Source organism: Peromyscus leucopus, chromosome 4 (genome assembly GCF_004664715.2).
Source record: "Peromyscus leucopus breed LL Stock chromosome 4, UCI_PerLeu_2.1, whole genome shotgun sequence".
Classification (NCBI taxonomy): domain Eukaryota; kingdom Metazoa; phylum Chordata; class Mammalia; order Rodentia; family Cricetidae; genus Peromyscus; species Peromyscus leucopus.
The window spans coordinates 57,451,652-57,595,830 of record NC_051066.1 but is presented as its reverse complement, the minus strand read 5'-3'; the positions used below and the strand labels follow the sequence as shown (position 1 = coordinate 57,595,830).

The 144,179-nt window shown below is 38.8% G+C and overlaps 1 protein-coding gene and 1 pseudogene across 4 annotated transcripts; both read left to right on the top strand.

The window, feature by feature from the left end:
* Window positions 1-32,678: 32,678 nt before the first annotated feature.
* Nckap1 (NCK associated protein 1) lies at window positions 32,679-115,331 on the top strand. Of its 4 annotated transcripts, none has more exons than XM_028884452.2 (32): window positions 32,679-33,010; window positions 44,114-44,131; window positions 45,134-45,244; window positions 58,012-58,104; window positions 58,397-58,453; window positions 59,142-59,284; window positions 59,369-59,459; window positions 63,419-63,556; window positions 64,429-64,477; window positions 67,322-67,478; window positions 70,273-70,329; window positions 71,191-71,287; window positions 71,590-71,696; window positions 72,398-72,530; window positions 75,214-75,295; window positions 77,875-77,933; window positions 81,342-81,487; window positions 83,221-83,353; window positions 86,234-86,353; window positions 91,000-91,139; window positions 92,790-92,921; window positions 95,506-95,724; window positions 96,107-96,237; window positions 96,407-96,504; window positions 98,257-98,350; window positions 103,458-103,540; window positions 103,885-103,965; window positions 107,587-107,680; window positions 109,595-109,711; window positions 110,241-110,350; window positions 112,853-112,942; window positions 113,804-115,331. In XM_028884452.2, exons 1-32 carry the CDS (start codon window positions 32,903-32,905, stop codon window positions 113,918-113,920), a joined length of 3,405 nt encoding a protein of 1,134 aa, XP_028740285.1. In that variant the 5' UTR covers window positions 32,679-32,902; the 3' UTR covers window positions 113,921-115,331. The 4 variants fall into 4 exon arrangements, with proteins under 4 accessions (XP_028740285.1, XP_028740286.1, XP_028740288.1 ...); XM_028884453.1 differs by having other exon boundaries at window positions 58,018-58,104; window positions 113,804-114,692; XM_028884455.1 differs by lacking the exon at window positions 44,114-44,131 and having other exon boundaries at window positions 58,018-58,104; window positions 113,804-114,692.
* Window positions 59,918-60,354, top strand: LOC114703610 (annotated as a pseudogene).
* Window positions 115,332-144,179: the final 28,848 nt, after the last annotated feature.

Genomic DNA, 144,179 nt, shown 5'->3' with positions numbered 1-144,179 from the left:
CAGGATGCCCCTGCGGTTTCAATCTGGTACTGAAGTAAGGATGGCAAGATTCCTGGGGAGACATCAGTCTTCAGTTCATGCTGAAGGATGAGAAAGCTGGGTTGTGACTGTAGTGAAGTGATGGCAATTGCCACAGTAACAAGTTAGACACACCGGCGACGAGTGGAGGTGAGCAAGCAAAAGTCAACAGTGCTTTCCCCTCGGGACCACTGCCGGAAAATTTTGTGTGCTACCAAGGTCTTCCTCTTCATTTAATCCTCCCAAGAAATGTTCCTGCAGACCCACCAACAGATGTGTATCTTAGCTGACAGTCAAGATTAAATGTCATATCCATACTAGATCACGTAAGCCTCAAAGACCATGCAGAGTTATTTGGGTTTATAGTGTTTATGAACATTGGGGATGTCATAATCAAATATTATTACAAGAGCTGAAGAAAATGTATCTGAGGACCGATTAGGAAACTAAAGTATTAATTTAGTTATATGGGACATGAAAAACTTGATTTTTGTTAAAACCCTTTTGAAAACATGACTCACCAGGCACTGTTTTAAAACATAATTCATAGGGGCTAGAGAAATGGCTCAGAGCACTCATTGCTCTTTCAGAGGACCTGAGTTTGGTTCCTAGTACCCACCTGGTTAGCTCACAACCATCCATACCTCCAGTTCTTGGGGCTTGGACTTCCTCTTCTGATCTCCATGGATACCAGGCACACATGTGGTGTACTTACATACATGTAGGCAAAACACTTATACACAAAAATTAAGTAAATCTAAATTTTAAAAAAATAGCCAAGATGTATATAGGAATTGAAGACAGATGCCATTACATGGATTTTTGACGAAACATAAATAAATGTCTTTTTCCTACAGGCAGAGAGAGCACCAAGGGATCAAAAGGATTCTCTCCAAGTTTAGTTGAGTCAATCAGTGAAGTTATCAATGTTACTCACAGGAACATAGGTGACTGATTATGCAACTCTACCAAGATGTCCATCCCAGTCAACTGTTTGTCTCTTAAACAGTGGTGACTGGAATCTTGGGGTGTGGAGGGGTCAAATGAGGATCTCATGAGACTCCTGAGTCTTGTAGTGATCACATCTCCCTCCATAAAGGAGTGTTGATCTCATGAGGATCCCATACAGGTCAACACAGGTGCCTTGCTTCAAAATGACTAGGATAATGTCTTCCCTGAAGAAGACAGAGTACAGAAGCCCATCAAAGATAACATGATTGTATTTAGTCAGTGAACATGACATTAGTATTTAATTTACATGGTGTGTTTTATTGTTTGTTTCTTCTGTTTTGGGGGAAGGTTGTAGGCAAGCTAGCCTTGAACTGGTTATGTAGCAGAGGATGGTCTTGAATGATCTGCCTGCCTCCAACTCCCAAATGCTGGTGTTATGGATGTGCACCACTGCCCTCATTTTAAAAGTACATTATTAACCCTAGAATTTGACACAGACCACATCATCATATATTTTTAAATGTGCAGACTTTGCTGGCCCTTCTACCGCCAGAGGTCATTGCTGAATTAAATGTTATTATTTTACAAAAACAGGGGAAAGACATGACTTCAGTGTGCATGGGTTGTTGTGTATTTGTGTCTATATGGCTATTTATGTCTCAGTAGCATAGATGATTCTGACTCGCCAGCTGTAGAGTCATACAACGGGTGCTCATCTCTATGGCAACCATTTCTAAGATAAACGTGTTCCTGAACAATGGGCCCAAAATAGTCTATTACCCATGTTGGTAGATTTCCACCATAGCAGCAAAGAACAATTTAGAAAAACCTGACCCATTCCTTAACCAATAAGCACATCGACAACAAACATGGGCAAACCTGCAGAGAAAATAAGTGTGTCTTTGGGTTTAGGGAGAGCTATTTTTTTTATATTACATTTCACATTAGTGTGTGAACAGCTTCTCTCTTTCCACTGTGTGGGCTCTGGAGATCTAACTTAGGTTTGTGGGACTTGACAGCACAAGCCTTTTACCTGAGTCATCTCTCCAACCCTGTTTCATGCTTTGGGGGCTGAAGCCTCAATAGCTAAGGAGAGTTTTAGAATTGCCCTAACAACCAGGTAGACTAAATACTTTATCTAATTTTAAAAATGTGTTTGTGTATGTAGGAATGCATATTCATACCTGAGGATGTAGACAACGCCAGGTGTCATGCTCAGGAGGGCTGCCTACTTCCTTTAAGACGGGGTCTTTTGTTGGCCTGATGCTCACTAATTAGGCTGGACCCACTAGCAAGCAAGCCTCAGGGGTCCTCCTATCTCTGCATCCCCAGAGCCTGGATTATGAGGACACACCACCAAGCTCAGCATTTCATGTGGGTTCTGGGGTCGAACTCATGTCTACTAGCAAGGCCAAGTGTTTTACTGGCTGAGCCATCTCCTAGCCCTTGTCTGATTTTATTTATTTATTTATATTGGAGATGGTTGCATTTCCTTAAATATTAGAGATTAGAATATCTTAAATATCTTAATTTTCCTAAAGAGGAGAGATTAGAAAGGGTTGGGGTTCTCATATTGGGGCAAACACCATCACATAGTTTTATGGGCAGCACAATTTGGTCTTGAAGATTTTTTTTTCCAAAAAGGACCCAAAGTTTGGGTGGGTAAGGAAGTGGAGGTGGATTTGGAAAAAGTTGTGGGGGGGGCAGCAAATATGATCAAAACATATGGTGTGAAATTCTCAAAGAACTAATAAAAATAAATCCACTGACACCCCACTAAAATGTATTTACTCTACAAACACACCTCTACATTCCTCTGCTGGGGTTTCAATTCAGAGTCCCCCCAAAGAGCAGGAAATACTCTGAGACTATCAAATGAGTGTGACCAGGAAACTGTCCAAAGATGGATAGACTCCTGAAGGCAAAGATGACTCTACTCAACCCTTTCCATTGCCTGAAAGTAGAAACCTGGATCCACGGTTTTTGTGGCTCTATTCAATATCACGTCACAGTTTCCAGTGCCATTAAACTCTCTGTGGTCCAATATTTAGATAGAAAGGCATCTCAATGGCAAGTACCCAAGTGGTCTTTTATTGGTGTGGAATTACTTAGAAATATCAGGGCTTGTGTGTGCTATATGCCTCCTATACCCGCTCCCTTCTTTGAGAACCTACATTGTGTTCAATCTACATTAATATAATCAGTGTATTTGTGTGTAATTTGAGAAGGGAATTTCTCTTAGGGGCAATTTCCAGTAAAATTTGAAATGTAAGTACCTGTTCACATTTAGAAGCTATGAATAATTTGAATGATCTTGACAGATATTAAATTAATCTCCAAAAAGGTTAGAGCCATATGTGGAAGTACCTCTTTATATAAACCAAAATCGATTTGGGCTGGGGAAATAGTTCAGCTGGCAAAGGTACTTCCCTCAAGCCTGACAACGTAAGTTCAATCTCTGGGGTGCACTCTGTCACACCGTCCTGTGACCACCACGAGTGTGCCTTGGAATGTGTGCACCTACACCCACTCAAAATAAATAAAAATAGAATAAAGATTTTGTTTTGTTTGTTTTGTTTTTCGAGACAGGGTTTCTCTGTGTAGCTTTGCGCCTTTCCTGGATCTCTCTTTGTACACCAGCCTGGCCTCAAACTCACAGAGATCCGTCTGCCTCTGCCTCCCGAGTGCTGGGATTAAAGGTGTGCGCCACCACCGCCCGGCAAGAATAAAGATTTTAAAAGCAATTCTTTTATAAACTTAATTTTGTCTGTTTTCTAAAATGTAGAATCTTGGTGCTCTTAATTTTGAAGATCACTTTTTTCTCATGGTGTAAACAACGAAGGAAATTAGGTGTGGGTAGTTTTGTGTGTCATCAAGAGCAGAAATTTTAATTTCACAAATGACACAATTATAGAGGTTAATATTTCACTATTTTATTATAGCTCTTTTCAATGACTTGAATTAAACTTAAAATTTACTAAATAAGAATTAAATGAGTATATTGTCAATAAAGCTACAGATGATATTATCAGCAAAATACAAACAAAAAGCTCTTTCATTTTTTTTTCGTAATGGAAGGAGGGGTCATTATTTTTACTAGTTGACCCAAAATAATTTTATATTTTTCTTGTCAGTATAAATCTCTAGCAATGTTTAATATTGAGGGAGACAGTCAATAATACTTCACTATGAGTACGAATATTATCTGATTAGAAAATCAGAAGTTGTTTTTCCTTATATCTACATAGCAGCCAGAGTACTTTTTGCATAATCAAATTCCCTGTTCATGTCTCCTTGGCTGAATCCACTGAACAGTCGATAGTGGAGGAGTGTTGTGAACAGAATGGCAGCACCAGGCTGGACTGGTTCACCCTGTGAGTCTGTAAAGGTTGAACTGGCTGGGAGAAGAAAAGGCAGTTATTCTGAAGGGGATTATTGTTCTTTCCTGCCAGTGACTCAGCACAGTGAAAAACCCCATGCATTCTTCATCTGATTCTCAAAGATACAAACAGTTAGAAAGCAGGGGTCATGTGGCTACCATATCACATGCTGTTAGCTTAGGTTCCGTTTGCTAGAGATATACATACTTAACTGATCTCATAAGTTTGGCCCTCCGAAGTGGCTGCTACCAGGAGTGTCACTTTTGAAAAAAGACTTACTTTTTTAATTTTGTCTCTGTGTGTGTGTGTGTGTGTGTGTGTGTGTGCGTGCGCGCGCGCGTGCGCGCGCACACTTGTATACATGTATGTGTTGTGTGTAGTGTGTGTATGTGTAGTGTGTGTATGTGTGTGTATGTGTAGTGTGTGTGTAGTGTGTGTGTAGTGTGTGTAGTGTATATAGTGTGTGTGGTATTCTGGTTTTTTCTGCCAGGCTGGAGGCCAGCAAGACCCAGTGATGTTCCTATCTCTGGTCCCTCTCAGATCTTGGTTACAGACATGTGTGTGGCTCCTGGCTTGTTACATAAGTGTGGTGGATACAAACTCTGGTACTCATGATTACACACCACTTATTCACTGAGCAATCTCTCAAGCCCCCAGGAGTATCATTTTGATATTTATTCTTAGTTTTTTCAAAACTTGCTAATAATTACCATTAATAAATTTGAAAAAGAAAAAAATCTGGACCAGCAAGATGCTTCAGATGATAAAGGCAATTGCCAAACCACTGAGCTGTCTCTCCGGCACCCATTAAAAAATCTTTTAAAGAGGAAAATTGAAAATAAAATTAGTCTCATCTTGAAAATATTGTATATAGCTTCAATGTCTACCTGAGGGAATTAAGAATAGTTGTCATTAAAAAAATGTTTCAGAGATTATTTTAAGAGGTTTTGAGGGCTAGTTGTAACAGGTCCCCAGACTTAGTGGGCCCTGAGTCCTTAGCACAACTGACTCCATGGTGGAAGTACCGTTCAGGTTGCAAAACAACATGTAGACAGCACCACTTGCCAAAACTAAAACAAAGGCCTAATCCATCGAAGTCTGTAGTCCTGGGAAAATCTCTAAATGTACTAACCTTGCCTCTTGGACTTCTGTGGTCCTGCTTCTGGCTAAGTGTTCCTTTTAACTGTAGTATGTCAATCCAGAACATGGCTGTGTACTTAAAAGCTCACCCTGAGAAAGGCTCACAGATACACTGGATTCCAATTGCCGGCCTGCTAATAAAGACTTTCTATTGGCCTAAAGCCATGTACAGTCTTCTCTGGTAAAAACCTCACAATATTTCTGGAGGCCCCAGCAAGACCCCAGAGAACAGACCTCAAGACATTCAAGGTCTTAGAGCCCCTTGGAGCTTGGAAGAGTGCAGTGATCAGTGGCTCCAAAGAGGTGCACAACCTGAGATGTTCCAGGTCCCCGGGGGTCCCTTTGATCAATCACTTCCTAACACTTCAGAGAGGTCTGACACTTGTGGTGGTTTGAATAGAAATTACCCCAAAGACACATGTTTGAATGCTTGATTCATAGGGAGTGGCAATATTAGGAGGTGTGGCCTTCTTGGAGGAGGTGTATCACTAGGCAGTGGGCTTCGAGGTCATATATGCTAAAGCTAAGTCTAGTGTGGCAGTCTCCTTCTGATGCTTGCAGATCAACATATATAACTCTCAGCTCCTTCTCCAGCACCATGTCTGCCTGCACACTGCCATGCTTCCTGCCATAACAATAATGGACTAAACCTCTGAAACTGTAAGCCAAGTTTCAATTAAATAGTTTCCTTTGTAAGAGTTACTGTAGTCATGGTGTCTCTTCACAGCAATTGAAACCCTAAGACACACCTCCACCCCCAAAGAAAATAGAAATCTGCCTGGTCTGTCACCTCCAGAGGAAAGTCTGGTTAAGACTCTGGTAGTTTCCAGCACTCGGGAGGCAGAGGCAGGTGGATCTCTGTGAGTTCGAGGCCAGCCTGGGCTACCAAGTAAGTTCCAGGAAAGGCGCAAAGCTACACAGAGAAACCCTGTCTCGAAAAACCAAAAAAAAAAAAAAAAAAAAAAAAAAAAGACTCTGGTAGTTTCAATATAATTGTCCCCATGAGCTCATAAAGAGTGGCACTATTAGGAGGTGTGGCTTTGTTGGAGTAGGTATGGCCTTGTTGGAGGAAGTGTGTCACTGTGGGGGTGGGCTTTGAGGTCTCATATATGTTCAAGCCACACCCAATGAGTCAGTCCACTTTGCTGTTGCCTTTGATTAAGATGTACCCAGCTGTGTCTGCCTGCATGGCACCATGCTCCCCACCATGATGATAATGGACTAAACCTCTAAAACTGGAAGCAAGCCACCCCAATGAAATGTTTTCTTTATAAGAGTTGCTGTGGTCACATCTTTTTACAGCAATAGAAACCCTAACTAAGGCACCTTCTGTTTGAACACATAGGAGAGGTCAGATGTGGCTGCTGATCCAGTGTCCAAGATCCATGTGAGACATCACTAGATCCCTCTGCTGTTCAGGTGTATGAATGTGTGGTGGCCACCCCTGGTTGTCTTTACTCATGTGTATGTTTTTATGTGTTTCTGTCAGTTCTGTTTCCCTGTATTGACCAGTGGCTTTTTCTCATGTGAGAACTCCATGGCTTAAGACCCGTGCCCCCTCCTTTTAAGGACCTAAATCCTTTTGGCTCTGCCAGGTCATCTAAAGAAATCAAAAAAACCTGCACTCTGGGAGCAGGAGCACTTGCTTGTTTCCCACTCATGGTCAGGGTTGGTCCTTGTATAGGGGTGGGGAGAGGCTGGGCCTTTCATCCAGGCCCCCTGCTACCTAAGCAGAATGCACACAGGGAGGGGGAAACAGTTCCCCCAGGTGAGCATTCCCTCTGCTCCACTCTGTTCTAAGTGGCCCCAGGAATGGAGAAAGTTCTCCTAAGATAAGCCTGAAGAAAAAGAGAAAGTTCCACTCCTTTCTCTTTCATAATTTATATCTCTTTTAAACCAATTATCTGTAAAATGAACAAATAAAAAACAAAACAAAACAAAAAAGTTCCTGGGCTGGAGAGGGGAATTACTGTTAGACAACTTAGTCTGGACAGAATGGATTTTCCCTTCTGTCTAACACTGACCCAGGAGACTTTAGAATTCAAGACAGCTGCTAAAAAGATTTCCTTTGTTACCCAGTTGGCCCAAGATACTAGAAAAAAGTTATCAAAATTAGAAAAATTTAAAGGTATTATGTAGGTCCCAGTTGCTAGAGGTAGCTTAAAGGTGCTTAACAACAGAGACCTGATGGGGACAAGGCCCTTTGCATAAACTGAAAGCCACCGTCACCTTCTCTGATGATGAGACACAATTAGACTTATAGAAAAATGCCCTCTGTCAGAAGATTATCTCCTAGCTGAAAGTTCTACCTCCAATCAAAAGATACAGTTGGACAGTCTCTCAGATTGACAACAAAGATTCCACGGGGTGTGGGCAGAAACCAACTCCCCAAGACTTCCCAACACCAAGCTCCCATAATTGTTCAACTAACCAACTCAGCTCCCTCCATCCAGATTAAGCAATAGTCAATGACCCTGGAAACAAAAGGGTAAGTTGTAGTGCATATTGCCTGGTTTATGGAGCTGGACATCCTGGTGCCCTGCCAATCACTCTGGAATACACCTCTTCTGCCTATGAAGAAACCTGGGACCTCGGATTCTCATGAGTCCGATTCTTCCAGAGAAACAGGTATACACTATCATGGGCCAGAAAGATACATTCTTTAGCCTCCCATTGGCCGAGGTGAGTCAACCCATCTTTGCTTTTAAATGGACAGATCCAGTGCGATGTTACAGTGGGCAACATAGCTTCACCAGGTTGCCCCAGGATTTAAAGACACTAAACACAGACTTCCTGCCTCTCTGTAAGATGTTTCCTAGAAAAACAGATTATAAAACAGACACTGAGGGACTGCAGCCAGAGTTACACACCTTGGGCCTACAGTATATCAGCTAAGAAAGCCCAACTTTGTACATCAGAGGCTACCTATCTTGGCTACCAGCTGAGGGGAGGCAAAAGGAGCCTATCTCAGATAGGACTGCTGCTGTCCTTCAGATTCCAACTCCAAAGACTAAGAGACAGGTTCCAGAGTTCCTGGGTGCAGCTGGATATTGCTGCCTCTGGATACCAGAGTTTGTGGAAATAGTAAGGCCTCTATACACTCGTACAAAGACTGGCACTAAGCTCTTAATCTGGACTGAGACTAAACAAAAGGCATTTGAGGCTTTAAAAACAGCTCTGGACTTCGGCTCATGCCCTAGAACCTTTTCATTTGTTTGTCCATAAAACAAAAGACAGAAGGGGATTTTAACCGAAACTTCAGGGCCATAAAAACGCCCTGTGATATAACTATCTAAATGATTGGAGCCTGTAGCCACAAGATGGCTCACCTGTCTGAGAGCTGTGGCAGTTACTGCCAGTTTAATGAAAGAAATCAAACAAGTTAGCTCGGGGCCCAGATCTTATACTCACAGCACCCCATGACACGGTTGAGGCTCTCCTCTGAGAACCCCCAAAATGCTGGCTATCTAATGACTGAGTGACCCAATAACAGGCCCTACTCCTGACCCACTCTCAAGTTCGGTTTGAGAAACCCACAGCCATCAGTCCGGCCACCCTCTTGCCTAATAACACAGGTGCTCATCCACAACTGTCACAAGATGAAAGATGAAGAAGCCAGGTACCTGGGAGCTGCAGTAGTTACTTTAACCAAAATGATTTGGGAGCAAGCCAGGTGTCTCAGCCCAGAGATCAGTACTGATTGACCCAGGCTCCAGTACCAAATCCTACTCCTGGCCCACCCTAGAGTCTGGTCTGAGAAACCCACCACCATCGATTTGGCTACCCTCTTGTCTGATGACTCAGGTGCTCACCCATGACTGCCGGGAGATGAAAGATGAAACTAGGAATGTGGGAGCTGTGATAGTTACTTTAACCAAAATGATTTGGGTGCAAGCCAGGTACTTCGCCTAGAGAGCAGAACTGATTGATCTGACCTAGGCTCTCAGATTGGGAAAAGGAAAGTCCACCACCATATACATGGACTATCAGTTGGTATGCTTTTACTACTGGGCCTATCCACAGTATGATCTATATAGAAAGAGGGTTTTTCACTGCAGGGAGAAAAGGACATAAAAAAGTTTTGGCCTCCTAGAGACTATTTGGTTTCCTCTACAAATTGCTGTCCTACACTGCTGGGCCACTGACCTGGCTGCCCAACAAATGGCCCTAAGACCAGTGGGGCATATTGATATTCTGATGAAATGCCATGCCCTGGAGCTGCCTGAGACTCATGGTAAAGAAGAAATGGACAGCTTAAACCCACAGGTTGATGGAGGAAAAGATCATTCTCCCAGAAGCAACTGGCAGGACTCTGGTAACTGACTGTCACCAGGCTACTCATCTGGGATCCACAAAACTTTCTGAGTTGCCCAGACCAAGGTATGTTATAGCTAGACTGGACAGCCTAGCATAGGATACCTTAGGCAGATGCCAGGTTTGTGCTTAAGTGAATCCAAAATAGAGAGCCCTTACCAACCAAGGTTTCAAGTGAGGAGCCAACACCCCAGCAAACTCTGGGAAAACTAACTTCACCAAGATCTGGTCTGCTGTGAGAGATAAAAGTAGTTGCTAGTTTTTACTGATACCTTTTCTGGGTGAGTAAAAGCATTCCCAACCTGGACTAAAACTGCTCAAAGAGTAGCTAAAAAGTTCCTCCCTCCCTAGCAATGGGGTCTGACAATGGCCTGGCTTTCATAGCCAAAACCTCTCAATTAACAGCTAAAGCTTTAGACATAAATTGAAAACTTCATTGTGCATATAGACCTCAGAGTTCTGGCCAAGTTAAAAAAAAATAAGCAGGACATTAAAAGAAGCTTGCATCAAAACTCTCATTAGAGTCCAGCAAAGGGTGGATAGGCCTCCTTCCTTTGCTTTGCTCTAGCCCACTATACCTATATAGGGAAGGATTTATCCCACTATGAGATTATGTTTAGAACTTCCCCCACTGCTTCCAAGGCTCAGAGACCAGCAGTTGGTAGAACTCTCTAACCATTCCTTTCTCAAGTCATTACAGGTCCTCCAGTATTCCATACAGGCTATTCATTGAACTATCTGAGAGACCTAACTGACCTCTGAGTCCACAGCCAGTTTCCCCTTGCTTGAGTCCAGTGATACCATCTGGGTCAGGTGAATAGACAAAGGGATGCTGAAACTAACCTGGAAAGGGCCCTGCAAAGTGATTTTCTCCACTCCTACAGTGGTGAAGGTAGCTGGTATTACTCCATGGATCCACACCCAGGTCAAGAAAATGAAAGCTACAGATACTGCTACCAAATGGACAGTCTCTGAACTATGGGCCCGTAGAAATTAAGGTTTCATTATACTATGGGCCTTTCCACTCCCTGTCCCTTTACTTCCTCCTGAGTCTTGTGTTTTGCAGTATGAGTATGAATACAGGGTCATGGTACAGCCTCTACTACCCTCAGGCATGGACTGGAAACTGAAGAAGACAGACACAGGGAAGGTATTAGCTAGTGTGACTACAGACCTGTAACCCATATTCCATCTTGACCCTTACTTGCTGATGTCTACTTTTAAGTGTCTGGTTGTATGGAGAAAAGGAAAGCTATGGGAATTTATCTTTTGAGATAGGAAAACAGAGTTTAAAAACAAGTATGCATGCCCTATGGCTGGGCTCCCAGCTTCCAGAAACAAGGGAATTTCCATTGCAAAAATTGGGGTTGTAAAACTGAAAAACTCGCTGGGGGGTGGTGGCTCACGCCTTTAATTCCAGCACTCGGGAAGCAGAGGCAGGCAGATCTCTGTGAGTTGAGCAGCTGGTCTACAGAGTGAGTTCCAGGACAGCTCCAAAGCTACACAGAGAAACCCTGTCTCGAAAAACAACAACAACAACAAACAAACAAACTGAAAAATTCCTTCTAAAAGATTCTGGCCTTTGGGAAAAAGGAAAGACCTGCGGATCAGACGCTATGCTATAGGAAGGGACTCTGGGAGTAGAGTTAATCATTCCCAGCCAGAAATCAGGCAAGATTGCTGGTTATGCTTAGCCCTGCAGCCCCTGTACTTCATAGGAATAGGAACTAACCAGACTGTCATCCCATTGATTGACAAAACTCATTTGTGACTGGAGGCAGTCCAAATCAACATTAGAGGGCTTAGGGTCTAAAAGTTGTCTAATATCCTAAATCTTTAACCCTGACACTTCCCCTTATTCCTATGCCCGCTCTTCTGCCTTATGGGTTAATTCATCTTGATAAGAGCAATATGACCAAGCCCCCGAGACTACTTGGTGAGCATGTACTAATGGTTTGACTAAACATGCCTCTTCAGATGCTTTCCAAACTAAGTAGACAGGTTGATCAGGACCTAGAGGTATTATAACAACAGTTAGATCCCCTTACAGAAATGATCCTACACACACACACACACACACACACACACACACACACACACACACGGGGGGGGGGGCGGGAGGAAATGATTCTACAAAATTGGAGAGGCTTAGACTTATTCCTCATGAGATAAAGAAAACTATGTCTGGCTTTGAAAAGAAAACGGTTGTTTCTATGCTAACTTATCAGGAGTAATTTAAAAAAAATCTTGCCATGTTTGGGGTAAAAAAACCTCAGAAAGAGGAAGAGACAAAGACATAAATCAGATCATTGGTACCAGTCTCTCTTCTCTGGTCCCCCTGGCTGACTACTCTATCAGCACTGACTGGGCCTTTAATTCTCATTCTGATTGAATTAATGGTGGGCCCCTGCCTGCATTTTAGACTCTATGGCCCATTATGTATCAGTTCAGTAAAATCAGAGGTCCTTAGGACCAACTACACCTCTTCGGAGCAGGATTAGCCCAGGATTTGACTTATTCACTAAGACCAGTGGGGAATGTAACACAGTCCCAAGACTTAGCAGGCCCAAGACTTTAATGCAACTGACTTCATGGTGGAAGTACCATTCCAGCCGGAGACAGCACCACCTGCCAAAATAAAACAAAGGCCTAACCCATCAAAGTGTATAGTTCCATGAAAGACTCCAAACTGATCTTGGTGTTTGGCTTCTGTAGTCCTGCTTCTGGCTAACAGTTCTTGTTAACTGAAGTATGTTAATCCAGAACGTGGTTTTATGCTTAAAAGCTCACCCTGAGAAAACCATGGAGCTACACTGGGATCCTATACATCCAGTGTAGTCACCAGCTGGCTAATAAATATGGGCTTAAAACCACGTCCGAGTAATCTTCTCTCGTGAATACCCCACAGCACAGTGAAATGGCGTGATAGATAAAGGCACATGCTACCTGAATTCAAGCCCCAGGACATACATGGTAGAAGGGGAGGTCCAAGCCCTGTTAGCTGTCCTCTGATCTCCATCCAATACCATGGGACAAACACACAGACCACACACAAATTAATAAATGTGACTAAATAAATAATGGCTAGAGAGATGGTTCAGAGGTAAGAACTTGAACTACTTTTTCAGAGGACCCAAGGTCATTCCCAGCACCCAAATCAGTTGGCTTACAACTACATAACTCAGCTCCAGAAGATTTGAAGCACACTTCTACCTTACGTGGGCACCTGCACACATGTCACACAGATACACACACACACACACACACACACACACACACACACACACACACACAAACACTCTTTCTCACACACATACACACACACTCATAAAAAATTTAAAAAGTTTTTTAAAAATAGAGGAAAAAAAGAGTTGTTTACTATATTTATATTCTAATTTTTGACATAGCAATAAAAATCTGGTTTAGATTATAGGCAAATAAATTATTTCACATTTAAATTTGGAAAAATATCACTAATGAGTTAAAGCTGGCTGTGCATTGTAGGGAACACCTCTAATCCCAGAACTCAGATGGCTGAGGCAGGAGGATCACGATGAGTTTGAGGTCAGTTTAGGCTTCATTTCAAACCTCTGTCTCAAAAAAAAAAAAAAAAAAAAAAATTGAAAAGGGGGGGGGAGGTGAAAGCTGAGTGACGTCTACCGGCAAAATTATATCTCTGTCTCTCAAAAGCTTTAGGAAACTCAGAACCTTCTCATTAAAGGCAAGACTGTTCCTTTAAGTTCGAAGGACACAAAGAAAAAGAAACCACTCACATGAATTGAACTAATTTGTTCCGCATGGACCGAAGAAAACAAATTCCTCATTACTTGTAACTGAGTATCTTCTACACTGAGTTGTTCCACAGAGTCCAGCCTGCTGCCCTAACTCTGGTAACCATTGTTACTTAATACAAACTGTTCGTTAACTTTACATGAGAATAATCCATGGCTTTTTACTTCCTGTTTTTCTCTAAAGAAAACACTAGCAGTTTGAAACAGAGGATCAATTGTATCAGCGGGTGGGATTGCCACTTGTTCCAAAAGTCAAGGGAGGTATTTACCGGGAGGCTCTCAGCTCTGAAGCCTGTGGGTGTCTGGGTGTTTGAAAGCCTAGCAGTACTAGCTGCTGCTTCTTTGGTGTTTGTGATCACTGCGGTAGCTTATGTCTCTTCTTCCTCCTGTTAAGTCTTCTTAGGAAAAGGATAAGAGGAGGGTGTACCAGCAACAGATTTCCCCCGACACGTACTGCTTCACACAGAGCAGCTTTGAAAGCTGAAAAACTGGCTGCGTGTACTTCAGCAGCAGGTTTCAGAGTCTAAATTTGCAATGTTTCTGCAACCGTTCTAAGGCAGACTAAGTATGGCTTATGTCATGTGCAGAAACCACGGACTTGCTATAAAACACTGCATTTAATTTAGGACAAAACAGCCAACCCTGTGCTACTTACAGCAATAGGGGAAAGGGAAACGCAGACAAATGACAACCTGCAGACAGTTTAAATCCTCATGCTAAGCAGCAGTTTCCACTTCTTCCTTTCCATGAAAACATTTGGCCAAGGTGTTCAACTGAAAAGCAAAACGAATTGGGTTTCACATTTCTATCTCTCCTTCTATCTTCTGTGGGAGCTGCCAGGCCTGGCAGCCAGAGAGTGTGCGTGATAAAGAAGGAACTTGAGAGGTTGATCTATTTGGGCTATTTGGCTTTGATAAAATGTTGATTATAGAGGCTACCCTGCTTCAGAGGCTAGTGTATTGAACTCATCAGGAAAACTCTATAGCTCTAGATGACATACATTAAAAACTTCACTTTCTGCCATGTATGTCCAGCTTAAACATGGACACTTCACAGTTACTTGCTCCAATTAGGTCTCTTTTCTTTTTCCTAATTCCTCTTTTTTTGATTTGAAACAGTTTCACTAGATATTCTAGGTGGACTGGAGCTCCATATACTCTTTCCTCTGCCTGCTATGCTTCCTATGGGCCGAGAGCTGGGATTACAGGCATAGCTCACCATGCCTGCCTCATTTTGTCTCTGTTGAACGCTGTTATAACAGAGTTCTGTGGCGGTCTCTGAAGCTTTCTATACACTTAGTGAAACAACAAACTCTTTAAAATTGTGCTGGACTACGGATGGAGCTCACCTGTGCAAAGTCTCGGGTTGGATGCTTAGCACCAAACAGAAACAACAAAACCCACAAAAACAGCGAACTGTGCTATGAGCCACAACTCACAACTGTACATTGTTAAGATACCATAGTTCCTAGGATTTATAGTAGGGTCCCTGACCAAGAGCTAAGGAGGAATCTTAGTACTCAGAATAAATTCTGTATCAACATGTAAAGAAAAAAAAAATGACTGCAATCACTACAATCATTGTACACAGCCGGCCTGCCTTGGAATGACTGCAGAAACGCTGTAGTTTTGTATCTTGATCTCTTTTGACTCCTGGGAAAATGAGTGAAGATGACTTGTTCATTCCATTCCTGTCTTCTGAGTCAGTTCATAGGATTCGAATCACCTCACCCTCTTTTCAAACAAAGCTGTCCAGATGAACTCTGTTATTTCCAACTTGGGCTGTGTCAGCCAAGATCCCTTTCTAACATATGCAGTTTCTGTCGTTTACAAACAAGCACATGCATGTTTATCTCAGGAGTACATGACAGAATTGCTAGCATTTTAAAACAACTTACCAGCGTTTCCTGCTCAGGTCAAACAATTGCGTTACGAAAATCCAAGACAAGAAAGTATTAATATATAGTAAATGCTAAATTTCACTTTGCTATTTTAATCGTATAATCAACTATATGACATAAGTAAATGGATAATGGATGGGATTTTCTTCTCTTCATAAGCTAAAAACAACTTGTTGATTTTTTCATTTCTCATATATACAAACTAAGACCATGGAATGGGAAAATGTAAAAGGAATTGTAGAAGGTCTGAGTAAATTCTGATCCTAAAGGGATTCAGAGCAGCAATGAGTGGAAGCAATTAAAAATGATATAAGAAATGGTGCAACTTTAGTATGGAAACAACCTAGGTGGCCTAATATATCTTCATGTTTGTAGTTGAAAACCTCGTTGAGAATTCCTTTCCTTCTCCAACTCCTTTCATGTAACCTCCCACACTTCTCCAGTTCACAGCCTCTGCTAAAGTTATTTTACATACCACACACACACATACACACACATACACACACACACCTCTTCAGTCCATTTACTGTCAGTCTTATATCCATGTGTTCAGGGTTGACCACTTAGTACTGGTAACCTATCATATGGCTCATACCCAGAAGAAACCGATTCTCTGATTTTCTCTCCCTCAGCAGCAATAGACTTTCTGGAGCTTTTTATCTAGGGATGGATCCTTGTGAAAATTTCCCCCATCCATGTTGGCATATTAACTGGTATAGTCTTGTGCAGGCAACCACACTGCAGAGCTCATGAATACAGCATCCCTGTCATATTTAGAAGATACTATCTTGCAGCAGCATTCTGGTCCACGGGCTCTTACAATCTTTCTCCTCCTCCTTCCATGATATTCCCTGCTTAGCCGAATTGTAGATGGATCACTTGGGGCTGGGCACCACAGAATCACTTACTCTCAATTTTGACCAATCGTGGATCTCTGTAATATTCTCCATCTGCTGCAAAAAGAAGCTTCTTTGATGCAGCGTGAGAACTGCACTTATCTATGGGTGTAAGTAGTAATATTTAGAATGCAGTTAGAAGCCACATTGGTTTAAGAAAACTGCAGCAGTAGGGTCTTCTCCAGGGTCTGTGACATCTCCGGCCATAGGTTAGTTAGCTAGGTTTCTAGTACCAGGTATGACTTCTGATCTATTGAGTGGACCTTAAGTTGAATTAGACAGTCATTGTTTACCCCAAAATATAAGTGCCACTATTGCACCCTGGGGATTTCTTGCCATACTGGTCATTGTTATGGTTCACAAGCTTTACATCTGGGTAGGACTTACTGTTTTTCTCTCTTGACAGCTTGCACAGCACCTTCTCAGATTATGTGACTCAGTCCTCAGAGTTCCAGCTTAATTACTCCAAGTCTTGTGTTCAAAGTATGTGGTGTCTTCAGCTATAAAGTCTTACCTTCAAGTTCTGTGAGGTAGCCAAGGGTGATGACAATAGCCTATACGGTTTGGGGAGTCTCTTGAAACCCCCTGACCAACAATTTGAAGAGAGGTTTTCCATGCCTGGCACTGGGGTTTGTTAGCTAGTCTATGCCTTTTGGGGTAAGTACTATCAACCTGTGTGTCATAATTCCATTTAATATATATAAAATGTTACAATGTATATTAATGTTATATTATGTATAATGTATATTATAACACATAATATATTAATATATTGCATATTACATACAGATTATATGTTTAATGTTAAAATATTTATACATTATATATATACTAATATAACATATATTATATAAGGTTTTCAAGTAAGCTTATAAAATAGTGTTCCCCTATTGCTTTTCAGGCATTCTTAGTGTTACATATCTCTCCTTCCTCCCTCTCCCTCTGTACTACCCACCCTTCTTTTTTCATGGTTAAATGCAATTTTTTGTGTATGACTGTGGTATCACTGGATTTGCATGTAAGGGTGAGTGCAAAGTTGGATTTATTTAATTTTTAAATTGTATTTATTTTGTGTATATATGTGTATATGGTACGGAAATGTGTGTGTGTGTGTGTGTGTGTGTGTGTGCGCGCACACACACACACATGCAGGCATCATGGTACAGGTGTGGAGGACTGAGAAGAGTTTTTTGTGGTTCATTTGTCCCTTTCCACCTTTACATGGGTTCCTGGGATCAAACTCAGGTCATCAGGCTTGTGTAGCAAGGGCCGAGCCATTTCTCCAGGCCTACACTATTGAATTTAAGCATTAGTGAACACCTGAATTATTAGAAACATTTAGACTGCAAAGATGTCTTAATGAGGAAAAAATCATCTTATGATGAGTTTGTATACTTTAATATACTGTATATTTTATAATAAAGAAAAAGTTAATGCCCTTGGCATTTGCATATAATCACCTTAGAATTATAGTGATTATTGTGTGTGCCTCACATGAAACAGTGAAAATATCATTTTCAGAAATTATTACTTTGAAATAGAAGTTTTTCAAGCAAAGCAATTTAATATAATTAGGTAGGTTTGTAATTTTTTTGGTTGAATTTTAAAACAATTGTGTTAGCTATTTAAAGAAGGCTATTATGCCATAGCCATCACCCTACTCCTTTTCAGCTCTCTTCCTTCACTGTACTCAACTAAAAAAAGAAAACCCATAAGCTTCTATTTTTCCTGCATGCAAATGCATGTACCAATGTACAGTGTACAATGTACAGAGAGGGGAGATAACAATAACGATGATAACCATAAGAACAGTGACAGCAGCAGCATTTACAGCCCATCTTACCGTAAATTTGCATCTGCTGACATGGTCTCATACAACAACAGTCTGGTGAGGTAGGTCCAATGATGTCTACTGAGGTGAAATCAATTATAGAGATAGCACATGACAGACACTGCAGTGAGAAGCAGAGCTGGGTTCCACCTTTGTGCATCTGACCTTTAGCTTGGGCTGTTTTCTTCTAACCATTTAAATGCATAACATGAAGCTTGAGGGAACATTGGATTTTTTTTTTTTTTGACTGTGCCTGGGGTAGAACTTAGGAACACTCACATGCTAGGCATGTGCTTGCCATTGAATTACACCATCTACCCTAAATATTTAACATTTTCTCACATGTGCCCCATGTTTCAAGAAGTTGAAATACTTTTACTTCATTGAAAAATTAGGAGATATGATAAGACTTTTCTAATTTCCCCAAGAAAATTATTTTTAAAAATTATGTGTATACTTGTGTGTGGGGTGGAGTATGTGCCATGTGTGAGTGAGGGTGCCCACAGAGTCCAAAAGTGGGTGTCAGATCCCCTGGCATTGGAATTATAGGTGGCTGTGACCCAAACTCTGATCCTCTGCAAGAGTAGTGCTCTTAGTCCATCCACTGATGAAGATGTGTGTGTGTGTGTGTGTGTGTGTGTGTGTGTGTGTGTGTGTGTGTACATGTAGGTCAGAGGACAACTTTGTGAGTCTCTCCTACTCTTACATGGATGGGTGCTGAAGATGGGACTTAGGCTTGCATGATAAGCAGTTCATCCAACGAGTCATCTCACTAGCCCTTAACATGTTGGGTATGGAGGAGGAGCTCTGTCCCTTCCTTCCTCAGTATGAGTTTAGGCAGGACTTCCTTCTCTGTTCAACAGGAGCAATCGGATTTAGCTCCTTACAAGACTCTGCTATTTAGATGGAATTCAGTGGCCCATATCAATTCCGAGGGCTCAGTACTGATGGGTTACCACCAATATCTTTTACCCCCACCCTCATCAAAACAAACATTAGTCTGGCCTCCTGTCAGCTGCTTCCGCTCCATCCCTTTCCTTCTTCTCTCTTTAACGTGCCATGAACTTGCACAAGTCCTATGAATGCATGTCTGCTTAGTTCTTTCATTGTCAACTGCTCAGTGCGGGTGGGGACACCCACCCCTCCATGACAGAGTACAGACGGCATGTGTGGGGCAACATGAGTTCAATTCCCAGCGCTATTATAAAAAAACAAAGCAAGGCAGTGTCCAGTGCCCTTTTTTTGGTTGACCACAACTTACTGAAATACTTTCTCTCTTGACTTCCCAGACTCCATTTGTTTATGATTTGCAGGTACCTCATGGACCATTTGCTACCTTCATTTCCTTGACCCAGGGCCTACAGTTGGAGTCTGTCAGGTATAGGGACGAGATGGACAAGATCCTATTTTGTTTACTCAACCTATTTTCCCAAAATTATCTAATTTAATTGTATAAATACCAACTGTACTTTTTTTTTTTTTTTTTGGTTTTTTGGCAATTGATTTTTCGAGACAGCCATTCTGTGTAATGGCTCTGGCTATCCTAGAACCTGCTTTGTAAACCAGGCTGACCTTGAACTCACAGAGATCTGTCTGTTTTTGTCTCCTGAATGCTGGGATTAAAGGCATTCACCACTATACCCGGCCCAATTGTTACTCTTTTTTTTTTTTTTTTTTTTTTTTTTTTTTTTTTTTTTTTTTTTTTGGTTTTTCGAGACAGGGTTTCTCTGTGTAGCTTTGCGCCTTTCCTGGAACTCACTTGGTAGCCCAGGCTGGCCAATTGTTACTCTTATGGTTCCAATTTGCATCTCCTTGAAAAGCATATTTGGTTTCCCTCCCAAGTTTTGAAAGAACATTCATGCTTGGAATAGACCAAATGTAAAACTGTGAACAGATAACCTTTGTTTCAGTGGAGAGTTGGGATTATCACAGATTTAACTTGTATTCTAACTCCAGTTCTGTTCCAACATTAATACTGCCAAAATTGTATGTTACAATCTAACATAATTGTGTATAAGGTGCTGAGGATTGAGGCCATTCATGTCTTATTATTTTATTTTTATTTAAGGTCAGGTCTTTACACATGCTAAAGAAGCATGTTCCTTTCAATTTCACTGCCAGATATATAGTCTAATATGTAAAAATAAACCAAACCAAAAAGTACAATAAATATTTGTATACACTGATATGGATTCCATTACATGCTATTTGCATACACAAAATAAAAACCTCATGAGTCATTTGTGTTATGAAAATAACAAGGAAAATTAAAAAACAATCATGTACTTAAGTTGTTCATTGGGTCAGACTTGTTCCTATAGAAAAAGCTGAAGTTCTTTGGATGATTTTAAAAAGGAATCTAAACTGGACCTTGGTTGTGCAGTATGGAAGTGTAAGTATGTATGAGGTGTATCACAGAAGATCTAGTAAGCTGTAAGCTGACACTATCTGGATGGGAATGATTAAGCTTGCGGCTGTAATTAATTTTTCATTGCTTTCTTTTTTATCTTTTTGTATGGTTTCTATTTCTGGCATCTCCTCTGCTGACTGCTGGAGATGGTTTGCGTTTCCTGTAGGCTGTCTTGGTTACTCTTCCCTCATACTGTGTTGCACTCTCCGCTGAGTTTTAACTCCTTACTCCACTTTCTACAGATACTAGGATATCATTGCACCATCTTTTCTTAATTCTCTTTCTTGATCATTTTTAGTGGTATAAATCTCTTATCTTATAGTCTCTGCCATGCTGGAGAACAGAAACTGCAGTAACAGTTTAGCATGCATCTTACTATCTGTCCTTTCTATGACAAATGTTAAAACTATAATAAAACCTCCCATACTGCACCATAGCTCTTTGCCTAGAGTTAATTCCTCTGTTTACATTACAGTCTCACTAAACACATTCTTTGGAAAAACTTCATTAGTTTACTATTCTTTTGCTTGACTGTTCCCACAGTTTGCCCCACTTTTTTTTTCCTCTCTGAATTCCATTTTGGCAGAATGTAGCAGTTGCCCAAAGGAAGAGATGAATGGCATATGTAACTAATATATGTCTTCTACTCTAGTCTTGGGTGCTTTCAAGGAGAAATATGACCATCTATTTTGAGCTAGCAGTATCTAGTTTGAGGTCTGATAGAAGGAAAACTGTTGGATTTGTCTTTAAGAACAGGGAACTAGGCCAGGCGGTTGTGGCACACGCCTTTAATCCCAGCACTTGGGAGGCAGAGGCAGGCAGATCTCTGTGAGTTCGAGGCCAGCCTGGGCTACCAAGTGAGTTCCAGGAAAGGCGCAAAGCTACACAAGAGAAACCCTGTCTCAAAAAACCAAAAAAAAAAAAAAAAAAAAAAAAACAGGGAACTATCACTTTTGACTGAAGACATCCTAATCAATTAGGTTTTTAACCTAAGCATTCATGGAAATGCTGCCAGCAAGTTTTCTGTTCTTTTATTATATAGAGAAACAATAGAGGGCTGGTGTAGTAAGCTTTCTTGTCGGGACTGTCAGCCTGCAAATAATGACATAGAGATTTATTATTAATTATGAAAGCTTGGCCTTAGCTTAGGCTTTTTTCTAACTAGCTTTTATAACTTAATTAACCTGTTTCTATTAATCTAAATTCTGTCATTTGACTCAATTACCTTTCCTCTGTCTTGTATGTCCAACGTGTTCTACATCTAGTTGGTGTCTCTCGAGCCCCTAGATTGAACCCGCTGACTTCCCCTCTCTGCTGGAAATCCCACCTATCTTCTCCTGCTTAGCTATTGGCCATTCAGCTCTTTATTACACTGTCAGGACCAGCCGTCCTGTCGAACAGCACCTGAATAGGGGAGTGAAGATTAAGAAAGAAAGAGACAAGAGACAGAAGATACAATTGGGAGGGCTCTCAGTGAGCAGCAGCCCCGAATTTATTTCTCATAGCCTTTTTTATACCCAAAGCAAGCAGGGCAAAAGACTTTCTTACCATGGTTCAAGAAACAAACATGCATAAACACATCCTTAATTCTCAAAACATCCAGTAAACATGCCTTTGGCCAAACATCCTGTTATTCAGCCTTGAGGAGAAAAAACAAGCTTGAACTCTCTGACCTTAAGTCAAGATGGAATCAAGCCACAAGCTGGAGTCACTGTGGCTCCCACATTACACCAATCACAACAATACATCTTTACACAGTGTACAAATATCCCACAACATTTCCCCATTTTTGTCTAAATAAGAAGGGAAAGTTTTAACTCTAACATAGTAAAACTATGTACAATAAGAACAATTGGCTGGGCAGTAGTGGTGCACATCTTTAATCCCAGCACTCGGGAGGCAGAGCCAGATGGATCTCTGTGAGTTCAAGGCCAGCCTGGGCTACAGAGTGAGTTCCAGGAAAAGTGCAAAGCTAAACAGAGAAATCCTGTCTCAAAAAACCAAAAACAAAACAAAAACAACAACAACAACAAAAAAGAACAACCATCAGGTAAGAATTACATTCACAATGTCCAGTCCATGTGTATTTAGTAAATTTGGAGAAAGTACTCCATTATCTATCCTATCTTAGTAAGTACAAAGTTTTATACCTAAACTACTTTCTACCATAACTTGTATTTCCATCCTAAGAATATCTTTTTAGACCTAAAAACATTTCCTTAGATAAACAACTTAAGCTTTTATGTCTCTCAACCTTATGCATTTTACATCTCTTACATAAGTTTCTTTTCTGAATTGTGTAACAAGGAAAACTGTAACTATAACTATTTGGTCTTCAACCCCATCAAAGACTTAAGAAGGATAAAATATTATCTGAGTAAACAGGAAATGCAGAGTAAGCAACTTTCAAAGATATAGAAATGACAGAAACAGCTGGATGCCTGGACAGTCACCTAAGTTTCCTCTGCAACACTGGGGCATCCATCTTTGGTCTACAGGCTTAGTATATCTGACAGATTTTTCTGTGAAGCAGGAATTTAGAAGAACTGCCCTACCTGGTCTTGGCAAAGTTCAGTAGTTGCCTTCTTTTGTGTCCTGCTTGTTGAATTTGGAGAGCATACTGTCAGCAGTCGAGGCAAGGGCAGTTTCTTTGCCTAGTGGCTAACTGCCACATAGAAAGCAAACTCCATATGGAGGTTCTTCAATCACTATCATCCTTTTTTGAAGTAAACTGGTGCTGCCAAGAGCAGACGTGTCTCACTGTCATGAAAAGCCTTATGTCATGAATAGCACCTATCTATCTAAAATATATCTGTTTCACATTGAAAAATGCCTAACATGACTACAAGTTTGTTATAGATGACTAACTATTAACCTGTCTTTCTTTATTATCCTTAATAGCTTTCAAGGACCAGAACTTTACATTATATTTTTAAATGAGCTGCATCAGTATAATACCTTAAACAAGAATAAAAACATATACGCAGTATAACAAAAATAACCTTACATTGGTATCAATATACAAAAATGGCTTAAACAAGAGTAGAAACATATATACAGTATAACAAAAATAACCTTAAATTGGTATAACTATACGAAAGTCCATACCAATGTAAACTATTTGAGACTGGTAGTTGCTTTTTTAGTTTGAAAGTAGATTCAATAATCTACCTTTATCCTATAATTTCTATATTCCCCCCTTTTCTTTTCAGAAAGAGATCCACGAATCCAACCTCCCTTGCTTTGCTCTCTCCCTTACCATGATTAATAGCAATTTGCAACCAACCACTCCTGAACAATGACAGACATCCATAACCCACCAAAGAACAAAACCAACCTACCCTACCTCTTGGGAATGTGGTTGTGTTCTCTAGACTACTTCTTGTTGTCTGGAGGCAATGGCATCTTTAGGGGACCATGAGAAAATTGAGAAAATGGTCAAGTTCTGGGAAAACCATCAATAACATTTGTTGTCCAATATTTGTGTAAAGTAAAGTGCAGGGCTTATCTGAAGTCCTGGCTGGAATAGTGCATGAGGCTGGACATCTTAGCTAGCAGCTTTGCATTTTTTTGAATGTAGAACTCTGAGGACACTGTAACAGAGGAATTCTGAGAGGGTGGATCACCTGGGCTACTTGTCTTCATTGGTGTTGGTCCCCTTTTTTTCTGAAAACATATCAATTTTTAAAGGTAATACACACACACACACACACACACACACACACACACACACACATTAACACAAGTATGGAATGTGCAGTGTGCACAAGTCACCTAAAGATGATTTTTTTGTTCTATGTTTGAGCAGGTAAAAGTCATTTGTTAACTGTATAAGTTTATTTGGATTATACAGCCAAACCTCTATATCCATGTCATATGAAAGGATGACATATGATAATAAGTCAGGAGGATTCTGTAGCCAACAAGATTTACCATGTCTCATCCAGTCTCAGAGCGGTTCTCATGCAGAGAGATCAGCATATATGTCACCTGTCCCATAGTCTTTCCTGTCTTCCTCCCTCATGTCTGCAGCCAAGATCCTCAGGAGGTCTCCCCTGGTCAAATCTGATCTTTATTAACTTTGAAGGAATCCATAGCTTTTTGTTTCCTGTGGAAACAAAGACATAACCTCTTCCCCAATGCAACACATTTCCTGTCTTCTATTCTGAAGCTAAGACATCTCTAAAGTATATAGGCTAGTTTAATTCAGCAGTCCCTTCTGCAATCCAATGACTCTCAGCAGCAGCTGCTCGTTCATCAGCATTCAAAAAATTCAAAGTCAACAAAGCACCATACAGGATCCAGATGTGCTGTGGAATAATTCTTCTGTACACTGTGAATATATATTACTCTTATTGGTTAATAAAAACTGACTGGCCGGTAGCCAGGCAGGCAGTATAGGCAGGACAGCCAAACTGAGAATGCTGGGAAGGAGAAGGGTAGAGTCAGTGAAGTTGCCAGGAGACACAGAAGGGAGCAAGACATGCTGGAGGATAGGCAAAGCCATGAGCCAGTTGGCAATACACAGATTAATAGAAATGGGTTAATTTAAGTTATGAGATAGTTAGTAATAAGCCTGAGCTATCAGCCAAGTATTTATAATTAATATTAGCCTCTGTGTTGGTTATTTGGGAGCTGGTGGGCAGGACAGAAACTTCTGCCTACACAGATGTCCTGCACAATTCCCATCCTTATGTGGCTTATTATTTTTTATTACTTTATTCTTACTTTAAAGACTTTATTATTTTTAAACTGTTTTTTTTGTCTATGACTGTCGATACTCATTTTTACTGCATCTGTTTAAAGGTTTTCTCAGTCTGGACTGCTTTATTGTATACCTGCAGCCTTCTCTGACAGCGCAAGCCAAGCCGGAAACCTGCCGTGCAGCTCCACACAGGGCACTGACTGGCTCAAGCCCACAGGCAGCAGCAGGGAGCCATGTCTCTGTAGCCGAGGTGGCCTGAGACACTGCGGGACTAGGAAGCCCAGTTCGACTCTGTGTTTGCATGTTTGGAACTTAAAAAAAAAAAAAAAGCTTTCTCAGGTTCTATGTGGAAATATGTACCTCCACATTGGATGCCATATGTAAGGAGTCTTTCTCTATCCCGCCAGCCAGCTACCAAATAATGACATGGAGACTTCTTATTACTTATGAAAGCTCAACCTATGGCCTAGTGTTCCTAACCAGCTCTTATAACTTAAATTAACCGATTTATATTAACCTATATTCTATCACATGACACTACCTCTCTCTCATCTTGCACCTCCTGTTTCCTCTCCGCTTCTCCTGGCATCTTCTGTGAGCCTCAATTCCTTCTCCTCTTCCTTCTTCTCAACGGAAATCCCACTTATACCTCCTGCCCAGCTATTGGCCATTCAGCTTTTTATTACAAAAATTACAGCAATACATCTTCACACAGTGTACAAATATTCCACAATAGGCTGGGTCAGCTAGTTGATTTAAAAAACCGTAAAGAGTCTTCACAAAAAAGGAAAATCAAAACAAACAAACAAAAAGCCAGTAAGACAAGAAAAATCAAAACAAAACGCCGGGCAGTGGTTGCGCACGCCTTTAATCCCAGCACTTGGGAAGCAGAGCCAGGCGGATCTCTGTGAGTTCGAGCCAGCCTGGCTACAAGTGAGTTCCAGAAAGGCGCAAAGCTACACAGAGAAACCCTGTCTCGAAAAACCAAAAACCAAAAACAAAAAACAAAAAAAAAAAAAACAAACAAACAAAAAATAAAAAAAAAACAAAACAAAACAAAGCAAAATTTCACAGAAGCAAAACATGGGAGTTCTTTTGTGTTGGCCAACCACTCCTTGCCCTAGAGTGTGGTTGATGTCCTCAGTGACACTCCATTGGAGGAAACTGATTTTTGCTTTGAGGGTGGGAAGGAGTGGGGGAGAGAGAGAATGATAGATTACACGAAGTTGAGTTGTAAGGAGGTGGGGAGGATTTAGGAAAAGTCAGGGGATGGAAAAACAGGATCAAAATACAGTGAATGACAAAACAAAAATCTCCCACAACACAGAAAAGCTCCATAGGCTATGGGGCTGCAGGATGCAATTTCCATGTGAAAAAATAAAATAAAATACATAATCAAGAAAACCCCTTCATAATTAGTAAAGAGCATTACATAAACAATTCTCTGTAGTTTCTAGAGAAAGCAAAGCTTATGTATCTGTTGTACCTGTCAAAAATAGGTCAGACATTAATTAGCTATGAATTGAAGAATGGGAACTGAAGGAAACATTCATGGAGATTGGATGGGGTTAGGGGACTATAGAGGAAAATGTAGATACTTGTTGACCAGATGAAACAAGATACAATCTTACCCAACTGATCTTTAGTACTATTACAGTAAACTTCATACATGAATTTCGGAGTCAGATAAGATAAGGGATTCAATACCAGATCTGCTATGGTCAATGGGGTGGCCCTTCTGCAGTTGAAAATTAGTTATCTACATGTCAGTTTTGTTATTATCTCATAGTACAGTGCTTGCTTAACATTCATCTAGGACCTGGGTTCTATCCTCCAGCATTATAAGGAAAGAAAAGTAAACAGAAGGGTTAGAATTACAGAAGGGAAGGGAGGTGTGTGTGTGTGTGTGTGTGTGTGTGTGTGTGTGTGTGTGTGTGTGAGAGAGAGAGAGAGAGAGAGAGAGAGAGAGAGAGAGAGAGAGAGAGAGAGAGAGAACAAGATTATACAACATCTCAAATGTTTCTTCTTGAGATAGGTAGTGTGCTTACTAAAACTTGACACATAGTATAAGTGTTTCTAATAAACACTAACTTAATTTCTATTCCTTATTTTATTTTAATACAGAGATTACGTTAGTTGAAAACATTATTATCATTAAAATCAAGTTTTGCTGCAGTAAACCCATCCCCCAAGAGGCCTCAAATCAATTATTGTACACACACACACACACACACACACACACACACACACACACTATTGAGCTGTTGCCTGCATGTTTATTTGTTTAGGGCTGAACACTTGGAATTGGATTCCAGATCAGGGAGCTCATCTTTGGAGAGGACTAATTCTCCCTCTCCCAGCAGTCATTAATTAATTGACTGCAGCTCTTCATTTAGGGGTAGAGTCTTGTGAAATTTCCCCAACCCATAATGGCATGTCAATTGGTGTTATCATTGTGCAGGTCTTGTTTAGGTGATCATACTTTTGAGATTTCAGTGTGCAGCTTCCCAACTATATCCAGAAGATACTATCTCACAGGAGATGTTCTGGTCCCTCTGGTTCTTTTCAATCCTTCTACTCTCTCCTCCACAATGTTTCCTGAGCTTTCAATGTAGAGATAGTGTTGTAGATGTGTCAACTGGGGGTGAGTACCCCACAGCCACTTATTCTCTGCATTTCATCAGACTCCCTGTCATAGTTTCTACCTACTGCTTAAAGAAGCTTCTTTGATGAGAAGTGAGAGCGACATTTGTCTATGGGTATAAGTAGTAATATTTAGAATGCAGTTAGAAATTATACTGGTTTGGAAAAACTGCAGTAATAGGTTCTTCTCTAGGGTCTATGACCTCTCCAACCAGTTATTTAGCTAGGGTCTAGTACCAGGCAAGACTTCTGTTTTACTGAGTGGACCTTAAGTCCAAATAGATAATTGTTGGTCATCCCCAAAACATAAGTGCTACTTTTGCACCCTTGGGGATATCTTGTTATAGTGGTCTTTGTTGTGGTTGGTAGGCTTTATATCTGGGTAAGACTGTTTTTCTTTCTTGTCAGCTTGTATACCTTCCCATATTATGAGGGCCAGTCCTCAGGTAGGAGGCTTTCAGATCAGTTCCAGCTCAATTCTTTGAAGTCCTATGATGGGGATGTCGTTCTGTATGTTATGAATATGTGTTGCTCTGATTGGTTAAGAAATAAAGCTGTTTGACCAATGGTGAGGCAGAATAAGGTTAGTCAGGACATTCTAACTAGAGAGACAGGAAGAAGGCAGAGAGAGACACCAGCCAGCCGCCCAAGAAACAACATGTAATGGGATGCAGATAAAGCCACAGAAAATATGGCAAAACATAGATTAATATAAATGGGTTAATTTAAGATGTAAGAGCTAGCTAGCAGGAAGCCTGCCATGGCCATAGTTTAAAAATAACATAAGCCTCTGTGTGTTTACTTGGGTCCGAGCGGCTGCAGAACTGGTGGGTGAGATAGATCTGTCCTGACCACGGGCCAGGCAGGACACAGGAAAACTTTCAGCTATAGTCCTATATCCGAAATGTGTGGTGTCTTCAGCTATAGAATCTTACCTTTAAGCTCTGTGAGGCAACCAAGGACAATGGCTATAACCTACATTATTTGGGATATCTCTTCAATTCCCTTGATTAAATGAAAATAACTTTGATTTTTTTTTAGTATGTGTGTGTGGTTCCCTAATGTCTTTTACTCAAATGGATTTGGCTTATTACAGTGTCAGGTTAGTTTGTCTGATAATTAGTTGTATAAAAATTAAGTAAGATTAGTGTGCTAGCTAGTTTTATGTCAACTTGACACAAACTAGGGTCACTGGAGAGGAGGAGCCTCAGTTGACAAAATATGTCCATAAGATCAGGTGTATGCAAACCTGTAGGACAATTTCTTAATTAGTGATTGATGTGGGAGGTACCAGTCCATTGTGAGTGGGATCACTCCTGGACCAGTGTAGGGTTCTACAGAAAAACAGGTTGAAGCCAGGCAGTGGTGGCACATGCCTTTATTCCCAGCACTCAGGAAGCAGAGGCAGGTGAATCTATGTGAGTTTGAGGCCAACTTGGTCTACAGAGGGATTTCCAGGACAGCTACAGCAACACAAAGAAACCTTGTCTTAAAAACAAAAAAACAAAAGACAAGAAACCAACAAAACCAAAAATAAAAGGGGGAAAAAAGGAAGAAAAAAAAAGAAAACATGCAGAGAAAGCCATGAAGAACAAGCCAGTAAGCAGCACTCTTCCATGGCCTCTGCATCAGCTCCTCCCTCCAGGTTCCTGCCCTCTTTTAGGTCTTGTCCTACCTTCTTTTCAAGATGGACTGGGATGTAGAAGTATAAGCCAAATGAACACTTTCCTCTCCAAGTTGCTTTGGTCATGGTGTTTCATCATAGCAATGGTAACTGTGGTGGTCTGAATAAGAATGGCCCCTTAGGCTCATATATTTGAATGCTTAGTCACCAGAGTGGCACTATTTGAAATGGATTAAAGGATTTGGAGGTGTGGCCTTACTGGAAGAAGTGTGTCACTGGGGGTAGGCTTTGAGGTTTCAAAAGCTCATGCCAAGCCTAGAGTCTCCTTCTGCCTTCAGATCAGGATGTAGTTCTCACGTACTTCCCCAGCACCAGTCTGCCACACCATGCCATGCTCCCTTCCATGATGATAAAGGACCAAACCTCTGAAATTGTAAGCAAGGCCCTAATAAATGCTTTCTTTTATAAGAATTGCCGTGGTCATGGTGTCTCCTCATAGCAATAGGATCACTACAACAGCAACCCTGACGAAGGCAATGAGTATCTACAGACTTCTTCTATTGGATACTCTAAGGTATAATCAGCTGCAAGTATTCAAGCTCATATGGAAACCAGGCATGGTACACATGCCTGTAATTTCAGCAGTGACAGGAGGCAAGGCAGGAAGATGACTGTGGTGGTTTGTATGAGAAATGTCCCCATAGGCTCATGCTTGAATACTTGGTCCCCAGTTGTGGAACTATTTGGGAAGGATTAGGAAGTGTGGCCTTGTTAGAAGAGGTGTGTCACTGGGAATGGATGGGCTTTGAGGTTTCAAAAGCTCATGGCATTCCTAGTTAGGTCTCTCTGCCTCACATTTAAGGATCAAGATGTAAGCGCTCAGTTACTGCTCTATCACCATGCCTGCCTGCCGCCACATTCCCCACGATGGTCAAGAACTCTAACGCTCTCAACATAAGCCCCCAATTAAACTAGTTCTTTTATAAGTGGCCTTGGTTATAGTATTTTATCACAGCATTAGAAAAGTGACTAAGACAACCACCAAAAGTTCAAGACTAGCCTGAGCTACATAGTGAGATGTTATTATAAAACAAAACAAAATAAAACAAAAAAAAAAAAAAAAAAAAAAAAAAAAAAAAAAAAAAAAAAAAAAAAAAAAAAAAAAAAAAAAAAAAAAAAAAAAAAAAGCTCTATAGAAAAAAAAAACAAAACAAAATAAAACAACAACCCTTTCTACCCCAAACCACAAAGAAACAAAAGATCATCTGGAAGCATGATAGCCTTTCTTGAAGAATAAGAATTCTGTTCAAATTTATGTGTCATTTTCTTGCTCTGTCTAGATGGTCAGAGTTCCGCCTGAGCTGAGCCCAGATTGTCATTTAGGACATTTTCAGTGGCACTGCTATTTCAGGGGCCTGATCTGGACCTAACACAACTGTCCATAACTCCAGTGCCGGGAGATCTGACACTATTCTGGACTCTGTGTGTACCAGGCTTACACACTATGCACTAACATACATGTACGCTAAAACATTCATACACAAAAAAATAAAAATAAGTGCATCTTGAAAAAAAAATACTGCTATTCATCGAGACAGAATTGATTCCTGGTTTCCCTACAGACACATACTGCTTTCTACCTCCAGGGCCTTCACATTTTCTTGTCTGGCTGTCCCCAAATTCACATCAGCTTTCCCTTCCCAGTTTCCTCTTAATTGTCTCAGGTTCCGACCCCAGCCTCTGGTAAATTTAAATGTTAGCTACCAGCCTGGCAAGTAGCTGAGTAAATTAAATTTCCCAATTAGTTAATAACAGAGTAAATAGCTCAACAGATGGTTTCTGAGATGGAGGGGAGAGAGAAAGGAGCAGGAGAGGGAGAGAGAATATATACATTGAAGGTATGCAGCTCGATGCATACTGCACACTGACAGATAAACTTTTGGTTTTTTTGGTGGGACTAGAACTCTAAAACAATCCTTAAGGAAGATCTATTCTGTGTACTCCCGTGGATATCTGCAAGCTAGCAGATACAGTAGCTTTTTAAAATGTCTTAGAAACTATTTGTTACATTTCATTGGAAAGTTGCTTTGATGAATCCCGTATCTTATTAACCTCAGACTGCCTTTTATTTAGGGTGGTGGGGCATTTTATGATTGATTTAAGTTAATGAATACATTATAAAATTTGCTCATATTAAGTTAAAGCCCCAAATATCCAAGTGACCTGAGTCCCCTGCGGTGGAAGTTTTTTCACTCTAGTCACTCACGTGGAGACACAATTTGTTCATGTTTGAAACCCTGAGTGATCAGGGGTGGACCTGGAGTGTGAAGGGAGGTGTGTGTGTGTGTGTGTGTGTGTGTGTGTGTGTGTGTGTGTGTGTGTAAGTGGAATTGCTTCCAGAAAGGACTGGGGTTTAAGGTGGAGGCTGGGGGCGAATCCTCCTTCACCGAACAAACATTTTTTTTTTTGCCTACCACATGCCAGAGCCCTAATTCGTGTCTCCTCCGGATGGGTGCCGGCCCTTGATAATTCTCTATTCTGATCTTCTCAGGAACTCGAGTCGCCCTCCCTTCCGACCTCCTTCCTCGGAAAGCCGGCCGGAGGCGGGAGCGAGGCCCGGGAGGTGGCGCGGCGACGCCGGTCGAGCGGAGCCCACATCTGCCGCCTTCTCCCGGGAGCGTCTGTCAAGGCGTGGGAGGAAAACCACGCTCCGAGCCGCCAGCCCCCTCCCGGGGTGGGGGAGTGGGGGGACAGTCTCCCGAAACACACCCTCCCGGCCCCGCCGCCGCCGCCGCGGGTCCTGGGGTGGGGCGGGGAGCGGAGGCCACTTTCGGGGGAAGTCGAGGAAGGAAGGCGGCCCGGCCGGGGGTCGGGTCCCGGGAGCCCAGGCCGGGCGGGGCGCCCGGAGCGCAGGCCGCAGTTCTCCCGGCGGCCTCGCGGGGGCGCCGGCGCGGCCCGATCAGGTGACCGAGCGCCGGTCCTGGCTACGGGGAAGCCGCCTCGTTCTCAGCCGCCGCCGCCACCGCCGCCGCCACACCTAGCGGAGGAGCCGGGAAAGGCGGCCCGGGTGGGGTGGGGGGGGTCTGGGGTGGAGAGCGCCGCGGGTGGAGGCGGAAGGGCGGCGGGCGGAAGCGAGCGCCGCGGCTGCTGTGTCACGGCGCGGGTGGGCGCGCGGCATGGGCGCGCCGCGCTGAGGCGGAGGTCGCGGGCGGGCGGGCGGCGGGCCTGAGGGAGGCGGCGAGCCGGGGAGTTGCGCGCCCGGCGGCGGCGGCGGCGGCAGCGGCCACGGCGGCCGCACCATGTCGCGCTCCGTGCTGCAGCCCAGTCAGCAGAAGCTGGCCGAGAAGCTCACCATCCTCAACGACCGGGGCGTCGGCATGCTCACGCGCCTCTACAACATCAAGAAGGTGCGCACGGGCCGGCGAGGCCGGGCGGGGTGCAGCGGCGGGGCGGAAAAAGGCCGCGCGGGCGCGAGCTCGGCCTGCTCGCGGCGGGGGGCCTCCCTCCGGGATGCGCCGCGGCCTAGCGTGAGCGGCCGGGCGGCCGGGACGGCCGGGCGAGCGGGAGCCATTTCCTGGCTCCTGGCCGGGCGCGCGGGAACCGGCCGGGCCGCGCATGGCCGCCGCCGCCGCCGCGGCGCGTTGGTTTGCGGGAAGGGGCAGCGCGCGGCCTTCCCGGGCTGCGGCGAGCGGGCCCGGGGTTTCTTGGCGTTGTGAGTGTGGGAATGTGGCGACCGACCCTCCGCTCCCCACTTGGTCACTCGATGATTTTTTTTTCCCCCCTCGGTCGCTGAATAAAGCCCCCCCCCATCCCTCCACCCCGACAGCATGTTGACGTTTAGGATCATTTCATTTTGGAGATGGACGGGCGGGGGAAGTGAGGGTGGAACCGGTTTTCGTCTGAAATACTTGTAGGCTGTGAGTCACTGGAACAGGAATAACAACCTTTCCTCCCTGCTCCTCCTCGCTGTAGTTTTCCCAACCCTGTCTGATTAGCACCGTTCCTTAAAGTACAATGGCTGTAGAAAATAAAGACGAAATCTGTGCCCATTGCTGTTCCCTTCGCAGCGTGAGTAGTGCGATGATTTGAGCAACTGGCCAGTGGACCTATTGGAAAGCTGTGTCTTCAGGTTAGGGAGTGGAAGGCAGTTTTGAAGTTAAGGAAAGTAGAGATTAAAAAAAAAAATAGAGAGAGAAAATGCCACATTAATTTACCTTAGAGGAAAACAACCCTAAATCTATTTATTTTAGGACAGCTTTGATAAGCCTCAGTGAATTTAGTGGAGAAAAAGTTTGCTTTTGGTACAGTTTATATCTCTACATCCTTGTGGGTTTCTGTGCATTTGTGTCATTTTTTTCCCGTAATCTCGTTTTTAAAAAAATACAATGTGAACTCTTGCCCTTAGACCATAGCAATCGAGTATAGGTTGTTTTAATTCTTTTAAAAATTAAAGTCAGAGCATTCGGGATAAACTTGTTTTACTCATCCAAATTGATTTAGACACTGTAATTCTGAAGCACACTGTTTTAAATCAGTAATGCTAAACGTTGGGAAAGGGCAGCTGTGGTGTTCTGATTACCCACTTGGTTTCAATGAATTACTGTCTCTAAACCCAGCACACTCTGGAGCTAGGATGTGCCCATTCAGTTTGTGACCTGAAAACACCCTCTGCATCCACTCCTTGATTGTAACTTTATGGGGTTAGGAAAAATTTTAATTTGAGGTAGTATGAGTTGCATTGATGACGACTTTTGGATTTCACTGCTTAAGTTTGGAAATCAAGTTCTATATGGAGTTTGTTTAAAAAAAAAAAAAAATCCAGCAAATCAAATGTTACTGAAAGTTACCAGACGTGTGGTATTGTGGTTAAAGGAAATGGTTTTGATGGTTTTCTAGAAGAGGAAGTGAGAGTAACATCAGAAGTGTTGGGTGTTTGAGCAAAATAACTTTCTTTAATGCAGTCAAGTCACTAAACATTCTTAGAGAATAAATGTAAACAGACTTTTAATACTTCATTTTCATGGTAATAGTAGATGGAATTCTAAGCATTTAAACTCATAATTACAGTTTGCTGCCTTTTTCAAAGTGTTTTTCACTTCCTGTTTTGAGACGCTTCAGGCTGTTGTGTTGACTACTGCAATGGGAAATAAGTGAATGCGACCATTATATCTAATTGTCAAGCCTTTTGGGTTACTGAAATGTTGTATTTTAGCAACTATGTATAGTTAGTTTCTTGAAATATTTTGCCAAGTAGCTTATGAATTTCTTCTGAGAAGAGTAATTCATTTCGAAGACTAATACTTAGGGCATTATCTAGCACACAAGGCTTTGATTAGTGCTCACTGAAATCGACTCTGTGTGTGTGTTAAATGCATCTGATGTTTATTTGGAGAGAGGAAGAGAGGGCAAGCAAGCAGGTGTGTGTGGAGGCTAGTGGATAATTTGTAAGAGTCTGTTCTCTCTTCTACCTGGAGGGTTTCTGGGATCAGACTGGGTAATCAGGTGTAGCTGCAAGTGCCCTTCCCTCTTTACCATTTGCTGGTACTTTTGGTAGAATTTTCATCTTTTAGCCCATGGAACTGCCTGTCTGTATCAGCTGCCTGTCTATACCCAGTTGGCTAAGGATTGAAACATTTGTTCAAATATCTTGCCAAAGAAGTAAGATGTGTTCATGTGTCTATAAGGTTCACGTTGTCTGTACTTTTATGGCAGTATAAATCACATAATCTTTTTGTTTTTATGTTGTTTAGATTTTTAAGTTTTACATGTATGAGTGTTTTGCCTGCATGTATTTCTGTACCACCTGTGTGCCTGATGCCCACAGGGACCAGAAGAAGGTGTGAGAGCCCCTGGAACTGGAAGTAAAATAGTTATCAGCTCCTACTCATGTTTCAAAACCTGGCACAAATGTCCCTATCCATCTTCCTTTCTTTCCTAGTCTAAAATCTTTAAAGTCTCAAGTCTCCCACAATCCTACTTACACACTGTATTTGATTAACTAGCTACACATCTTTCTCTAATCAAGAAGATATGAATGTCTTGACACTGGACTTAATATACTCGTTTCTCCAGTGCTAAAGGAGACATTCAGTAGATGGAGATTAAATGCATGGGGGGGAAGCCCTCTCAACATCGAGACTACCTAAAAGATGAGCTTATAAGGAAACATTTCCAAGATTCCTTTAAGAGATTATTTGAAATTGTCATATATACAAATCTGTTTACACATTAACAATTTAAGGCTTTATGAAGTTTGATATTATTATTAAAATACCCCAGTGCTCTGCTTCAACAGGGAATAGTTTCATCATTGTCTATACATTTTACCAAAGCCTACAGTATTGTTAAATTCTTAATAACGGTATCAGTTCTTATAATCTTAAGAACTTACTATATTCACTAACAAATTCAATATTGAAAACAATGAGCAAGAAATCTTAGGCGTGTGATTACTATTAATTAAGCTATTACACAAACTGAGTATTATTAATGAAACAAACAGGCTAATCATGATTCCTAATTGTATTTTGTGTATTACAGGTTATATAGTTTTTCAGTGTACAAAGTTATTATTTGACTTTGTGATTTCACACGCAAGACAGTGCTGGAAAACAAATCACAGAGGCTGTGCTTGCTAGAAGTGTTCTGACACCAAGCTAAATTCCCAGCTTCACTATTTGTCTTTGAAGATAAAAATCTAAAATGAAAATTACTGAAGAAAAACTGTATTTCACTGTTTCTCTTCTAATTTTCTGTTTTCTATATACTTCTCCCAGTTTAAGCAAAATGTCCTATTTATTTCTGTTAGTTTCTTATGTGGTTAGTTTTTATCTTGTGCATATTAAAATGCATCAGGGACTAAATCTCAGCAGTAACCATAAAGAGAGCAGAGGAGAGAGCTCATCTGGAAAAGGGTTTGTTACACAAGCATTAGAGTATGAGTTCAGTCCCCAGTACTGACCTCAAATTTCAGATTTGTAATCCTGGCTCCAGGGAGATAGAGACAGGTGGGTTCTTAGAGCCTGCTGGCTAATCAGCCAGCCTAATCTAATCAGCCAAATCAGCCAGCCCCAGGTCCCAGTGAGAGACCCCCCCCCAAAAAAAAAAAGGTTAGGTAACTCCTAAGGAATGACACCAAAGGTGACCTTTGGCCTCTACATGTATATACATGTGCACACACCTACAGCTGACCCATGTAAAGAAAATCACAAAGGAAAATAAACTTAACAAAGTTGATGCAAAATATATTTTACCAAAGAAATTTGAGTTAAAATTTTAAATTGCTAGTTTAAAATTATCTCTCCTTTTAATACATTACAAAATCAAACAAATCTCCACTAGTACTCACTGATACACTGATAACATATTGAAAATAGTCTTTTCATGCAAATTTTATCTTAAATAATCTACAGTAAAAAGAAAAATTATGCCTCTGTGTACATTTCTGTAAGATTATTGGCATATTACTATTAATTGTATATTTGTAGCTAGAGTTTTCCTGCCTGGCCCACAGTCAGGACAAATCTTTGTCACCTGCCAGTCCCACAGCCTCTCAGACCCAACCAAGTAAACACAGAAACTTATGTTGCTTACAAACTGTATGGCCGTGGCAGGCTTCTTACTAACTGTTCTTATAGCTTAAATTAATCCATTTCCATAAATCTATACCTTGCCTCGTAGCTCGTGGCTTACCAGCATCTTCACATGCTGCTTGTCCTGGCGGCGGCTGGCAGTGACTCCTGCCTTCCTGTTCTTTCTTTTCACCTCTCTGTTAGTCCCGCCTATACTTCCTACCTAGCCACTGGCCAATCAGTGTTTTATTTATTGACCAATCAGAGTACACATTTGACATACAGAACATCCCACAGCATATATTCCTTTTAGATGTTTAAAAAATTTGAATTGGCCCTATTCACAATCAGATTTCTGAAGAACCTACTATGAAAATTTCAGGAGATGCTCAGTGAGTAAAAGCACTTCTGCCAGACCTGGTGACCAGAGGAGGATTTAAGGTCCACATGGTGGAAGGACAGAGCTGACTCTGGAAAGCTGTCCTCTGATGTCATGTGATGTCTCCATGGTACATGTGAGCACGCCCCCTTCCACATCTCTCTCTTTCTACACCCCCCATGCACACAAAATAAATAAATGAATAAAAGATGAAATTTTCTGGCCTGCAGAGATGGCTCAGCACTTAAGAGCATTAGCTGCTCTTCCAGAGGACAGGGATGGCCACACCTATATGGTAGCTCACAACTGTCCTCAACTTCAGTTCCAAGGGATCTGACACCCTTTGCTGGCTTCTGGCAGCACCAGGCATGCCCACAATGCACAGGCAGGATTAAATCCCACACCTTTTGTTCAGTAGAATAAAGATACAAAACATGTCCTAACATACTTGTGCTGATATTTTTATTTTTTAATCTCTCTCTCTGTCTCTGTCTCTGTCTCTGTCTCTCTCTCTCTTTCTCTCTCTCTCTCTCTCTCTCTCTCTCTGTGTGTGTGTGTGTGTGTGTGTGTGTGTGTGTTTACACCCCAGTGTCAGTCAGAGGGCAGCTTGGGGGAGAGGGTGTTCTTCTCCATTATATGGGTGTTAGGGATTGACTCCAATCATCAGGCATGGTGGCAAGACTCTTTAACAGCTGATCCATCTAGCCAACCTTATTTTTTTTTAAATAGACAAACTATACTTCCCTGTATTTAGATTTTCTTTTTCCAAGTCTTATGATATTGTGTGTTGACAGTCACATTCTAGGTAAAGCTTTAGTACTAATTTGTGTTAAGGTTGCACAAGGCTCTCTTTAAATGCAAAATGTCTTCACGTTATGTACCTGCCTTCAGGGCCTGTTAGGTGCTGGACCTACATCTTTTTTAAAGTCTTACTAGCCCTGCTGGTTTTACGCCAGCACTCTGTTGGCGCTATATCTCTAGTCCTCAGTATTAGTGATTTGCATCCTTGAAATCTTAAGTAAATATTCCAGTTCTCCCATGTGGTGCAATACTGTTATTAACATCATATTTTGAGAACTAAATGGGTTTATTTATGTCACATATTAGTACAGTGCCTGGTAAAACGGGATAAATGAGCTGGGAGAGATGGCTCACTGACTAAGGGTTCTTACTGCTTTTCCAGAGAACCTGAGTTTGATTCCTAGCTCCCATATCTGACTCACAGATACCTGTAACTCCAACTTAAGGGGATCCAACATCCTCTTTTGGCCTCTACAGACACCTGCAAACAACACTCCCCCCCTTCCCCTTAAGCTTTAAAAAAGAAATAAACAGGATAAATGTTGGCTGCTGTTACTCTGTTTCTGGGTCTTGGAACAGCAGACACCATAAATGTTCACGCCACTTCCCATTAAGTCCAGCTCTGTTCCACCTTTAGAAACATTTCTTAAGTGCCCTTTTCAATACTTGAGAGTGTAGTTAGACATTAGTGTTCATACAGAGTAATTGCAGAAGTGTGTTCTGCAGTAGTTCCTTTTTTTAAAAAGATTTATTTATTTAGTTTATACATGAGTGCTCTATCTGCATGTACAACTTTATGCCAGAAGAGGGCATCAGATCCCACTATACATGGTTGTGAGCCACCATATGGTTGCTGGGAATTGAACTCAGGACCTCTGGAAGAGCAACCAGTGCTCTTAACCACTAAGTCATCTCTCCAGCCCCCCTGCAGTAGTTCTTTAAAGATCTACTTAATATTGAGCACAAGTATGTCAGTGTGTAAAATGTAAAAAAAACAATCTTTGTTTCATAAACAGATATTCTGTATATTGGAACTCAGACATGGAAGGACATAGTTATCTCCTTGTGAATTGAATAGTTGTTAGAAACTTTCATGTGAGCCATTAAAATTATTTATTAACTTTTTTCACATTTATTTGTTTTATGTGTGTGGTTGATATATTATATACCCTAATAAACTTATCTGGGAGTCAGAGAACAGAACAGCCACTATATTAAACATAGAGGTTACGCAGCGGTAACACATGCCTTTAATCCTAGCATTCAGGAGGCAGAGATCCATCCATATCTCGGTGAGTTCAAGGCCACACTGGAAACAGCCAGGCATGGTGACACACACCTTTAATCCCAGGAAGTGATGGCAGGAAGCAGAAAGGTATATAAGGCGTGAGGACCAGAACTAGAGGCTTTTAAGCTTTTAGGCTTTTAGCAGCTGTTCACCTGAGATCCTTTCAGGTGAGGACTCTTCTAAAAGCTTCCAGTTTGAGGAAACAGGATTGGCTGAGAAGTTGGCGAGGTGAGGTTAGCTGTGGCTTGTTCTGCTTCTCTGATCTTTCAGAATTTACCCCAATAGCCAGCACTGAATTTTTTCTTTAATTTAATAAGACCTTTTAAGATTTGTCTTACATATGTGTGTGAATGTTTTGCCTACAAGTATATATGTGTACCATGTGTGTGCCTGAGGAAGTCTGAAGAGGGCTTTGGATCCCCTGGAATTGGAGTTACGGATGGTTGTAAACCACCACATGTGTGCTGGGACTCAAACCAAGGTCCTCTGCAAGAGCAGCAAGTGCTCTTAACTGCTGCGCCACTTTCCCAACCCAGAATTACAAAAAATTATAGTAAATGATTTTGAAGGATGTAATGGTTTGAACCTCTTAGATCTTGATTTTCCCAAGATTTGTTCCTGGAGAACAGAAATTATAATTTCTTTGTCTTTAGATTTGCAATTACTATCTTTAATTAAGAGCTACAATTATTAATAAAATTACATAAATTTGAAACCATTTCTAGTAATTTTGACACACTTTTCTCTCAGCCTCTAAACTATTAGTGAAGTATTTATTTTTTTCCCTACTCAAACTCAGGGAAAGTACTAGTTTAAAGTAGAGTTTATGTTATATTTTGGCTGGCCAAAATATAGGAGGCACAGGAGAAAAAAAATTGGAATAGTAACCCCCGATTCTGCAATTCAAGATTGTACTATATTAAAAAAAAAAAAAAAACTTACCAAATTAGTCAGTTTTGAGCAGCTGAGTTATGATAAGAATGTAGTACATTTTTATATATCACCTTGGCATTCATCTAGAGATATATCTTCTGGTATTGAGAATTTAAGTTACGGGTTTGTATTTAGGTCCTGCTGATTAGTGGTTAAACCCTTGACTAGGTCACTTTTTTTCTCTGAAGCCCCTCTATCCAGGAAATCTCTAAAGCATGGGTGCCTTTGAATACGAGAATTACCCAGTAAATGTTGCCTCTGTTCTCTTCTTTTTGATTGTTTTGTTGTTTCTTGAGTTTTGTTCATAATATTTTATGATTAGGTAGTGGAATTTTGAGAGTGCATTATTTGACCTTTTTTTTTTGTCTTGGTAAGTTTTTGGAAAAACATGTAGCTTTAAGCATGAAAGCATTTAAAGCTGTGGTGTGTAGTGTTAGCTGTAAACACTTGAGGAAAGGACTAAAAAGGATTTCAGTGGTAGGTTAGTGGAAAAAACTCTATCAGATCTTGTCTTAGTGTTTCTAGTCAAAGGCATTTATTTTGTGACTTACATAATATGTGTTTTCTGGAAATCTATTCCTGGTGACAACATTCGATTTTGGTTTTGTGAGGAAATTAACTTATAGATGTTGAATTAGCATTATGAATGTAAAATTGGAAATCCACATAGATTGAAAGTTTTACTTTAAATTGAGAAGATGTGATTTAGAACTTATTAAATACTTATGTTCTAGGCATTGAGATAAGCACTTTACTTACCCTATAATATATATTTTAATCTTATGTCCACCTATAAGATAGGTAGTATTAATATCCTTAAATAAATCAGTTGGGCTGTGGGCCATTTGGGCCAGAAGACAGGTCCTCTGCCCCCCTTCCTTCCTTTCTTCTTTCTTTCTTTTCTTTCTTTCTGTACTGTGCATCCATACTGGGTGAGGGGAGTGTTCTGAGCATGCTGGGCAAGCATTGAGTTACATAGCCAGCCCATCAAAACGGCATTCAGGCTAACGTGGTTAGTCATCAGGCCTCAAGGATCTGCCTGCCTCTGTCCTCCCCCAGTGCTGGGGTTGCAGGCATTCTGCTCCGTGGGCTTTTGCTTGGTTACAGGGTCTGAACTCAGGTCCTCATGTTTGCAAAGCAGTGACTGGGCCTGATGAGCCATGTCTCCGCTCCTGTTGTTAATCTGTTTAGATCCAGTCTTCGTTATGGGCCTTTCTGCATGTATTAGCACAGATAGTTTTAGTAGCTGAGTGTTGTGATGTTTGTAGTTAATAAAAATCTGTACTTCTAGGATGACTAATCAAAAGTAAAGGATTACTTATAATTTTGATAGCATGAAGTGCTTTCAAATATGTTGACAATTCCTGTTCTAAAACAGTAGTGGGGAAAATTAATCTTTATAGACGGATTTCTGACCAGTTAGAATTTTTCTGCTATGGTAGTATTATGTGAAAACCATAACTGAGTTACAGTCATAGCTCCTTGCTAGCATGTATCTTACCTAGGTAATTTAATCAGATTATAGTTCAGTTTTTCTTGTACTTTTTCCCCCTGAGTATTCCTCATATAAATATCTTTCTTTTTATTAAGTAAATATGTTAAGTAAGTTGATTTTAGAAAAAGTAGAATGGAACTTGTATATTCCTTTTATTTGTATTAGTTTTTTATTTTTATTTTTTTTATGTTTATGGTATGTGAAACACACCTCTAAGTTCTTCACACCCACAAACACACCACACCTCTGTAGTGAATGTAGAACTTTTTAGGACAGGTTGTAAATACTACCTCCAGTTTAGAAGACACCAAGAGAAGGATAAAATGAAGGATAAAATCATTAACTCATGCTTTACAGCTATGTGACCTAGTCGGGACTTGAACATGGGCATCCTGTTTTAAAACTCATGTTCTTGGGCTATAGGGATATAGTGGTAGAATATGTTCTTAGCATATTTGCATTCATGAGTTCAGTCCTCAACACCAGAAACCCCAAATAAAACATAAAGGTATATTCTTTCTGTAAGTAAAACAAATACAGTATGTTAGACTCTCGGATAAGTGAGAGAAAGGGATAATGTGGTTGAGAGAGAAACTTGCGGTTGTTAAGGAGGTTACACTAAATGTGCTGGTTCTAGATACTGTGCTATAGACCATTACTGATGACCAGTCTCCATAGTAGACTTTGGCTTAGGTGATTGTCATATTCTTTATTATAACCATTCCTAATAACGGTGTACATTTTTGAGCACTTATGTGCCAGTCCCTTTGTTAAATGCTTTACATGGATTACCTAAGCTCTTCAAACACTCATAATGACACTGTGAGGTAAGTACTCTCTCTCCCTTGGGCCTCTTACAGAAGGAACTGAGACTAGGAAATGTTATATATGTAAGGACCCCGAGCTAGCGAGTGGTAGAGATCGGAGCCTAGCTGCTTAGCAGAATCTGGTGTCACCTCTCAGGGATGCTCTTACATAGGTCCACTGAGCAGCATGCAGAGAAGTTATGTATACTTTTATTTGTCCACCGAACGGAAATTTCTTTTTTATTTTGTTTTCAATGTAAGAAGAGCTGCTTATATACAGATTTCTTTTGTGATCTTGGGAAATGCACATTGTTTTATTGATAGCTGCTGATACTGTTAAAGTTAATACCTGGGTTTTTAAATAACTGGAATATAAAAGATACATATGAAAAGTCAATGTTGAGTCACTTTAGGATTCTGTACTGTCATAGGCATGCTTTATATAAAGAAATGCTAATCTGTAGCTATTTTTAAAGGGCAGTTTCTTAGTTGTATGTGTCTTGGTTATGTGAATCTAGTTTGTGTTATGAAGAGGACAAATTAGAAGACCAGTCTATAAAAAAACTATTTCAAAGAAATTATAGTCTGAGGAAAAGTCAGATTATGCCTATATTATGTAGAAGTGGATTAGTATAGTAGCCTTGTCAGTCTCATTAAAGGTTAAGTTCTAAATTTAAAAAATTGTTTGATCTAATTATACTAAGAATGGGTACTGCGTTCCTATTTCCAGTTATAAAAATAGGATTTTTTTTTTATTGGCTTTCTTTTATAATTTGGCTTGGAAGCTAGGTGGTATTTGAAAAATAGTTTCAATTTGAGCTGAAGTACAAAGTTCATCTTGTAACAATTCACTTTTATTCTTGGCTACCGTTTCTTTTTAAGGTATGTAAAATTTTGCTAATGGTCTTTGCTCCTATTTTTATAGCTGCATGTAGTCTTTATTTTTCCTTTTTTTTAGTATTATTTTAAGTTGATTTAGAAAGACCACCAAGATACTGACATGGTTGTACACTTACACGGTAGTATTTAATCTATATGAATACTATAAACTATATAAATCTACTGTATAATAGAACTCGCTACTTAAGTACCTTATAAATTGTAGCACCATACAGTTCTCATTTTGTATTGTTATCCGTAGTCTGCAGTGCATAAGTTTTCTACTGAAAAGTATGTCATATTTGACAATCATTGTTTACACGTAATTTTCTCTCTTTTTATTACAATGCTTCCCCAGCAAGGACAAGTTTGGAAGGTTTGCAAAGCTTTTCACCTTCCCTCTGCCCGCTTGCCCGCTTTCAGATCAGTCTCATGTTTCATAACTTCTCTTTCTGTAATCCACAACATAGCCATAGTAAACTAGAAGGTCAGGTTACAGTACTGTATCTCCTCACATACGGCAGACATCACTATAAAAGCATATGCTTTAAAAGTGGAATAAAAAACTTAAGCAAGAATGATGTGATTTTTGATATTTCCCTAAGAAAAAGCATCTCACACAAGCAGTTAACTGTCACGTATTGTACTGTTGGTACTTCCTGTTAGTCCTTCCCAGTAGCATTTGTATAGTGCTTTCCAGTTCACTGCAGAGGAGGTTGTGCTGCTGATGGGATCAGATGGAGACATTGCCATTATTCTGTGCTTATGAGATAAAGGACAGACGTGGGTGCATTGCTTGAGGTGCTGCTGGTATGAGGGAACACAGTGTTGTAAACGCAGATGACCAGAGGAGCAGGCAACATGTGAGGAGTGTAGGCCAGCTTCAGTGTTAGCAGCTTCCAGTTCTTTTGAACTAGGACTCTTGTATTAAAACGTTGACATCGAATGAGGAAAACATTTTGAAAAGACATTTTCAGACACAAGCCTTCATTTTATAACACTTAGAAACATTTCAAGGACTTTACTTAGTATTTGATTTTGTAATACTTTATTAGCTTCAGATGAATACAATCCTACCTCAAACCAAAAAAGTTTTTCATTTTCTTTTCCTTTTTTTTAGGTTTGAGCTTTTTCCTTCACTGCTGTTCTGCGCTAACTGCTTTAAAACTTTCCATGCGTTTTTTTCAGTAGAAGAACATCTCTGTACTGTCTCCCATCGCATATTTCAGCTGTGATAATCCCTGCACTTTGCCTGTTCATTTTATCACCTGCTCACCAAAAACAATAAATCTTTCTAATTTCTGATTTCAGATTTGCTATTCTTCCTTGATTTTAGGAAGATACATTTCACTCTTTTTCATTACTGTTGTTTTTTTAGGCATGTGGAGATCCCAAGGCTAAACCATCCTACCTTATTGACAAAAACCTGGAATCTGCTGTGAAATTCATAGTCAGAAAGTTTCCTGCTGTAGAAACACGCAACAACAATGTAAGTTGTCCCAATTTTCTACTTGGTGTCACCCATCTCTGAGAAGAGCAATATTCAGTGGAGTGTTGTGTCTCCTGTTTATCTATCGCTATGTGCAACATTTTCATGCACAGATTTTAGACCTTGTTTAAATGCTTTCAAAGACAGTATTCACGTCTCTGAAACTAGAAAAGCTTCTAGCTACATGTTATGTGGAAAAAGTTAAATTTTAATTTCTTATATTTTCTTTGAAGTTACAATAAGAATATTTAATGTATAGATAAACAACACCCCAAATGTGTGTGTGGTTACTTGGGGCATCTTGTAATCCTTACATCATTAACTTAATTTTCTTTTGAGGTTGGCAGTGGCTTCATAGAGCTTTTATTGCTTTAATAGGCAGCTGTTTTTCTTTTGCTTCCCTGACATTTTCTTAGTTTCCAAAAGCATTTCTGGATTAGTGAGGTTATGGTGCTAGGGTCTTTATTCCCATGTTAGTTCCTACGTGGAAATTTTCTCTTGTAAAGTTTGGTCCTATTTAGTCTTTTTGGCGTGTTTATCTGGGGGCAGTTTTTTATAGTAATCTTATGAATAACCAGTTTTAAAATTTAGTTTTACTGTAGCATTTTTATAAGTTTTATTGACTTGGAATCTTTTCACAAGTCATCAGTTTGCTTTAATTTTCCCTTTGATATTTCCATACTGCACCCCTTGCTTTCTTTTTTGCTTTCTATAAAAATTTAGTCTAGCAATTTCCCCTTATTACGAGTGTCCTAGTCTTGAGAATCTATTTAAATGATACATTGTCATGTTTTATCCTCAAATGATATGTGATCATAGAAGATTGGTATTTCCCTTGTTGTAAATACTTAAAACATTTCAATGTAGAGAGAAATGTTAGCCAGAATTAGTAAAAATAAGTCAAGTGCTTTAAAAAAAAAGTCTTGGTTTGGGTTTCTTCTGCTTTTTAAATATTTTGTTAAAGTTTTTTTTTTTTTAAGTTTTGCTTGGTAAAAATCTTGGTTTTATAAAAGATTGTATTAGTATTTTATAATTGATTATATAAAGGAATCACAAAGGTCTTGATAAGAAAAAATTTATTCAAAGCACACACTTTTTAAAAGGCAGTTATTTAATGTGGATAATTTAAAAAATAGCATGATGGTATTTCATTGAATAATTTCCATAAAATCAAAAATTAAAACATGTATTCATCTTTATTGCATAGTAAAATATTTGCATGATCTGCCAGGTGTGGTGGTGCACTCCTTTGGACAGAGGCAGGTGGCTCTTGGTGACAGGCAGGATTGGTCTACATAGGGAGTTCAGGCCCCCAGGACCACATAGTGAGCCTGTCTCACAGTCTCTATGGAAAAAACAAGTGTGTTAGCTATGAACATTAATTTGCTCTTTCTTCTGAGAGATTATATAATCACCCGAAATGACAGTTTTAATGAAAATCTGTCACTTAATTCTGTAAATACTTATTCCTAATAAAGTGTTTGACATGAAAATCTCTTAAATTTAGCATGTTAATTTTCATATGGCACATTTACTGAATGTGAGATCTTATTAGGAGATGATTAGGTATTTATGAACTGTTTAATAATTAAAAAAAATTTTCTTAAGAAGCTGATTGATAATTTTACTGTCCTCAATATCCTTGGCAAACTGCTTGTAATAATAATAATGCTCTGCTGATCTTTGTTCTTTAATACTTTTTCTTGCCTTTTCAATATTAGAAAATTGAAAATTTTGGTAAACACTTTATTGAGATATATACACACGCTGTACAGTTTACCTCTGAAGTGTACAGATTAGGGTTTTTAGTATCTGCACAGAATAATTCTGAGTCACAGGTACCATACTGTTGTCCCACATGAAATAAACTGTTCATTGGTTTTTAGTGTATTCAACAACTCGGTCAATTCTAGAGCAGTTAATCACCCAGAAGAAATTCTGCTTCCTGAGCATTCAGGATCCCTGATTCCCTGCCAGCCTCCCAGTCGTAGGCAAGCACTGGTACTTTCTGTGTTTGTGCCTATTCTAGAACTCTTAGGTAAATATAATCTGGACATGTCATACTTTGTGACTGGCTTCTGCCATTTAGTACAATGTTTTCCAGGTTTATCCAAATGTTAGCAGATTTCACACTACATTTCTTTTTATTGTAAAAATTATCCCACTGTGAACATGAAATATTTTATGGATTCATTCACAAGTTGATAGATGTTTGTATTGTTTTTATTTTCTTGGCCTTGCATGATACGGTATTTTGAACATTTGTGTGTGTGTGTGTGTGTGTGTGTGTGTGTGTGTGTGTGTGTGTGTACTTAGTTTGCTTTTTAAGGCATACATTTATGAGTAAACTTGCTCTGATATGTGTTTATTCTTTGTTGAACTTATAAAATTGATAATGATGTTAACTGTGAGGACTATATGTACAATTAACTCTGCAGAGCCTGTTTGTCATTTGCTTTTACAATTATTCTGTATATGATATTCTGTGCTATCTGTTTTTTGTTTGTCTTTAAATACACATTATATTATGTATTGACTCTTGAGAGGTTTTATTTCAACTTTGGTCTGGGTCTGCTAAAATACTGATGATAGACTCCTAGCTAGTTTAGATTAGGAAATAAGTTGAGCTTTGTAATTATTTTTCAATTCCATAAAATTAGTTAATGAAGGCTACACATTTTATTGCAACATTCAAGAGGCAGAGGCAGACAGATCTTTGAGTTTGAGGCCAGCCTGGTCTACCAAGTGATTTTCAGGCCAAGTAAGGCTATATAGTGAAACCCTGTCTCAAAACAAAAATTAGTTAATGAAAGTTTAAAGATCTGAATGGCAGTGTCTGGGACTGATAGGAAGTGGCACCTTTTGTCTGCTCTGCACTGTCATCTTTGTGCCACAGAACATGCTTATGTTTACCTCCCAGTTGGCACTATTTCTGCTTTGATTCATGCCTTAGAAATAATACTTGTCCTCCATTTAAGAAAAAGAACTCAAGAATAGAGATTGTTTTAATGAAAATTAAACAATCTTTTTGAAGTTTCTAAAATAGATTGTTTAAGAAAAGGGTTACTCCTACAACATTGTAGCTAGAAATGTTTCTGGTTTTTGGTCCCTTCTTTAATAACTGACCTCATCTTATCTCTAAGCTTTTTAGTTCGGTTGGAAGTCATGAGGACAACTTTCAAGTGTATATCAAAGAGAGCAGTGCTGTTGGCAGCAGGGTGGCCTGTAATGCATCCTCCTTGTTTTCATTATATTCCTACTCAGGACCTTTTGTGGACATTTATTGATATTTAATTCTGGATTTAGGGGGAAAAAAACTATACCAAAGAATGAGGGGTGCTCCCCTCCCCCGGCTATTATGTTGAATTAAATGCCTCATATGCTTCAAAGTAAGTTGATGAAATGAAATTTTATTATAATTGTAACATAACTGGTTTTATAATTATAGTAGCCACTTACTTGTCTTTGTATGCGCTGGACTGTGCATTTTGGTAGATTTTATTTCATTTCAGACTGTCCAAATTATTGAACTATTATTTTCCTTTATCTTGGAAAGTTCAACTGTGAAGATGTCCATATTTCTCCTGGATGTCTGAAAATCTGTTATGATCCAGTATGAGGAATGCAGTAGAAATCCATTTAAAACAATACTACTTTTCATAGGAAAAATTTTAAATCCTTACATTGTCCATGTGTATATTTAAAAATTCTTGCTATTTCTTAAAATAATTTTAACTTAATTTTTTTCTTCTGTTTCTTTCTTTGTATTTACATCTAAAAAGTAGCTTGTCATATTAAAATAAGAAAAATACTACCTGTAATCCTAGTTCTTGGGAGGTGGAGGCAGGAAGATCAGGAGTTCAAGGTCATTCTCAGTTACAAATTCTAAGCCAGCCTGGGCAACGTGAAACCATGTTTCAAAATGCAAACAAACAGGTGTAAAAAGAATTCTGTCATTACAGAATTTTCCTGTTGTGCATTTACGTATAATATTTTGATTTTAGTTCCTAATGTAATTGGAAAATACCAATTACTGCCATATATGTGTTAGATATAACTTAGGTCTAAGAGCAAGGGCATTGTTGATGAGTAGAGAGCAACAGAGGTGAGATAGGGATTTTAACCAGAACACAGGCAATTGTCAAAATACTTGGAAAGTCTTATTTTTGTTTTGTTTTGATTTTTCAAGACAGGATTTCTCTGTGTACCCTGCTGGCTGTCCTGGACCTTGCTCTGTAGACCAGGCTAGTCTCAAACTCACAGACATCTGTCTGCCTCTACCTCCCAAGTGCTGGGATTGAAGGCATGCACTATCATCGCCTGGCTGAAAAATCATATTTTCAACCAAAGAATAATATTTTAAGTTATGGATATTATTTATTAGGGAAGCATAATATTACAAGAGGCTGTGCAACAAATATTTTCGGTTTAAACTTATATTTTAAACACCTTTTTTTTAAACCCTGGTGCCTGATAATAGAGAATATCAAATATTTGATAAAGAACGAGTCTATTTGGTACCAACTTTCACTTGTATTAAATGTTGCCCTAGACTTATATCAGATCTCAAAAAGCATTTAGTGCACTCTGACAAATAGCTTTGAAAATGGTAGCTGTTGTTTATACTGTCTCCCTAACTCCCTGGTTTACCTCAAAGCCAGCGAAGTGTATTTCTGAATGGCCCCTCCCCCCCCAAAGAAATCCCACTTCTGCTTCTGTGGCTTTGATGAAACGACGTTCTATTTTCTATGATTTGAATATCTCCTGTCCTTTGAACAGCTCCAAGTTGAACAGCAGTTTTTTTTTTTTTCCTTTCTATTGTGTTCTCTGCCTGAGCCATTATCCTGTAACTTGGTTGTTTAAACTAAAATCCTTATAGTCTCTTTTCACTTTTATAAAATGTCAAGCTGTTTCATTGGGGCTTGTCTTAAGCTCTGCACAGTTTCATGAACTTAACTCATTCAGGTGCATGTTATCTGTGGAGACAAGTACTATATCATAAGCCAAACATTGATTTTCATGGTTTCTAATCTCCCCCCTTGCTATTCCTTCCATTCTCCAACAGGGGGAGGAATTTCTCCCTGACACCTTGCATATCTGTCTGTATGGACCAAACCATTTACTCATTTTTCAATCTCTGATGTCTAGGAGATATAATCTCTGATGTTTAGGAGATATAGGGCAACAAATAAAACTGGTTTAGAAGGAATCACTGTGGTATACAATATTATACACATTGTGGCAGTGTACTTCAGCATGAGTGTACATTACTATAATGATAAATGTGTTAACTAAATGAACTAGTAAAAAAATTCATACAGTAAAATAAAAATATTATAAAAAAAAAAAAAATGAAAAAAATAAAATAAAAAAGAAAAATATATGACTCAGTGGAGGTTGTATACAACAGTTCAATCTTAATGTGTTAACCTTGAGAAGCCTAGTAGAAATCTGAGGGGAGACACTGGCAACAAATTGTATGTTCCAATCTAGAACTCAGACTAGAGTGGGATAAGCTAAGAATCAAAGAGAGCTAATTGTTGGGGATTTGAAGAAACTTGAGAAAGTGCTTTACCCATTGAGGAAAGAGGGAGAGTCACTTGACAGTAGAAACTGAAGTTGTGTCCTGACTCAGTTATTGTTGGTGATCATGGAATTAGATTAGGCCAAGTCAGCGTGTGTATGCTTTCTCCTACTGTAGGCTTCATCAGGCAATTGTGAGAGGAAGAGAAGGACCAGATATAATTGTAATGATGGGCCATTTAAAATTAAGATGGGTAAGAAAGGAATTAGGATATGATGATGAGTGACAGTTAAAAAAAAAAGGAGGGCCGGGCGGTGGTGGCGCACGCCTTTAATCCCAGCACTTGGGAGGCAGAGCCAGACGGATCTCTGTGAGTTCGAGGCCAGCCTGGGCTACCAAGTGAGTTCCAAGAGAGGCACAAAGCTACACAGAGAAACCCTGTCTCAAAAAAAAAAAAAAAAAAAAGAGAGGAGGGTGAATAGTCAAGGGAGCCTTGAGTTCAGAGATTTGGTGGAGGTATAAACATTCTCTCTCTAATGCCATCTAATATCCCCAAGCTTTTCAAGAACAATTGATGTCCAAAAACAACTAAAAGAAGCCAAGATAACTTAAAATAAATTTTATAGTTTTGTTTTTTGGCTTGCTAATTAAGGAAACTATCATTCTGTCCTGTCAGTATGTACCCCAGATAATCCATGGGTTTCCTTGGTTCTAGGCCCATCTTTAATTTCCTCCACCAGACTCACTGTCCTCACAATTCTTTGAAGCTATGGCCTTTCTTACTATGGTCTTTCTTGTACTACAACACAAGATCTTACCCATTTCCTGTCATTACCAGTTGGTGAGTCCCTGTGGCTTGAAGCAAGTGTGGGAACTATAGTTTCCCCACCATCTTTGAATTTCTACCTAGAAATAGTTGTGGAACTGGCTTCTAAACTGTGTATTTAACTTTAGCAACAAACATGAGAAAGTCTTACATATGTGTATGTATATGTACATCCCTTACTATACAGCTCATTTAGATAGTCTTTGTTCATACTTTTACTCAGCTTCTCCCAAAATGTCTGATACTTTCTTTGCAGTATTTCTTTACAAATAATGGATGATGTTATTTAGCAATCAAATTACATTCACTTGGCTGCCTGAATCGCAGCTGAAAACTAAGAAAGAAAGCAGTTCTAATCAAAGAAAATCTAAATTTTTTCAGACAAAATAAAAATGTCTTTCTGAAGACATTTTGTAGCAGCATTGATTATTCATAATTCTAAACTAGAAACAGTTCAGATGCCTATCAACTAAGTGATTAATGAATAAACAAAATGTGATTAACACTCAAAGGATACACTACTGATAGATATATATATTTGTGCCATAACGAAATGTTGAGGACATTATGCTAAGTGAAGGAGTCAAATCAACCAGCTGTGCATACTGTTGGATTTTTTGCTACAGGAGGTGTCTACAAAAGAGAGGTTTGTTCAGACAGGAAGCACAGGGCTGAGAGTCAAACCTAGATTAATTGTCAGTAAGCACAGGGAACACTTTTTGGGATGATGGAAATATTCTAAACTGAATAGGGTTGGTGGCTTAGTGAGTATAAATATACTAAAATTATATAAAAATTACTCTTGAGAAATAAGAAGTGATATTCTATAATCAGTGAAGTTTATTCAGAGGAGGACTTTCTGCTTCCATGTCCCAGCTAGTTGAGTTTTCTTACATGTAATTGTACCAAGAATATATGTATTTTTAAACACATTGTACATTAAAGGGTACTTTTCCTTGGAAACATGATTATTGATAGGGAGAGAAATGAAAACCTTAAAAATACAGTGCCTGGGGGGTGGGAACCAAGGAGATGGCTCAGTGGATCAAGTTTGGTTCTCAAGCAAGCACACAGGTAAAGGCTGGACATGGTAGTGTGTCTGTAACCCAGTGCTGGGAGTAGAAGTGGCCTCAGAGACAGGTAGATTATCAGAACTTGCTGGTCAGCCAATCTGTCCAAGTCAATGATAATATATATGTTGAATTTTAAGTGGAATCCTATGATCCTTTAAAAAAGAAAGAGAGAACAAAATCTTTGTTTTAATTTGGGTTCTCAGGTAACTTTAAAAGATTTGTTCATTGATACACACATACCATTCTTTTTAGTTACTTCTTCTTTTATACTTACCTGGTCTGGAATGGCATGATCAAATAAATATTTTGCCCATCTTTAGGGATCCAGTCACTGTATATGTTAAGATACACTCACCTCGGAGATGAATGTATTTCAGGTTTTGAGTTCATTTACTAATCACAAAAGTTTAAGGCTTCCCTTATGATTTTTGCTTTGAGAAATTTGAGGATGATTGATCTGTTGTTTATAGTGTGCTCTGCACTCAGGCTGTAGATGCTGAAGCTCTGAGAAGATGTAAAATTCAGTTCAAGTGGACATTGTAGGTGACAGTGAATAAATACACACTTTCTTCTTGAGATAAGTGGGAGAAAGAAATAGGAAGCAAGGTAGGGTTTAGAGCAGGGCTGCTCACCCTCCTAACACTGGGACCCTTTAATGTTGGGGTGACCCCCAACCATAAAATGATTTTCGTTGCCACTTCATAACTGTGATTTTGCTACTGTTAGGAATCGTAAATATTTTATACACCGGATATCTGATATGCGACCCCTGTAAAAGGGCCATTTGACACCCCCCCTCCAAAGGGGTCACTACCTACAGGTTGAGAACCACTGGATTAGAGACTACTAGGAGGGAAGCTTACTTTAGATAAGTAGCCCTCAATAGTATAGCCTTCACTGAAGAGAAGTGAGCAAAGGACATCCCAGACATGACTAAGAGCAGATGCAAGAGCTCTGAGGTTGGTGACATGCAGCAAGGCCAGTGTGACAGCTATGGATACTGGGGCGATTTTTGAGAAAGAAAAAACATCAGGTACTTGTAAGATTGTATTTTATTTTAAGCATGTCAGGAGATTACTGGAATTTAAGACTTTGTTTTGAAATAACATTAGACTTAGGTACATTTTAAAAAAACACACAGTTCTCACACTGTACTTCCTATTGTGTTAACATATTACATGATCTTCATTAGAATTGCTTCTTTCAAGGTAGAGCGGTGTGTACCTTGAGATGTACACTATGCTGATGCTATGTGAAGACCAGTTAGGAACCACTGTAGTTAGTAGTCCAGTTGAGTGAGCGCTATGACAGTGGGAAAAGGTATCTCAGTATTTTCTTATTGAAATGTATCTGATGGTGGACTCTTACTAAGACACTGAACAGTTTTCCTGAGACTAGACTTCTTGTTTTTCTGGTTTTGGTTTTTTTTTTTTTTTTTTTTTTTTTTTTTTTTTTTTTTGCATAGTTTTGAGACTAGATGAAGCATGGCTGAAATTCTCAATCCTGCCTTAGCTTCCTGATTGTTGGAATTATAGATGTGTGTCCCTGTAAAACCCAACCTTCTCCTTTAAGAGCAATGATCTAGATCAAGAAAAAAAAATTATACACAGCATCTTCAGCAATAAAGAAGGTGATAACTATACTTAATTAAACTTAATTAAAACCTTTAGCCATGTTCCCTGTGTTAAAGATTAGTTAGCCTTGCTAAGTGTTGGTTCCTTCAGTAATTTACTAATGTCTTAGAAAATAACGAAAAGTAGCAAATGCTAAATTTCAATTCACATTTAATTTTGTCTGTCTGAAAAATGCTTTCTTGATTGAACTGAGATTAATCAGTAAGATATTCAGTGAAAAGATATGCAATTTCCATGACTGATGTGCGCTCTATTTCAGATTTTACTTATTTTAATATTAAGAACAATGGCACCAAGCCAGAAAACATAATGAAAGCATTATATGAATGTTTTGTTAAAATATTTTCATGTATCGCATGAATATGCTTTTAAATTGTTGAATACATGTTCTATATTACAACATCAGTAATTATTGCCCATGTATATTTTAAATCATCTCTAACCTTGGACCTGGCATTAATGGTTTTTAGGTGTGTCATTCACTTTGAAAACCAAAATGTACTTCTTTCCATTTTTTCCCCTTGTAGTTGAACCCTGAGAACTGAATTATTTGACACCTTTCATGCACAGTTTTATGAAGTTTATTTTCACTAAAATAGGAAACATAATTGTGACTCTTAGGTAGAAATCGTGTGATGTTTATAAAATACTAGGAATAATGCTGGACACCCAGTGCACACTCAGCCAATACTTGTTTATTCTGTATACTATGAGTAGTGGTAGGATTAATTATACAAGTGTTAGCTTTTGCTTGTTTGGAGTGGTGGTCTGGGGTCTCCTTTATTATTCTCCTAACATTTGATACATAGTTTCTAGGTATTAGCCACTATTCATTGTTGTCATGTGCCAGTTTATACAGTTGCCATGATTAAGTGTATGAATTAGTTTTCAAGTGGTAATGGTGTTAGACTTTGAGCTGCTAAGTCACTTATCCTTTTCTGTTTGCACAGTTGGAGATGGACTTGTTTTTTGTTTTTTGTTTTTTTTTTTTTTGTTTTGTTTTGTTTTTTGAGACAAAGGTTCTCTGTGTAGCTTTGGAGCCTGTATTGGAACTCGCTCTGTTGACCAGGCTGGCCTCAAACTCACAGAGATCTGCCTGCCTCTGTTCCCCATCCCCACACCCCCAGTGCTGGGATTAAAGGTGTGTGCCACCACCGTCCACCTTTGGAGATGGACTTTCTAAAAGCATTTCTTCGCAGATATGTCAGCTGGCAGTCTGCATTATGATCCTTCATTTAATACATTTGGATTGGATACTTATGTGTATGTAGTAGTTGGAAACTATAGACTTGGAGTCTTGAACGCTGTCTCTGTTGCTGAGGATGACAGTGACGAGCTGGAAAGCAGCGATGACTCAGGAGGGGGGATGTTCAGTCAGGGGTGGTGTCTGGAAAATGGGCTTAGCATTTAAGATGAGTGCTTTAGGGTAGTGGGATTTGGATATAAATGGTGAGATTTTGATATCCCTGTAGGGAAACAGTTAGAAATCATGAACTATGCATAGAAAATAGCAAAGTTTGTTTACTGTGTCATCTATGGATGTAGGTAGGGAAGATTAAGTCTGGAAAGTAAAGGGCCCAGATTGTAGAGGATTAAGAACTTACTCAGAACTTCTCGTGTAGTCACTATACCTGATACAGAGCCTATTAATACATGCTTTGGGAGAATTCAAGGAGAAATTAGACTAAAGGGGTTCTGTTATTGATCAGGGAAATGGCAGTGAGACTAGAACAATTTGAGAAGAAAGTGAGATTTCTGATCTTGACTGTTATTAAGTAGATATTTAACTTTGCTAAATTTGTTTGGGATTTTGTAGGTAGTTCGTGTAATTTTATGAAAATTAGTAATGTAATTTTATGAAAATTACATTCTTGATACATGAAATGAAGGTTTGTGTAAAAGATTATTAAGATTTGTAAGAGTATGATGTGCCATTAACTGGAAATTAGGATATTGAGGTGGAAAAGAAGGCACTGTTAATACGTAAATTGGGATGAAGAAGTCCCATAGCAATCATATGCTCTTCATATCTTGTTGTTTGTGTTTTGCTTTTTGAGGTAGGGTTTCTCTACATAGCCCTCACTGTCCTGGAACTCACTATATAGATCAGGCTGGCCTGAAACTCAAAGAGATCCACCTATCTCTGCCTCTGAGTGCTGGGGTTAAAGGTGTAAACTACCACACCTGGCTTTTTCATATCTGGTTTTTTTGAGCCTGCTTTTCTCTGTTGTACATTGGAACTCAAATTTATAGAACTGAAAAACCAGAAAAAGAATTATATCAGTCAAGAAGTGTTTAGTAAAGTTATTGAACAAGGTTAAGGTGTAATTGGAGGACAGGGGATCATTCTTAAGTAGTTATTCACCTGATAATGCTGGAGTAGTAGTGATTAAGAATACAGAGAAACATGAAATTGTTTTGAAACAGATATATTCTACAAATAGTTAACTACTCTCACAGAGGAAGCTGTACATAGAAGTTATACATCACTGCAGGTGCACAACTCTTGATTTATGGCGAGAAATGAGATTTTAGTTACTCATGTTTCCCAGGCATAATTCCTTCTTTAGATGTCTATACATGGAGGTATCTAGAGTAATTTGCCACACGGCTTGCTGTTTTCAATCAGTTTTTCCAGAAGAATCTTTCCCTGATGTTGTAAACTTTCTGACTTATCATAATGGCTCAATATAGTTATGTATAGGCATTTCTCCCAATACTCCCATGTAAGTATACATAACTTTTTGAAGACCTCAAAATTGTATGGGCTTTTGGCGTCATGTTGGATATTTTTAAATGCTTTTTTGTAGTTTTCTGACGTTCTGCATGCTTCTCAGACCTTTCATGTGTATTTAGATCACCCGAGCTATGTTGTTTAAAAGGCAAATTTTTACTCAGCAGGCCTGAGGTGGACCAGGGATTCCACCTTTCTAATGAGGCCCTAACTGATAATCATTAGACAATACACAGAATATCCAGGCTTAGAGATCCCTTGGAATCCTGGACACCCTGTTACATAAGACACCAAAAAGGACTAGTCTTTTAGAAATTATGGTAATAGTTGATTTAATAGGAAAAGGTAGTACTTGTAAGTTCAGTAATTTAGCTGATTGGAATACTTTTTTTCACGTTTCCTTCTTTCATGTCTAAACTCTAGTCTTGCCTTTTTTTTTCATTTCTTTTTTGTTCTTGTGATTTTTGCTTTTGTTTAAAATATTATTGTGTTCTGTGGGTCTGATCAGGGAACCGTTACTGTATTTTATGTTTGTATCTACATTTTATTTTGCATGCGTAACGTGGCTTTGCCTGGATGTTCTTTTTGGTAAGTTCCAACTTTATCTAGCGTATTGTTTTTTGTAGTGTAAGCTGTAATGTTTTTCATCTTTTTTTCTCCCACTTCTAGTGAACATAATCATGATTTGCTTTTAATTTTTTTCAAGAGTTCATCTGACGTATCTTCTCCTAACATTTTCCCGTTATCTGTAGTAGTGCAGTTTGGTACTAACCTGCCTTGATCTGTGTTATGGCCTCTCACTGTCAGCTGCTGATCACATTAGCAGTTGCTCTCAGGTGATTAGGGTTGAAAAAGCCTAATCACTTAGAAGTCTAAAAGCTTGTGCTTCCATATAGCAACCATAAAAAAGACAGTATACAGTGAAATTTGGTACTTCTATTCTCTCTGAAAATAAACTCTGCTTTTGTTTTTACAGCAACAGCTTGCACAACTACAGAAAGAAAAATCAGAGATTTTGAAAAATCTGGCGTTATATTACTTTACATTTGTAGATGTTATGGAATTTAAGGTATGTATTTTAATATATAAACTTTAATATTACAGAAATTGATTTAGAATTTATTAATTTTATAAACTGCTTTGTCACTTATGTAAGAAAAAAGAATTCTTCTAGAACTAAAGTCTAAAGTATACTTTATACATTTGTGTTTTCTGAATTTAAAGTTATTTATTCGGGCCTTAAGATGTGGCTCAGCAGTAGAAGAAGTACTTGCTAAGCATGCAGAAACTCTGGCTTTAATCCTCAGCACTTCCCTCCAGAAGTCATACTGATAAAAGTTTAATTAAGCTCTCCTTTTCAGGACCATGTCTGTGACTTGCTGAATACTATTGATGTTTGCCAAGTCTTCTTTGATATTGTGAGTATCATTTTTGGGAAAACATCCTAATTTTCTCTTGTTTCCAAGACCTCAGGGAACTGATTACTTTTCTCTAAAGAAACGTTTTATAAGAGTATAAAGTTATAACATTGTTTATTTGACTTGCTGAATACTTTTTTTAAAAGTAAAATTGTTATCATATACTTTTGTATGCTATTGAATATAAGTCTTAATTCATTTGTAAAATAGCTGTTAAATTTAGCATTTTATCTTAATGCACCCAACTATAAAAACCGAACAATATTTTTCTTTAAAAGTCATATTTGATAAGAGTTTTCCTTTGTATGGCATTTTGTAGATACAGGAGGTTGAGGTGAGAAATATACCCAATAACTTAGTAGTAAAAATATGAAAAATTAAATACTCCTTGCTTGGTAAGATTGGTACCAATGTTTGTTTCTTTTTCTCTCTTCCTCCCCCCACCCCTCTCTATTGGTTTTGTCATTTTCATTTATTACCAGCTTTAATACAATAGCCAAAGTCCTTTTCCTTTCTTCCATAAAATTATGTCACAGACAAAAAATTGTTACTTATAACTCCCAAATTTTACATGTTTAGAGAAAAAAAATCAGAAATCCAGAAATGGGAATAAACAGAGCTATAGAAAAAGTATGTAGATTTTTGTATGTTTTAAGAGTTACAGGAGTTAAACTTTTTTTTTTTTCAGACTGTGAACTTTGATTTAACAAAGAACTACTTAGATTTGACTGTAACCTATACAACTTTAATGATATTGCTGTCCCGGATTGAAGAAAGGAAGGCAATCATTGGACTATACAACTATGCACATGAAATGACCCACGGAGCAAGGTAGGCAGACATTATACAGATGCTTCTAAAGTTTTTAATTTGATGGCTTATAACTCACTTGAATTTAATGTGTGTTATTTTAAGTGACCGAGAATACCCACGCCTTGGTCAAATGATTGTGGACTATGAAAACCCTTTAAAAAAGATGATGGAAGAATTTGTACCCCATAGCAAGGTAAGAGCTATTTTTTAGATGTGTAACAATAAATGTAAGGGATTGCTTAAGCTTGGGGAATTAAAGAGATAACTTAGTTTGGAGGTCAAGATTATAATGGTTTATGAATAACTTTTTATTTATCTGTGAGTTAGAAAGCTGATTCAGATTCACAATCGTGTGAAGACTCGAGAATGTATTGATTCATATGGTTATTAAATTGAATGTAGCAGTTAGAGGTAGTAAGGGTGCAGTGTAGTATTCTCGGTCTGCCAGTATACTTCGAAATATTTTATGTCACTTAACCAACTTCCTTGTTTTTCACTTTTTTTTTTTTTGGCTAAAAATAGTATTAAAATATTAGTCATCTCATGTGGTTGTTATAAAAATGATGAAAAAAATCACTTCATCAGAAAAAGTTTGGATATATAATATTGCATTAAGAATTTAGATTTTTTTGGCTGGAAGGTTGAACACTGAGTGTCCTAAGTGGACATGAACATGGTTGTGGTCATAGTATATTGGTACTTGCAGATTACAGACAGTGGAAAACCGAAGGGACACCATTAGGAACAGTTCAGAAGAAGCTTGCTGCATGAGGGCTCAGGGACCCATGGGCTACTTTCCAAACAGTGTCACCTTCATGAGCATGTTAATAAAAGGGTCCAAAGGGGATTTGCTGCACTTGTGGTAGCTATAGGGGCTGAATATTTCCTGGCTTCCCAGAATAAGAAGCATCACCGAAGACAGCACCTGGAATTATCTTGTGTCTTCTCTTTTATAAAAATAAGATTTCCTCACTATAGCGTCCTTAGCTGTATGCTTATCCTTGAAAGAATATTAATATAGTTTAATAAAGTAAGGAAAAACTTAAAAAAAAAAAAAAGAATTTAGATTTGAGGCTAGAGAGATGGCTCTGCAGTTAAGAGCTCTGGCTGTTCTTCCAGAGGACTCAGGGTTTGATTCCCAGCACCCACATGGCAACTAACAACCACCTGTAACTCCAGTTCCAGGGAAAATGGCCTTTGCAGGCACTGCACACATGTAATACACAAATATAGATTTCAAAACCCATATACATACATCTCAAAAACATTTTAAAAAGTTTAGCTACATAATATTCCATCCTAAGATTTCATGTTAATATTAATATTCATAATATTTCATTCTAAGAGTTATAGTGTTGAATCAGTTTTAGCTGTATTATGGTGTCTTAGTCTATTGATGAGAAAAAGATGACAGGGACTTTATGGACATATATGTAATGTCCTTTTTAAAGATACATTGAAAGTTACTTCTTAATGATATAAATTTGATGGGAAGAAATCTTGTCATGGTAACTGTCCTGCAGCAGGGTCTGTCATAGACCTACAAGCTTCCAGAAAACTTCACATATCTCATCCAACTTCATCATTTATAGGTAGAGATTGAAGGTTGGGGAAGATGACCAATGAAAGCCCCTTGTCAGCAGTGCCAAAACCAGGACAAAGGCTCAGAGTATTTGAATCTTGGTTTACTGTTCTCTTTGTTAATTAACTGAACTTTTGGATAATACCATGTTTATATGATGCTATAATTTTTCTTGACATTTAGTTCTTATCAGCAATTTTTTCAATGCTTTCTCTCATGAAAATTTGGAGATACTTTTCCAATTTAATTTCTTTGCCTGGCTATATTATGTAGGTTAATAATCTGAAAACCCCAAATTTAAAATATCCAGAGTCTAAAGCATTTTCCTTTTGAGCACTGACATGATATCACATATGGGAAGTTCTTCTGACCTCATGCTTGGGTTCGGTGAGAATACAGGTCCACTAAAACTGTTATACAAAGCTGCTTTCAAGCTCTGTGTAAATGTATAAGACATATAAGTATATTTTGTGTTTGAAATCGGATATACATATATTCCAAAACTTAAAAACTGTATCAGTTCTGTTACCAATGTTCTAGGTAAGGGATATTCCGCCTATATCCATAAATTCACATATATTTTTTAAGAAGAAATCTTGAACTTAGTTAGGTTATTAATTTGAAAGAGTTTGAAACAGGCTAGTGGATGTCATCACTTTTGAAGTAACATTACCACTTTGGCTAGAAAGGTCAAAATTCATTAAAACACTTAACATGCTGAGTCTGCTCCATAGCTGATTTTGTTAGTACTTTTCCCTTACTACTGTTATCTTCTCTACTCCTTTCTTTTCTCTGTGAGTCTGTTCTGATTTTTCTCTAATCAGGTCTAGGCTTGTTTTTATTTGACTACTGCACACTTTTTTTCCCTCCTTTCCATTGAAGTCAGGATCCTTCTTGAAAGTTCTTTAGTCTTTGAAAGTTCTGTTAGGATTTAAAAAAAAATGTGTCAGGAAAGTATTGCCTGTTTGAGGAACTACAATGTGATGGTTACAGCGAGCAATCTTTAGCATTTAGTAGATTATTACTAATTACCTAGGAAAATTATTCATTTGAGTTGGGTTAGTTATTTTGTAATGTTGATTTTTCTTATATTCCATGACACTTCCCAGTTTTGCAATTAATAGAATGTCTATCATGCATCTGCCATATATATATAAACTGTATAATTTAAAACAGCTACATCGGAATCTTGTGTTAGAATCTAAGTTAGAGATTTCTGGTTTCTTTTTGCAGAGGTCAAGCATACAACATTTTAATGGAGACCTGGATTCTCTTTCAACTAACAGTTCAACTAGATTAAAGGATACCTCTATACAGGGGTTTTAGGAAGAAAAGATGGATAGCAGGGACAGTCACAACACAAAGTAGGAAACAGCTTGTCATGGTGGGGCACACCTTTAATCCCAGCACTTGGGAAGCAAAAACAAGGGATCTCTGAGTTTGAAGCTGACCTGGTGTACATAATGAGTTCCAGGTCAGCTAAGGCTACAGTGAGACCCTGTCTCAGAGAAAAGCAGAACAAAAACTAACAATAAAAAAGCATGAAATGGGCTGGAGAGATGGCTCAGTAGAGAAGAGCTCATTGCTGCTCTTGTAGAGGACCAGAGTTCAGTTCCCAGTACCTTCATCAGGTAGCTTATTACAACAGACTGTAGCTCCAGCTCCAGAGGATCCAGCATCCTCTCTAGATTATATGTACCTCACATGGGTGCATGTATATACACACTAAACACACATACACATGAATAAAAAAACTTAAAGGTCAAGAAACAGATGATGAGTAATTAAATACTTTTGTCAAGAAATGCATTAAGAGTATAGGGGTGGAGAGATAGCTTAGGGTTTAGGAGCTCTTGCTCTTCTAGTGGACCTGGTGTGTGACAAAACTTTTTCTGTGGAGATGGAATACACAAGTCTACTTAGGAATGTGATCACGGAGTCCTTTTATTTTAGCAAGAATCATAGCTTAGACAAAAAGCATGAGAGTTCAGTGCTACTGTTTGATAGGTAGGTAGATAGATATAGATATATAAATAAATAAGATTCCCAAGGTTGCCACACATTTTAACCTTTCAGTAAGTAACTTGTAGAGTTGGAGAAATGGCTCAGTGGTTAAGAGCACTGGATGCTCTTCTAGAGGACTCAGGTTCTAAAGGACCCAAGTTCAATCCCCAGCATTCATGTGGCAGCTAAAAACCTGTATGTAACTCCAGCCCCAGGTGATCGATCCCTGTACCCTTCTTGTAGATCTTCTGAACTCTACAAGGATCAGGCACATACATGATGGGCACACATAGATGCAGTCAAACACCCATCTAGTAAAATAAAGAAACACTGTGGCTTTTTTTTTTTTTTTTAAAGAAAGTAACAGTGGTTTCCTGAGTAAAGTTGTTGCCCAGGAATGTAGACTGTAACTTTTGTAGAATTTAAAACAATGAAACAGATTTAGAAGAGACTTAACCCACTATAGGGAGCGTGGTTGGAATCAGTTAGACAAGTATAGCCCTTGAGACAGAAGTCCAAATGGAAGAGAAGCACACTGTTCTTCAGCTTATTTCCTGTTTTATCAGTCTCTTTCAGACGCGCTGATTTCTCTTCAGATGGTGTATCCTAGACGGAACCTTTCGGCAGAGCAGTGGAGAAACGCCCAGTTGTTGAGTCTCATCAGTGCACCAAGCACAATGCTCAACCCTGCCCAGTCTGACACTGTACGTCCTTTCTACCTTTTAAATGCATACTCACTCATCATTTAAACATGTCAGTGCAGTGTTTTTCTAGTTAACATTAGTCCATCCGGTTTATTGTAAAATGAGTATAAAAGTAAAAGCGTCTTTAGATCTCAGAAATTGAAGTTAATACAAAGGACGGTTTTATTGGGGCTGGTGAGATGGCTCAGTGAAGAGAAGCGCTTGCTGCCAAGCCTGACAGCCAGAGTTCGATTCCCAGACCTAGGGCATGGTGGAATGAGAGAGCCAACATAGGCGTGCGTGCCCACACAAATCACTGTCATTTTACAAAATTGTTTATAACATTGTATAAAATTTGGAAGATGTAGACAAGTATAAAGAAAAAAAACAAACACATGTCATATCTTACCAATTAAGAGAAAATCATTGTTATAGTCTGCTATGTTTCTTTTCAACTCCCTGTTGGTATATGAACATGGATATTACTATTTCAGAGAATGCATACAAACCATTGGTTCACATAGGAGGAGATGCAGAGGATCCAGGCACAGGAATCTCTTTTCACTTGACTAAAATAAATCATTTGGAAAAATGCAGACTCTTAAAGTGAACTTGAGAATTGGAAATTTATCATTTGCCAGAAGACAGTTTGGCATCAGTATAGTTCAGAGATGGCTGAGGGTGTGCAAATGTGAGACTACAGCTCTCGTTGTCCTCTGCTGGTTGTAAATTTAAGTAATTATTCATTTTTACCCAGTGTCTCCAATTTCTTGTGGTATTTGAACCAAGAATTGGACAGAGAGAATTAGGAGGAAGAGAGGTAGAAAGAGACTAAGTAGGAAACTGTTTAAAGAATTTTTGTTAAGCACAGGTGTATCTGTTCTCTTTTTAAGATGCCTTGTGAATATCTCTCCTTGGATGCAATGGAGAAATGGATTATCTGTAAGTAAAATGGGTTAGTTACGGGATTACCTCTTAGGTTTAAGCTTTAGCAAGGAAATACCTGGTAACGTGCCTTCACTCTGTAGTGAACACCTCTGTGCTTTACCTCACTCGTTCCTCATGCTGACCCCATCGGATGTAGATAGTCATATAAATGAGAATCTAAAGATAGATCACAGAGCTCCTGAGTGACAGAGGCCAGGGGAGAGCTAATGCCAATGCTCAGGAGCTACATTGTCACCGGTAGCATTTTCAGTGTTGAACTGGTGCTTTTAGGAAGTTTTTTTTTTTTTTTTTTTTTTTTAATGCCACATCTATTTAGTTAAGGTGTTTAGTTTTAATTTGCATGTGATAAATGACTTACTGTTTGGCAGTTTGATAGATTCACGAGAGATAAAATTACTAGTGTCTGGTCCTAGGCAGCTCAGAAACTGGAAAAATAGACATGATAAAGAATGAGAGTTAGTGTAGTATATAGTCACGTTCCTTCTTCCCACTGCTCACTACCAGAGGAAATAGTTTTGAATAGCTTGTGCTTATTTCTTGATGTATTAACTGTCAACTTTTTATTACAGTATTTCTCCAACTAAAGTGAAGGACCATTTTTCTTTAATAGTTCAGTAAAATAATGAATGAATTTCTTTTTAACAAGTATTAGATATAAAAGTCCATAGTTTTGTTAGAGTTGACATAATCTACCAATTAGATAGTATTAAGTTTGTACTTTAAAATTACTACAAATTTTGAAGTACTCAACCTATGTACAAAATCTCATTATAGAATGGTACTTCCACCAGGCGGTGGTGGCGTACACCTTTAATCCCAGCACTTGGGAGGCAGAGCCAGGCCAATCTCTGTGTAGTTCGAGGCCAGCCTGGTCTACAGAGCGAGATCCAGGAAAGGCACCAAAACAACACAGAGAAAACCTGTCTTGGGGAAAAAAAAAAAAAAAAAGAATGGTACTTCCAATAATATTAACTTAAATATGAAAGAGAAATTTACTATTACATACTACCTGTGCTTAGACATTTTAGTTAATTTTGTTACTTTTCAGATTTGTGATAGTAATATTTTTTCCTTGAAAGATAGTTTACATTTCTATGCCTTGTCTATATAACTTGATTTTAAAGAAAGGTAAGGCGTTTGAAGTATTGCTTTTGCTTGATTATATAATGATTCTTAGTTTTTACTTTATGTGTTTGGCTGTGATTGAAGAATTGGGTTGAATAATAAGATTGGCTGTATGGGCCGGGCGGTGGTGGCGTATGCCTTTAATCCAGCACTTGGGAGGCAGAGGCAGGGGGATCTTTGTGAGTTCAAGGCCAGCCTGGTCTATAGAGCGAGATCCAGGAAAGGCGCAAAGCTACACAGAGAAACCCTGTCTTGAAAAACAAAACAAAAAAAAGATTGGCTGTATGGTAACCATACAGCTGTCTGGTTAGGATTTCTGTTGCTGTGATAAAACACCATGACTAAAAACAACTCAAGGAGATTTATTTCAGCTTACATGTCCTGATCACAGAGAAAATTCTTGGCAGGAACTCAAGGCAGGAACCTGGAGGCAGGAGCAGATGCAGAGGCCATGGAGGGTGCTGCTTATTGGCTCATTCCTGTGGTTTGCTCAGCCTGCTTTCTTATTCACCGCAGGACTACTAGCCCAGGGTGGCTCCAGCAATGGGCTGCAGCCTGCACATCTATCACTAATTAAGAAAATAACCTACAGACTTCCTTACAGCTCCATTTTATGGAGACATTTTCTCACTTGAGGTTCCCGTGTCTTAGATGCCCCTTGTTTAAAATTACACTAAGTAGCCAGCACTTTGGAATTCCATTTTAAAAAAATAGGAGTGACTATTGAGAAGGAAGAAAATTTCAACAAAAGTTGAAACTGTGCATATGTGACAAGGACCAAGTAAATGTTGAATGAACAATGAGGTTTCATGCCTTTGTATAGAGGGCTAGAGAGGGCATTTGTAAATATATATATATACACATATATATGTAATTATATATATCATTAAACTTTTGTGTAGGGTTTCCAGATTGGGCAACCAAAAGTAAAAGATATTTAGAATTCATATAAAGAGAGCAGCTTAATACATGCAAAAATGTTGGACTTCAAGAGTTAATATTTGAATTCTTCCTTTTTTTTTTTTTTTTTCCTTCTTGAAACAAAGTCTCCTGGCCTAGACCTGGCTAGTTTGGGGCTCATTGTGCAGACCAAGCTGGACTCGAACTCACTGCTTGCCTGCCACTGAGTGCTAGGCTAAAGACGTGTCCTATCATGTCCTGCCTGCCTCTGTTATTTTTTTATTGCTGGACTCTCACTCCTTCAGCTGTAAAAGAATGATACTGTCTTGTCTACTACACAGAATAGTCACATGAGGTAATATGTGTGCACAGATTAGGAAGGGAGAGACCGCTGAGACAAGCACTGCTGTTACTCTAGCATTCCGTCTGGTGACCACAAATGTTGACTGCTTTTATTTTTCAGTGACTTTAACAGCTGTAATGATTATGTGTTGATTTCTGATCTTTTGCTTAAAATGTTTTTAATGTTTGATTTTTTTTAAAAAATTTCATTCATACCTCCTTCTAAAAGATATTTTTCCTTCTTGTTAGTGCATCTTCAAAGAACTTACTCTGCAGAATATAGAAAATTATAATTAAAAACATTATTCATATACATACACATATATGTATAGATATGTATGTATTATGAATCTCTTAGCCTCGATTCAGTGATGGAGGTTGTTTCCTCATCTGTAGAAAGTTACACTGTAACCAAAGGAACTTGTCTGTGCAGTACTTCTAACTTGTACTTGTTTTTCTTTGTGTTTGAAGTTGGCTTTATCCTGTGCCATGGGATGCTGAATACGGAGGCCACAGCACTGAACCTTTGGAAGCTAGCTCTTCAAAGTAGCTCTTGCCTATCTCTCTTCCGGGATGAAGTTTTCCACATTCACAAAGCTGCAGAAGACTTATTCGTAAACATTCGGGGGTATGATGTTTTCAGTTTATTCATTTTGAGGGGGAGAAGGTGGTAAATGCAGTGTCTTTAGTAACACATTTTGGGGTTAGAGAGTTGGTCATGTCCTATGGGAAAGTGTGGCCTAGACTCTCTTTGATGCCAGCAGGTTGCTTTTAACAACATCCTGGTAATGGTAGAAATAATACTCTTATAGGTAGTTTTACCAGTTAAAAATCTTTAGGGTTTCTTACCCTTTTAAAATTTGTATTTTAGACAAATGTGTCCTCTTTTTAATTCATACATGATTTCATGCATACTTATTACTAAAAGCAAAATATAGGGTATATTTCCCAGCATGGTGTCTCACACTTTTAATTCCAGCACTTGGGTGGTAACAGAGGCAGGCAAAACTCTGACTTTGAGGCTTGCTTGGTCTATAGAGTGAGTATAGGGCTATACTAAGAAACCTTGTCTCATCCCCTCCCCCAAGTAAATAACAGAGTGTATTTATAAGAGTTTGAAGCAATCAAAGTCATTAAATTATAGTGACAATTACAGAAGTCTAATCACAGCATGTAGGAATCGTGTTATTGACAACAGAGTGCACCCAAATGACTTAAATTAATCATTCTTCGCAAAGCAAATACTTCTCTGGAATGAGTGTGGATGTTCCCTTTGTTACTATATTTAATAACTACATTTCTCTTGAGGACCTGTAGCCTTGTTAAATTCACACATGAGAGTAGTCGTATAATCTTTTGAAATAAAGAGCAGATAAAATACCCTTAAATTGCTTGCTGAATATGTTGGATGTGGTAACTTCAGAAAAAAAGTGAAATTTGTATATATTTCATGTCCAATTCAGTATTTCATGAGGTTGAGCTTTTATTGGTTGTTAAAAAATAACAATGTGTCTAGCACTAATAATTTGAGCCAGTCTTGTATCTTAGTGGGCATTTGAATTGCCCTGGGAATGCAAATTGAATACAGGTTCTCTGGCATCATTATTATTGTGGAGAAAATAAAATAGTTTGTTCTGTGCACCCTGAGTAATTTATTAAAATATAAATATTTCCATACAGAGCAGTGAAGTCTGGGGGATGTAGCTCAGTGACCTTGTGTGTGCACACTCTTGAGCAGCCATGACCTAGATGAGATTGTAGGATCTCTGTCTTCACAGATGAGCCTTGTGCCTCTCTAGACACCACTGCCATTCTTCCTTTTTCCTTTGTTACTCCTAAGCAACAGGGTTCGGACTTCTGTCATATTAGTCATAATAGATAAACAGTGCCAGGTTGCTTCTCCACTTTTATTTTATTGAGATTGTAAATGACAGACTTTGTATTATGTCTTAATATATTAGTCATCGCTTTATAGAATCACTTAAATACATCAACATTTTAAACCAGTTAATGTATATATATTCCATGAATTTATGCATAGTATAAGTCTGGTGATATCCCAAAATTATTTTTATCCTGTTAGGCTTCTTTTTTTTTTTTAAGATTTATTTATTTTTATTTTACGTGAGTGAATTTTTGCCTGCATGTATGTCTGTGTACTATGTATATGCTGGTGTCCAAGGAAGCCAGAAGAAGGTGTTGGATTCTCTGGAACTATAGTTATGGACACTTGTAGAATTGTGAGCTGCCCTGTGGGTTTTGGGAACCAAACCCAGTTCTCTTCAAGAGTAGCAGATACTCTGAAGTGCTGAAACCTCTCTTCAGCCCTGGTCCTGGATGGTATGCCCCAACCCCCAAGCCCACTTCCTTCTTCTTCCTTTATTTTTCTGTTCTAAGTTATGAGTCCCATTAAAAAGAATTGTCATAGTCAAATCATGAGTATGAAAGTGTATTAATTACAAAGGCCCATCTTACACATTTTAGACATTTTCTCGAGGAGAAAATGAAACTCCGAGTGCTTACATACAGAAGTTGGGATTCATCTTAGTGTTAATGGCTCAGTTAAATTGTCAGGATGATTTTGTTTTTATGAATTTTGAATTTTTATCAGTAGTATTCATGAAGTTATTTATTAATACACTTCAGTGGTATATCTGAACTAAATAATACTGGAATTCTGTTTTTACTTTTTATTAGAAGGCCCCTTTTTTTTTCTGGAGACTGGAGTCTCATGTATAGTCCTAGCTATTCTGGGAGTCAGTGTGTAGACCAGGCTGAACTTGAACTCACAGAAATCCACCTGTCACTGCCACTGCTTCTGAATGCTGGAATTAAAGGCATGCAACACACACACACACACACACACACACACACACACACACACACATCCGTGTGTGTGTAAAAATAAGCCATAGTTCTTTCTGTCTCTCAAAAAAATTGAAAGTAATGAAAATGCTTTCCTGCCTTAGCTTTCTGTCCTCAAAACAACTACATTCAAAGTTGCTGCTGTTAATTGCTCATTTGTACCCTTTTAGAATTTATCTGTGCTTATGAGTGACCTTGCTAGTCAGAGCAATCATTGTTTGAGTACTTTAGATACTTGGCAGTCACCTAATTGCATCAAAAGAAAATTTTAATATATCTAGAGCTTAAGGAAATAACAAAATGTAATGAAAATGCACATCATGAGGTTTCATTTTATTTTTGGATTTACTGTAACTAATACTATCTTTCTAAGATTTGATTTGAGTATGCAAAGTACTTGGAAAATACATTTTAGATAGATAGACTTCACCTGTCATTTCCTTTGTAAATCATTGTTATTGTTGAAAATAAGTATTTCAAATTGACTTTCTGTATTTTACTTTTTTGACTTTCTTTCAAATCAAGATTGACATGGTTCATATTTTCCTTGCACACAGCTACAATAAACGTATTAATGACATAAGAGAATGCAAGGAGGCAGCTGTATCACATGCGTGAGTAGTTCCATCTATGAGAAATTTCTTCTTAAAATACTACTTTGTTAAATGAAGACAGGTTAGTGATGTGCAAATGTATAAGATGAGAACTTTGTATTGAAGGAAAAGTAAGTATGTAACCTTTATATTACTGGTAAACTTGTAATTAGTGTAGATCTTAGATGTTTTGAAATACTGATAAAGAAATACCATGCAAAGGACTTTATTTTAGTTGTTACCTGTTTAAAAAATTTTTTACATGTATTTAGTTAGTGAGAATAGGCATGAGTGCATGACTGCTTATGTCAGAGTACATATATTGTGGCCAGAGGACACCTTGAGGGCATTAGTTCTCTCAGTCCACCACGTGGGTTCTGGGGAGCAGACTCAGCTGGTCTAGACTGGTGGCAGGTGCTCTGCAGGTCCTAGCCGTTAGCTCCTGCTGCCACTGTGTTCCCCACAGAGTGCTTTCCAAGCTGGGCTGACTTTTGTCCACCTTCAGGAGAACTGTTACATTCTTACATTACAAACAATGGGAGAACATAATACACTTTCACAGTATGTGAACTCCTCACCTTGCTCCAGTTTTATATTCTGAAATTAAGAAATCTATAGAAATGACTGTATTTCAGATCTGTAAACAACTTTCCAGTTTCCTTACGAAATAGATACCTCAACATAGATGTTTAATATATGATGACATACTCTCCCATGAGCTTAGAGAAGATGAAATGGTGATACTGTCTGATCATCAGTGTTTCTATGGAGGACGGCAAATCACAAGTTTTAAATCTTCATTCTTTGTCTATTATCATTCTGTGTCTACGTTTTCCGCCCGAGTGAAGCACGAGTGACATGTGATGATATCTTTCTCTACAGTGGCTCAATGCACAGAGAAAGGCGCAAGTTCTTACGGTCTGCACTGAAAGAACTGGCAACCGTCCTCTCTGATCAGCCTGGCCTGCTTGGTCCCAAGGTAACTGACTGATAAATGTGCCCTGTCAACAGCGGAAAGGCGTGTTCTGTTTATGAAATTTGACTCAATTTTGAGCCAAGAATGGATTTGCCTACTTGAGGCTCAACATCACACTTCTCTCTTTTCCTCATTTCTTTTATGCACACTCATCTTTTTGGGTACTGCTCTGTGCTCTGTCTTGTACTGACTGCTTCTTTTAAACTTAGTATTATTTCTTGCTAGGGACTTTTCACTTAGAGCAAGACTATGAGCAGTCTTGGTCCTTAATCATTGAATAATCAGTTGTTTTTTTTTTTTAATAGGCACTTTTTGTTTTCATGGCATTATCTTTTGCCCGTGATGAAATTATCTGGCTACTCCGTCATGCAGATAACATGCCAAAGAAGAGTGCAGATGATTTTATAGATAAGTAAGTTAGTCACATTAGAGGAACATCTATTTCCTGTTTATTTTGATTTATGGGTCATGAGTCTGAGGACTTTTATTAAAGCAAAGATGTTAAAGATGTTTTGAAAAACTTTGTGGTTCTTTATATTTGTAATAGAAGAAATGTTGGTAAGGTGGTATTAAATGATGTAATTAGAATACAAAAACTCTAAAGACTTTTAGTGTTTCTCTCTATTATAGTAGTGATCAGAAAGTTGTTCTTTGGCTCTGCCCAGTAATATATATCCTATGCATTTGGTTTTCAGAATTAATACTGCACAAAACATTAAATAAGAATCGTAACATGGACTTGTTGCCATCAGTGTGGCATTTGAAATATCTTTTAGTCTCTGGTGTTTCAGTCAGGTAGAGGATTGAAAATAGAAATGAGTACATACAGAAAATCTTATTTCTTGTTAATACTCTGACCAGCTTTTTTTAAAAAATGATGTAGCTAGAAGGGAAAATTTTACTTGCATTTGAATATTCTTAGTATTCAGTCTTAGCATTTTTCTTTCCATGCTTTTGTTGATATAAAAGAATTTTAAAAGGAAGTGATTGACATTAAAAATTCATAGTCTTTCTTAGGGGAATAGCTCTAGAAATAACACCAGAAACATTTAGTGTATTCTGTGACAACAGTGAACTTACTCTCTGGAACCTTTCCTTTGATTTTTCACCCAGGCACATTGCTGAGCTGATATTTTACATGGAAGAGCTTAGAGCCCATGTCAGGAAGTATGGGCCAGTAATGCAGAGGTACTACGTGCAGTACCTTTCTGGCTTTGACGCGGTCGTCCTCAATGAGCTTGTACAGGTAAGAAGTCTCCTAATTTCCTTTGTTCTTTGTTTCCCACTTGTTGAGTAATTGACATATGTACAACACGTATCAAATGGTATAAATAGAAGTAAGCCATGGTCACTTTCTGCCAGAGAGATCATTGTCTACAGGTCAAGAAACAGGTGTTTACATCATAGTTGGGTATTTCGTGTGAGTTTGTACAAACTTGAGAACGAACACAGTAAAGAGAACAGTTACCTATTCTCAGGATGGTTGTATATACTAACCAAATTCAAGAGGGCCTTACAAAAGAGCATAGTCCTAAGTCAGGACTTGGAAAGATCGTGCTGGCCCAGCCTTGCCTGAGGCCCGGGAGAAGACAGACCAGAGAGAAGAGCAGTTCCTGCAGTAGGCTAGGTAAGCACTGAGGCGAGCCTGAGCTCCGACAGCGGCTGGGGATGTCTAAAAGGGGGTGGGGAGGGGGACTCCTTTTGAGCAGCAAGTGGCAAGGTGGCCGTTAAATGAAAAATTCTGTCTGAATCTTATTCAGCTGTCCTAATTTTACTTTCATTTTGGATTTTCTTCTTTGGTTTTTAATCTTTGCCTTTTGCTAAAAACATTTTTTTCTGTAATTTCTTTACTTAGTCTTTTTTACTTTAACATAAATTGTCTTTGATTTTATTGAAGATAAACTATAATAAAAATAGTTTTTATTTTGCTTCACCTTATAAACTCACAGGTACCTAAGACTACTGTAAATTAATGAACAATACAAAAAAGGAGCAGTAATTTAAAGGCTCTGGTTTTCCTGTATTCATTTATTTTTTATCCACTAGATGGCACTCAGACTTTTTTTTTTTTTTTTTTAAGACTGGTCATTAAAATGGACTAGAATACCTGTTAAATTCCAAGAACATTATTGCTTTGTAATTTTATTTACAGTTTTTGACTGGATGAGTGTTAGCCTATCATTGCTTTTTATTATTTACTCATAATAGCATATAATTTTACAAAAAAAAAAAACCCAAACTTCCTAGTTTCATGTAATTTTTAAAACTATGTTGTAGCTCTTTGGATTTTTACTAAGAAATTTTACAGGTTTTTAATATATTGCTAAAATGTGTAAACCACTTAATATATATTGGTGTGTTTTAGCTAAAATAGAGTGTACTAACCCTGAGAAAATTCTTAGCATTTCTCCTGGGATTGTAGTAAGATTAGTAGCAGTAGCAAGAACAATAATGTTAGAAGCTGCTGTGCCCACTGATAGTATATCTTATTAAGCTGCTATAGCTGTGAAGGTAGAGGAAATGGTCATTGTTGAAGAAAGGGGCTAATATAACTGGTTGGCATTTATGAGGAGCAGAGCTAGTGTTCAAATTTAAGTCTGAACAGGAAAGACAGCTTTTTACTTCCATCTTCTTTTCAGGATACAATCATGGGGCTTTTAACTTTTTGCTAAGGTGTAAATCTAAAAGTAAGATTACAAACCTGTTAATGAAGTTTATTGTCAAAGATGTTAGTTTTTATATTGCATTGATGTATAAAGAACAAAGTTTGAGCATTTTGGCCATTTTTAAATTTATAGTTCAGTGATATGTACACTTGTATTACTATGTAAGTCTTAGTGTTTTCAAACTATATTTTATATACATTGTTTATGAGCTAGGCATCTACCATTGTTTAGTTAATTTTTTAAAACTTTTTAAAAAGATTTATTTATTTATATTTTATGTGGAAGGGTGTTTTGCCTATCTCTGTCAGCATACTGTGTGTATACGAGGTGTCCATGGAGGCTAGAAGAGGGCGTTGGATTCCCCTGAACTTGAGGGACAAACAGTTTAAAGTCGTCGTCATGTGGGTGCTAGGAATCCAGTGCAGATCCTGGGAGAGCAGCCAGCGCTCTTAAGCCCTGAGCCATCTCCAGCACCAAGGGTGCTTTTGTTGTATTTTGTTGTTAATGGCCACTTGAGATTCAGATGTTAAAATTCAGTTTTTGTTTTTGCTCTTGAAGTGCTGTGGATTAAACTAAGGGCCTGTTACCTGTAAGCAAAGAACACTACTGAGTGACATCCAGTCCCACAGATGCTCATTTTCTTAACCAGTTAAAAATAGTTTTGCTTGGGAATTGTACTGTTCTACTGTGGCCCTGCCATGTTGAACATGAATAACTACCCCTGAAAGGTCGGTGTGGGAGTTTTCTTGTTGTTTCCTTGCTTTTTTTGTATTTTGTTTTGTTGTGGGTTGTTGTTTGTTTTTTTGGGGGGGGGTCCCTTATTTTTGAGGCCCTTTTTTTTCATGTATTAAAATAATGTTTTTAATTTCTTTTCAATTTTGATGGAGTACATATTCATGTAATTCCCATCACATTTGACATAGAACATTCCCAGCATCTTTAAAATTTTACTGTGTATCTTCATGTGGATTCCTCGTAGATCTTTCCAATGATTGATGTCCTGTCTCTGCAGTTGTACTTTCTGAAACTTTTTTCATGCACATGGGACCCCACTTTATAATCTTTAGGTTTTCTTTCTTTCCAGTAGCATGTTCTTGAGATTGATTTAATTGTACAGATGTGCATTTAATTTCTTTTTCTTCCTGAAAAATAATTCTGAAGTGTGGATGTACCAGTTTATCTGTCCACTTGTTGATGGAGCGAAATGGAATTAGCCAACTAACTAATTGGCTTTCATATTACTGTTTTTTTTTTTTTTTCCAGAATCTCTCTGTTTGCCCTGAAGATGAGTCAATTATCATGTCATCTTTTGTTAACACTATGACTTCCCTCAGTGTAAAACAAGGTAAGTAAGGGCATGTTGTCTTTCAGTTAGAGACTCAATTTGATTATTAAACAGAAAGAACTTTAATGGTTAAATTTTTTTATGTTTGATATATTTGATCTGTTGCCTTTGTCTTAATTTAGTTATGTCAGAGCAAGGATTTCCAAATTGGGTTTCAGATGGTGTTCATAAAAAGTTTAAGAGTCATTTTGTAATGTTCATTACTTAGGAGAAAAGAGGCACCTGTGACAACCAGGTGACATGGGAGTGCTAAGTGTTGTGATGTGTGTGGCTCTGGCACACCTGTGACAGCATTGCATTGGTATCAGGTATAGTGTGTTTATCTAAGCCGGGCATGCTGGAGACCTCAGTTCCAGCTCTACATAGTGGGTTCCAGTGAGGCACTGATCAGGAAGCCAAGTAATAATAGTAATTCAAAGTCTGTACCAGTAACTTTATATATGTTGTCCCATTTAATCCACAACATTAAAAAAAAAATTACTACTTTTATTTGTCAGACTTGGAAACTCTGATTTTCCCTAAAGGGTGAAGAATTATTTATAAGTAAGAATAGTAATTAGAGGTTAGGAATGCCAATCTCAAAAATTGGTGTTGCACCTATACCAGCTGGCCATTGTTTTGAACATTCTGTTCCAGTAGATTGATGTGCTTTGGTTTGTATTCTTTTTATAAAAAGATGTCAAAAACCCTGAAAAGATCAGATCGATAACTGTATTTTAGTTCCATCAAGCTTTATGCTTAGTATGTAGTAAGACACCTACTACAGTGTTGTGTAGTGATGCTTGGCTTGTGTGGCATTACCTTATGGTAGGAGCTTTAGTGTGCTAACACTGGCCTGCTCTCTTAGGTTGGCATTGTAAGCACAAGAAGACTCAGAGCTCTTTGATAGAAGCCTGCTTCTCTCTTGGCAAGTTGCCATCCTTTACAGGATTTAAGAAGTGCTGAAGTCTTAGCAACTAAAATAAAATTGGTTGGTTTCATTTTTTTACTTAGAAAATTCACTCACTGTACAGCATCCTAACTATTTTTCAGCGTATTGTACAGTTAGGTATTCATTGCCTAAGCACTAGTCTGCAGAGCTTTTTCATGTTGGAAAATTGGACTCTGGTACTTAAACTCCATTTTCCGCTCCTACAACCCATGGTAACGCTTCTACTTAGCATTTTTTTTTTTTTTTTTTCACTTATAAACTGTATGGCCATGGCAGGCTTCCTGCTAACTGTTCTTTTATCTTAAATTAACCCATTTCTATAAATCTATACCTTGCCACGTGGCTGGTGGCTTCCCGGCGTCTTCACATGCTGTTTCCCCTGGCGGTGGCTGCAGTGTCTCTCCCCCAGCCTTCCGCTTCCCAGAATTCTCCTCTCTCCTTGTCCCACCTACCTCCTGCCTGGTCATTGGCCATCAGTGTTTTATTTACATAGAGTGATATCCACAGCACTTCCCCTTTCTTCTTTTTTTAAAAAGGAAGGTTTTAACTTTAACATGGTAAAATTACATATAACAAAACAATTACCGAGCAAGAATTATAGTTACAATATTAAAGAAGATGTCCTATCTATCTTATATTTGTGAGTTTAAGGTTTTATAGCTAACTTATCTTTTATCATAACTGAGGAAATTACGACTATCTAGTCTTCAACCACATCAAAGACCTGAGAAGGAACATAATGGTACCTGAGAAATGGTAGATGGATGCAAGCAACTTTCGGGAATCTTGCAAAAGTAGACCAAGACAGCTGGCAGCCTGGACAGTCACCTAATGTTTTTCAGCATTGTTGGTGCATTCAAATTGGCTACAGGCCTAGAGTATCTGACAGACCATTTTTAGAAGCAGGAATTTTAAGAGACCATCTTACCCTGTCTTGGCAGAGTACAGTGGTCGCTTTCCTTGTGTCCCGCTTGTCCAGAAAGGACTGCTCTACAACACTTCTTAGTGGAGCCATGTATTTTTGTGGCTGGCTGCTTTTGGTTTTTTTCCTTTTTTTTTTCTTTGAGAGGTGATTTTGTATGTTACTTTAGGCATCCTCCAACTCTTTACATAATCCTTCTGCCTCAGCCTCCAAAATACCTGGGATTTCAGGTGTAAGCCACTGAACCTGGCTCTGACTCATTGAACATCAGTGTTCAGCCATATGTAGAATTTCTTTCCTATATAAAACTAATATTCTTTTGTGGTTTCTATGATGTTTTATTAATTCATTCATTTTTAGCAAACACTTAAGATACTTTCAGTATGGAGTATTTTGAATTACCCAGGTATGATGATGGGCATACAAATACTACTTTCAGACTCTGTTTTTCTTTTGGTTATATACCCAGAAATTGAATTGTCTTAGCTTTTTGTGTTTGTTTTGGTTTTGTTGTTTTTGAGACAGGATCTCACTCTGGTTGTCCTGGTATTCACTGTGTAGACCAGAATGTCCTAGAACTCAGAGACATCTACCTGCCTCTGCCTCCCAGGTGCTAGGATTAAAGCCCTGTACTACTGACCCATGTGTGTTAGCTCTTAAAGTATAAAATATAATTAACGACTTGTAAAATGGTTAATTTATTTTGTCTCCCTTTTTTCCTTACAGTTGAAGATGGGGAAGTATTTGATTTCAGAGGGATGAGATTAGATTGGTTTAGGTTACAGGTAAGAATAACTTGATTTTTATTGTTCTGTTTTGTTTAAATACATTATAGTTTTATAACTTTATGAATTAACTTACTGAAAAGATGTCTTTTATGTGATGAACCACAAACGTGAAATATTTTGTACATTATTAAACTTGTATAAATATATTTCTAACAAGCCAATGTAGAGGTTTTTAATAAAATAGGTTATAATTTCATGATATACATAAATTTATATCCCTAGCTCTCTTGATTATCCTGATTCAGATATTTAAATTTTTATGTGAGAGCACAAAGCTTCTTTTGACAAAACACATTTATAGTATAGGTATAAACTTTAAAAAAAGGTTGATAAAAACTTGGGCTTCTATGCTGTTCAGTACTTGGCATAAATAACACTTCCATTATAATACCAGAGCAGCTGCAGACAATACATAAACAGAGTTGTGATGTATTTCAATAAAGCTTTGTTTATAAAAGTAGGCAACTGGTCTGTATTCCCTGGTCTACCATCACCTGATCCATTGCCCCAGACTTATTTCTGAACTACAGAACTACATAGTTTTGGACTTGAGTAGGATCACTTCATATTTATTTCTCCAGTATCCTGTTATCTTTGTGTACTGTAAATTAGCAGTAGTTGACTATTTTTTTGTTAGTAATTGCACAAAGAAGAGGAAGTTACCCTGTTTTAAGAGTTTTATAATCTAACTATGGAGACAAGGCATACAAAATTTAAAAAAAAGTTGAAAATCTAAAAGACTGGGGCTGGAGAGGTGACAGCAGTTAAGATCACTGGCTTTCCAGGGAACCTGGGTTTGATTCCCCAACACCCATGCGATAGCTCACAGCTGTCTGTAACTCTGGTTCTAGGGGATTCGATGCTCTCCTCTGGCCTCTGGGCACTCGGCATACAAATGATGCACAGACATGCATGCAGGCGGAATACCCATACACATTAAATAAATGAATAAATTAATTAATGGTTTGTAAAGGATTGAATTAAGAGATACCACATATATGACTGTTAGCTAATTACAGCATCGAGAGGGAGGAAGCTCAACTGGTAGTAATAACTTTTACACAGAGTTAGAAAGATGAGTGGAATTTAAATATGAAGAAGGCAGCTCGTGCAGGAGAAGGACAAAACTAAGTTAAGTACAAATCCACTCTGGAGTGTGAAGTTTTCCTGTGAGAAGGAAATACGGATGATAGTACTTGTGTGGCTCACAGTTGATTCCGGGCTGAGGAAGGAAAGTGGTTAGATAAACAGGCTCGGCCGGGAGAGCTGAAGGGTTCTGCAGACACCAGCAGTTGTTGCAGTAGAGCAAAGCCGGAAGAATTAGCCTTGGGAGAGTTGCGGTGTGTGCTTCGCCCTCACTGGAGTCCTACCCAGTTTTAATTCTGAGATTGTTGTTTTTTATAGATCATTTTCATGTTTCACTTTTTCCTACTCTTGGGAGTTCTTTATCTATGCATTTTTAGTCATTTTCTCTTACCAAAGGATCACATTCCCTTATCAGTGTAGTCCCTTAGGCACTTAGGCATCTTCAATTCCATTCCAAATGTCATCTTCCTGTCTTTCCTTTATTTGTATTGTATTGTTCCTGTCTTAAAATTGGTGTATGGACACACACCTCTTCCATTGTTATCAGAAGTATGTTTTCAGCCATTTCCCTTGGCACTGTTTCTTCTGAATCTATTTTCACAATGTTATTTACATTCTGAGCTTTTTTGTTGTTGTTTTTAGTTTGTTGGGGTTTTTTTTTTTGTTTTGTTTTTTTTCAAGACTGGGTTTCTCTATGTAGTTTTGGTGCCTGTCCTGGATCTTGCTCTGTAGACCAATTTGGCCTTGAACTCACAGTGATCCTCCTGGCTCTGCCTCCCAAGTGCTGTGATTAAAAACGTGTGTCACCACCACCTGGCAAATTCTGAGCTTTGTACGTAAGCACTAGTTAATGGAAATTTTTTTTTAAAGTCATGGCTACAATTGACTCCTTTAAAACAGATTAAAGGCAAATAAATACAATTAGGCTTTTTTTTATATAAGTATTTATTTACATCAGAAAATTGACATGTTTGTTTCTTATTCTCTCTTTTTTTGTAGTAAAGTAAAACTAAAACATAAAGAACTGCATTTTCTCACTTGTTATTAGTGAATGGTAATGTCATCTACCTGAAGGCCTCTTGCCATTGTAAGATTAAAAATTTTATTTTTCTCTTGCTTATAAAACAGAACTCAGTTTCCTGTCATTCCTTGATTGACAGGACATGGAACTCCAAGAGACCAAGTACTTGATTTTTCGAGCATGCATGTCAGCATGTGTGCATCATTTTCCCCTTGTCTCTGAGTCCTACAAGAATAGGTTAGGGCTTTGCAGATGAATGCCTTGTGTGCAGCAGATTATGTTGCAGCTAAGGGACCCTGAGCTTGAGGAATTGTCTGTTCTCTTAACAGTACACATGCCGCTCATTGTTTCCATGAAAACATTGCCTCATCTTTCAGATTTGATTGCTATCCATCCGTAGTCTGGGTCTTGAGTCTTTTTCATATTTAACAAATAGTAGGAGTACATGAAACTCATCAAGAAGTGCCCCCTGACAGCCAGAACTGTCATCAGCATCTGGAATTCTGTTGCCTAGCGCACACAGTCATTTCCCACAGTGAATTATTTGAGTGACTATCACTGTAGACCAAGCCATCGTAGCTGTCTGACACATTGCCAGCATGTTCTTCTAATAGGCTTCTGCCTCTGTTTTTCTGTCTATCTATACCCAGTTTCCTGCTCCTTCCATATGCAGGTAACTTTCTTAAATAAGAACTAGCCATTAGTGGTTCACCCAAGGTTTTGAATCCTTTATCATGATACATAATCTGGTTGAATCTCATTCTTCACTACTTGTTTTCTTTTGTTTTTTCAAACTCTGGCCACTGTGACCTATATTTATCTGTAAGCACCTCTCCTGTTACTCTGTTCTTTTTCAGTATCCGTTATTCACAGATAGGACTTTAATATTTGATTTGGTATCCAAGTCATGGGATTTCTTCCTCTGCAACTTGCTTGAGAGTGTTAGTTAAGTCTTAACTTTCTTTGTCCAGTTCATATTAATAGTTGACTTACTCGCATATGTTTGTAGAAGTCATCAAATTAGTTTAGTCTATTACATTGTCCAGTTTTGTGTGTGTGTGCAGATGGTGCAGGACAGAGCACACATGAAGGTCAAAAGGAAACACTTGGGAGTCAAGGGATTAAACTAGATCATTTGGCTCAGCCACAAACAGGCCCACCTGCTGAAAACAGTTGTAGAAAATGATGTTACTGGTACAGTTTTAATGTTTTTCAATAATGGACTTTTCCTCCATTTTCTGACGATAAGATTTGAGTCTCTCCCTAAACTACTGTTGTTTGTTGTTGACCTGCTGCAGGCATACACTAGTGTCTCCAAAGCTTCACTTAGCCTTGCAGATCACCGAGAACTTGGAAAGATGATGAATACAATAATATTTCATACAAAAATGGTAGATTCCTTGGTGGAAATGTTGGTAGAAACATCAGATCTCTCCATATTTTGGTATGTCATAATATTCTTTAAATCTGAACTGGTAATGTTTATTATCTGAAGCTGCTTGATTGTTTTTTTGTTAGTATAATTCTTAAGATAGTTCAGTATTGGACTCTTAACCATAAGAGGACAATAGACTTTTATAAAAACTTTGTAACAAGCTGAGGGCTGGGGGCTCACACCTTTAATCCCAACACTCGGGAGGCAAAGGTAGACAGATCTCTTAAGTTCAAGGCCAGCCTGGTCTACTGAGTGAGTTCCAAGACAGCCAGAGCTACACAGAGAAGCCCTGTCTCCTTTGTAACAAAAAGAAGCTTGTCAAATTAAGATTTTTATATCTAGTTTTAGTTACTTTTAAGAGAAACTGTTCATGGTGTGAAATGTCTTTTTTCATTTTGTTTGAAGATGTGAATCTCACGTTAAAAGGGCTCTTTCACATATTTATTCTGAGTGTAAATATGTTGTGGATAAATCAAGGAGAGCAAATATTGGAACTGGTAACTTCATGCCTATAGTGTTAGACAATTGAGTCATAGGAATGTGCTGGCTGCTCCCTGCACTGGCTGCTCCCTGCGTTGTTAAGCACGGCCTCCTATTACACTTCGCACTGTCATTCACTTTTCTCTCCAGAAACTTGTTTTTCCCCCAGAGCTGAAGACTGAACCCAGGGCCTTGTGCTTGCTAGGCAAGCACTCTACCACTGAGCTAAATCCCTAACCCCTTGAAACTTATTCCTTAAAGGGAGGTTATGTTATTGTCTCCATTTTGGTCTAAAATACTAAGTGTTTAAGAAATGTTGGGAATAAATGAGTGAACAAGGTCATGGTCAAACTCTAGTACTCTGTAGCTGTGTGGTACTGGCTCAGTTTCCTGCTTCTTGGCCTTTTAGAAGGGTGAATTGGAACACCATAATATGCCTCCTTACTTCTGGAGTGCTGAGTAGTGGTGTCAAGGTGTTGCATAGGAAAGATTGTCAAAAGCTTTTTGATTTTAGCAATTTGTTAGGATAGCTTTTATTACTAGGGCTGGAGAAGAAATCACCAGTAATGAAGGCCTGCTTCTCAAAGGAACACATCAGTCCATTCTGTTTGCGGATCTAGAGCCCTGTATGTTAGTTACATTTACAAGAATTTTAAGATTATTTGGACGCCTCTATTACCGTCTGACCCAAAGCCTATCCTAGAAAGAGGATGAATCATTTTTTGTTTGGTTCACTTTTTAGCCCTTGAAAGGTTCCTGTTGTAAAAGAATATAGTTAGAAACTTCTTCCTCCATTTTTAGAGATAAAAGCACTTTGTATAATATTTAAACTTTGTTAATTATCAGTCATATTTGGTTAACTTTATCCATATTTTAAAAATTGTTGGCATGTGATTAGTTAGTTAGCAATATTTTTCTCAATGATACTCAAAATAACAGTGGTTCTTATAATTGATAATTCCTTAGCTATGATAAAATTTGAAGATAAAGAGTTTTGAATGTGTGTATTCATGTTCTATAGATATTGCAAATTACCTGTTGAAATTTTTGTTTAAAATGTTTTGATGTTATTGAAAGAGTATTACTCTGAATGAATTATTGATATGTGGAGGGCACTTTGGGGGGATATTCTTAAGGGAATAAAGTTGGTAACCTTTATTCACCTGAGTTTAAATTAACCAGCCCCTGGGCACCGTATCATTTCTGTCTGCATGTCAGCTGTGAGTGTTACTGTTTGATGCCTTCGCTGTCTCTCCTAACAGTTTTTACAGCCGTGCTTTTGAGAAGATGTTTCAGCAGTGCTTGGAGTTGCCCTCTCAGTCAAGATACTCAATAGCATTTCCTCTCCTCTGCACTCACTTCATGAGCTGCACACACGAGCTGTGTCCTGAAGAGGTAACTTAAGCACAGCGCTGTGGTTTACACAGGAAAGCTATATCAGTGGGTAGCCAGCCGAATGTTTAAAAAGACTCAGTTATTAAATTTTTGTTCTCACTTAAGCCTCTTTATGTAGATCAGAAAAATACTTGAATAAATACATAATAAAACAGTGATCAGGAAGATGTAGGATAGAGGTATGGCCACTAAGAATATACGTGGGTGAATAAACATTCATGTATATCAGTCTTTTACCTTTTAAAATAACTGATATGACTGGTATTACTGTTTATAGATTCAATAATTCAATTGAATATTGAATTTAATAATTAAGTTTCTGTACTTTTCCCCTTAACACTGAAAGAACTTGAAAATTGAATTTATGGATTACTGACTCATTAACATCATGGATATGCTAGACAAAACTCAGGTTTGCTAACACTTGTGAGGGAGATATAGACACACAGCTCCTGAGGACAGCTAATCAGTAATTTTGGAGATCCTAAGTGTCTGTCAAAAAATATGCTGGGTATCAAAAGGAAAGTTGTAGCTTGAACTAAGTTTGAGTGGTCTGTTACACTGCATGGTGACAGCGGGCATGGTAATCCCAGCGCTCAGGAGGCTGTGGCAGCAAGATGGCAAGTTCAAGGCTAACCTGAGCTACCTAGAGAGACCATCTCAGAAAAGAGTAATAATAATGACTATTTTAACTGGCTAAAAAGAGGAGAATTTTAACATTCTTACTACAGAAATCAAGTTGGTGAAGTGATCGATACTTTCTACGGTCTACACAGAGATCATAATGTCAGGATGCTGGGAGTCCTTAGTGTGGTAGAGTGCTTGCTGGGTGTTCACAAGGCCCTGGGTTTATCCCAGAATAAAAGAAAGCCATAAATAAATAAAACATTACACTGTCTCCCAATAGATGCACTTATGTTAGACAACCAGTAAGGAAATAGAATGAAAAGATGTTTTTTCTGGTCTTTAAAAAAATTATAAGTATGGCAAGACTATACATTAAAATTGAGTAATGTATGTCTTTGTAACTTAGTGTTTACTCTCTTTTCTTAGAACTGCAGAATATGTTGAAAAGAAACTTGAGGTAGCATATCTCTAGCTTGTGAGTATTCCATGGGAAGAGGACTTTAGAGATAGTGATGAAGCCACAGGAAGCTTTTTGGGAACTGAAAGAAAGACTTGTATGATATGTTAAGAGACCCAGCAGAGTCTGTTGGCCCAAGCCTATAATCTTCACTACTTCTGAGGTTGAGGCAGGGGGATTGCATGCTTAAGGCCAAGCTAGGCAACTTATGAGATCCTATCTCAAAGTAAAGAAGGCAAATGAAGGTTGGAGATGTAGTTTATTTGTAGAGTGCTTACCCAGTGAAACTGTACCTAGCTCTTGGTTCAAGCCTCAGTACCTCCCTCCGCAAATCCTCTGAGCTGCCACCCACACGTACACATACAAGTTGACCAGTATTGAATTATGTTTGGCTACAGTCTCTTTTGTGTGGATTCCTATTAAAGTTTAATAGGTCATTTAAAATAAAATTTAAGGTTGATAGATTCAAGAATGATTATTTTATGGGTCAGATATTTGTATGTTGTATAGCATTATTTCAACAACATAGACTTTTCTGTATGTTATATAAATATGGAAGACAGAGAAAGACATTTTTTCTTAATTTCTCTAAAATATCTCATGTATTGTGGAGAATTTATGCCTTCATATACTAAACATTCTAGTTTTTTGTTTTTTATTTGTTTGTTTTTGAGACAGTTTCTTTGTGTATCCTTGGCTCTCTTGGAACTCATTCTGTAAAACGGGCTGTTTCGAAGATTTTCAGTCAGCAATTCGTTTTTTTTTTTGTTGTTGTTGTTGTTTTGATTTTAGTTTTTTGAGACAAGGTTTCTTTGTGTAGCCCTAGCTGTCCTGGAACTCGAATTCACTGTAGATCACATTGGCCTTGTACTCAAAGATCCACCTGCTTCTGCTGTGTTGGGTTTAAAGGCATGTGCCACCACCACCCGGCTCTAATTATTTTTAACAAAATCTCACCAAACAGCTACAATCCACCAGAACTAAACAAATACAGACTTCTCTAGAGATAAGTAGGTTGTCTGTTACATATTTAGATAAAGCTCTATATACATACAGATGTGTTAATAATATCCTGAAATAAAATAAAGTACAGTATTCCCCCTGCTGTGTTCAAAGAATGCATGTTCAGTTTTGTTTTTCTTCCCTTTCCCATCCCCAGGAAGCAGGAAGAGAGGAGATAATTTCAGGAATTTTAAACATCCTATTTATTTTACCAACTTGATTTCTAATACTTTTATTTATCTACTTGAGCTCTTGCTTTATTACAGAACTATGTCAGAATTTATGTATAAGATGTAAATATTAAAGAGTTAAGATTAGAAAACTCCAACTTAAATATGCTCATGTACATTGTGTGCTTTATTTTTAGATACTGAATATCTAGATTTAGAACTTGGTGAATTTGAATGATGAAATACATAGTGTATTGTCTTTCTTTCTGAGATAGAGTCTCAGTCTTGTGATCCTTCTGCCTCAGTTTCCCAAGTGCTCGGATTACAAATGTGTGCTACCATGCCTGGCTAAAACATAGTTTTATGCTTTATAAATAGTGATCTTTGAAGATTTTGCTCAATCATAATTTTCTTACATTGTCAATGTTACAAAATACATATTATTTTATGTGAACTGTGAAAAGATAATCGTAGTTTAATTTCTGTAGTAGAGAAAGCAATGCACATATACTTCCCCACCCCTTAGTTAGAATAGGACTTTAACTGAACTTTCAAGCTTATTTAAAGTGTTTTGTTCAGATGACTTTCTTGTGACCTGTGTTGTTTTCATCCTCTGCCTACCAGCGCCATCACATTGGAGACCGCAGTCTTTCCCTCTGTAATATGTTCCTGGATGAGATGGCCAAACAAGCTCGGAACCTCATCACTGATATTTGCACAGAACAGTGTACTCTTAGTGACCAGGTAATCATTTTTTTTTTCAACATATAGGAAATGTGTAAATGCAAAAAATTAAGTCATTAGATGTTAATTTACTTTCCTTTTTAAAATTCTCTGACTCTCAAAAAAGCCCAGTTATTGCCTCTTGTTGTAAACTCCAATAATCGAACTTCTTATATATGTAAAGTCTGTCCATGCCTGTTTTTTTTCAAGACACATTCATTGTCTACTTAATTTTATTTTTGTGATTTTAGTACTTGATTTCATTATTCTTTGATGACTGCAAAATGTCCTTTCAGTTCTCTTATATTTAGTGGTTGTGGTACATTTTCATAGATTTTTCTCATCTGCTTCTACTCAGTGGTATAACTGTAAAGGAAAGCAACAAAACACTTGGCTGTTTCCCTTTGTTTCCTAGGTGACTAGTAAATTATTTTATACTATAATGGGTTCCTGGAATATACCATGTTTGATAATTTTTTTAATTCACTATATTTCTACACTGAAAGTCAGACTGGCTCTTCTCTGGCCAGTGGCAACCTATAGAGTACCTGAGAGCCTTCTTGCTTTCTTGCAAGATAAGACCTGGGATAGCACATGCATCCCCACTTGCCTAGTATGTATAAGGGCCTCAGTTCAATCCCCAGTGCCAAAATAAACAAATGAGTTCATTTAAAAGTACCAACTTCATCTTGTGTATATTTTTACTTAGACAGCTTCTCTTAGTTTCTTTCAGTGGGACGTATCAAGCTCCAATCTGGACACAAGGGTGCTTCCTGGCTATTTGGGTCTCATGAGACATATTCATTCATCATCACACACAGAGTCTATAATCCCACCACTTCAAGTTCAGGACGGCAGCATTGCTGTCTTCTTGTTTATATCTGTGTCCTTTTTCCACATGGAGAATCTCGGTTTCTAGAATACAGAAGATGAAGAATTATAAGTTCCCATGATTAAAAATTTATTTCTTCAAACATGCACAGGACAGTTCCATAGTAATAATATTAATTTTTTTTACCACAGATATAGAATTACTGACAGAAATTGACAGTTATTTCCATATATTCCTGGTGCTAACCCTATTAGTGATGATGTAATGACATCAAGCTTATAAGTATTACATGCTCCGCTCTGTTGGTGTTAACTTTCACTCACTTTGCCACTCCTACTTCTCTGAAAATGTGTTTGATGCTCCAGTTCTACTTCATGTTTATCTCTTTGGTGGCTTTATTTATGCACTTATTGCTAGAGTTCATTTTCTATTTCCAACAAGCTTTTGTTGATTCTTTTGGGAGGGTTTTGTTTTGTTTTTTGGAGATTATAATATAATTACAACATTTCTTCATTTTCTTTCCTCTCTTGAAACCCCCTATAGATCTCTCCTTCCTCTCTTTTTAATTTATGGCCTCTTCTTTCATTAATTGTTACTGCATGCAAACACATACACACACTCACACATTCCTAACTATAACCTGCTCAGTCCATATGTTACTTATATGTATGTTTTCAGGGCTGACCAACACTGGCACTGGACAACAAATTGGTGTGTTGTCTCCACTGAGGAAGATAACTCCTCCCCCTCCCAGTTTTCCTCGGTTTCCTGTCGTTCTTTGTGTAGGGTTGAAGACTTAGGCACTTTTCCCTGTCCACCTTGGCAGGTTCGTTGGTGTCATCCTTGTTCAGCTCACATTTGGACAGTCAGATTTGTAAGGCTTTTGGGGCATAGCTTCTGATGTTACTAGACATACAATCTCACAGCAAACTCCCTGATCATCTGGCTCTTGAAATCTTTCTGACCCTCTTTTGCAGTGTACCCTGAGTATTAGGTATAGGAGTGTTTTATAAATTTATCCACTGGGACTGGGCTCCACAAGTCTGCATTTTGGTTGTGGTTTTCTGTAGTGATCTTCATGTGTTGAAAAGAGAAATTTCCTTGATGAGGGGTGAAGGCGAAACCAATCTTTGGGACAGATGTTTATAGATTGTTGTTAGGATTATGCTGGCTTAATAAATTAGTGTTGGAGATGCTCCTCCAGTATCCATGACTTCACTAGCACTGAGTAGTTATCTAGGTTTCCAGTACTAGACATGGTATCACTCTTGTTGTATGGGTCTTAAGTCCAGTTGTCAAGCTGTTGGTTATCACCAAGGTATGTACGCCATGACTGCGCCTTTAAGGTTATCTCCTCTCCATGCTGGTTGGTGGTGTGGTTCATAGGTATCCTAGCTGGGTAGGACTGTTGGTTGCCTCCCTCCTTTGGAAGCTTGAATAATGCCCTTCTGGTATAGTCCTCAGGGAGGTAACATTCAGGTTAGTTCCAGCTGAGGGGTCTCTCGGTTGTTTCTTAAGTGTATGGTATCTTCAGCAATATACTTTCCATCTCTGGGCAACCAAAGGGCAATAGCAATAGACTGTATGTTTTGAGAGTCTTTTGGATAGCCTCAGTTGTTGGTTTTTTAAATTAAATTATGTCTCATTATTATCCTCTTTAAGATATTATGTAATGTATTTTTTAAACTTGTGTTTTTTGAGTCTGGTATTCATCTATGAAATTTTTTGTTGTTTTTGTTGGGGTTTTTTTTTTGTTTTATTTTTATTTAATTTTATATCCTGGGTTTGGGTTTTCCTTGTACTTTGATTATCTAGAGAAGTAATCTTTTAAAAATGTATCAATCTTTTTTCTTACATCAGCCTTTGCGTGGAATTAAAACTTGGTATTATTTCTTACTTACTTTCTTATGCAGTTTATTGTCTTGGGTTTATGAAAGGAGTTAGCAGCCAGATGGTTTTTCTTACTTTCACACATTTTGCTGTTCCCACTTGACCTTAACAAATATGGCTGCTTGCTGTTCAGTGTTCCTCACATTGACCTATGTCCTCTCTTTCTTTAACCTCTTTAATTCTTACCTTGAACAATTTGATTCTATTCCCAGAAGGTTCTGCTCAACATGGGGCACTGTCTTGGTAGAGCTTGGACTTGAATGTTGAGAGTTAGTGGGACTTGAAGTCCTTCAGGGCATTTGTAGGGCCCTTTTCTTCCTTCCTTCCTTCCTTCCTTCCTTCCTTCCTTCCTTCCTTCCTTCCTTCCTTCCTTCCTTCCTTCCTTCTTCCTTTCTTTCTTTCTCTTTCTTCCCTCCTTCCTCCCTCCCTCCCTCCTCCCTCCCTCCCTCCCTCCCTCCCACCTTCCTTCTTTTTATTTTTTTTCCGGAGCTGAGGACCAAACCCAGGTCCGCAAGTGCTCTACCACTGAGCTAAATCCCGAACCCCAATAGGGCCCTTTTCTTAGGGTCTCAGATTCCCTGTTTGCTCGTCTGTTCCTAAGGGGACACTGAGCTTCAGATTCCTGCTAGGTTTATTAGAGTGGAATTTTGGATGTTAGAGATTTGATTTTATGGTCAGGGTTGTTGATAGGTTTGGGTTTGTACTGCAGCAGGTTGTTTGTGAATTAGACTTAACATCTGGTTTTTAATTCGTAACAATGACGAGTTCCTTAAACATTTCATTTTTCCTCTTTTTTAAAAGAAGATACTCCATGACAACATACATTTCTCCTCACACATTCCCATGTCTTTAGTTAGTTACTGCACATATCTAATGACTAAACTGCTTTCAGGCTATCACTGGCCAGCAGAGAGGTGTGAGCCACATGGGTAATTTAAATGTTTCTAGTAACCTTGTTAAAAATATAAAAAAAAAGAAATAAGGAAAGTTAATTAGTTTTACTTATTCCAATATATCTAAATTTTTCATCATTTTAGCATCTAATCATAAAATGTTTTATACTTTGTACTAAATTTTTTAAATCTGATTTTTTTTTACTTATTGGACATTCATTGGATAGGTACATTTTGAGTATATAAGTGACATAAGGCAACTCTACTGTATAGTACAGCCCTCATCCACCTTCTCATTTCTTTTTGCTTGATGTTATCTATCAAACTAAATTATTACTAGTTGGACTTGAGTTTTGTAATAGTGGTATTAGCATTGTACTAGGTAGAAACCTTCCCCCATATATATAAATATATACATATATATATGTATATATATATATATGTATATATATATATTACTAAATCTTTCTCAAATCTGGGGGGGGGTTGTATCTGTCTTGTCTTATTTTATACCCTTTCTCCACAGCTTGTTTGGTTGTCTTTGTTTAATTTTTTTCTTGTTTTAAATGTTTCTTCAGTCATTGTTAGAATTAGCCTTAGGAAATATCCTTTCATACTATGGCTCCATTTGTAAAAACTGCCCCTGTGTTCAGGATTGCTTGCAATGTAAAACCTCACCTGGCTTCATTCTCAGGACCCTCTTGACAGCTGGAACTAGTACTTTACTTTGCACTTTATGCCCACTACATAGTATGCCCACTAGATCCTGAACAGATTTTGTTTCTTTTTTATAGGCCATTCACATAATTGTAGTGACTGTTATATCTCTCACCCCATACTTGCCTTGTATGTTTTTATTTATCTTTTGAATAATAACTTGATACTTTAATAGGTTTCTACTTTTTTTCCATGCTCTGTAGGCCTTGTGAGCTAGATCCTCCCTCCATTTCTGTCCTGCTTGCTTGTTCAGACTCAGCTAAGGTGTCCTGCATTCATCTATATATTCTGATAAATTGGTGCAACAGTGTAATGTCATTCTTACTCAATTTCAGTTACTGCCTAAGCATTGTGCCAAAACCATCAGTCAGGCAGTGAATAAGAAGTCAAAAAAACAGACTGGCAAGAAAGGGGAACCTGAAAGGGAAAAACCAGGTGTTGAGAGCATGAGGAAAAACAGGCTGGTTGTGACCAAGTAAGCCTTCTACTTTTATTGTATCTCTTTGTTTTGGTAAAGATTCTTTCCCTGTGGTATTAGAACTGAGACACTGGTAGGAACTAAATAGATTTTCTTTTCTAGCGCTTACCAAGAAAACAATTATAAATTTGATTAGCTGTTAGTACTTTATTCTAAAATGTAGATTTTCTTTCTTTCTTTCTTTCTTTCTTTCTTTCTTTCTTTCTTTCTTTCTTTCTTTCTTTCTTTCTTTCTCTCTCTCTCTCTCTCTCTCTCTCTCTCTCTCTCTCTCTCCCTCCCTCCCTCCCTCCCTCCCTCCCTCCCTCCCTCCTTTCTTTCTTTCTGTCTTTCTTTTCTTTTTTTTTTTTGACAGGGTTTCTCAGCGTAACAGCTCTAGCTGCCTTGGAACTTATTTTGTAGCCCAGGCTGGCCTCAAACTCACAGAGATCCACCTGCCTCAGTCTCCCAAATGCTGGGATTAAAGGCGTGCACCACCATCACCTGGCCTAAAATGTAGATTTTTGAAGATACTTTTGCTGTTATTGTGACAGAATACCCAAGAGAAGCAATTTAGGAGGAAAAGTTTGTTTTCGCTTATGGTTTGAGGGTGCAGTTCATCCTGGTGGAGGAGGTACAGAGGCTGGAGCTTGAGCCTTGGTCACATGTGCCTACAGCCAGGAAGCAGGGGGAGGAATGCTTGGTGTTCAGCTTCCTTTGGAGTTTTTGGTCCCCGGGGCCCCAGCCCATGGGATGCCCCTGCTCACAGTTACGGTGGGTCCTCCTCCCACCTCTGTTAACTCAATCGAGAAACCCCTCACAGACACCCCGTGGGTTTATTTCCTAGGTGACTCTCGATCTGTCAAGATGACAGTCAGTATTAATTCTCACATATATAAGAGATGGTATTTGTCTCGATGGACTGAACACTAAGGTCAAGAATCTGCCTCAGACTTTCTGAGTAGCAGTAGAAACGATCTTAATCCTTAACTTAAGTCAGGTAACTGAGACTTTCAGCATTTGGCGATACATTAGAATGTATCTGATACCATCATTTGAAAACACTGGATCCGCCGGGCGGTGGTGGCGCACGCCTTTAATCCCAGCACTCGCGAGGCAGAGCCAGGCGGATCTCTGTGAGTTCGAGGCCAGCCTGGTCTCCAAAGCGAGTTCCAGGAAAGGCGCAAAGCTACACAGAGAAACCCTGTCTCGAAAAACCAAAAAAAAAAAGAAAAAGAAAACACTGGATCATTTGTTAAGTTTTTGATTGTTGGGAAGGAAAGCATATGTGGTCAGTAATTGGGTGAATGTTTTTTACTAGAATGTTCTACTTGTTCCTAAGATGAACAAGCCATTGCCACTTTATAAATTGCTCCATCTCCCCTAACAGATCAGCACCGTCAGGAGGAGGTTATGCTGTTGAGTGCAGAAAAAGCACCTCCTTCCTGTGGTTGCTCAGTGTATTCATTATTAGCTGAATGTAGAGAGCGCGAATTTTTTAAACATTGCCTACTTGAATTAAACCTAAACATTTTGAGCTTTCAGTTTAAGAATAAATAGAAAAATCAAATTCTGCAGTATTCTCTGTAAGACTTGCTATTTTTATAAAATGGATTTGGAATTGCTTATGATAAAGTATCATTTTAATTAATATTTATTACTGTTTTTTAGCCTTGATAAGTTGCACACTGCACTTTCGGAGTTATGCTTCTCCATAAATTATGTTCCAAACATGGTAGTGTGGGAGCACACCTTCACGCCGCGCGAGTATTTGACTTCTCACCTGGAAATACGCTTCACTAAGTAAGAGAGCACACAGACTGCTATCATTGCTTCAGTTTAATGAGCTGTTTTCATTGTCTAGTACCCATCTGATACTAGCTTTTATTAGACAAAATGAGGTGAACTGGTGCAGTACAAATAGCAGTGGACTGAGAACCATGTAGAACAGTGAACTGAGACTTCCCGGGCAGCAGGTTCCTGTCCCATGCTTATCACCAGTTATTGACACTGCTAACATCAGTAAGTTTCTTCCAGAGTTTTAGTTGTCTTACGCAGACAGTAGGTGATTTGCCAATCTATCTTCAGGCTTATGAAGGGCAAGTGAATAAGGCTGGGAGGTTACTAGGCTGCAGTCGGTAAAGAAAGAGCAGAGAAGGAATATGAAAAGATGCAAGCATTGACTGTCATTAGTGTCTAGTCTGCTTTGTCTGTGCGCACCAAGCTGTTCTGAGTCGAGTTCTACAGCTCTTTGACTAACACTGCATAGAGTAGCAAAAAGTCCTTTCAGTTCTATGAATGTACTTCAAATTTCTTAAAGTTAATTATTAAGGAAGTGTTTATCACTTAATAATTTATAATCTCACAAGTCTTAGTATCTGAAAATTTTGCCAAAGGATTTTCAAAGTTTTGTTGTCATTAATGAGTAATAGTTCTGTTGCTATATGCTTAACATTGTGGTAAGGAAATAGTATAATGCTTAAAACTTCAATTGTTATGGCAAGAATACTTCAACAAGAGAACAACATGGGACTGTATAAAAACGGATTAAATTGAGTATTGAACCATTATTTGGCTTGAGAAGCAGCTGGTGTTGAGAACTGCCTTTTGTTCCCTTTATCAAATCGGATACACATACTGACAGTAAAACTCTATACCTGATACTTAACATTCTCATCTGGGTGGATGGCAGACTCCTGAGTAGAATCGGAGACTCAATTTTCAGACCCTGTGTTTTCTTTCTGTAAATAGTTTGGTTTGTAATCTGTGGACATACAAATATTTTCTTTTTCCTGAACCTCTGTGTAGTGGTCAGGATCAAAACAAGGGAGCAACTTGCTTTGTGTTTGTTTTGCTTTGTTTGTTTAGTTTTAGTCTTAGTACTTAAGTGCTCTATACCAAGAATAGCAGTTTTCATCTTGAGTTGACTTATCTGGGCGTAGTCCTAGCCATGGCTTTGTTTTGTCTGCTGTCTCAAAAATGGATCTTTACAAATACAAGTCTAAAATGTTGGCACATCTGATGCTTAAGGGGGCTTCTTAAAAAAGAGAGTAGGGGCTGGCAGCATGGCTCAGTAAGGTACAGGTGCTTGCTGCCAAGCAAGGAGAACAAGGCAGGAGAGAACTGACTACAGCATTGTACTCTTACCTCCACATGTGTAACATGGCATGTATGAGCACACGCACGCACGCACGCACACACTCACACCTATATAAATAAATGTAATTTAAATTTAAAAGAAAATTTAAGGGAATAGGAGAGACTAATGCAGAAAAAGACCACTTAGAGAAGTGTCTTAGGGTTTCTGTTGCTGTGAAGAGACACCATGACCACAGCAACTCTTATAAAGGAAAAACATTTAATTGGGGTGGCTTACATTTTCAGAGGTTTAGTCCATTATCATGGTGTGTGACGTGGTGGCATGCAGGAAGACATGGTTCTGGAGAAGGAGCTGAAAGTCCTACATCTTTACCTGTAGCCAACAGTCTGTCTTTTTGGGCGTAGCTTCAGCATATATGAGACCTCAAAGCCCACCTCCACAGTGACACACTTTCTCCAACAAGGCCATACCTATTCCAACAAGGCCACACCTCCTAATAGTGTCACTCCCTATGATCTTATGTGAGCAATTACATTCAAGCTACCAAAAGAACTATTTTCAGATTGGTGTTTCTTTTTAGCTTATATGTACAAGGGGAATAAAGATGAGTTTAATGTGCTGTTTCGTTGTCATCTTGTTTTAACTGTTTTGCAGTTTGTTGAAAATTAACATTAAATCAGGCAGACATTTATGGATAAGTGCTCATTCATGTTGTCAACTTTAGGTGCAGGACTTATACCTCCATAAATGCTTAATTAAACTATTTCTGTAGTTATATGTTTACATTTCTTCTTAGGTGTTTGGGAACTTTGTTCATTCTAGACAGACCACCTCCAAACAGTAACTTTTTTTAGTTTACTTATGTTTTGAACCTTAGTTTTTTTTTTGTTTGTTTATGAAATGTTAGTGATGATAACTATATAGTCATGTTAGTAAATATTGAGATTGTAGTTCATTCTCATAAAATACAAAAGGTTCAAGCAGCAGTGCCATGCAAATTTAAGCTATTGGTTAAATAACTCATCATCCTTGCTATATTAATGTAGTTTTTAAAGTCCTTTTTATGTTTAATCATTGTCATTAATTTACATTCTCAGAATGTTTTTTAATTATTTGTATTCCCAATTTATCATTTTTAGCTTATTAAGATAATGACAGTAATAATTTCATGGCTTTATTTTAAAAATCTTTAAAATTTTTATTATTGCTTATGTGATATTAGATGTTAGCAGATTGCATAGATTGTTTACATAAGTGGGAAAATCTTACCTCCTTTATTATCCCCAGATCAATTGTTGGAATGACTATGTATAATCAAGCTACACAGGAAATTGCAAAACCATCAGAGCTTCTAACAAGTGTAAGAGCATACATGACTGTACTCCAGTCCATAGAGAACTATGTGCAGATTGATATCACCAGAGTATTTAATAATGTTCTTCTTCAGCAAACCCAGCACTTAGACAGTCATGGAGAGCCAACCATTACAAGTCTGTACACAAATTGGTAAGGAACACATTTAGAAATTTTGAATGATGGAAAGTTTTGTTTTGTAATGAACTCCTTAGGAAAGTCATTTTATGATTAAGTGCTTATATATGAATGTATGTGTACTACGTGTATGACTGGTGCCCTCAGAGGCTAGAAAAGATGATCTGATCCCCTGGAACTGGAGTCACAGCTGGTTGTGTACCAGCACATGGGTGCTGTGAACCAAACCCGGGCCGTCTTGGAGAGCAGCCAGTGCTCTTAACCTCTGAGCCATCTCTCCAACATCATGTTCTCATATATTTTATCAGTTGACTTGACACTTTTATATAGGGATGCATTTCATAATAAAGTTTGAGCAAACTTTTTCTTCTGATTATGAATTTACTTTTCTCTTTAGGTACTTAGAAACTTTACTAAGACAAGTCAGCAATGGCCATATAGCTTATTTTCCTGCAATGAAAGCATTTGTGAATTTACCCACAGAAAATGAATTAACATTCAATGCAGAGGAATATTCTGACATATCAGGTGAATATTACATACTAATGAAGAAAACCTGATTGTTTTACATAACTTGATTTGGCTTGGTTCTTTTGGCTATTAATATGTAGTTTGTAACATGGGGTAGTGCAGTATGTCAGTGTTTCTTAATATATTTGCTCTGTCAAGAAACTGAAATTAATTCATTTCCTTTCAGAAATGAGATCATTATCAGAGCTCCTAGGCCCATATGGGATGAAGTTCCTAAGTGAGAGTCTTATGTGGCATATTTCATCACAAGTTGCTGAACTTAAGGTACGTCAACCCATCTTGCTGTCCTTGTTTGCAGTATTGGGGTTTGAACCTATGAACTCACATGTGTTGGAGAGTGCTCTACCATTGTGCTACATCTCTAACCCTTTTCTTATTTTTTATTTTGAAATAGAGTCTTAGTAAATTTCCCAGGCAGGCCTCAAACCTCCTTTACCAGCCTCCCAAATAGCTAGTATTCTAAATGTAGGCTGCCAAATCTGGCTTTATTCACCTTTTAAACAGTAATTCTTGTAAAGCATTTCAAGAATGTGAGAAAACCTAGAATTTTAAATTAACCTAACATGAAATTACCAATATGTAAGTAAAATTAAAGCCTCTGAATGGTATTTTGGCTTAATTATACTCAAGAAAGCAAGAGGCCTAAAAAGGTGAATTAACTTTCAAAAGGGACTGAGTTCAGGTTTCTCAGTATTCTTAGTCAAGCCTTAATTTTGTTGCATAATGATGCTTTTATTTGATTATGTTGAAAATTCTAGCCAAAGTTATTTGTTCCAGTTTATCATTTGAGTATATTGTTTTCAACATTTCCACAGCTTGTGACATGAGCATTGTTAGGTTACTGGGTATGTTAGAGATTGAATGCAAGGCCTCTCACATGGTAGGCAAATGCTCTACCACTAGCCACATACCTGGTATTTTAGTTAGGATTACTAAAATGCAATGGTGAAACATCACGAACCAAAGCAAGTTGGGGAAGGAAGAGTTTATTTGGTTTATACTTCCATATCATAGTCTATCACTGAAGGAAATCAAGGTAAGAACTCAAGCAGGGCAGGAGCCTGGAGGCAGGAGCTGATGCAGAGTCCATGGAGGGGTGAGCCTTTCTGGCTTGTTTCCCATGTCTTGTTCAGCCTGTTTTCTTTTTGTTTGTTTGTTTTTCGAGACAGGGTTTCTCTGTGTAATTTTGGTGCCTGTCCTGGATCTCACTCTGTAGACACAGTGATCCGCCTGGCTCTGCCTCCCAAGTTCTGAGATTAAAGGCTGTGCCACCACCACCCGGCTTCAACCTATTTTCTTATAGAACCCAGGAGCACCAGCTCAGGGATGGCACCACCCACAATTGGCTGGGTGCTCCTCCATCTATCACTTATTAGGAAAATTCTGTACAGCCAGATGTTATGGAAACATTTTCTGAACTGAGCTTCCCTCTTTTCAGATGACCCTAGCTTATATCAAGTTGACATAAAACTAGTCAGCACACCTAGCTTCATGTGTTTTCTTTTATCTTAAATCCTTTAAGCTGGGTGAAAAATGTCTTTAGGCTGCATAGTGTTTAAATAAAAATATTAAAGGCAGTAACATTTTAAATTACCATTTTTATCATTTTAGGAATATGTCAGTGCTAAGATGAACTATATCAAATAAGTACATATATATATATTTATAAAATGACTATAGGTCTTGAGAGAATTTGATTTTGGGTCACTAAAACTTTTGGAACTTACCAGACAAAAAAGGTATGTTTTAAAATACTGTTGTATATATAAGCATATGATGGTCCTTATTCTTGCTACTTATCTCTGCTGAATTTTCCTGACCTCTTCTTGAATTGGAAAAATACTGATCTTATGTAAACAATTTTGAGATTCCTTTATTAAAACAAAACTGTATAGTACAGAACATCTGGACTTCATGGATTTCGTTGTTTACTTTCCAGTTGTAACTCACAAGCAAGCTCTTGTGTCATTATCACAAAGGTCTGTGCCTGACTTGGCTCATTCTTCTTTTTTAAAGAAACTTGTGGTGGAGAATGTTGATGTGCTAACACAAATGAGGACCAGCTTTGACAAGCCAGACCAGATGGCTGCACTCTTTAAAAGATTGTCATGTGAGTAACTCATGGTCCTTTTTATAAACATTTGAAAGATTTAACATGCAATATTTAATTTCTAGCCAAAATTTGTAACATAAATGAAAGCCGAAAATTATGCAAAGTGCTCGTTAGCGTATGAACAGAACTAGAAAAAAGTTAGTTAATGGAACTTTTCAGTATATATCTACTTCAGTTTTTTGTTTGTTTTTGGTCTTGGTTTTTTGTTTTTTTTTCTGGGGTGGGGGAGGCAGAGTCTTAACACAGATTGGCCTTAAAATTCACAAAGGTCTGCTTGTCTCTGCTTTCTGCGTTGTTGGGATTAAAGACATGTACCACTATACTGGCTTTACTTTCAGAAATGCTTGACTGTACTTTTAGTATGTGTTGATTATTAGCAAACATTGCTATTAATAAGTTCTTGAACCTATTAAATTTAATACAGTAAGTGTACATTAAGTAGACGACAAGATAATTAACTTGGGAGTCTATAACTTCCTAAAAGTCAGCTTCCCTGAAATGTGCAGACACGGAGTGAAGGCTGTGGAGTACACTGACAGGTGTCATGTCCCTGGAACCGTGGCCACAGTCACAGTCAGCATTTGGTCATCTCCACAGCCCTGTCTCTCTGTTGTCTTCTTCCTCCCCCTGCTCTCCCACAGCCGTTCCTGCCCCCATAGATTAGATTCCTGTCTGGCTTCTTTGACTTTGTATGTTTCTTGGATTCACCTGTCTGTGTTGTCCACTGAGGTAATAATTTGTTCCCTTTTTTTGCTAATTAGTATTGTATGGTATGAAAACCCTGAGCCTGTCATTTACAGCTTAAAATTTTCTTTAAATATCTTCTTGAAATTGGTGGGCAATCATACTTTATTTATAATGGTAAAGGTTTTCCCAGCACTAAAAATTTAAGAAATCCAAAATAAAATTTATTTGTATTGGACAAAGGCAGAATGAGTTTATTACTGTTCAGAAATCTCACCAAAATTCCCAGGTTCCTGAGGGGTAGAGTGGGGGACTCAATGATAGTGTACATGCTTAACAAATGCAAGGCCATGACTTCTGTTGTAGCATTAATATATCTGAAACAGTATGAGTAATCTGAAACCATTAAAGCATGCATCTGATGAACTTAACACCTGACATTTTCCTTTCAGATGCTTAGACAATCACTTTATTGCCTGTCTTCTGCTTTAAAACGCCTGCTAATTAAATGAGCATAGTGCTGCAGAACCCTGGGGATGGTCTTGTAGAGCACAGCAGCAGTTTCCAGGACTTAGAAAGGAAGCAGCAAGGGAGTTTGGGGGATGACGGAGCTGTTTGCCATAGAAATTTGTGACAATTTCATAGAACTGGACACCAGGGTGGGGAGTGAAGCTGAGTTTATCATGTGGTTGTTTTAAAAAGAAAAAAGATCAACTTGACAGTCTTACAAGGGAAAAGTAGAAGTAAATGGAAATTTTTTTATGTTGTATTTTTTTATTTTATAATTTAATTTAATTTTACATATCAGCCACAGATTCCCTTATAAATGGAAAATTTTTAACCTTTAATTTTTATTATTTTTGCTGTCTCTTTGTTTTCTTTATTCTTCTTCATTGTTTTTGTTTCTCTCAGTTTTTGGAGTCAGCTGATCGTGACCACCCTCCCAATCTTACTATACTTAACTTTCCTAGTAACAAGCAGTTTTTTGTTTGGATGTTGTCATTTGAAGCAACTAATACACTGAGCTGTTTAATACCCTGGTCCTTAACTCCACCTGTGCAGTTGAAACAAAATGGAACATGTTTCAAAGGGGATTTGCAGACTTTTAAAATAAAATTTATTGTCCCATATTGAGATTTCTCTCTATATGATTGAATTTTATGTATAATAAGACTGGGGATTTGGTAAAATTAAAATTTAAACTGACTCTTTGTGACCTATATTTATAAAATTAGCCTTTAAATAAAATATATTAAGCCTATTTTGTGTTTTATTAGAAAAAGAAAAGATGTGCTTGAGAGAGGCTTCTTCGAGCAGATGTCTATTCTTTGGGGTGAAATGTTTCCAAAATGCTCTTGTCCATGACCCCCCTCTTGAGCTTCCTTCACCTCATATGCATAAAGCCAGAAGTTTAATTTAGAATCAGCAAGTCATTATGTTAAAGAGACAAGGTATTATGATTTATTAAAAGTGGTTCTGAATTGGGAGTCAGTGTGGGACTTGTTTTGTATTTCACTGTAGGGTTTCTGTATCACTCAAGCAAATCTCATGGTGTCCCCATCCTTACTTTCTGTCCTCTGTCAATCTCTCTTGGAGCCAGGCTGTCCCCTGCTTCCAGACCATTTTCCTCTAGCTTTCTGCTGTGATTCTTCCTTTTGAGAATTTATTTCATTCACCTTTGCCCTCCTGTCACCCTGTCTAAAGCTACGTTTCTGCAGAGCAGTATTGAAGATGGCGACAATTCTCAATTGGAGTTTGGTGTTCTATGTCCCTGTGCTCCGTTCCATTGGTGGTCTTGTGTCAGTCACTAAAACCCATGTTTCTGACCCTCCAGATCACCCTCTCTTTTATTCCCCCTTTTATAAATTGTGGTTAGTGAAGCTTTCTCTTTTTGTAATTACGCTTAGAGTGTATCTGTGTATGTGGAAGGTTGTGTGGAGGCCAGAGGTTGGTTCTCTCCTTCAACCATGGAGGTCCTGGAGCAAGCCCCTCAGTACCTCCAGCTTAGCTTTTTGGAATGGAATGTCTTTTCTTCTTAGTCCTTCTGTATGCCAACTAGGATGAAACTTTCTCAGATGAATCTTCTGTTTGTTTTTGGTTTCCACTCATTTCTTTCCTCTGGTAGAAGCGTCTCTTTAGTTTTCTGTTACATTGCTTTCATTAATGGTCTGCTAGTCTGCTGGTCAGCAGGCACTAACATACTGTAGACAGATAAAAAGATGAATAGATTGCTTTCTGTGGAACTGATCAGGTATTTGTGACATTTTGTTAGCAGTTTTTATGTTTATCACATTTAGCTCATATTATTCTTGCTTCATTGCTTAATAAAAACTTTATAGTGTGAGTTTAAATTCTTAGAAAGTCCAAACAGAACACCTCAGTCCCTTCTCTTCAACTTGCATCTGTGGTTTTTTTTATACATCTTTTTCTAGAAATTTATTTGAATTGTTTCTAATATAAATGCAGTCAAATTTTAGAGGCTTGTATGTATGTGTGTGTGTGATATTTAAGTGAATGTGTACATGGATACACATTTCCAGAGCCCCAAGGCTTATATTAGGTGTCTTCCTCAATTGTTTCTCCATGTTATGTTTTTGAGATGAGGTTGTCCCAGAACCTGGAGCTTCAATCATACAGGATGACTAGCCAGTATACCCTAGGGATCCTCCTGTATCCACTCCATGACACTAGAATTACATGAGTATGCAGGCATGCCCAGCTCAAGATCCAAACCACACTTTACCCACTGAGTTCTTTTCCTAACCTCCTACTTTCTTATCGATTAAGATTGCTTGCGTTTTCTTTTTCTTTCTTTCCTTCCTTCTTTCTTTCTTTCTTTCTTTCTTTCTTTCTTTCTTTCTTTCTTTCTTTCTTTCTTTCTTTCTTTTTTTTTTTTTTTTTTTTTTTGGTTTTTCAAGACAGGGTTTCTCTGTGTAGCTTTGCTGCACCTTTCCTGGATCTCGCTCTGTAGACCAGGCTGGCCTCGAACTCACAAAGATCCACCTGCCTCTGCCTCCCGAGTGCTGGGATTAAAGGCGTGCACCACCAACGCCCGGTGCATTTTTCTATATTTATTTCATTACATAGTCCATTGCCTTGTATAGGGTACTTAGTAAAATATTCCCTTTGAATCCCACTCTCTTATTTTGTTAGCACAGTTTGAGTATTAAGTATAGAGTAATCATCTTCAAAGTTATTTTCTCTAAGCAACATGCACATGATCAAGTCCATCACCATGGGTTCCAGTAACTTAGCTCTGCACCACCTATTTATAATCTCCTTCCCATCCAGCACTGATCAGGATGGTTCTGCTTAGCTTCTGAGACCACAGGTGTTCGGGGTGGTATTTTCATAGACCTGCTTATGATCTTAATAAGCAGTTCTTCCATTTTTGGCCACAACTTAGGAATTTTCTCCAGGGGATTAGAGAGATAGCTCAGCAGTTAAAAGGTACTTGCTATTCTTACAGAGGACTGCAGTTTGGTTCCAAGTTCTCATCAGTAGCACACAACTGCCTGTAACCACAACTCCCAATTCCAAGGGATCTGATACCATCTTCTGGCCTCCTTGGGCACTCACACATTTATGTCACACAGAGAGACTCATAGAAATGCACATTTTTTTAAAAAGCGTTTAAAAAATTAAAATGGGAAGTCAGGCGGCAGTGGTGCACACTTTTAATCCCAGCACTTGAGAGGCAGGCTCTGAGTTCAAGGTCAGCAGGTGTACAGAGCATGTTCTAGGACAACCAGGGATACACACAGGGAAACCCTCTCTTGAAACCTCCTCCAACCCCCCAAAATTAAAATACCTGGAGAGATGACTCTGAGGTTAAGAGCACTGGCTGCTTTTCCAGAGAACCTATGTTCTACTCCCAGCACCCACATGGCAACATAACCCTCTGTAACTCCAGTCCCAGGGATCTGATGCCAGCTTCTGGCTTCTGCAAATACCTATCACACATACATGCAGTCAAAACATCCATACACATAAAATAAAATAAAATAAAATAAAATAAAATAAAACAAAACTTTTAAAAAACAAAGTAAGTTATTCAAAGTTCCTATACCATCTGAGGGTTTAACTCCTAACCATCCTGATGGCTTTCTCCCCAGCTCTCGCCCTACTCCTACCTCCACCAAGTTTATGAGGGGATTGCATAGTATTTCAAGATCTTGATGAATGTCAACTTCCAATACATTTACAAGAAAAGAGTTTTAATATATGTGTGTGAATTGATAAATAATTTAAAGTTTAAATATTGGCTATCAACACATTTACCTCTTTAAACACTGTTGAATTAAATTGCAATTAGTCAGTATTTATTCTAGAAATTTTGATTTTGAGAATTTTCTCTAAAGCTAAAAAAAGTCAGTTTATGGTTGTTTTTTTTTTCCTTCTCGCCTTCCTTGTAATTTAGCTGTTGACAGTGTCTTGAAAAGGATGACGATAATCGGTGTCATTTTATCCTTCCGGTCATTGGCACAAGAAGCACTGAGAGATGTAAGAAATCATTTCCATATCATCTCTTTATTTTCCAAAAGTTAAAATTCACAGCAATGTTTAGAGTCAAATTACAGTTTGCATAGTAATGGTAAATAAAGTATGTTTTTTGGTTTGGTATTGGAATTTGGTTAATACACTATTTCAGCTTTGCTCTACATTAAAGTGTTCCTTTTGAACTGTACTCATCTTAGCACTGAATACGTATCATTTCCATGTGTTTTGACCTTTTAGAAAGGTCCAGTGAAGTAGATAAATACTTTCTGTGTGCAAACTTGACTTTATCAAATGGTAGTATTTCATCAGTGTACAGTGCTGACCTTGTTGTTTATTGTCCTGCCTAGGTTTTATCCTACCACATTCCTTTCCTCGTGAGTTCCATTGAAGATTTCAAGGATCACATTCCAAGGGAAACTGACATGAAGGTAGAGCTTTTGTAGTTTGTTGTTTGAAAGTGAGATGTTTGCCCACATGTGAGATCAAATGTAACAAACCTGAAAATAGCGTGCATGCCTGTGCTGTTGCTCTCTGAGCTCACAACACCAAAACTTCTTAAGCATTCTGATCAACTAAAAGGACATAAAATTTGTTAAAATTTGATCTCCCCCCCCCTAATTATGACAGCTTTTTCTTGCATGGTCATAAAGCAGCAAGATGAGTTGTTTTAAATTCACTTGTAGTCAGTTTTCAAAATAAATATTTAAAAGACTTGTAGAAAATTGCTGTAGTTTAATCAAAACCAGTTTTCTTTGGCATCTTTTTTTTAAGTATTAAATGGAGTTTTAATAAAGTAAATGATGAGTATAACAAGAACATCTTGTCATGTGCAATATGACAAAGCTCATTGAAAAGTATATATGTTGCTTTCCTATAAGTAGCTTGCAATCCAAAATACATAATGGAAAACATTGATAATGGCATACTGTAGGCATCTTATTTTTTAATTAATGAATATAAGATAGGAAGTCAATAGCTTTTTAAAGGTCTATAGTTATTTGTTTTAAATTTTTTGATCCATGTGATCCAACCACTGGTTTAATCCCAGCTGTGATTTCCTACTGTATTTAAATCATGTGATGAACAAAGAGGCGTAGTTACTGCAAGTTTCCATGTTTGAGAGATGATTTTATACTTGGTTGAGAGAGAGAAAGAGACAGACAGACTGACTGACTGACTGACTGACTGACTGACTGTGTGCCCGGGGATCAAACACAGTTGTCAGGCTTGGTGGAAAGTGCCTCTGCCTAATGAACCATCTTGCCAGTGTCCTCTGCATATTTTGACTCTTGAATAGTATTCAAGTTTCAAAGTGATGCCTTCCAAACTTTAGAGTGGGATGGGGTTGGAATGTCTTCCTACATATCTCAGGCTGGCCTAGAAACTCTAAATAATCCTCCTGCCTCAACCTCCCAAATGTTGGGGTTACTGATTTATGCCACCCTGCTTGCTTTATTCAAATGGTTTATCATATACTGCTCTGTTTATCTGCCCCTCTCTTCATATCTATCATCTGAGCTAATCAGATTTGTAAGCATTCTCTTATGTATCCATTTACCCTCTTCATTTATTGTACTTGAAACATTGCCCTTTTCTCTTTCTGCATTTGGAAGTCCTGCCTATCTGTCAAGGCCAGGTTCACTTGCCGATTTCTAAAAACCATTTTTAGGCTCCCAATGATAAAAGTTTTTTTCTTAGTGCTAGTGGAGAACTTTTGTTCTTCTGCCTGTATTTATACTAGATAATGAACATCTTAAAGGACGAGGCCTTGTTTCTTTTAATTTTTCATTTTCTTATAATGCTTTACAGAAATGAGCATTTGTGAGCAATGTGTCCTGTGAATTTATGACTGAAACTATGAATATAGCCAAAAATGAGTTTTTCTTAAATGGAAATACTGCAGAAAGCACAAGGTTAAACCATTCTTATGAGCTCACTGATATACAGGTGCTAAGAATTCTAATACTCTGCCCACATTGAATTAATCATCCAGTTCTTATTCATTGGTATAATTATATTTAGTTTCCAGCAAACTGTCACTAAAATTTACTTTGTTTAAAGAATCCAACATGATTTTTAACAACTTGATTCTTATGTCATAAAATTTACTCATCTAAAGTGGTTCAGTGGTTTTGAGTGTAATCATGACCATCACAGTTTCATTCAGTTTCAGAATGTTTTTGTCACCCCCAAAGAGCATCAGCACCCACAGCAGGCACTCCTGACTTCCACCCCCTCCCCAGTCCTAGGTAACGGTCTCTGACTGCAGACTTGCCTGTTCTGAGTACTGTGTGCAAATCACACAGCAGATATTCTTTTGACTCAGACTTCTTTAACTTAGCATGCTTTCGTGTTCTACTATGTTACAGCTTGTGTTGTTAGCACTTAATTTTTAATGTTCCATTGTATGAATATGCCATAGTTTGCTTATTCGGCCATCAATTGGAGATAGGGGTTGTTTTTACTTCTTAGATGCTGTAAATAATGCTATTTCGTTTGTCTGTGTTGATGTTTTTGTTCTCTTGTATAAGGAATGGAATTGCTGGGTTGTAGAAACTATTTAGCTTTGAGGAACCACCAAACTGATTGGCCATGGCAACTTGCTTTTTATGGCTATCAATGCTGAATGAAGGTGCCAGGGTTTCCTATATCCAGTCCGGGTTGACTTGATAAGAGCCATTTTAGTTGGTGTACAGTGGTATCATACTGTTTTGGTTTGCATTTTCTTCATTTAGGAGGATGCCACACATCTGTTGTTTGTCTGTATGGCTTTCTTAGAGAGAAGCTGATTTAGACCCTGTGCCGTTTTTACACCGTCTTGTCATCTATGGGTGCAGAGTTGGCCCTCTCTTTTCACCTTCGCCTGGTTCTAGGGTTGACCCCCAGGTGCCAGGCTTAGGTCATCACTGGCCCACATCATTTTACTTTTGAATGTCGAGAGATACTATATCCTCGGTAGAATCATTATTTGTACATTTCCCCCACTGAAATACCTTTTCAGTTTCTCTTTTGGTTTTTTGAGACAGGGTGTCTCTGTGTTGTTTTGGTGCCTGTCCTGGATCTTGCTCTGTAGACCAGGCTGGCCTTGAACTCACAGAGATCTCCTGGCTCTGCCTCCCCAGTGCTGGGATTAAAGGTGTGCGCCACCACTGCCTGGTCGGTCCTTTTTGGTTTTTTGGTGGTATCCAAGAAACACAGAGCTCTTTAATTTCAGTGTACTTTAGGTTATCTGGTTTTTCTTTTGTTTGTAGTTCTGCTATCAAGCACTGTCCTGACAAAGGCCATCAAGATTTATGCCTGTATTTTCTTCCAAACTTTTTAAAATTTTAGCTTTACATCTATGTCCTTGACGCATTTTGAATTTGTGTGTGGTGAGCAGTGTATGTCTCTGGATCTTAGTGCATGGTTGTTTCCCTTTGTCTGTGGTTTAGTAACTGTAATATCAAAGATAACTAATTATGTACACAGTTTTTAACTAAAGTAGCAGTCAGACTATCTCGAATAGTTGGAGTCCATGTATGATGTAGAAAATTTCTTACCAGAAATTGCTTTATCAGATTTTTAAAGTGGTGTTTCTTGAATTTTTCTGTAACTGATTAAACATTGACTCTCTAAAGTTTTTCATTAAGTAACTGTGGACTTCAGCATAGATTCAGGATGATAATTCACTTTTGTGTGTTTATTATTCTCTTGGCTGTCACTGTAGCCCCGGCTGAGCTGGAACTCGTTCTGTTGCCCAGCCTGGCCTTAAACTCTGAGGTGCTGGTAGTACAGGTGTGAGCCACCACAGCTGGCTTCGTTTATCCATTTCTTTGGACTTAGTATTTTACATCGTGATTCTAAGGCAACAGTAACTGGAGAATGAACCTGTGGAACTCGCCACAGAGGGGCTACAGATCTCGTTGTCCACTGTGGGTTAGCTACTTGCTTCAGCCAAGTTGCCGAAATCCTCTAGCATGTTTCTAGGCATAAATATTGTCTTACTAAAGTAAACTTTCTCACAAGTCTGTTAAAACATTGATTTCTTTGTAATTCTTGTCTTTTGTCAGGTTGCGATGAATGTTTATGAGTTGTCATCAGCGGCTGGATTACCGTGTGAGATTGATCCTGCCTTAGTCGTAGCTCTTTCCTCACAAAAATCAGGTAAAATGCATTAGCAGATATGTAGTATTCCTGTTAAAATGATAGGGCAGCCTCGGTGTGCATGTGGTAGTTACTTTTGCAAATGCCTTCTTAGTATTAAGCTTTAATTTTTTTAATTGCTGTTTGGAGTTTTCTGTAGTGTAGTCATTACATACATACTGTCTGAGCCATACTCCCAGATGAGTCTGTCAAAGCCACTTAGTGTAGATAGATGCATCAGTGCAGAGGAACAACACCATTTCAGCATTAATGAGCTCAGGGAGGTGAAGGACCAGTGGAGTTAGAGAAAAACAAACAAACACTGGGGAGAAAGCTCCTAAGACAGTAGAAAGGGAATTATCAGCTGTGTAGCGGTAGTGAGCTGTGATGATGGGATCGCTGTCAGTGGACTTCCCTACACAGCGCTCGCTCAGATGAATGGGAGGAAAGGGATTGCACAAAGTAAGTTTGGAACAGCTCTGTCGGGAACAAGGACATGATGTCATAAGAGGAAGGAGGAAAATCAAGGCTTGGTTTTTGTGTGCTTGAGCTCTGCCCAAGCTTATGAAAAGGACTTTCTGTGATGGAGAAGTTGAGAGCATTTGTATACTGGTGGAAGACTGTCCTTATGATAGCTAGGAAGTTGGTAACTAGAAAATAGTGTCCCCTTTTAATTAAAATAGATATTCACCATAAAATAGTAGATATGTAATACTGATCATTTAGAAATTTTAAGGCCAGTCCTTTGAAACATAGTACCAAAAATGTTCCATATAATTCTAGGTTTGTCCACAGTGTAAAAAAGTTTTGTTTTGTTTTGTTTATATTGAAATGCCCTTCTCTACTCTTGATTTTATTTTATTTTTTAAATTTTTATTCACTGTGTGTATGAGTGTTTTGCCTGCACTCACGTATCTGTACTACATGCATACCTGGTGCCCAAGAAGTAAAGAAAAGGGCATCAGCCCTTGGGACTGGAGTTACAGATGGTTGTGAGCCACCCTGTGGGTATTGGGAGCTGAACCTAGGTCCTCTGCAAGAGTAGCAAGTACTCTTAGCCACTGAGCCATCTCCAGCCCTCTTTTCAATTTCTTTTGAGCCAAAGTATAGTCTTTGAGTTCATTACTTTTCCTATTAGTTACACTTCGTTTTCATCATTCAAATGATTTATTGTTGCTTAAAAGTACTTCTTATGATCACCCAAAATTTTAAAATACTATGTAATTTGGTTTTTTTCCTGTGATCAATCCATAGTTACGTATAATTGCAAACTGCTGGGGAACTAGAAGTTTCTGGGTATCAGGTAAGAAGTCAGGTGCTAGACAGAACAATTTAAATACCGTAAATATTTTTTTAAAGGTGTATTTATTTATTAAGTACACAGTGCTCTGCCTGCATGTATGCTTGCATGCCAGAAGAGAGCACCAGATCTCATTGGTTGTGAGTCACCATGTGGTTGCTGGGAATTGAACTCATGACTTCTGGAAGAACAGTCAGTGCTCTTAACCTCTGAGCCATCTCTCCAGCTCCCCCCCCCCCCCCGTAAATATTTTTGTAAAGGTTATTGTCTTACAGCTATAGAGCATGCTAGATATTCTCATTCATAACTGCTTCCTTTTGTTTTCTAGAATGGAGAAATAGGTAATGCGGTCCCCTTTTTAATATTGGTATCCTTTAGGCAATGTATTTAAAATGACATCATTCATAGCTGTCTTGGGGAAAGAAAAACGTTTTTCTTTCAGTGAGTTTTCAGATTATGAGGTATAAATAATTTATAAATGGCGATATATATGGTGTTCTCATAATTTTTCATCACTTTTCAATTAGAAAATTTAGATAAAAAATTTTATTACCTTTATTTTTTTATAGGTTAGATTATTAGCTTCTAAACAATCTTGAAGCAAAGCTTGATCTTTATTCCTCATTTTTCCTTAGAGAACATTAGTCCAGAAGAAGAGTATAAGATTGCTTGTCTCCTGATGGTCTTTGTAGCAGTTTCCTTGCCTACTCTGGCCAGCAATGTGATGTCGCAGTACAGCCCTGCTATAGAAGGTACCTGCCTTAAAATTGTTGGCACACTGAAGGGTCATTGGTTTTAATATAACATACACTGTTTGCTGTGTGTTCTGCTAGTTTATGTTCTTTTCTGATAAAATATAGATTAAGTTCTGCCAAACAGTAGCTTTTTGACATCGTAGTTTTCTAAACTATGACATGTGTGTAGGTCAGTCAGCTAGAAAGTACAGCAGAGGATGGTGAGTGAGCATGCCCAGATCATGGGGTGATTTTCAGGGACTGAGAGATGTCGTGCTCTAAAGCAGCTTAGCCGTTAACATTTACATTTCCAGGGTGTACATCTGAGTGTTTGCCTGCTAATGAAATACTGATCATTACACGCATCTTTGCTGTGATAGTTACGAGCACTCGTGCCCATAAAAGGAAAAGAGTAAATCACTTTGCACCCTAACTCTTAGCCATGCTGCTGTTTATGTAGCCTGAGGAATCATTAAAGGCTTGCCTTCTGTGTGTTACGAAGTTTTGGGGTCACACAAACTACGCAATCCTGTTTGTACTTTCTCAGGACACTGCAACAATATACATTGTTTGGCCAAAGCCATCAACCAGATCGCTGCAGCTTTGTTTACAATTCACAAAGGAAGTATTGAAGACCGACTTAAAGAATTCCTGGCGGTATGTCTATTCAGATATCAGAACTCATGACATTTTACAAAGCAAACAAAATTTATGTAACAGTAAATTCCCGTTACTTTTACATTTTACTTAGTTTTTTTCCAGTGATATTTTTGTTCCCAATTTGTTAAATATATAAATCTCACTTATTTTTTAATGTTTTGTTTTTGGAAAGAGAACAGGTTACATCAAGTTTACCATTGTTTTCCCTCCTGCTTGGATGTCTTCCCTTCTCTGCCATATGACCTTTTTGCTTAAACTAATGTTTGGACTAGAGATTTTCTCCACATTTGAAAGATTGTTTTCTTCCTTTAAAGGAAAAATGGAAGCAAAGAGAGATAATGTGTCCTTTAAAAGATCACACATGGTAACAAACTCCACCATAAAATACTGCTTGAGAGCTGTGATGGAATGCCTGTATTTTGACTAACGGGGAGGCAGAGATAGGGTTACAAGTTGCAGGCCAGCTAGCCTGAGCTAAAGAGTGAGAACCTCTCTCCAAAATAACAAGGGGCCAGAGAGATAGCTCATCAGTTAAGATTGTTTGCTTCTCAGTTCCCAGAACTACATTGCACAGCTCACAACCAGCTGTGACTCCAGTTCCAGGGGTCTGACATTCTGACCAGCATGGGCACTGGCACGCACATGGCATATTCAAGCACTCACATGTAAAAGAAAATAAATAAATAAATAAATAAAAATAAAAACAGTAGGCCGGGCGGTGGTGGCGCACGCCTTTAATCCCAGCACTCGGGAGGCAGAGCCAGGCGGATCTTTGTGAGTTCGAGGCCAGCCTGGGCTACCAAGTGAGTTCCAGGAAAGGCGCAAAACTACACAGAGAAACCCTGTCTCAAAAAAAACCAAAAATAAATAAATAAATAAATAAATAAATAAAATAAATAAATAAAAACAGTAGCAAAAGGTATTTTTCCTTACTTCCACTTAGCTGAAGAAACACTATTAATGAGTACAAACTCAACAATGAAAATATGATTTACGGGGCTGGAGAGATGGCTCAGCAGTTAAGGATGCTTACTGCTCTTCCAGAGGAGCCAGGTTCAGTTCCTAGCACCCACACCAGACTTCTCAAAACTGCCTTGGGATCTGATGCCCACTTACATACAAACTCATGCAGGCATATAAATACACACATAAACAAAAATAAACTATAAAAATGTGACTTGCTACTAAAAGACGGTAATGTTAAATCTGTCAGTCAGACAGCATATCTTTTTCATATTTGCTTAAAAGAGACTTTAAAAAAGCCCTCTAGAATCTTTGAGTTTTTCTTTATTGAAAATTCTGTAAGCCTTTAAATTTAAAATATATAATTTAAGGAGAAAACTTAAGTTTAAAAACAGTATTACAGTTCAGTTGTTTTCCTTTTCTTTACTGTATTTTGTTCTGGGTTTAATGTCTTTCCTTGCAAATTCAAACTATGAATTCAAACCTAGTTTGAAATTGTCTTCTTATTTAAGAAAGACCTAAAAAATACACAAAAAATTTCCCTCTTATCAATAAAATATGCATTCAAAGTCTCTCACCCCAAGAGGGTACCTGAAGCCAGGGGATAGGACTGAACCACATACATTGGGTTTGGGAATTTAGCTCAGTGGTAGAGCGCTTGCTAGGCCCTGGGTTCGGTCCTCAGCTGGGGCGGGGGTGGGGGTGGGGGGTGGACAGAGAAAAAAATAGAAAAAGTATATCCAATAAGTATATACAATATACACAGTCAAGAATTACATTAACGATGTCTAGTCCATTAACATTTGACAGATTCAGACAAAAAAACTCCATTAATATATAACAATGCCCAGTCCATTAACATTTGACAAATTCAGACAAAAAATTTCATTACTTATCCTATTTCAAACAAGTAGTTCCTTTTTAAAAGTAGATTCCATAATCTCCCTTTTTATCTTATATCTATATTCTCTCTTTTCTTTTCATAATAGATTCAATAATCTTATTTTTATATCTTCCCCTTTTTCCTTTTAGAGTAGATTCAATGATCTACCCATTTATTCTATTATTTCTTTATCTTTTTTCTCAGAGTAGATTCAATAATTTACTTTATGTCTATAAAATTATCATGACTTGCTACCAAAAGAGACTAGTGCTAAGTCCACCGGTCAGATGTGGTTTGGTGTAGTTCTTGGACATTAGTAGCAGATACTGTTGGTAGTTGGGGATTCTCAGCAGCATTTAACAGAAACCTTTTAGAAGAATACTGTAATCAGCAGTTACTGTATGTTTAACTCATGAAAGCTTTGATGCAGAGGTTATAATCCTTCAGTGACCATGTGGTTGACTTCGGTAAACATGAGGAAAATGTCAGTTTTAACAAATATTTCATTGTATGTACCTTAATTGTTGATTGATGTAAGGTCTTCTAGCTTATCATACATGATACATTGAATAATTGAACCATACTGAAAATGAACAAGTAAATGAGCAGCATTTTATTGCCAACCTCATTGATTACATGTATGTACTTTTAAGCTTGCGTCTTCCAGTCTACTGAAAATCGGCCAAGAGACAGATAAAACTACAACAAGAAATAGAGAATCTGTTTATTTGCTACTGGATATGGTATGTCTCATTTCAGTTTAATTAACTTTTACTGATAACAAAAAAAGATCCAGTCCTTAGAATGCCCCTTCTTGGCAAGTAAAAGTTTTGTTGGTGTTTTGTTTTGTTTTTGTTTCTTTTGTAATTTTCGGTTTTTCTCCATTTCTGTGTTCACTCCACCCAAACCATACACTTTCTAAATATTCCTGCAAAGACTGACACCACTCCCATTTAGCCATAGGTCAGTAATAGGAAGTAATAAGGCCAAAGGTGAGCGGTAACTGTGTGACGTCCTGTAAGGATGTGCATCCTGTAAGGATGTTCACAGGCCTTGTGTTTGCCTGATATGTCAAGTTCGGTTCTCTGAGCTTCCCGCTGGCTGTGAATCTGCCTTGAGGCTCTTCTCAGAGAATTTTCCTTAGCCTTGGAAAATCAGCAGAATTCATAGCTCCATTGTTTTCCCTGATGATCTTTCCAATCACACAGGCTTGTATTAGTCTTTTTTTTTTTTTTCTTCCTTTTGAACTCTAGAATTTACTGCGCTCCATTTAATTATAGTTGGTCTTATTTTTTTTTTTTTTTACTTGACTTTCTAGCTTGGTTTTAGGCCTCTTAAAATGTGCCATTATATTTTAAATATTTTTGTATTCATTTTTATGTTTAGACTATTGCCAAGGATTTATGTTCTTGTGTTCCTATTGATTAATTGATAAACTTGAAATAGCATTTAAAAGTATTTTGATAGAATTCACTATGCCACGTTTGTATTTTAGATTTTGAAATAAAATGGTTTGTGTCTGTTTCTAATGAGAAGAATATAGAGTTGTTGTTTACTACTCCCATTGAGTAATTTGAATTTTGACAATTTTTTTACTTTTCCAGATTGTACAGGAATCACCATTCCTAACAATGGATCTCTTGGAATCTTGTTTTCCTTATGTATTGCTGAGAAATGCATACCATGCTGTCTACAAACAAAGTGTTACATCTTCTGCATAGAATACTTACTCAAGACAAGCACGAGTTTTTGTTGCCTTGTTTATCTGTAAACTGTGGAACTCTTTTACCTTAAAGCCTGAAAACAGTTTTGTGGATCAAATTTTCTTCATGCTGTTGTATTTTCTGATCATTGGCTTCCTAATATGGTTGTACTACGGTATACTTGGTTGATTTAGTTGCACATTCTCAAAACTCAGTGAAATTCTATGATTTTAGAGTATCATTTGTTTGAAATACCATAACACTATGTTTTTGATAACTGATAATGAAAAAAATCCTTGCTTGTTTATTTCTGAAAATGAATTGTATTTAGTGATTATTTTAGATAGTGATATGATAGCACTCATCTGTGTGTAAATTATTTCATATAGGGAGAGTTCTGATCTGTAACTATGGTTCTTACTAAGATCAAGACTGGATGTGCATTTCTGTGATGCTTACGAATACATTTCTACTTTATTTTGAACATTTGCCAAACTAAATACTCTAACACTATTTAACCTTAGAGATGTTAGACAGCGTGAGCATTGGAAGCAGATTCTGAGTCTCTCAAACAGCAGCGTACGCTGTTGCCTGTAGAAAGCCTACTGATGATCTCGCCCCATGTTCCCGGTTGGCATCAGCACTACCACGTACCCTGCTGTATAATAACAACCAAGACACTTGTCGACTGTTGATACAGGCGTTAGTCCCAAACCACTTTTTATATGTTTTAAATTTTGAAATTCAAGTGTACCTGCCATAACATAAATAAACACTAGACTGTATCACATTTTGAATTATTTCTTTAATATCTTTGGACATTTATTTGACAATATGAGGTTTTTAGTTTAAACTTTGTTTAAAGTAAACATAGGTTTAGGGATATCTTAGAGCATTTGATAGCAGATCCATTATTATAAAATTTGTTTAAATGTTTTAGAAAATACTCCACTGGAAAAAAATACTGAAATTAGGAGTAAGACTACATGACATTGTTTTAAAGATAAGAACTAAAAGAAAGCACATGCGTGCGTCCATGTATGTGTCATTGGCTTCCTCATTTTCTCTGTTACCAAATGGAGTTGTTGAAGAGTAAAGAAAAATGCAGTGACCATGGAGCAGTGCTGTGTTGTTAAGGACCGGGTCAGTACTGGGTGGAGGTTCACAGAGTGCCTCTGCTTTGTGGTTGGCTTGGACAGCGGGGCAACACATCCAGTGTTGCCTTCTGATTGGTGTAAGATAGCCTCTTCAGCTCTGGGAAGCACAGAGAGCTGCTGTTCATACACTGATAACATCACTTCCCAACTCATTAAGCCACTCATATAAGATCCTTTGTAATTGCTTTCAGCTCAAGCTGAGGGTGCCACTAAATTGTTAAAATTTCTTTTCATCCCTTAGTGACTAATCAGTAAACACATTTCCCCTTCAATGTGGTTTGAATATTTATTTGTTGATGGTGATATAATTTTATTGAGACACTCATAAACTTTATATGCTACTCAGTATTTTCAGAAACCATGACATAGCTCCTTTTCAAAATACTTGGAATTTAGAAAAAAACAGTAGAAAGTTGTTGCTTTCTTATGCATTTACTGCATCATACAGTAACTTGAAAAATATTGTCCATAAACTTTGGGATATGTCTGAATATTCGTGTTTCCCCAAGCTTTACATGGTGAAATGTCATCTCCAATGTAATGATGGAGTGGGCCTGTGGGAGGTGATTATGCCTTGAGGGAGGAGTTCCTTATGCCTGTTGCCATATGAAGGAGGACACAGGAAGGAAGCACAGTCTCTGAACCTGGAGGCATGCCTCGAAGACACCAGATCTGCCAACACATTGATCTTGAGATTCCTTAATATTAGCCACCCAGTCTGGGGCATCTAGTTAGAGCAGCCCACACAGACTGACATCCTGGTTCTGGAGGTGTAACTGTGGAGCGATGTAACTGGTGTTCAAGATGAAAATTCTGCTTCTGAATTTGCAGTTACATGTTGTCATAGTTTAATGATGTGCACACCAGTTATAGAAAAACTGTAACAAATGTCACATAAATGCTTGCATTATAAAGACATAAAAGGGGAGTTCAAGTTACAGCTAGAATGAGTATATTTATTTAAAAGGAGATTGAACTGTTAATAAATGAGAATGCCATACTAGAGAGGGAGAGGCAACAGGATTAAGAGTTCCAGACCAGCTTGGGCTATGTAGTGAGACCTGCTCAACTGTGTTCACAGCAGCTTTATTCATAATAGCCAGAACCTGGAAACAACCTAGATGCCTTTCAACCAAAAAATGGATAAAGAAAATGTGGTACATTTATACAATAGGGTATTACTCAACCAAAAAATGGATAAAGAAAATGTGGTACATTTATACAATAGGGTATTACTCAACTGTTAAAAACAATGGCATCATGAAATTTGAAGACAAATGGATGGAACTAGAAAGAGAATCATACTGAGTGAGGTAACCCAGACCCAGAAAGACATAGTATGTTCTCACTTATAAGTGGGTATTAGCTGTAAAGGAAAGTGTAACCATGCTACAGTCCACAGACCTAGAGAGTCTAAGTAACAAGATGGGCCAAAGGGGGACTCATGGGTCTCCCTGGGAAGGGGAAATAGAAGAGATCTTGTGTGTGGACTGGGGACAAGTGGGGTTGGGAACATGAGGGGTGAGGTTGGGGATGGAAGGGGAGAGTACTGAAAGAGATAACTGAAAAGGAAGGGGAAGCATTTGGGGGTCCGGTAGAAAACTGGTGCAAGGGAAACTCCCAGGAATCTATAAGGACAACCCCAGCTAAGGCTCCTAGCAATACCGAATACATAGCCTGAACTTGCCATATGTGACCAGGCAATCCTTCCAGTGGAGGGATTGGGACACCAACCCAGCCACCTAACCTTTGAGCTACAGTCTGTCCTACCTATGGGATGTCCTGGGGTAAGAGTGGCACAGAGATTGTTGGAGTGGTCAACCAGTGACTGATCCAACCTGAGACCCATGCCATGAGAGTGAGCCTACCCATGACACTGCCTGGAGTGCCAAGACCCAGAGGCTGGATTGCCCAGAGACCTAGGATAGAACCAAACATGATTGGAGAAAGAAAGTCAATGTAATGATGCCTACTGATACTCTGCTGTACTCTTAGATAGGTGACTACCCCAGTTGTTATCAGCCTTCATCCAGTAGCTGATGGGAACAAATTCAGAGACCCACAGCCAAACATTAGGCTGAGCTCAGGGAATGCTGCTGAAGAGAGGGAGGAAGGATTGTACAAGTCAGGGTGTCAAGGACATCACAAGGAAACCCACAGAAATAACTAACCGTAGACCTGTAAGAGTGCTCAGAATCTGAACCAACAACCAAGGAGCTGGCATGGGACTGACCTAGGTCCTCTGCATATATGTGACAGCTGTGTAACTTGATCTACTTGTAGGACTCCTAATAGTGGGAGCAGGGGCTGTCCCTAACCTTTGGCTGGCTCTTGAGAACTTATTCCTCATGCTGGGTCACCTTGCCCAGCTTTAATACAAGGGAGGTGCTTAGTCCTACCACAACTTGATAGGCCATGCTTTGTTGATAACTATGGGAGTCCTGCCCCTTTCTGAACAGAAACAGGAGGAGTGGATTTGGGGGGTGGGGAAAGAAGAGTGAGGGAAAACTGTGGTCAGATGTAAAATACAAAAGCTAGCTTACAGATTAGATATAGTCGTAACCTATATGATGACTGTCGTTAGTACACATGTGGGCGTCATAAAGTATGATGAAGTAGGCATTTAGTTACTTGTTTAACCTTGCGGAGGCTAACACGAAAGAGTAAAGAATACACTACTTCCCAGGTCTGAGCTGTCATTTCTTTCCTAATTTTTACCCAACAGTCCTGGTGTACAAACAAGGATCTTGTGTGCAGCCTGATGCAAGGTCCAGCTGGAAGAACTTGAGGAGGCAAGGCAAGGAAAAATTTAACCTTGGCCGGTGCTACTGACTGTCCATGCCAACAATACTGGCTGAGGCAATAATGAGAGTAATGTTTATTGAGAACTTGCTATGTATCTTGTGCTGTATTTTATCGAAATGTAACCTTAAGCTAACATTCATTTAGTTCTCAGTCCTATATGATGGTAAGCCCATTTACTGGTGTGGTTACTGAATATCAGGAAAGATATTTGTATAAACACTGCAAGGAACACAAGTGAAGGTACAAATGCAGTCCAGAAGCTGCATGTTTGCCTCTTAGATTACTCACATAAGGATGTGGAGTTTTCTATTCAACAGCATTGAAAGCTTGTGTACTCACTGAAGTGCAAGGCGTAGAGAGCAACACTAAGTTCTTACACTACTCGGGTACTTTCATGTCCATGTTCGTTTCATCTCAACCAAAGTGCTCACTAGGAATTTTCCCCAGTTGTCATAAATGAATGAAGAACTGTCTCTCAAATAGGTGTCCTGCATAGTATCAATAGAACCATTGAATAATAATGTTAAAGTGCGTGAGTGTTGCCTTTCTAGCCCCCCATTTTTAATACTGTGCCATGCTCTTTTCCAAGTACTAAAACAGTTTCCTTGATGAATGACTGGGTGGGCTTGGTACTGTGCCCACTCCTTGGTCCTTACTGATCCTAATTTTGTTATTTGTCATCTGTCACTCCTGTTGGCCTCAACTTCATGTACTGAATCAAATCCCATTCCTCCTCTGTTTCCATGTTATCGTTTGAATCTGTAGTCCCATACATTCAAGGGCTGGTTAACAGCACACCGTGAGAGGTTCATGAATCCTGATGGCTCTGCCTTAGTTCTCTTCTGCATTGCTATGACAAGGCCCCTGATAAAAGTAATTTAAGGAAATAAAGAGGATTTCCCTCACAATTTGGGGGTACATTCCATCATGTAGTGTAGTGTGAATCTTAGATGGTCTTATTAATAAAATCAAACCCAGGGCCAGGTATTGGGGTGAATGCTGGAAGATCAGAGAAGCAGAACAAGCCACCGCCACCTCACCTTGCCAATTCCTTAGCTGATCCTGTTTCCTCAGACTGGAAGCCTCTGTGTCCTCATCCGAATAGGTCTCATCTGAACTGCTGCTCAAAAGCCTAAAAGCTTAACTAGCTCTAGTTCCTGGTCCTGATGCCTTATATACCTTTCTGCCTCCTGCCATCACTTCTTGGGATTAAGGGCATGAGTCACCATGCTTGGCTGTATCCTTGAACACACAGAGATCCAGATGGATCTCTGCCTCTAGAATGCTACGATTAAAGGTGTGTGCTACCACTGCCTATCCTCTATGTTTAATATTGTGGCTTTTCTGTTCTGTGACCCCAGATATGTTTATTAGCGTGCACAATATTTCAGGGAACATAATACCACCACAATGTAGAGAAGCCATGGCAGCTGGAGTGTGAGGCAGCTGATCACTTTGTATCCTCACTCAGAAAGCAGAGTGGCAGCTGATGCTCAGTTCCTTTGATGCAGTTTGAGGACCCAACCTATGGAATTGGTACCACCTTCACTTAGGATGTATCTTCCCACCTCAGTTCGCCCAGCTGTGATGGCTACTTTTGACTACATCTAGAATTAACTAAAACAGCTGGGTGCTGTGGGATGTCTTTCTGTACACTGAATATGTGTTGCTCTGATTGGTTGAAAAATAAAGCTGTATTGGCCTATGGCAGGGCAGGATAAGGTTAGGCGGTACATTCAAACTAAAGACAAAAGGAAGAAGGGTGGAGTTGAGGAGATGCCAGCCTGATGCCAAAGGAGCAACAAGATGCCAGCAGACTAGTAACGCCACGGTCATGTGGCAAAATATAGATGAATAGAAATGGGTTAAGTTATAAGAGCTAGCTAGAAAGAAGCCTGATCATAGGTTGTTTAATTTGCAATTAATCTTAAGCCTCTGAGTGATTATTTTATAATCAGCTGTAGGACCGTGGGGCCAGGTGGGACCAGAGAAACTTATGGCTACAGTTGGGCACACCTGTGAGGGAACTTTCTTGATTGGATCATTTGAGGTGGGAAGACCCACCCTAAATCTGGACCATACCTTCTGGTGGCAGCCCACAGAAAAGGACAGGAAAGAAGGAAGCTTTTGCCCACTTGCCCTCACTCTAACTAGCTAGTTCATGTATCCTGCTGCTGAGGCATTCCTTCTCTGGTGTCAGAGCCTATTTCTTTGGGATTATGCTATATACTAAAGACCAGCTGAGACATCAGCCTCCTGGACTGAACAACTATTGGATTCTTTGACTTTACTGGCCAGAGACAGCCATGGTTGGACTATCTGAACCACAGCCTGTAAGCTGTTCCAATAAATCTAAATAAATAAATGTAATTATATATATCTAGCTATATAAATTTATATTTATTCATTATATCATTTTTTTCTAGAGAAACCCATTATACCAGCCAATCTAGAAACTGCCTCCCAAACATATTCAGAGGCATGAGCCAACAAATTTAGAATCATGATTCTAAAATCAGTCAGTTTGACAGTCAAGATAAAACCATCACAGGCTCTGGCCTAGTCAACAGGTTAATCCCTAATGGGTTTGAAATATGACATCATTCCTAGGAAGTGGTAGAAATCAGAGGTGAGAACTACTTGGAAGAAGAAGGTCACCACAGACAGTCCCTAGGAGGTTCAAACCCTGCAACAGGTGGTAATTAATCAGTTTTAAGCTCTATAAGAGTCTCTCAGTAAGGATAATAAAGGAACTAATAAACAGAAGAGCAGAGCCATACAAGTAGTAACATCACCAGGTGGCTCTTATAAAATGGCTTATCCTGTCACCATCCATGAGAAGCCAGCAGATGATACATATCCTGAAGAATATATAGAATATCTCTGGCAATGTATTCATGTGAGAGATTTAAAAAAATATTAAGGAAATGGCAGCCACCTATGGAATCCATTCAACATATGTAAATTATGTTAAATACATGGTTTTCTAGAAACAGAATCATACCAGATAAAAGGAATCGGTTCATTTCATTAACTGTATTAGAGTACAGCCAGCAGTTATATTGGATAAGCTGGTTTAGAGAAGAGGCTAAGGCCCTTGAACAGCAAGGTAAAATCAGAGGTTTTGAGACCTCCCAAGATCAAATTCTTGGTGAGGGCTGTTTTGCTGATTTAAATTAACAAACTATCTTGGATGAGCATATATTATCTTTATGCTGTACAGCACTTTTAAATGCTTGGGGAAAAAATCCAGAACCAGGGAAACCAACTGATCTATATATGAAAGTTTTCCCAAAGTCAAAAGAACCATTTACTGATTTTTTACAAAGGCTGACCATGGTTGTAAACAAGACAATATCAGACCCACAATTAAGATAAGTATTAAGTCAATCTTTGACTGATAATGCTAATACAGAATGCAAAAGAATACTTACACCTTTGAAGGTCAGGTCAGCACCTTTGGAGGAATGGATTCAACATGCAAATGGTATTGAGTCTCTTAACTATGGTAATGATAAGGAGAGGCAATTTTCAAAGGTGGAAGGAGGTGGTACACCAGGTCCTATTAGAAGAAATTGTACACAGGTTACTCCTAGAAGCAATGCTTCTTATAGAAATAACCCAAACAAGAGACCTCAACTTTCTGGATTATGCAGAAGATGCGGCAAAGGCTGACACTGGACCAATGAATACAGATCAATGAGAGACATCTGAGGCAACCCTTTACCAGCAGGAAATGCCTTGGGGGGCCTCTTGCAGGCCCCCAAATCTAATGTAGTTCAAACATTTCCAATCAGTGTAGAGGAAATTCCTCCCCAGGATAATTAAATAACCCAGTGTGTAATGTAAAGAACAATATTGCACTGGATGACAGAACAACTTTGATAGATGGACCAAAAATTCCAAAAAAACACCATAAAAGGAATATTTTGGCAGACTTCCATAAATGAACAAAGACCAAAGCTTAAGGTACAAATTAATAACATTTTTCTTGAAGAAGTAGTGGACACAGGTGCAGATGTGACTATAATTACACCATAATTATGGCATCTGAATTGGTCTCTTCAAGAGGTCAATGTCCAATTTCTAGGGATTGGAACTGTATCTCAGGTAAAACAAAGTTTGAGATGGGTTGAACGCATAGGGCCAGAAGAACAAAGAGGAAGGTTGGAGCTGTATGTGGCAAATATAGCAATGAATCTCAGGTGCCAAGATCTGTTACAGCAATGGAACACCAGATTAAAATTCCTCCAATCTCAGGAGTGAACTATAGGCCAATTCATGTTTCTGAGAATAATATGATAAGATACTATAAAAAACAGCCACCAACCATTCGGGCTGTACATAAACAGAGCACAACTGCCATTGAACTCTCAGAATTACCAGTAGCCCTACCTTTAAAATGGCTAGCAGATAAACTTGTCTAGGTTGGACAATAGCCTATGAAACAAGAGAAACTACAAGCTTTAGAACAACTAGTTCTGAAGCAGTTAAATGTTCAACACATTGAAGAATCTTCCAGTCCTTGGAATTTTCCTGTATTTGTTATTAAAAAGAAATATGGTAAATGGAGAATGCTGACAGATCTGAGAGCCATAAATAAAGTAATTCATCTTATGGACTCCTTACAGAATGGGATACCCTTGCCTTCTCTGTTACCAAAAGAATGGCCTATTTTAGTAATTGACTTAAAAGATTGTTTATTTACCATACCTCTACAAGAAAGGATAGAGAAAAATTTGCCTTCACAGTACCTACTTATAGTAATTCCTAGCCAGTCAGAGATATCAATGGAAGGTTCTCTCACAAGAAATGTTAAATAGCCATACCCTGTGCCAATCTTTTGTGCAAAAACCATTGGAAATAATTTTGGCAAAATTTCCACAATCTATACTCTCCCATTATATGAATGATATCTTATTAGCTGATCCAAAGTTATGTACCTTAGAAAACATGTTTGAAGAAGTAAAGAAAGTTTTGCCTCACTAGGGATTACAAATTGCCCCTGAAAAAATACAAAGAGGAAATTCTATTATTACTTAGGATATAAAATAGATCTACAAAAAAAAAATTAGACCTCAAAAGGTACAATTCAAAAGAGATCGATTGCAGACTCTTAATGATTTTCAAAAATTGTTAAGAAATGTTTCCAACTTACAGACCATCATTGGAATATCTAAAGATGGACTAGTAAATTTGGCCAGTACCCTAAAAAGGGACAAGGACTTAAATAGTCCAAGAGAATTATCAGCTGAAGCTGAGAAGGAATTGACGCTGGTAGAAAAAAGAGATATGAGAGGCACGTGTGGATCGTGTGAATCCAGAACTTAACTGCATTCTAGTCAAACTCCCCTTGAGATACTCCCTGACAGGGATTTTGATGCAGAGGGAAGATATTATATTGAAATGGATATTTCTACCATGTAAACCTATTAAGAAGTTAAAGACTTATGTAGAAAAGATCTCTGATTTAATTCCAAAAGTAAAATTAAGGCTTAGTCAATTGACAGGAATGGACCCAACAGAAACTTTAACTAATAAGGAAATTTCCTGTTTATGGAAAGATAACAAATACTGGCAAAGAACCTGCAGTAACTTTTTGGGAGAGATTAACAATTGCTATCCCAAAAGCAAGAGAATAGAATTTATAAAAAAGAACTGAATGGGTCCTGCCTCACACTCTACTGCAAAAACCAATCTCTGGAGTTTCCACATTCTATACTGATGCAAATAAATCAGGAAAGGCAGGATACAAAGCAAGAGACTTATATAAAGTAGTTCAAAGCCCCTACAATTCTGTAAAAAAGTTGAAGACTAAATTGTTCCAGTTCCAGTTTTTTCATATCTTAGCTAGAACATATTAGTACTAGAGTTAGACTCTTCAAGATAGGACAGCTATTGGAGTAATCTTGATAATTTGCCATTTACCTATGTTATGGACATTTAGCATGTCTTTCTTGTTTGATGTTATTCATGATGGTTATAGTTCCATTTTTGTTGATGTTATTACCCTTTGTTTTCCTGGACAATATTTGATAATCATTCTATTGTATATAGTTTGCATTAAATTTAGATCCTTTTTACTTAGACAAAAGGGAAATGTAGTGGTATTTGCTCTGCCCATGACCTTGGGCTATATGGCCCAAAGGAGGCAGTACTTCCTGCCCTTGTACATGACCTCTTAAAAGGAGAGAGAGAAGTGTAGCTGGAGAGCTTCCCTCTGGGTCCTGTCAAACCTCCCGAAGTCCCACAGTCCATTTATAAAATAAATATACAGACGCTTATATTATTTAAACGGTTTGGCCTAATGGTTCAGGCTTTTAGTTATCTAGTTTTTATATCTTAAATTAACTAATTTTTATAAATCTATTCCTTGCCACATGGCTCATGGCTTACCAGTATCTTACATGTTGGTACTCATGGCAGCAGCTGGCAGCGTCTCCTCTGCCTCAGCCTTCCACCTCCCAGAATTCTTTCCCTCCTTGTCCCGCCTACCCTATCCATTCTGCCTGGCTACTGGCCAATCAGCATTTTATTTATACAGAGCGATATCCATAGTACTTAAGTACTTAATGCTCAGTGGAAGGCTGAGTCAGAGAGGCTGCCAGCCACCACCATGACAAACAACATGTAAGATACCAGTAAGCCATGAGCCACGTGACAAGATATAAACTAATAAAAATAGGTTAATTCAAGATATGAAAACTAGATAACAAAAACCCTGCCACGGCCATACAGTTTGTAAACTGTAAAATATAAGTCTCTGTGTGTTTACTCAGTTGGGTCTAAATGGCTATGGGACAGGTGGGTGAGAGAGATTTGTTGTGACTGTGGGCCAGGCAGGACTGGAGAAAACTCCAGCTACAGAGAAGGGTCACATGCCCCTTCTCCCTGCTCCTGCCTGTGAGGTGGATTCGCTCCCAATCAGATCGGAGGACAATTTCAGCTGTCTACTCCATTCTGTATTCATGAGTGTATTTCCTCAATTTACCTCAATAAATTTCCTTAATACTTCTTAAACAGACTCCCATAGATTTATTGCTTTAGTTCTCTACCCATACAGTGGAATGTTTTCTTATATTCTGGCTGGTAAACTCCTGATAATGTTCTCAGAATTGAGTTTGAGTGTCAATAACCTCGTTCCTTAATGCACGACTGTTTCTTTTCAACCTTGCAAATGCCTTTATAATAGAATACACTAAAACATAATATGGTTTTTACATGTGTTGTGTCATTCTGGGAATATCTTGAGGCTAGGGTCTGTTTATTTATCTTTCTGTGTGGCCAGATCTCCAGCCCTGTATAGCTCAGAAACTATAACTTAAGGTGGAAAAGGTTGATGGCTAGGCAAGGCAGATGCTGCAGATCTCCTTTGGTAGAGTTGCCCTTTGTTTGGCTTCATGTGGGCAACAGATGATTCTGTTTTTCTTGGTTCTGGTGGGGTTGCTGAGCATCATGAGTTACGGCAGATGAGAGGATTTCCATTACCTGGAATATTGACATCTTGATGGTGACAGAAAGAAGTGGTCTCTGCTATTTTGTACAGCAAGATAATTCACTTGCCTGGGTATTATGAGAAAGACACAGAATAGCATTGGTGGGATATCAAAAAAATATTTTCCTTGTTGCAGAAACAAATTAATTTGGAAATATAAACAAAATATTGAAGAGCAAAGGGGAATTGTAAAGCAAGCCTTGAAGTGACTGTGCATGAATAAATATTTCCATTCTGGTGACTCATCTCTAACTGAAGTCACTACTTAGTAAAAAAGTGCTTGGCTTAGTGGCACTTAACTGTAATCTTACCCCTTTGCTGAAATTCCTCCTGCACTCAGGCTGGCCTGGTCATCTGATGTCGCCAAGCACAAGGGATTAGTAAGCCTTGACATTTTATCCTATCGGTGTAATACACCGGCTTTTCTCAAGATTGCACTGGCCATTTCTTTGGCAGCTGATCACACAGGGAGAAGCGTAGAGACTCACAGGCTTTCAAGATAGCAGAACAGCCTTAGAGAATGAATGTCCTGCCTGCTGCAGGTCACAGCACCCAGAAGTGACTAGAGGTGGCAGCTGATGGCCTCTGGAGCCTGGAGTCAGCTCTGCTATTTCTGTCACGGGTCCAGATGCTGCTGACAAGTGAACTGTGTCACATCCCCATTCTGAAGGAGAATACAGCTCTGAACTAGATTCTCTTCAGCTGTGAACCATGAACCATCTTCAAAACAAAAAGTAGTTGAGACCCATAGAGACTCTCACAACTGAGGGGGAAAAATGTAGTGTTTTGAGAGAAGTTTCTAAAGCCCGGACCACACTGTGGAGCACCTGCTCCTGAGGTTCCACTTTGCTTCAAGGCTGACTTTATCATACCTTGAGAAGTAAAGGTTCCTAAGTATACACAGAAGACCAGCCTCCAAGACAAGGTGTGAAAGGGAGACCTTGAAAGTTCCAGCAGCCCTGGGACAAGCACCGAGGTAGAGGTGACAGAAAATGCTCTGACAACCAGTGAGAACAGATTCCTACCTCAAACCATCACATCTGGTCTTCGTTTTATCACCCTTTACAAGCTCATATTTTTAATTTATTTAAATTAACGTGTGTGTGTGTGTGTGTGTGTGTGTGTGTGTGTGTCTGTGTGTGTGTGTGTGTACACCATGGCATGCGTGTGAAGTCAGGACTCCCTGTGGGAGTTGGTTCTTTCCTTCTGTCATCTCGGTCTCAGGGATTAGATTTAAGTCATTGTCTTAGGGTTTCTACTGTTATGATGAAACAACATGAACAAAAGCAAGTAGGGGAGGAAAGGGTTTATTGGACTTATATTTCCACATCATAGTCCATCACTGAAGGAAGTCAGCACAGGAACTCAAGCAGAGCAGGTGTCTGGAGGCAGGAGCTGACACAGAGGCCATGGAAGGGTACTGCTTAATCACTAATTAAGAAAATGCCCACCAGGTGGTGGCGGTGGCAGTGGCGGAGGCGGTGGCGGTGGAGGCGGCACACACCTTTAATCCCAGCACTCGGGAGGCACAGGCAGGCGGATTTCTGTGAGATCGAGGCCAGCCTGGACTACAAAGTGAGTTCCAGGAAAGGTGCAAAGCTACACAGAGAAACTCTGTCTCAAAAAAACCAAAATAAATAAATAAATAAATAAATAAATAAATAAATAAATAAGAAAGAAAGAAAGAAAAGAAAATGCCCTATGGCTGGATCTTATGGAGGCATTTTCTGAATTGAGGTTCCCTCCTTTCAGATGCCTCTAGCTTGTGTCCAGTTGACATAAAACTAGCCAGGACAGTCACCTTTACCCATCCTTCCCAGACTCCATTTTTTAGAGAACAGAGGGGAAAGGCCAAAAAAAAAAAAAAGGTCTCTACAAAACAACAACAACATCAACAACATAAAAGCTGATTGCTTGCTATAGCATCATAAAGGAATTTTCAACCTGTGAAATTCTGTACCATCTGTCCAGCCATTAACCTTTTTCACCCTGGAGAACATTTGGGGTTTAGGGCGTAGATTTTACTACAAGGAAATTGAATTTCTCGATTTTGGAATCTTGAATTTAATGATACAACACCTCTTGACATTAAAATCGACTTAAGGGAATTAGAAGAGTATATGCTTATTGTGGTAATTTTAATATGAGAAGTGGACTGGGATGTGGCTCAGAAGGTAGAGTTCTTTCCTAGTATGAACGAGGCCCCAGGCTCCACCTCCAGCACCACATGCACCAGGCATAGTGCCAACGCCTATAATTCAAGAATTTGGGAGATTGCAGGTTATCCTCTGCTGTGGGATGGTCTGTATGTCAAATTGCTCTGATTGGTCAATAAATAAAACACTGATTGGCCAGTGGCCAGGCAGGAAGTAGGTGGGACAAGGAGAGAGGAGAATTCTGGGAAGCAGAAGGCTGAGGCAGAGACACTGCCAGCCACCGCCATGACAAGAAGCATGTGAAGACGCTGGTAAGCCACAAGCCACATGGCAAGGTATAGACTTATGAAAATGGATTAATTTAAGATATAAGAACAGTTAGCAAGAAGCCTGCCATGGCCATACAGTTTGTAAGCAATATAAACCTCTGTGTTTACTTGGTTGGGTCTGAGCAGCTGTGGGACTGGCGGTTGACTTGTCCTGACTATGGGCAAGGCAGGAAAACTCTAGCTACAATCCTCTGCTTTGTAGCAAGTCTGAGGCTAGCCTGGAATATACATGCCTTCGGGTTTTTATTGCTGTGAAGAGACATTATGACCCTGGCAACTCTTATGAGAAAATCATTTAACTGAGGGGGCTTATTAACAGTTTCAGAGGCTCAGTCTATTATCATCATGGCAGGGAGCATGGTGGCCATGCAGGCAGATGTGGTGCTGGAGCAGTAGCTGAGAGTCCTACATCTTGCAGGCAACAGGAAATCGACTGAGACACTGAACAGTATCCTGAGCATAGGAAACCTCAAAGCCCACCCCACAGTGACACACTTTCTCCAACAAGGCCACACCACTTCCACAAAGCCACACCTTCTGGTAGTGCCACTCCCTATGAGATTACAGGGGCCAATTACATTCAAACTACCACAACATGATACCCTATCTCAAAACAAACAAACAAACAAATAAAATTTAAATGTGGAATGGCTTCCAGTATGCTTATAGTGGACAACCATTTTCTGAGTAATTCTATAGTAGAGCCTCTTTACTTGATATCTAAACAATTGTGATTGACTTTTGTTATATACAATAATTGTTACTGTGTCTCCCCCACCCCCTCCTTTTTTTGCAGTCCTGGAGACTGAACCCACGACCTGCACATGGAAGGCAAGGACTTTACTGCTAAGCGACATCCTCAGCTCTTTAAACTGACTTATCTTTTAATGAATGATTTGTTAAGTTTCCATGTACAAGCAATATTAAGAGCAAAGTTAAATATCAGTTTCCAGCTTTAAATGTTTGCATCTCAGCAGCAGTTAGATTGATCTGTTCAGAGCTCAAAACTCTGGTGACTTTATCTTCTGCTTTCCTTCCCTGTCACATGTAAACTGTAAAACCTAGAAATAGTAATCCATATCTAAGCATCATTTTACTCAATGTAGTTTTTTTTTTAATAAAAAAACACCTACTCTGCTGTGGGGGGCCATCCCTCACTCTTACATTTCCCCAGAGTACTCTTGAGTAGAAGCAGCAGGAAATATTAATTAGAAGGATAGAGGGGAGATAAAAAGATAAATACAGGATAACCTCAAGAAGGCTTGGTTCCTAATCCATCAGGCCAGACTGTCTCTGCCCTAGGGCATTTAAAGGAATGTCAAGGGGTAGAGCAAAAGACCTCTCCCCAGCACAGCCGAGTGCAGACCATCTCAGACACCTGTACGCAGGCCCATGATCCAATTATCCTCTTTATGCAGACCTCCTGGGCAAAGCCACTAGGAAAACATGGGTTCCAACATTATGTGTTAAATATAGAGGCCAATGGTATACAAAGCCATCCTAACTAAGGAAAAGCACAATTGACTAGATTTGTCTGTGGTTACATGTTGTACTTACAGTTTCGTTCAGAGGAGATTATACTTGGAGGGAAACCTTAAAAGTCTCATGGAGTAAGGGTTGGGCTGAAATTGGGAGATTAATTGTACAAGCCTTAAGGTTATGAGAGCAAAGACTACCAGAAAATTGACCAGGAAAGAAAAATAGAGCAAATGCATTGTATTGGTTTTCTGTCACTGTGATAAAACACCATGACCAAGGCAACTCAAGGAAGAGTTTATTTGGGCTTATGGTTCCAGAGGATCAGAGTCTATGACAGTGGGCACAGCATGGCAGCAGCAGGCAGGCGTCAGGCATGGTGGTTAGAGCAGCAAACAGTCCACATCTTGAAGAGCAAGCACAAAGCAAAGAGAGCAGACTGGAAAAGGCACAGTCTTTAAACTCTGAAAGCCTGCCTCCAGTGACACACTTCCTCCAACAAGGTCACACCTCCTAAACCTCCTCAAACAGTGCCACCAACTAAAGACCAAGTGTTCGAATACATGAATGCCCTATGAGGGATATTCTCGTTCAAACCACCATATGCCTAAAAAGAGGCATGAGAGGCTGAGGAAGGGAAAACAGTCAAATTGTTTTTTCACCTGAGTTACTTTTTTATAAAGTAGGTTTTTTGTTTTTATTTTTATTTTTATGTTCATTGGTGTTCCACTTGCATGTATGTGTGAGGGTGTCAGAAGGCTTAGAATTGGGGTTACAGACAGTTGTGAGCTGCCATGTGAGTGCTGGGAATTGAACCAGGGTCCTCTGGAAGAGCAGTCAGTGCTCTCAACCACTGAGCCATCTCTCCAGCCCCCACCTGAGTTAATTTGACTAGACTTGTCTTGCAAGCAAAGGGCTCTGTGTAGAAAATGTCTGCAGTAACTATTTGTTGAATGGATGAATCCATGCATGTTGTGTTTCATTATTAGATATGCTTCTTCATAGCTGTAAGAACCAGGCATGCTCCCTGATGTTACAGAAAGTGAAGAGGACAGAGTATACATTTCACTTCACCCGTAACACAAATCTTAACACTTTTCATATTTGCAAGAGGCAGACAGCAAAAAAATTGTTCAGCATGACCTGTCAAAACTCAGCAGGGACTCAAGTGAAAGTCTCAGTATTATTCATCACGGCCAGTGCATTGGTGGATGGATGCCTTTGAAAACTAACATACTATCTCTCACTGGCAAACAGAACAAGTTGCACTTACCTAAAAATCCAACTTCACTGTCCCCCTTCCCTCTCCTTCCCTCTTTGAAAAGCAGTTACTGTATCCTGCTAGTGCACATATTTTTTTTTCCCCAGAGCTGAGGACTGAACCCAGGGCCTTGAGCTTGCTAGGCAAGCGCTCTACCACTGAGCTAAATCCCCAAACCCAGTGCACATATTTTAATTTTGTTAAGAAATGTCTAATAGAGTAAGCATAATGCCACATATGTTTAAGCACATGCTTATCCCAGTGACCAAATAGTAATATGTCATTTTGTCAATTGTGATCTAGCATTCCAATTGAATCCTTATTGCTAAGAGCAAAGCATTTCCAATTGTGGATTATTCAAGCAGGAAAGGGGCATATTTCCCTACAGAGCATGGCTGAGCTTGTTGGATGTGCTTTTCCATTTTTATGTTTTCTCATTTTTTTTTTTCTGAGAAATGTGCCTATCTTGAATGTGTAACTTTGTACCTCAAAATTATAAGGTGCTAAAAGATGCACCGGCCTTTCAAGGACACGAGGAAGCTCACGGTGGAAACTCTTTGATCCCTGCTGGCTTTTTAACTGAAAGGTTTTAAGAAATCTTTTGGCACTCGCAGAAACAGAACTGTGGTGGCTGTTTATAGTAGCTGGATTTTATCATTGGATAAGAAAGTATTTGTTGAAGCCAATTTATTAATGCCTGATGGGCAGCATGTTGCCCTCCAGGCATATTTTTCTCACTTCAAAACTTTATTCTTTTTTTTTTTTTAAACTAACATCCAAAGATATTTAAAACAAGTCTGTATTTTCTTTTCCAGCCCATCATGTGCTGAGAGGTAGGACTGAAGCCTTTTGAACTTCTGCTTTTTTTTTCCTCCATGATGAAATTGATATCATACCTACTCAGTTGGCCACCAGCTTTTAAGGGCTAAGTCTGTTTGCTGAATTGTTTGCATTTCCTGCTCAACTGAAAGAACTCAAAGACATGAAGTGTCTATTGTGACAATACATGAATGACGAGACAGCTGTTCTCAAGGGGCCCATCAGAGTGGGGATCAGTGCAGTGCCTGCTCTCTACTGATCTCATGGAAACATAGAGCCATGTCAGATTCACTGAGGCACTTTCTCCTGGCATTTTTTTCTGTTTTTTTTTTTTTTTTTAAATAATTTCTATCAATAAGCTCCCCCCACCAATAAAAACAGGTGCTTTTCAGCATAATCTTTCAATTAACTGGGACAAGGAGGAGTAGAGGTGTGTTGCAAACTAATTGGTAACTCTGCCAGCTCCGAATCATGATGATGACTTCAAGTGACCGAGTATTGGTTTGTATGTTCATAGTTTGGGAGTTAGGGCTTTGTTATTTTCATATGGTCAGTTGTTACAGAGTATGCATTAGCTCTGTGGGTTAGTGAAATCATAACTTGTAGGCTGTCCTATGGGTTGAACCTTTTCCCATGTCCTTGATTCTGTACTGCACAGGGCACGGAGAAAGTCTGATCACCTAAGGATCCATTTCCTGAGCTCCGTTGGATTCTTTGCAAGGTACATACAAGCAGATGCCATGAACTACTCCATGTTCAAGTCAGATGCAAGAAGGTAAGGGCTCTAGGAGTCATCCCTGTTGGCTAGGGAGCTGGTGGGCTCATCCCATGCCTCAGGACTGTAGAGAACTTGGGTGCCAGTACAGTGGAACCCATTGGCTGATAGGAACTGGCAAGCTGTGTTGTTTAGTGTTCTCTGGGGTAACAGTGGCATCCTCCCTGGACTTTTTATGCTTCTTGTGGCCCAGTGTCCAGATCTGGGTTTGTAGCATGTGCACACGCTGGTTAATATTTCATGAAATTCCTCTTTATTTAACAAACTTGTACTGCTTGTTCTTGGTTTTAAACAGATAAACACACATTATTAAAGTAAGCTCACTTACACATTTTAATGCCTGGGAATCTGCACTCCACTTCAGTAGACCCTTTGTATGAGTTACACCCCTGCAGTGTGGCAAATGTAGGTGTGTGTGGATGTGGTCCAGCTGAGAAGGTTAGTGGCAAGGCTACTAGATGGAAAGGGAACCACGGGGACTCCAAATGTCCAAACTGCAGTGACCATTTCCCTACAAGTCGCTCAGACCTCCAAGGCTCTGATAAACATTTCTTCCAAAATACTTTGGATTCACCTGGATACAGAAATTCTGTCACCATTTCTGGCTCTGGGGGCTGCTGCTCTTAACAGAACACCTGTGCCAATCACCATGACAAGGGCAGGACAGCTGCTCAAGCTCTGTGACAGGGGCAGAACTTCCATGGCACTCAGCTGAGGATGGGGGTGGGTGGCAAGGGTTGGCCCCGATTGGATTTGCTTGGATCCCAATATAGCCTAGAGCTTATTAAGATAGTTTTAACTTGTACTCACTGCTGCTTTGTCTTCCAATGCATTTTATGTGACATGGGTAGTTGAACAAACTGGCTAAGTAATCGATCTTTGCAGGAAACTATTTCTCCTTGATGCCAGAGCCCAGCAATTGAATTCCTGAGAATTTAACTATGCCTCCACACAGGTTGAGGCCTGGCCCCAGTTTAATGGTGTTGCAACCTTTAAGAGGGATCCGTGCTTCTCTTAAAGTCATGAATTCTTGCTCACACATGACATAATGAATTCATGCTCATCACAAGAAAGGTTTATTGGGACGTGCACTTGGCACCTCCCCATTCTTCTGCAAGTGGTTTTCTTCATGTTCATTCTCTACTCTCACAGGTGCTCATGGCAGATAAATGAGCCAAGCTAGTGGTTTGTTACAGCTACCCTAAATCAACTAAGAAATCACTCTACCATCGCCCTTTGTATTTTGGCCTTCATTGAATCCTCATTCCTCTTGTTTTAGCAGACAGGGTTACATGTGTGTGAATACCAAATTAATCAGAATTTGTGGGTTTTGACCAGCAGGATATTTGGCCTTACTATAAGTCTGTTGATGGCAATGAACTGTAGCTAAGGTCTTTCTTAGGCATACACAACAGCTCATGATGAAACTCAGCTCATGTTAAACATCTAGCTCCATTCTGAATCATAAACCAAGTTCAAAATGACGAACAATCTAGACATGTTGGTACACGCCTGTAGTTCTGGCACTAGAAGGATGAGGCAAGAGGATTGCCCTGCGTTTAAGGCCAGTGTGGACTTACACTAAATTCCTGGCCAGTCTGGGCTCCAGAGTAAGCCCCTGTCTCAAAACACAAACAAGAAATCAGAGCACAAAAAACCTCTCTGTTCAAATTGTTTGCGTTTTTGCCACTTTGCATCCTAAACTTATTCTCAGGGAAAATTTGGTTTTAAAAATGATTGACCACAGGCGAGGTGGTGGTGGCACACGCCTTTAATCCCAACACTCAAGAGGCAGAGGCAGGTGGAGCTCTGTGAATTCAGAGCCAGCCTGGTCTACAAAAGCAGGTTCCAGTATAGCCAGAGCTGTTACACAGAGAAACCCTGTCTCGAAAAACCAATAAATAAATGAATAGGAAAGAAAGACATATAAAAATAAAATGATTGCTCATTTAACTAAAAGAGCATACAGGAAAAAAAAAATCAGTAAACCTATGTCCATCAACACATGATAAATGAAGGAACAAATGTGGTTCACAATAAAATTTTATTCAGCAGTAAAAAGGGGGGAACTGACAAGTGCAGCAACATGGATAAAGGGTCAAGATGTACTAAGTGAAACAAGGCAACTACAAAGGGCAGATGCTGGGACTCCTCCTCTCTAAGATGGTATTGAGAGGAGTCAGTTCACAGCGACGGAAGGTACATGCGGAACACGCCAAGCAGCCTGCAGAGTAACTCTCCTTGAGAAAGATGAGCAAATTCTGAAAATGGGTGGTGGTGGCGACCACACAGCAATATTATGTACTTGCAGAATATGTGCTTAAAAATGGTTGGAGAGGGAAGGTTTATATTGTGTGTATTTCATTACAATAAAAAAGGCACTAAGAAATATTCTTCAGGGGCTAGAGAGATGGCTCCGTGGTTAAGAGCACTTGCTGCTCTTGCAGAAGTCCTGGGTTTAATCCCAGTACCCATGCCAGGCATTTCACAACAACCTGTAACTCCAGATCCAGGAGATATGATCTCCTCTTCTTGCCTCTGTGGGCAACTTCACGTATATAGTATATACACACATACACATGAACTAAGAAGTAAGCAACTAAGTGAATCTTTAACAAATATTCTTCAATAGTCATCAGCATTATTTTTCTTGTGTATTTATCCAGGAATTTCCTTGTGTATATATTTGTGAGTATGTATATGTGTGTTTGTAAGTGTATACATATGTACATATATATGTTAATAAAAATGTCCTCCCTGAGTAGCTTTCTTTGTTTATTTTGTCTTGGACCTATTTCCAGTTCAAAACCTATAGATTTGCGTTATTCTGTTTAGTAGAACCAAAAAATAGCATTGTCTTGAGATAGTTTAAAATTTTATTAGTGCTCTGTTGTTGAACATTCTGCATTCTAGTTGTTTCCTTCCTTTCTAAATCAATCAACTTCTGTCTCTAGTTCCCTGTCTCTGTCTGCCTGTCTGTCTCTGCATGCATGTTCATGTGTGTAGAGGTCAGAGGACAACCTTGGGTGTGATTCTCATTCTCCCTCTTGTCTGAGACAGTGTCTCTTGTCATTTTGCTTCAGTGTACACAGGGTTAGCTGGCCTGTGATCTTCCTGAGGTTCTTCTGTATTCACTGCCCATCTTTCTGTAGGAGTAATAGGATTCTAGACCCTCCCAGCTTAATGTGGGTTCTCAAGATTTGAACTCAGGTTCTCACTCTTACACAGCAATGGCTTTTACCTATTGAGCTACCTTTGTAGATAACTCCAACTTGACCCCTTTTGAACTTCTGGCCACCCTATCTCCATCTCCTAGGTTCTAGAATTAAAGATGTATGCCTCTAGCAAGATTAGACCTCTTAATGGTTCCATAACCATTAAGTGTTACTAACAAGAGGCCAAGTGTTCAAAGACATCAGAATATGGGAGGGGGCATTTCTATAGTAAGAATTTTAAATATATATTAGCAAATTGTGTGACAATTTTTTTTTTTTACTTATTTTGTTGTATTTTCTTTTATTTCTGGCAGGGTCTCACTTTGTACCCCAAGCTAGCCTTGTACACCTGATTCTGCTGTTTTCTCTTCCAAGGTGTTTATATTACATGTGGGCATGACCTTGCCTGGCTCACACAATTTCTTTAGCAGTACAGAAGTTTTAAATAAGCATTCTGTTTTGGAGAGAAGCTGGTTAAGGCTCAGGAAGTTCTAAAGGGAATAAAAATTTCATCCTATAAAGAAACTTTTTAAGCCAGGAAGTAGACAACAAAAAGGCTCCAGGAAGTCCCTGAAACTAACCAGATATACAAGGCCCCTCCCTGCCCAAGCCCATATAAGCAGTAAAGACAGCTGAGTGACACCTCAGAGCAGCAAAGCTATGAATAAGATTTTCAGACCAACTAAGCTGCCTGGAAGAGATGAAAAGACACTCTCCAGCCTGTTGAGCTACCTGCAGACTGCAGTATGCTCCAGGTTCTAAGCTTTTGTGAGCTGTCATTCATGCTGAGATGGACTTTGATGATGCAGCTGTCTTTGAGTCATTTCTGTTACTCTAAGTAACCCTTCACTCATATTCCTATAAGTAACCCCAATACAACTTGTTGGTTCACGAAGTTGTACTTTGGTGTGATCCCTCTGTAGCTGGAAGGTTTCTCTGGTTCTGCCTGGCCCCAGGGGTCCCACAGCCACTTATAAAATAGTCATTCAGAGGCTTAATATTATTTACAAACTGTATGGCCTATGGCAGGCTTCTCACTAGCTAGCTCTTTCATCTTACATTAACCCATTTCTATTCATCTATGTTTTGCCACGTGTTCCGTGACTTAACTGGTCTGTTGGCATCTTGCTGCTCTTTGGGCGGTCTTGCCATAGGCCAAAGCAGCTTAGTTATTAGCCAGTGGGAACAACATATATTCACAGCATCCCTCCTTTGATCAATCACTGGTTCTATTTCTGGGGGAGCAGGTGTTTATGTCTCCCAGGAACAGTGTCACACGATAGTGTCATTCCTATAGCTTCTGCAGTTTTATCTTTTTTCTTAAGGACTTACTATGTGTCTGCTTGTGGGTATGTGTGCATGAGTATATGTTTCCTCAGAGGCTAGATTGTCAAATCTCCTGGAGCTGGAGTTACAGATCATTGTGAGCTACCTGATATGAGTGTCAGGAACTTGAGATCATCTGGGAGAGCGGCAAATGCTATTAAGTCATTGCTGCTTACAGTTTCACATTATGCTAATTGCCTTCCATTCATTATAATTACATCCCTGTGGGAAACCAGTTTCAGTAAACCCCCATTTCTTGCTTATAATACAGCTGGTGATTGGTGAGTTCCCAATCTTAGATATAGAGGCACAGCCATGCTTCTGAATGGCTAACGTCTTCACGGAATTTATGACCAGAGACTACCTATGCTGTCTGCCCCTGCATTCCACAGGAGAACGGGCTCCTGAGAAGAGCATAAACAACCATCTGTCAGAACCGCTGGCGCCCAGCCCAGCATCAGGACTTCTTCTTAAGCACTGCATTTTCACATCTCTCAGGGGCAGCACAAATGGATGTGCAGGACATTGCTGTTAGTGCACCGTGGTACCTGCACTGACACAGACCCCCGTGTCTGCCCGGGCGACTTAAGACTATGCTCCTTTCTCACTCAAAGGCCAGGAGTGTGATACGATTCTCAGACCACTGATACTCACCCCGGAAGGGAAACCAGACTCTAAACCTGTGCTCAGGTTATGGGGACCTGGGGCTCCATTTAAGGGTCATGGCACAGGTTCTTGTACCACTCCCTTTTTTTGTGGCTGTGATGAAATGCAAAAGCAACATAAGGAACAAAAGGTTTATTCAGGTGCACAGTTCGACATGGTCATCATGGTCAGGAAGGCACGGTGACCAGAGTGTAAGGTAGCTGGTCACATTGTGCCCAGATGCAGGAGCCATATTAGTCAGGGTTCTCTACAGAAATGGAACTGAGATTTTATATATATATATATATATATAGTGTGTGTGTGTGTGTGTATGCACATACATGCCCATACACAGGATTGTAGTTATGGCCCTACTATTCCAACAATGACTGTCTCCACATGGTAAGTCAAAGAATCCAGTGGTTGCTCAGTCCACAAGGCTGGATGTCTCAGCTGATCTTCAGTATATGCCAAAATTCCAAAGAAGTAGGCTCTAATGTCAGAGAAGGAATGGACTTGCTAACAAGGTGAGATCAAACAGGCAAAGAGAGAGTGCTTCTTTCTTCCCTGTCCTTTATATAGGCTGCCACGAGACGACGTGGCCCAAATCAAAGGTTGGTCTTCTGACCACAAGTGATACGGATTTTCAGGTGGGTCTTATGGCCTCAAATGAGGTATTAAAAATTAAAAATCCCTCACAGGTGTGCCTAGCAGCGTTTAGCTAATTCCTGATGTAGTCGAGTTGACAACCAAGAAGAGAGATAGATGCTATGCTCTGCTCACTTTGTCTTTATCTTTATATTCAGTCTCAAACTCCAGCCTAGGGGGTGGTGCTGGCCACATTCAGGGTGGTTTTCTCTCCTCAGTTCAACATCTCTGGAAATACCAGGCAGATAGCTGGAGGTATGTCTGTCAGGTGGTTCTAAATCCAGTCAGGTTGATAAGACCAACCATCACATTGTTATGTTTATATACGTGTGTGCTATTCCTGGGGTAAACAGATCCTTTGTAAAAAAAATAGATTTTTATAGTTCATGTTGTTCATTAGGTTGTTTTCCCAAAGGAAATAGAGAATTATTGAAATAGCATAACCTGTATAGAATATCTGCTTAATGAATGTTTGCAGCATGGTGTGTTCCTGAAAGAGTTCCTTCAGTGTTAAAGCATTTCATGATGGTTTTCTCTCGTTAGTAACTCCCAGTTAAGAAGGGCAAGAGTCAGCAAACGTGTAAATATTTCTAAAAACCTTCTGCTTTTTCTTCAGATCCCCCTGCTCCCCTTTGTAGATGTAACCAACCGTCTTATTAAATAAGAAACACAGAAACAATGTAAAAGAGAAAGCCGAGAGGTCAGAGCTCAGAGCTAAAATCTCACCCTTCCTCCTGCTGTCCCAGCTTCGCGAAAAGAGACCTACTTCCTGTCGGTTTGTTTTTTTATAGTATGTTGTTCTGCCTTCTCATTGGTTGTAAACCCAAACACATGACTGCCTCGTCACTGTCTGAATGTACAGCCCCCTAGGTCTTAAAGGTATATGTCTCCAATGCTGACTATATCCCTGAACACACAGAGATCTTATGGGATTAAAGGCGTGTGCCACCACCGCCACACTCTTGCTATGGCTCTAATAGCTCTGACCCCCGGACAACTTTATTTATTAACATACAATCAAAATAATTCAGTACAATTAGATTACCACCACATTTCCCCTTTTCTATTTTAATAAAAAGAAAAAGAAAGCAAAAGGTTATAACTAACAAAAGAAAAACTATATACAAAAGTACAATAACTATATACAATATATACAAGTAATAAATACCTAAACAGGTATTTGACAAATCAGAGAAAATAATTCCATTATCTATCCTATTTTGGTAAATCCAAGATGTATCTAATGCACTTTCTATCCTAATTAATTTTCAACTATAACTAACTAATCTTCAACCATAACTAACTAATCTTCAACTCCCTCAGAGACCCAAGAAGGGAATAATATTAGCTAACAAAAATAAAAACAGGAAGTGCATGCAAGCAACTTCCAAAAAATTTTGTGAGTTGACAGAAACAGCCAGCTGCCTGGGCAGTCACCTGAGGTTTCTCCGCAGTGTTGGGGCATCATCTTCAGCCTATAGGCTTAGTGTATCTGACAGACTCATTTGTGAAGTAGGATGTACACAAGGTCAACAGTTCAACCTTACATTGGGTGAGAGCAGTCCACGTACCAGAAACACCTGAATTCCACTAGTGTCCTGTCATGATTCAGGATTTTAAATTCTGGAAATTGTTGACAGTTTTTAAATTCAGCTGTCCATTCTTCTTGGCTGTGTATATATGGCTTCATCTCAGCATCCCCTTCTTCTTCACATCCCTCTATTAAATGCCAGTCTACTTTTGAGAGGCATGAGCTTTCAGCTGCTGTTCCATTGTACAACAGAATCCATCGGCCCTCTGCCTGTTAAGCTGCCTTCGAAGAAAAGGGCACCGTACCTTTTCCGGATGCGAAGGCCACTTCAGGGATGGGGCCATATTGTCCTGGCCTCAGAAGATGCCTTTTGATAAAGCCATAACCACACTTGTTTTGGCAAGAATCAGTAGTCCCTTGTTTCATGATCTGTCTGTCCATTTTGTCCTGTTGATTCAAGGATACTTTGTTGTCCAGTGGCTAACTTTTGCCAGAATGAAAGTTGACTCCATATGCAGTTTCTTCAATGCCCATATTTTCTCTAAAGTAGATTGGTACTGCCAGGAGCCGACATGTCTCAAAAAAGTTATTAAAACATTTTAAATGCCATATTCTGTAGATCTCTGAAGGGTTTGAAGATGACCTGTCTAAAACATCTCTGCTCAATTTTTAAAACATATTTAATATGACTACAAGTTCTATTGTAATGTCTAACTACTAACTTTCATTTCTTTATATCCTAATAGTTGGTAATAATAACATTCAAGGATCAGAAATTTGCATTACATTGTTAAATGAATGGTATGAATACAATTAGAAATAAACATATAGCATTTTCTAACAATATCAATTTCAAATTTGTATACAATATAAAACAATTCAATCCAATGTAAAGTATTTAAAACTAGTAATTGTCTTTTTCTTTTCTTTCTTTTTTTTCTTTCTTTTTTTTTTAAACAAGAACCTTAAATCTAATCTCCTTTGCTTAGCCTTTTTCCTAACCCTTGACAATAACTTGTAACCAACCCCCCTAAACACTGAAAATTATCCCAGACCCAAAACCCATTAAAAAGACCAAAAAACCACCCGCCCCACACCACCTCTTTGGGAATGTGGGCGTCGTATTCTTAAAATTGCTTCCTGCTGGGTATGGGCGAAGTTTTCTTTATCCTGAAAGAAAAATTTTAGGTTAATTGTCAAATTCTAGGAGAGGTAACTATATCCTTCATTATCCAGTCTGTGTATAATGCCAAAGTTCAGGGTTTATCTCAAGTCCTTATTCAAGTAGTCTTTGAGACTGGATCATCTCAGCTAGTCATCTCAAAATTGCTCTGACACCTTGTAGTTCAAAGCTGATCTGTGGATTATGTTTGTCAGCTTAATGATATTATTATTGTCCACGTGGAATTGTTGTTGTTGTGGGGCCCCATCTTCTTTCTGGAGACTTCAGTTGATGTTAGGCCTGGCCGTGATTTCCTGCAGAAAACTGATAAGAGATTCGAACACAAAAACATATATATGCAGCTAGCCTTTTTTCTAGAATTAGTTAGTACTCTATGTGACCATTCATATCTTAACAAAGTTTAAAATGTATATATATATATATTAATCTTGTAAATTTTGATATAAAATTTATACTTTGAGAAAAGTTTAAAGAATCAGAATAGAATCAAAGAGTTGAGATTAGTAATAGAATAGTCCCTTAATTAATTTTGCTTTTGTCCTGTACCATAGCAGAAGATGGCTCTTATTCTGGCATGATACAGGGAGTTTGCATTTTCCTTTTAACAACATGCTTGAGTTTAAAGAAGGAGAGAGCCATTCTCCAACTCCAAAGTCAGCTTTAAATTTTAATTGAACTGGGACTATTAGAAAACCAATAGTGTTAAATCTTTAGAGAAAAGCAGAAACAAACATTTAGGAAGACATAAAATTTTTTTTAGATAATATATACCCATACACCGTTTCACTCTGTTTCTTGGGATAGATGATTTGTCCCTTTTCTTCAGTTGTCTCATTTGTCCAGTGTTCTTCAGATTCCTTAACCTTCATTCTCCTAAAAGACAAAAACAAAAACCTTTCCCCAAGACTAATTTTGGGGATGTTTCCTTTGGACAAGTTATTATCTGATTAAATGAAAAGGCATGTGTTATTGATACCAGTTAGTTTAAATTGGATGTTCATGCTGGTTGATGAACTATCACCTCCTCTAATTAAGAGGTCTCTCTTGTTCAAATCGAACCTTTATCAATTTTGATGGTACCCACAGCTTATCTTCTCCTGTAGAAACAAAAGCAAAACCTCGTCCCCAATGTAATACATACCCTGGTTTCCATTCTGAGGTCAGCACATCCTTAAAGTATATAGGCTGATTTAATTCTGTAGTTTTTTCTATTATCCAATGTCTCTCTGCAGCTGTTGTTCCTTTCTCATTGGCATTCAGAAAATTCAAAGTTAGAAGAGCATTATGCAGTCTATTTCTGGGGGTTTTTGTTACCCATTTCTGTTTATTTAGCATATCCTTTAGAGTTCTGTTTGATCTTTCTATAACTGCTTGACCTGTAGGATTATGTGGTATGCCTGTAATATGCTTTATATTGTAATAAGCAAAAAACTGTTTCATTTTAACAGAGACATATGATGGAGCATTGTCAGTTTTGATTTGTGCAGGTATACCCATGATGGCCACTGGACAACTTTATTTATTAACATACAATCAAAATAATAATTCAGTACAATTAGATTACCACCACACCCCTTCTCTGAAATCTTTCCTGAAAGCTGAAGGAAACCCTGTGGAGAAGTGGGAGAAGATTGAATCCTAAATGTCCAGTCCTGGCTGCAATGAAGCCAAAGCAAAGGTCCATGGTGTCTCTGGTTGCCTGGAGACCCATGCTGCCTGGGTGTCACATGCAGCTGGCTCTGCCCCTGAAAGAGCCACACCATTTCTTCCGTTAGAAACAAGTGACTGAAGGGAAGGTGAAATGAGATGGCAGAACCGGGAAAACTCGAAAGTGTGATGAGAAAACCTGGACACGGTCTAGACTGAACCCTTCCCCCTCCCCCACTCCACCCTCCACACACCGGCTGTGTGAGTGAGTATATACTCACCGGTGTTCTGGGAGGTGGGAAACAAGGGCAGCCATTCTCAACCGGTGGGTCATGACCCCTTGGCGGGTCACATATCAGATATCCTGCATATCATACATTCACATTGTGATTCCTAACGGTAGTAAAATTAGTTATAAAGCAGCAACGAAATAATTTCAACTCTTATTTTGAAAAGAAACACTACAGCAGTGGTTCTCAACGCAGTGACCCTTTAATACAGTTCCTCATGCTGTGCTGACTCCCAGCCAAAAAATGATTTCATTGCTACTTCATAACTGTAATTTTGCTACTGCTGTGACTCATAACGTAAATATCTGATATGCAGGATGTCTGATGTATGACCCCCAAAGGAGTTGTGATCCACAGGTTGAGAATCTCTAATTTAGAAACACAGACCAGAGATTTCCAAACACCCAGAACACAGAATGTAATGTGAAACATAGATTAACCAAAACCAAGCTCATGCTGAACAACAACAAAAAAGTCTATTTCCACCTCCTCTATATTAGCTAAATTGAGCCAAAGCGATCATTCATAACTATAATTTTGGCACTGTTGTAAATAGTAATGTAAACATTTTTGGTGATAGAGGTTTACCAAAGAGGTCACGACCCACGTGTTGAGAACCACTGACCTGTAGGCAGGCATTACAGAACTTTAGCAGAAACAGGAAACACAATAAATCCCTCTTTTATTACTGTAAGTGGATACGTTTTACGGTGCTCTCAAAAGTCATCTGACTGGGGAAACAAATAAATGCTAGCTTGTATATTAATAAATAGCCTCTGCTGAATTATAGCTTGTTTATCTATTTAGCAGTGCTTTGTATAACAGTGACTGTGTTTGCACTGTAGGTAGGAATTCGTGAACTGTGATTCTGAAATGAAGAGGAAACAGGCATTTGACACTGAGCCTGTGAGCTGTTACAAGTAGTCACATTTCCCGCGAGTGGATGAGAAGAGGGTGATCGTTGGAGCTCATTAGTTTGAATGGAAACAGGTTAGTCCAGGGGCGGGGAGATGGCTCCACAGATAAAGCTCTTGTTGCACAAGCCTGAGTTTGAACCCCCAGAGCAGGAGCAGCATCTGTGTGCCCAGTGCTTCTAGAGCAGGGTGGGTGACGGAGCCAGGAGAATCCCCGAGGCTCACAGCCTGCTCATTTGGCATATGGACCGTTAATCAGCCAAGAGACCATATCTTGAACAAGATATAAGACAAGGAGCAACTCTGGAGGGGTACACCAGACTTCTCTCTCTCTCTCTCTCTCTCTCTCTCTCTCTCTCTCTCTCTCTCTCACACACACACACACACACACACACACACACACACACACACACACACACTGAAATCTTTCAGGAATATGATATTAGGTACGGGGGAGCATACACAAGGCTCTGAGTGATATCTTTACCCTAGCCTTTTTTTTTTTTAAAGCTCATTCAAGATAAAGTAAATACCATTTAATTACTGTCATCAGGAGGCCAACTTCCTTAAAAAGCAAGAAAGAGGGAGAAAAAAAAGTCCTATTT

Coding starts and splice junctions, on each gene's coding strand:
- Nckap1 (XM_028884452.2), top strand. CDS start 32,903: ATGTCGCGCTCCGTGCTGCAGCCCAGTCAGCAGAAGCTGGCCGAGAAG. Junction 67,479..70,272: donor TTATTCGTAAACATTCGGGG/GTATGATGTTTT, acceptor CCTTGCACACAG/CTACAATAAACGTATTAATG. Junction 96,238..96,406: donor GGAATATTCTGACATATCAG/GTGAATATTACA, acceptor ATTTCCTTTCAG/AAATGAGATCATTATCAGAG.